This window comes from Protopterus annectens, chromosome 1.part1, assembly GCF_019279795.1.
Source record: "Protopterus annectens isolate FY-2018-M chromosome 1.part1, PAN1.0, whole genome shotgun sequence".
NCBI lineage: Eukaryota > Metazoa > Chordata > Ceratodontiformes > Protopteridae > Protopterus > Protopterus annectens.
The window spans coordinates 449,235,825-449,380,003 of record NC_056726.1 but is presented as its reverse complement, the minus strand read 5'-3'; positions in this window follow the sequence as shown (position 1 = coordinate 449,380,003).

Sequence of the window (144,179 nt, the reverse complement as noted above, 5' to 3'; positions counted from 1 at the left end):
CAGCATGTCATCAACAGCTCACCATAAACCTGTTAACAAAATTTTCCTTCATACCCCTTTTAAACTGTTGCCCCTCCTTCTTTAGACTAATGAATATAATTCAAAACTACCTTAGAATTCCACCTCCTAGCTCTTTTAATCATTTATTTGAGGAAGGTATATTTGTGGAAGTGACACTTCCACAAATATACCTTCCTCAAATAAATGATACATCCTTCCTATTCTAAAGGAATATGTGGTGTAATTGCCCACTACCACCAAACCCATAGCTATAGGTCCTATTCCACTCCCATCCCTTTCTAACAACCAACCAATAGGTGTGTAAAAAAAAATAATGCTCAACTTTCCCCTGCGAACTTCACAAGTGAGAAATGACCCCCCCGACACACACACACACACACACACACACACACACACACACACACACACACACACACACACACACACACACACACACACACACACACACACACACACAAACACCTGACCAAGCAAACCCAGCGATCAACACACAGCCCTTCACCTACCTAGCCCAGCGACCGACCCAACAGCAAGCCACAGACTGATCCGCGAGACCAAGCGACTGACCGAACAGCAAGCAAGCTACAGACTGATCCGTGCACCCGTACAAACAGACCGATCCACGAAGAAGTGACTGAACAACAGCAAGCAAGCCCACAATCCAAACACCTACCTGAAGCCAAAGCCCGCACACTAAAAAAGTCCCACTATAGCAGCTCAGTCCTCCTCATTGGTCCTGACTGCAGCTGAAGCAGCCCGGACCTCCTCTGTTCTCCATGTCCATGTGTCCATATCAGGACTGCTGGTAAGGCAGTCTGGGATCGCTCACTGTTTTTATGTTTTACAGATTTTTTTTTTTTTTGTTATTTTCTAAGTGGGAGGGCTGCAGTCCGATAGGACGAGCCGCCCCTGCCCAAAGTGCCCCCTGCCGCTTGGCGCCCTGAGGCAATTGCCTCACTTCGCCTCTCGTAGTTACGCCACTGTTGGGTGCGTATCAAGACCTTCAATTAAATGGACATGTTGCTGTGAAATGTAAATTCTGTCTAGCCTAGCCCAGTTTTTCTATCTTGTATCTTGGGGGATAATATGTAAATTCACTCCGAATTCCTAGTACTGAATTTTCCATGCCAAATATTTTCATAAATTTCATTAACAATCTACCCTCCTTTGTTTTATTTCCCTTTCTAGGCACCCCCCCCCAGACATATCTTAATTGTTGCAAATCAAATTCCAATCACCATCTATAAGTAATATTCCTTGCTGAAAGCTGATTATTTCTCCCAAAATTTTTTTAGCTCCGTTATAGCAGTTTTCAGTGGAATAAATATATGCCAGTGTAATCCTCCTCCCTTGCCAGTAGCCCCTTAGTACTACAAATATAACATTATTGACTTTTATTTCCTCTTCTATTACTATTGGAGCGCTCTTGCAATTAATATAAGTGGTCCTCTCTTCCTGTGCCCTAGGTATTCTGCTGAATAACCATCCTGAAAACCTTTCTTTATCAAGTTCACATGTTCAGTTCTTTCCAGTTGTGTCTCCTGTAACATAACTATTTGCACTCTACATTTTTTAATACAGTTCACTACTCTTTCTTTTTTGAATTTGTCTGTGAGACCATTAATGTTTAAAGACATTATAGAAAGAATCATATTATTGAGGGATTATTATTCCCACCTTTTGTGTATAACAGCTTTTTTGTTTTAAATGCCTATTTCTAGCTTATGTGTTACATTTATGCTCTGTTTAGCAGGTTAATCTTTTATAGAATTAATGAGAACTGGATGTAGCATCCTGATGCTGTCTGCAATAAGCCATACCAAAAATTAATGCTTTCCTATAGTTATGTCAATAGAAAGTAAGAATGTTAAAAGAATAATAAGAAATAATTGTTGTATTATTAAAGGAAATGTATTATGTAACATATTGGGGGATTATCCACAATTTGTTTATAAGAGAAGCAAAAATCTTAAAATGCTATTAGAAAGAGAAATTGTAAGAAACCCTATATATTATGAGAAATCAGGTACTTTTAGTTGTCAGAAATGTAAGCAGTGTAGGTTCATTAGTGGGCTTAGTTGTATAACTATTCCACATTTAAATATTGTTATTAATAGCAAGCAAAGATATAGCTGTAATAGTTCCAATGTAGTATGTTTAGCTATGTGTGCATCATGTTCCCATTATTATGTAGGGAAGACCATAAGACAACTTAGATTCAGAATTCAAGAACACGTCAGGGATATAAAAAATATGATGAAAATAATGCCCTGTTTAAACATTTCTAAATGCTGTGCTTTTAAAAAAATTTCATTTTACAGTGTTAGAACAAATAAATGATAGTAGGTTTGTTAATGGGTGTAACAATATGTTAGAAGTTAGAGAGTTGGACTGGCAGAGTTTTTTTAGGGCAGACCAACCACCTGGTTTAAAAAAGTCTATTATTAAATGTTTATTAAGGATTAGATACTTTAGTTAACATCTATTTATTATACTTATTATATAGTAATTTTTTATATTATTTTGTGATTTTTTTCAATATTTATAACATTTAATTAATTATTTATTGATTTGTTTGGAATGATGTGCACAGTGATTGGTCCTTGACTGTGGTTTGGCACCAAATACAGTATTCATATGGCATATAGGAGGTTCACAAGTTTATTTCTGATGAAGTTCCAGAGAGAATAATAAAGGAATGAAAGCATTAATTTTTGGTGTGCCTTATTGTTGACAGCATCAGAATGCTATATCCAGTTTTCATTAATTTGTGCATTTTTTGGTTTTCGTGAACACGAGTTTTTCTTTTATAGAATTGTTTCCTGTCATCTCTGTTTGAGCCTACATCCCATCTTGCAGAACATTTTGTTTTATTGAAAACCCTCAAATAAAAATACACACATACCCCCTTCTTCTTCTTTCGGCTTTTTCCGGTTAGGGGTCACCACAGCGGATCACCTGTCCGCTCATGATTGGCAGTGGAGTTTTACACTGTCAAGTTGCCAGCCCAGCGCCCAACCTTCCACAGAAGGCACACACACACACACACACACACACACACACACACACACACACACACACACACACACACACACACACACTCACACCTAGGGCCAATTTAGAGTGTCCAATCCACCTACAACATGTCTTTGGGATGTGGGAGGAAACCGGAGCACCCGGAAGAAACCCACGTGACCACAGGGAGGACATGCAGACTCCACACAGACAGCACCCCAGCTGAGGATCGAACCGGAGAACCTCTTGTTGTGAGGCGGCAACGCTAACCGCTGCACCTCTGTGGCCGCCCACACACATACTCCCTATACCCCCTAAAACCTTTTAACTTAATAATAACACACAAAACTATGTACATCTTCAAATATTGAAGTTTTACCCTCGTAATAGGAACAAAAGTTCCAAACACACAGCCACACAAACAGACTTGAGATAATCTATAATAAAGATTATCCAGGCTAAGACACATTGTGGGGCCTATGATTCTATTAAGTGCTGTCTGGTTTTGGCTTATCTTTATAGCTCCCCCAGCTGGGAAAACACTTGCTAGTGACATGAGAACCAGATACAGGACTGTTTACTAGAAAAAAGGATCCTATAACATTTAATATTCTTTTTTATTTACTTGCTTTCTGTTAAAGCCTGTTACTATATAATGTTAATAGACTTCACAAACACAGTCATTCCCTATGCAAGAATGAGGGAAAGCACACTAATTTTTCTTTTGTCATGCTCTTTTAACCAGATCCCCCCTTTTTTGCCTTGCAATTCCTATATTTCTTAAAACTGAACAAGGAGAAAGAGAGAAGAATGGAGAAAGAAACAAAAAGAACACAGAAGCACCTATTTACATCAGTATCCCCATTACATTTAAAAATAACTGAAAAAAATTTACTTTATAACATGCAGAGAAAATCATGCACCACTTACATAATACTGCTAAGAAAAAAATTTGTTCTACTTACTGTCGCTCGTCTTGTTTCCCACTAAAGATGAACAAGTGGGGTAGTTTGTTTACATGCTTTATTACACAGAAACACATCAGGATGTTTAGCAGTATTACAAAATATAAACAAACTGATTAACTAACAGACTACACAGACATACATGCTTACATCTCAACAGCTTACTACAAAATGGCAGTCAGGCTCACACATGCTCAGTATGTATAGACTTGTGCAAGCCCCTAGAAATCTTCTTAAAGGTGTACATACATTTTGATCTACATCCTCCTTCTTTAATGAATTGCCCACAATATAATGCCATTTGAAAAGAAACATGCAATGGTATAGACAATAAAAAATAAACACAGCATTCATGTCTTTATGTCCAAGTTGCCGTGTATCTGGAACATGGTCTGGAAAAGCGACCTGATCTAGTGATATAGCAATCAGAACTGGGTTTAACAACAGGGACAGTCATCAGTGAACAACTTGCTTCAGGAGTTTTGGGATTCTTTTCAGGAACAGGAGTATTTACTGGAACATCTTCTGGAACTGGAATGTTGGATAACTCACTCTTAGATATAAAGCCTTTCTTGCAGGTATGATATTGCAGTATCTTAAATGAGTCTATTAATATTATTAAGGATGTTTCTGATTCCACCTAAATTCTGCTCCTTGCAATTCCATAATGTACAATCTTAGATCTGAACATACACTTTTCATGACACCAATCCGTTCAAAACCTTTGGACATCTGCATCCTCACTATCACCCCTTCTCGTAATGGATTGAGTGGCTTGCTGGTCTTATCATGACGGAACTTCTAAGCACTTCTTTAACAGATTGGCTTTCACTGATCTGCTGTTCTTGATGTGTGGAACCAATAATGAACTACTAATTGGTAGTGTGGTTCTGGTTTGTCTCAACAGAAGTCTCTGTGCAGGTGAACCAAGATGTTTATCATGAGGAACATTTCTGAGATTCAAGAGATTCAAGAAAACATCAGGATTGTCTCATTTTAACTTCTCAAGTAATTGTTTCGCACTTTGAACTGCACTTTGCCAAACCATTTAACTGTGGGTACTCAGGGCTACTTGTGACATGAGTAAAGTCCCACTCCACAGCAAATCTTTTGAACTGCTGGCTTGTAAACTGTGTACCATTGTCAGAAATAACTTTGTGCAGACTCAGCCATGGTAGTCCAGGAATCTGGTTTAGCTGAAGTGGTTCTTTCTGTTGAGGTGGCTTAGTACTATTACATACAGAACAAGATGAAAGTACTCTGTCAATGTCCAGTGACATAGAAGGCCAAAATACTAGTCCCCTCACCCTTCTTTTGGTAGAATCAGTTCCTGGGTGGCTGCAATGCAAGATGGTAATATACCCTTGTTGATTTTGGAAAAATCACTTTTGGACCTTTCTTGATGATTCCATTGTCAGGCAAAATCTTCTCTATGTATGGAAAATATGGTTGCACTTCCACTGGTAAACAAATTGCTTTGACGGCCATCCTCGACTGATAAAGTGGTTGAGCTTCTGAAGAACTGGATCAGAGGTGGTGACTTCTAAGCTCATCAAGATGTGTGGAAGAAAAAGTTGTCACTTCAATGATTTCAAAGTCAAGTTTCTCATTTTCATGCTGTTCAGCAGTATTTCTGGGAGATCTGGATAATGTATCAGCAAGATAAAGAAGTTTGCCTTTCGTGCAGACAAGACTGAAATTATACTTTTGCAATTTGACCATTATGCATTGTAATCTTGAAGGAGCTGTATGCATAGGCTTTCTCAAAATAGTGACTAGAGGTTGGTGATCTGTTTCAATTTGGATAGGTCTACCATAAATATAAGCATGGAACTTTGAAAATGCAAATACAATTGCCAAAAGCTCTTTCTCTATCTGCGCATAGTGCATTTCAGTTTGGGTTAGAGTTCTGGACGCATAGGCTACTGGTCTACCCTCTTAAAGAATGACTGCACCAAGACCAAAGTTCAAAGCATCACAAGAAAAAGTAATGGTTTGTGAACATTGTAGTACCTGAGAGTTGGTGGACTGGCAACTCTCTGTTTTAGAACATCAAATGGTCTCTGGTGTTGTTCTAACCATGACCAAGATAGATCTTTGTTTGTAAGCTCTCTAGGTGGTGCTAAACATTGGTGCAAGTCTGGAATGAACTTCCCTAGGTAGTTAACCATGCCAAGAAAACTTTGTAGGGCTTGAACATTGTCTGGAGCTGGCATCTCAAGAATTGCTGTTTGCTTGGAAGGTTATGGTCATAAGTTTGAACTGGTAAATAAATGACCAACATAAGTAAATTATTGTAACACTTCTGAGGATTCAGCTTAAGATTCACTTCACATGTTCTTTCCAGAACTTTCCTGAGGTTTCTGTCATGCTCAGCTTTACCATTATCTCCTACTAGAATATCATCTAGTATAACAGCACACGGATACTCAGAAAAAAATTGTCCATTGCATGCTGGCAGAATTTATCCCTAATGGCATTCTCAAAAATCTGTACCTGCCAAATGGAGTACTGAAAGTGGTTAGCAATGAAGGTGTACAGCTAATCAAAATTTGCCAAAATGAACTTTTCCCATCCAAGACAGAAAAAACAATGGCATTTGAAATAAGAGCAGCAACTTCTTTGACTGTATGCATTGGATGATGAGGCCTTTTCAGTGCTTTGTTCAAATCTTGTGGATCGATACATATTCTGATATCATCTGAGCTTTTCGTATGAGCAACGACCATGGAAGATACCCATTCAGTTGGTTCTGCAACTGAACAAATTACACCTTGCTGTACCATTTTATCTATCTCGGCCTTGACTCAGTTCTGTATAGCTACTGGAACTTTCTGGGCTGGTCTGACAACTGGACTCACTTCAGGGTCTAACTTCATGGAGTACACAACTGGGAGTTTGCCTAGTTTGTCTTTGAAAAGTTCATCATATCTAGAAAAAATAGACTGGGTGAAATTAGAGCAGTTGTCTTTCAAGCTAACATGGTGGACTTTCTTATTAAATAAAAGTAGTTCCATTTTCAAATTGTCTTTGAGTCCTAATAATGACGGTCCATGCCTTTGACCACGTAAAATTGCAAGTCATAGCTCTTCCCAGCAGAGTAACATGAAAGCACTAATCTTCAGTTTGAATTTCTTCACAACCATAAGAAACAAGCTTGACACACTTTGCCAAAACAAGCTTCTCACCAGCACATACTCTAGCAAATGTTTCTGCTGACATAACATTGCACTTTGAACCTCTATCAACTTTGAGCTCTATGGGTTTTCCATTTATTTGAACAGTGCAAAGTACTTCATTCTTTGCCCATAAATCTACTGCATTGACTGTTTCATTAAGCACTGACATTCCATCAACATAAAAAGTAGTCTCAGTTTTCTAATTGATCAACTTGTCTCTTTCAGTGTTCTCTTCAATAAAATAATGCCCCTTGTTTGATTTACAAAATCTTTTGAAATGATTCCACTTATTACATTTGTGGCATTGTTGACCAAAATCTAAGCACTTTTCTCTTTTGGGCTGATGATTGACACCACAATTATGACAGTTGACTATGAAACTAGGTGAGGGTACATGCTTTGAATTTGCTGACCACTATTGTGCTTCACTGATTGTGCGTACACTGAAATTTGCTATTAAAGTACAGGGTTTCCCAGTGAGTGTTGCAGGACTTACAGTTGCTGCCATGTGTTTGGGCCTGTTTCTTTTAACCATGTGCTGCATACTATCAACATGAGCACTAGAAGATATTGGAAACATGCATTTCTCATCTGTAAGCATATTTGTGTGCTCTTCTGGGAGCTCAGATATCTGACAAATCTCAATGGCCTTATTCAAAGTTAAATCACTGTCACAAAGCAAAATCTTTCTCACAGCATCATCTTCAATACCACACACAAGTCTGTCTTTTATCAACTCATCCCTTAAATCACCACATCTGCACGTTTTGGCTTTGTTTCTCAAGTCAGTTATATATGCTGCAATGGTTTCCTCAGGCTTTTGATATCATGTAAAATATGTGTCTTTCCATCATAACATTGGATTGGGGGTTACACATTTCTCTGAGTTTATGTTTTAAACACTCTGTGTCTTCCTTTGACTCAGCTGGTACCACTATATGACAGTTTCCCCCCTCCCCTGCAAATACAGCAGGTGCATACACAAATAAATGCTCTCTTTCTACGGCTTCTGAACCAGCTAAATTAAGCAGAATAAATGCCTTTGTACGGTCATCTTTATCAGAAAATGCAGCTTGTATGAAAATATCGTACTGTTGCTCAAACACTCTCCAGTCCTCTGCAATATTATTATCAAAGACAAGTGGAGCTGGTTTTTGAAATCCATCAGCCATGCCAACAAAGTATTCCCAAACACAATGAAAATATGCCCCTTGTAATTATGTACAAACATGCACACACAGCCAGTTCTTGTAATAACATTCAAATGCACAATAACTCTTTGAAATACTGTACTTTGCTAAATATGCTTTGAAATGGCTGTATTTTGCAAAGTAACTGTACTGCAATACTGCACAATTATGCAAACTCTCTGTATACCTCGGATATCTTGAATATCTTTAATTAATGCAAAAAAGTATGTGCTATGAGCTACTTTGAAAAAATGTGGTCTTTTTCCTTATTTTATTAATTTTATGTGATTTGGACTTTATTTCAAACATTTCCCATAGTTATTCAAATATTTGTATCAATATGTCGCAGTTTCTGACATTTCGTTTACTTAGAAATTCATTTTGACCATTCTGAGTGCTTCATTTTGTATTTTGCGAATAAGAACTCATTTAAGTAAGCTTTGATACCTGAAATACGTTTCTGACCTATTTTTGTGAATTAAACGTGCAGTAGGGATGATCTACTCCCCTATATTCCTTCACCTTTAACTGAGTGCCTTCACAGTCCTGAATCTGGATTTCTGGATCCCATTCTGACACCATGTTGTTCATCATGTTTCCCATTAAAGACGAACAGACGGGGTAGTTTGTTTACATGCTTTATTACACAGAAACACATCAGGATAGATAACAGTAGTACAAAATATAAACAAACTGATTAACTAACAGACTACACAGACATACATGCTTACATCTCAACAGTTTACTACAAAATGGCAGTCAGGCTTGCACGTGCTTGGTATTTATACACTTGTGCAAGCCCCTAGAAAGTTTCTTAAAGGTGCATACATACATACATATTGATCTACACTTACAGTTAACTCTCTCCTCTTCCCCTCCTGAGTATTTGTCCGAACATTAATTACATGAAGTACGGCATATGCTTTAAAGTCCCCTACAGGTTTAACAAAGTCCAAACAAATCCAATATTTCCAGATCTTCTTATTCTGTCCTGTTTCACAGATATAATAACTTTATAATTCCACACTTGTCACTTTCCAGGTTACTGATTTTAGTCTCCAAACTTTAATGACATGAAGTATGGCATTTGCTTTAGAGTCCCCTACAAGTTTAATAAAGTCTAAGAAAGTCCAATATTTTCAGATTCTCTTGTTCTATTCCTGTTCATCTCCATCTCCCAAACTCTCTCTCTCTCTCTGCTTCATTTTCAGTGCACTCTCAATTCTTCTAGTCAACTTCTGTGCTTTTTTCCCCTCTCTAAAGCATTTTCCATTGAAACACTTGGAAAGGCGTCACTGGCAGAGTCTCTCTGTGGTCTTTATTACCAGAAGATCAAGAAGCAGAATCTCCTTCTGTTTCACAGCTCACTTTTTGTTGGACAAACTTTTGTATTTCCTTCTTGGCATGTTCCACATCAAAAAATGATTTTGTCCTTCCAGGAAAGAATATTTTGAAGATAGCTGGGTACAGCAGTTTGAATCCCATGCCTGCTTCTCAACATTGCCTATATAATGGAATAAATGTATTTCTCTCTGCCTGGTTCACAATGGATAGTTATTCTGCACAAACACTCTGCTGTCTCCCACTTTTAGTACTTTGTCCTTCTGCAAGAGTTTTAACAGAATCAACTCCTTCTGCTGGTAAGATTGCATTTTTAGTATTAAATGTCTAGGTTGTTTTCTCATAGCCAGGTTTGGAACATGCACACGGTGTGCTCTTTCAATTAACAATTCCTGTTGTGGAATACTAGTCCAGTTGCTTACTTGTGCTTTCATATTTGTGCTTTCATAAAATTAATACAGTCTGTTCTTTCCAGCTTTTTGGTACAGCAGAAAATCTTAGGTTTTCCCTACATGTTCTGTCCTCTTATCGTTTATCTTCTTGTGCAGTCTCATATCTAGCCAGCATTTTTTTCATTTCAACCTCTGAGTTTTGCAGTTGTCGCCTTATCTGAATATCTGTTTAAAGCTTCTTCCATTTTTTCCAGATTTTTATTGTTTGTATTAATATACTCCATTAGCATTTTGTTTATTTTAACCAGGTCTATATGCAGCTGCTTTATACTTTCCACTAGGTTACTGACAGTCATGTCTGGAACTTGAATTGCTTCTTTCTGAACAACTGCAGTACTTTTCTCAGTCTGTGTTTTTTCCTCAACTTTTGCAGCTGAATTCCCTCAAGGTCCTTTATATTTCTTTTTCCCTGGCATCCAGGCTGTGCACACACTAGTTAGTTACTGAAATGTACCCAGAAATCCAGGTCTACTGGCTTTCCCTTCTAAGTTTCTGTTTTCAGACTGAGAGAGACAAAATTAAGCTGTTACTTAATGTGCAACCATCTTGGGAGTCTGTCTTAGAGAAGTTCTTAACTGTTACACGGTTTTCTGGGATTACAGCATTGATTTTTGTTTCAAAGGAGACAGCTTTATGGTCTGACCTTACAAGAGAAGACACTACATGGGGGGGTTAACCTTCTCCCATATTTGTAAGTACCATATCCAGTATGTTTGCACCCCTACTGGGCAAATGGACTCACTGGTCCAGGGTGTTTGTGTTTACAAAGTCCAGGAATCTCTGAACCTAAAGGTTTGGGGCTGTATAGGATTCTCAGTTTATAGAAGGGTAGTTAAAGTCCCACATGAATATGGTATTGCGTTGCATGGCAAGTGTTTCCAGTAGGTCTAAGTATGAGCTATGAGTTTCATGAGTCATATATGGTGATCTATAGCTTGCAAGGATATGATGTGGGACTCTACTTATGGTAATTTGAACACAGAGAAGCTCAAGTGGTCATCCTGTTTGATCAACCTTCAAGTATGTTTGTTTTTGAGGTGGATCGGGAAACCTTCACCTTTAGCTCCCACATTGTGCAGTAGCTGGTCTAAATATGTGGAAAACATTTTATCCCTGCACTGCCAGGGTGCTCTCCATGGCTTTAGACCATGTTTCAATCATTGAACAAATGTCTGCATTCTCTAAGGTGAGGAGAGATTGGAAGGACTGGAGTTTCTTGTTTAGGTTCCTGGCATTCAGCAATAACACCTTTAGATTCCATTGGGTTGATTTTTCTAAGCTGTAAGGTTTGCCATTTTGGCATTGTCTAAAAAAAGACACTGTGGGAGAGGACAATGTTTTAGACAATATTCAAAAGCCTAGCAGAGACAGGTACTGACCATGTTTGGTTAAGCAACGTGGTCTGTTGACCATGACCTCCCATGCTGACAAATATTGTACTCTTTTGAATGACACCAGAAGCTAAGCTAAATCTTAAATTCAGTCATCTTTTGTTCATATAGTGCCAGCATCTTGGTGAAGGTAGAATACTGCTAAGTGCTAGGTTCATATCAGGCTGGGACACATAGTCCAAAATCTCCATAATGTATCTCTTCATATAGTCCACGAAGGTACATCCCAGATCATATGCACCCACGTGGACTGTGAGTTGTTGTTCAATAACCTGAGTGTGAGAGTGACTTCATGGATCCTGATTCTTTATAGGTGTCTGACCATGAGTTTCTCCTTGTTCAGCTTGGTAAGTCAGAAATTTACCAGTAACACTGTTTATGGAAAAATGCAGCAATAAATGTCTAAATAAGGCCAAGATCCAGCAGTAGTTCACAATTCTCCCACAGCTGTCAATGAAACTACAAGCCTATGGCCCCAGGTCACATTAAACATTCAAACAGCTAGCTTTTTCAAATGATTCTACTTATGGATATAGAAATGCAGTATAGCATAGAAATTATGTTCAGATCTTGCTGTAATTCACAATTTTCCAGAAATTGCAAATGAAGTATACAAGACTAAGGTCCCAGAACCAACTAATAATGCAAACAGATAACTTCCTTTGGCTAAAGCACTGAAAAATGCAGAAAAGTACAAAAAATAATAACAGTATCACCATCCAGGTCACTATAAGTGCAAATGAAAATACTTAAGCAGAATTGAAAAAAGCTTTTATCTTCCCTTTTTGATGACAGCTTGTTTCTTACAGTTCAGGGATTTCCACACTTCTCAGAGTTTTGAATAAAAAATTTGCACTCTGCTCAAAAAAAATCATCATGGAAAGCAAAGCAGAGTTGTTTTACAGCTTAATTTAAGACACGTTAAAGATAGTAGATGGTCTATATATACTAACTCCAGGATTGCACTACAGTGGGGAAAAGGGCATATTCTCTTTTTATATCATCCACTTTACAATTCAGTATGTTGAAATTTAACATTGCAAGATTTCAGTATTATGGGTTTCAGTCAAGTGATTTTTCAGTATTTTCAAATTTCAGTGTTATGGTCTCAGTCAAATGACATTTCTATCATCTGATAAGGATCCATATATATATATATATATATATATATATATATATATATATATATATATATATATATATATATACACACACACACACACACACACACACACACACACACACACACACACACATATACATGCCCACATATATGTACATATATTTATATAAGTTTATATGTATGTATGTATATATATATATATATATATATATATATATATATATATATATATATATATACACACACACATACATAGGTTCATAGATTCATAGGTTTGTACTAGACTAATGGCCCCGGAGCCTTTACAAGCCTAGCCCATAGAAGTGCCCTGGGATCGTGCTGCCCGCCGCTTGTTCTCAGTGCCTCTAGCAAGTAGACCCACTGGAATGATCCCTGGGGTGAACTTTCTCTTTCCCATCCACTCATCAAGATTTCTCTTGAAGAGGGCCAGTGAGGTGCTCTGCTTGACATGTATGGGAAGTCTGTTCCAGAGCATGGGCAGTCTCTGGGTTATGAACCTGTCCCATTAGCATGTTCTGTTGATTGTGGTAATGAGGTTGAGGTTTCTGGAGTGTGTGGTGCTGAGGGATTGGGATTTCTTTAGATGTAGCATTTCTAACAGAGCTGGGTCAGATATGGCTTTGTAAGTCAAGCAGAGATCGCCTCATAGTAGACGATATGAGACAGAGAATAGCTGGAGTTTTTTGAGTTTGTCCATGTAGGACATGTGTTTAAGGCCTAGGATTCTCTTTGAGAGGTACTTTTATGGCCTTTCCAGCTGTTGTATGTGTCTAGTGAGGTACATGCCAAATGGGGCATTATACTTGATGATTGACCTAATGAGGGAAGAGTAGAGCTAGATTATGGCCTCTTTCTTCCTGGATGCAAAACCCTTGGTAATGAGATGTGGCACATAGAAGGACTTTCTGACCACAGTGGCAATGTGGTGGTTGAAGGAGAGGTTACTGTCAACCTGTGTCCCCAGACCTCTTATAAGACCGTCAGTGTTCAGTGGGCTCCCATTTATGTGGTAATTAGTGGGAACTGAGTTTTTCCCAAAGGGGATGACGATGCATTTTTTGGCATTAAGCTTAAGGCCATGGTTTCGACATCAGTCATTAGTCTCAGTGAGGCCTTTATGTAGGATGTCTGTATCACTTGGGGAGTTAATAATGGCTCCCAGCTTGCAGTCGTCTGTGATCCTGGGCAGCCATGGGACTCCACTCATGACTGGTCAGCAGTCTGACTTGGAGTCTGCTACTTTCACACTGTGGGTTCTATCTGTGAGCCAATTTGCAACACACCTAGTGATATAGGGGTTGATGCCTAGTTTGGTGAGTTCATCAATAATTCCTGAGTGGGGAATGATATCATAGGCCTTGGCCAGATCGAGATAGGCTGTATGAACTGCCTTGCCCTCATCTACAGCTCTGGTGACTGACTCAAAGAAGTCAACCAGGTTGAGCAGACACAATCTACCTTTCACAAAACCAAATTGCATGGAATCTAGAGTTTGGAGACTCCCTATATCCTTGTTAATTAGGTCCATGATGATGCGCTCCACAGCCTTACATATCAGACTCGTCAGGCTAATGGGGCAATAATTCCCGGTGTCTGTACTCACTCCACCTTTATGGAGAGGGATGACTATAGCAGTGCACCATTCAGTAGGAACAAAGCCTGAGGTGAGGCTGTGATTGAGCACAGCACACAGATGTGGTGCCAGTTCACTTTGTAGTTCATGTAGAACACATCCAGGGATATTGTTGGATCCCATGGAAGCTGTATTCTTGGCCTTGGACAATGCAGCTTTAACCTGTGCTGCAATAATGCTGGGTGCCTGGCATTCCTCCGGTATTGTGATTGGTCCTTTGGGGGGAGAGAGGGGTAAAGTTGGCACTGAATCTGTCAGCCAGTATGTTGGCAATATCTGTTGGCTTAGTATAGGAGGTACCATTGTGCAGTAACTCACAGTAAACCTGTGTATTGCCGTGGATATTTTTGATATAACTAAACTATAGAAAGCTTTGTGGTTGTTTTTAGTGTCTGCCACAATTCTGCCTACATAGCTGGTCTTAGAGGTTTTGATGAGGCATCCCAACTGTTTGTTGAGGCTAATAAGGGAGTTTTTCCAGTCTTGGGAATTCACATTTTTCTGCAACAGTTTCTTCCTTCTGTTGTAGAGTTTATTAATGGCAGGGGACCACCAGATTGGCTTCCTTTTTTGGAGGAGAGCATCTTGGTTCTTTTGGGTATGGCTATGCATTTATGTACGTGTTCATACAGTACACTGGTGTATGATTCAGCAGTCATGCATCTATTTTCCATTGACATGAGTGTCGTGAAGTTAGCTACCTCTGTTTTAGGAGCCCAAAGTCAGCTCTGGAGAAGTTTTTCATGGTGGTTACCTTTGTGGGGGGTGTGGGTGAGATGTGGATTTCCATGGTGATTAGTTTGTGGTCGAATCTAACCAAGGAGGAATTGACTATTGGTGAAGAGCAACAGTTGCCCATGTTAGTATTAACCAGGTCAAAGATGTTGCTTTCTCTAGTGGGGGTAAGAATGAGCTGGTCCAGGGCATTGGAATTGATGAATTCCAGAAAGCGTTGGGCCAGTGTATTGTTGCATGAGTAGTTTTCCCAGTTGATGGAGGGATAGTTGAAGTCACCTAGTATGAGAATGTTGGGTTGGACCCTAATAGTTTCCAGGGTGCTTAGGAACATGGCGTGAGAGTCTTGGGGCATGGTTGGGGACCTATAGCAGGCTACGATCTGAATCGTCATCTTACCCAATGTTAGCTGTACCTGAAGTATCTCAGATGCGTTATGCTGGGCTACTAGTCTATAGGTGTGCATATCCTTTATGAATAAGGAGACCCCACTGCCTTTGGAGCTTCGGTCCATGTTCTGGGGCTGAAAGGCGTGGAATGAGTTATAGCCTGGTAGCGCAGAGGTGCTTTCTGCTGCTTTAAACCAGGTCTCCGTTACAGCACAAATGTCAGTGTTCTCCGTTTTGAGGAGTGCTTTGAGCAAGTGCATCTTTAGATTAGACTTCTAGCATTGAGCAGCATGACCCTCAGATTTCATTTATTTATAGCTGTTACGGTGGTAATTTGGTATTTGGAACGTCATCTAAAAAAGGCATTATAGGGGTGGCAAGAGCCTTAGCCAGTGTCCAGAAACCCAGAGGTGACAGATGCAGGCCATCACTGGCAAAGCATCAACATCTGTCAATCATGTCATCCCAAGCAGACAGATACTGGATCCCCTTAGAATGACACCAGAAATGTAGCCAATTGTTGAAGTGAATCATTTTTTGCTTGTACTGCAGTATCATTCTGGGCGACAGTAGGATGCTGATCAGGTCATACTTGCCTGGGCCACATAATCCAAGAGCTCCTCCGTGTCTCTTTTCATGTAGTCCAGGGAGGTGCATCTCAGGTCATTCACACCACATGGACAGTGACAGAGTCATACTTGTTGTGGAGTGACCTGAGTGCATGTGTTATGTGTCGGATTCTGGCACCTAATAGACTGCTGACTGTTACATTCCTTATTCAACCTAGTGAGTGGGACATCAGTGTGCCTCATTATCGAGTCACCTATGATTAGTATATTGGGCAAGCTGTTTTGCCTTAGGGGCTTAGGTTGAGGGGCACACTGTGTAGGTGAGCTATGTGTCTTGTGGTTTGTCCTGTGTTGTGGTGGTCAAGTGCATTTCTGCTTTGGATGTCTCTGCTGTTTGGGTAGAATTCTATTGTGATCCTCCACAAAGGTGGGTGTGTGGCTTGTGTTTTTATGTGAGAGCTGTGATGGTGGGTGTTCTGGAGGGCTATGTGTTGTATGTGATGTGGTGCAGGTGTTGACCTTCTCCTCTCGACCAGCTATTCCGGTCTTGGCTTGAGAGTGCATGGCTTCAAATTTGGATATATAAGCGCATCTCTCGCAAGTATGAGTGTTGGGAGGTAAGAGGAGAGGGTTGTCTGTGTACATGAAGCAGTTGTTACACTGCCTCAGAATGCCCAAGTTCACCAGGTTAATAGGAGAAATCACAGGGAACTAACTTTTAGACATGCCAGGAGGGATGGTTATTATTACTAAGTACTGGAGCTGTTTCCTTATATATTCCTTTTACAGGAAAAATGTCACTCAAGGTGTCTGAGTCTGTACAGAGCACTGTCAAACACTTGAAGGGAAACTAATACGTAGACCCTAAAAATTTAAGGATGAAGTATTTAAGCAGATATTCTGAAGTTAGAAAGAAATCAAGCAGTACTTACTGAAAAATAAAGAATTAGCTTGTCAAGAATGATGAAAAGAGGGGAGTCACATTAATGGCTACTGCCTGGCTACTAGTAATACTGGTCTTAGCACAGCTTCACTCTGTTGGGAATCAGGATACAATACTCCTTTACTTCTTCTCTCACCAGAAGCAAAATGTTAGCACCAATCCCAAGAAGAGAAGCAGGCCATGGCTTTTTTGGTGATCCACAGTCTTGTCCCAGATGATGCAAGGGTCTGCAGGCTTGTAGCCTTTTTATGGTAGATGCCTCGAATAGCAACCAGACCAGTCAGGTACATTAAGCACATTTATGTATTTGCACACATACATAAACCATATATATAACTATAGTTCAGGAAAGTCCATACCTCTCAACTCTTCAGATTTTCACATAATGTCCAGATTTTTCCCTCATATTTTGGTCTGTCCCTCATAAAATGTGTATTTTTCTGGCAAATCACTGAGGATTGAAATAACTTAATAATGACATACATCTGAGTTTCAAACTGCATATATTTAATAAAATGCATGCTAACAAAAATCCTGCTATTCTTTGTTAGTTAATCTATTCTTCCTGCTATTCTTTGTTTGTTAGTTAATCTATTCTTCCTGCTATTCTTTGTTTGTTAGTTAATCTATTCTCTTTTTCATTCACAGGCAATGTGTCTATAATGTAAACAGTTACTTTATTTCTTCTTTTTTCCTTTAATCTGTAAAATGACTTTTATTTTATTATCTCAGTTTGTTATATTATCTTAAATGAAATAACTTTTTTTGAGTAAAATTCATGCTATTCTAACAACTTTCTAAGTTTCTAAGAGCAATATTTAATATTTTAAGTTTTGTCCAGATTTCTTGCACTTTGAGGTTGAGAGGTATGCAAGAAACACTAATGCATGTATGGTACAGACAATAATTTCAGCAACTTAAAAAAATAACTCTGGATTATAAAGAGCCAAATCCATGGTGTAGAAAAAAGTCTGGTCTATAATCTATCCAGTCTGAATTCAAATGGTGGGCTTCAGCAGTGAGGAGTGAAGTGGTATGGGGAGGGGGCTGGGACTGACTTCTATGTCCAGTTCACCCATCCAGGGGGGGAAATGAGTCTAAGTTCTACCCCTGGAACACCATCTGGTGGTGGGCAGATGGATCTTCTTTCAAGATACAAGGGCAGTGGAGTGAGTGATGCTTGTCAGTGAATATGTGCCCCCTTGTCAGGGCAGGATTCAGTGGGAATATGCTCATAATAATTTCTGAGTCCTTCTGCAGACAAAGTGCACCTTCTGGCCCTCAGGGGAGAAACATAGGACTAGCAAAAAGAGTGTCACCAAGGATGATAATGCTTGGAGCCTCTTTGAAATGCGTTCTCCAGCTTTGTAAATTTAGCATTCTCCATTCTCAAGTCCTTTAGATACAACCCCAGTCCAGGTAAAGCTATATCTGCAGGTCAGGGAGGAACAAACGTACTAAAGTGAGTGGCCAATGGATGGTCAGAATGCCACAGGGGGCCAAATTTAATAAACAGAATTGCATCACTAACAACTTTTCTCAGTAAGTGCAACTATAATAATGTAACATATGAATATATATACTGTACTTCACACCACTGCCCCCATTTGAACCCCTGTATAACTGTAACTATATTAAAATACTAAAACAATGAGTGAGAAGGTCACTCAGAAAAAACAATCTGTAAAAACTAAATGAATACTTCAGCCAAGCTGGAACTTCCAATGAGTGACCTCTCAAACCTCTTGAATCAGAGGCTCATGGAGTATATGCAAATGACCCTCATGAACAATAGGTGTTTCAGCTAACTGGCAATTCTGAATGTCCATGACTTGTTTTGTCATTTTAATGGACAATTTCAGGCCAATAAAGCCAAACACCACTAGCTGTGGATATGCATATTTCAGCCTTGTTATGACCTCATCAGCACAGCACAAGCAGAGTGTTTGACTAAGCATAAGAAACACGGGGCTGTTATACCCAACTGATGTCCATTATCATTAGGGTGACTGCAAAATATCCCAAATAACAAACTAAAACAATGAGTGAGAAGGTCACACAGAAAAAACAATCTGTAAAAACTAAAGCAGGTATTCATTTAGTTTTTATAGATTGTTTTTTCTGTAAGCTCTGGTGTCTAGTGCTCCCCTTCTACCACCAAGGTTGTGTTTGGTGATTGAACATAACCAAAACTGCCATGTGGTAGGGATGGCCATGCTGATCTACACGGCCACGCACTTTCTTGAATCACTTGGCTGTGTAGATGCCTTCCTGGAAGTGGTTCACAGAGAGAGTACATCACTTAATACCATATTTCTCTCCCCCCACAAATGCCTCATTAGCATTCAGCATGGCTGCAGGGCCAGCCCTTCATGTTGCTACATGTCTGTGTTGGAGGACTATGCAGCACTGTGTAAGGGTGCTTGCTGAATCAGAGATAGGTACTGTGACATGTACACCTCTGTGTACATGTCCGGTACCTTCATTAATTCAGCCCAGTGTATGACAAGATTATACACCTGTCATTTTAAAGGAGATATATGCCTCATTGAAAATGACAATATTTATAAGTCTAAAATCATGGGACTGTATGCATAACTGTTGTCATCATCAGATCTAAACATGCTGAAAGTTCTAAATCATGAAGAAAACAAATCTATGATGGAATTTATTTATCTGTTTGTTTCTTTGTATGTTTATTTATTTATGTACATCTTAGTAACTAAGTATTTGGGCAGGTCTGAAGACCATTTCCAGGCATGACCTGAAAGCACAGTAACAAAAGTAAACAAAATGAACATTTCATAAGGTTACAACAGCTAAGAACAAATGCAGAATCAAATGTTTTTTAAAGAGTCTTGGATTAAATGTATGTTATGCTTGTCACAAGTTGCAGAGTTAACAGTAAAAAACAAAGTTATTTACAAGATTTAGACTATATAAATAATGTCCATTTTGAGTTTCAACATTTCAGGAAACAAGCAGGACAACATTTAGGGTACCAAGCATGGTTTCTAAGAACATCCTTGTTTACACTATCAGAGACATATCAAAAAGGAGTGGACATGGGAATCAAACCAGAAATGGGCAAACAGGTGTCAACCTAAAGTGCAAAAACAGTAGAAAATTTATAATGAGCATGACCGCAAAAAAACCCACATCTGGATCAAGAGCAGACACATGAATAAAAAGATATGCTACAGGAGACACCCTAGGAAAGAACTGAACTAGGGTTGCCACCTTTCATCATGGCTAAAACTGGAGTAAAGCCACACCCTCACGTCATCAGTAACCACACCCATCCCCACCCACATTCCTACCATTTTGTGATGTCACAATGACATCACTCAGCGAGGAACACCCTCTTTTTCCATTCCTGCTGCCTGCTTTCGTCTGATTTACTATGCTTTTCTGTAAAAAAAGCATAGTAAATCAGCCGATTTACAAACTCCAATAGTCTGTTTCCTTTTTGAAACAGAATACCGGAGTTTGTACAGTGTTTTCCGGACTACCTGAGAATCAGTTTGATTTCCGGATAGTCCGGAAAAAAAACAGAGGGGTGGCAACCCTAAACTGAACATGTGAATTTGATAAAGAAAGATTTTCAAGATGATTATTCAGCAGAATACCTGGGACAAAGATAAAGTGGAGAACTTATATTAATTGCAAGAGGAGCTCCAATAGTGATAAAAGTGGATACAAAAGATAATAATGGTAGATTTGCAGTACTAAGGGGCTACTGACAAGGGAGGAAGATTACACTGACATGTATTTATATTCCACCTAAAACTGCTATAATGGAGCTTAAGAAAATTCTGGGAGAAATTATGTTCTTTCAGCAAGGAATATTACTTATAAGTGAGAACTACAATTTGATTTGCAACAGTGAAGATGTGTCTGGGGGGGGGGGGGGTCCAGAGAAAGGAAAATATAACAAAGAATGGTAGATTTTTGAAGACAGTGGTGAAAATATTTGGCATGGAAGATGTGAATTCAGTATTAATAGTTCAAAGTGAATTTACATATTACTCCCCAAGATACAAAATCTGAGCTAGGCTAGACAGAATTTACATTTCACAGGAACATGTGCATTTAATTGAATGCCTTGATATGTACCCAATAATTATTTCAGACCATGCTACAATAGCAACTAAAAATAAAACCACGGGGTAATGAAATAAAAACAAGACACTGGCACTTTCCCACCTATCTGTTGAAAAGAGAGGAATTTAAAGAATGGGTAGTGGAAATTATTCAGGAGCTATTACAGAAGATAGAAACTTGTTCTGATAATATAGCTAGGGAGTGGGATTTAAAAATAGGGTGGAAATAAAAGAAAGGGAGATATGGTTAAAAAGTAAGAAAAAATATTTAGAAGGATTGGCAAATGTTAAAGTATTGCAAAATAGGGGGAATCTCACAGAACAAGAAGAGGAGCAACTATAGAATGCTAAGTAGAACATTTGGGATTACCTTGATAATATGCATGAGTTTAGAAAGATTGCTGTTTGATAATAACTCTACAGCACAAAAACTTTTGGCACAACAGCTCAGGCAACAAAAAGTAGAAAGGACTGTTGCCAAGCTTAGGGAGCATATAATAAGGAAGATAACAAGATATCCTATATAAGTATTAGAAATATTTTGGAAATTCTATGAAAGTCTGTATAAAGCAGCATAATATGGAAACCAAGAAAAGATACCAATGGAAATGTTTATGAAAGAATTAAATATGCCAATGGTAGAGGGAGAGGAGACAGTTAGGATAGGAGGTGATGAGATAAAAATGGTGATTATTAATCAATCTACAGGAAAGTCCCCAGGAATAGATAGCATTCCTGTGGAAGTTTGGAAGCTAGGAGGAAAAAACTGATAAAGACCTGGAAGGATTTGATTAAAAGCATCTTAAGAAGAGGAGAAGTATCAACATCCTGGAAGAAAGCAATGGTAGCTGTAATACCTAAAGATGGTAAACATCCATCAGATCCAGCTTCATACAGGCCCATGTCAATACTAAACAATGATTGTGAAGTGTTTATGTATATAATGGCTAAAAGAATGGCAAAACTGCTGCCAAAATTGATAGATATGAATCACTGTAGTTTTGTGGAGGGGATGCAATCATTTGACAACATTAACAGAACATTAATGATCCAGAGGGAAGCAGAATGTAATAAAATACCATTGTTGTTGGTGGGTCTTGATGCAGAGAAAGCATTTGACAGAGTAAACTGGGACTTTATGAGCAGGGCAATGGAAGCATTGCAATTCCTGATAAAATTATAAGATTGATTAGGAGAATATATGCGGGATCGCAGGTGAAAATTAAAGTGGGTGGGTTCCTCTCTGATAATTTGTGCTTTAGCAGAGGAACCAGGCAGGGGTGTCCTCTATCCCCTTTGTTATTTGCATTATATTTAGAACCATTGGCAAAGAAAACTAGGGATTCAGAAATTCAAGGATAAAATTGATATGGTAGTCAAGAAAAGCTGGCTCTATTTGCAGATGATATTATTTTATACATGATAAAACCAGAAACAGACATTACAGTGTTGTGGAACATTTTGAGACAGTTTCAAATTTATTTTTATTTATTTATTTAACATTTGTTAACCAGGAAAGTCCAACTTGGAATGAAGCCAATTGTCAGGGGAGGCCCGGGGAGAAAGGCTCCAGATGCATGTCTTTGTAACGTGGGAGGAAACTGGAGCACCCGGAGGAAACCCACACTAACACAGGGAGGACATGCAGACTCCACACAGAAGGCACCCCAGCCAAGAATCGAACCGGAGAATCTCTTGCTGTGAAGCGACAATGCTACCGCTGCACCACTCCACCATCCAAGTCCAAATCTTTTTGGGATACAAAATTAATGAGGCTAAAACAAAGGTAATAGTGGTAAATTATGTACCCACACATGAATTGGTTCAGCAATATCCATATTTATGAGGACATGATAAAATGAAGTATTTAAGAATATGGATTAAAAATTATTCCAGCGTGGCAGCTAAGGATATAGAAGACTAAACAAAAGATAATACAATAATTGAAAAAATGGAAGCTTGGTTAATGGATATGAATAGTAAGATACTAACAGTTAAAATGTTTTCAGTCCCTTTAGTCTTTTTACACAGGTCAGGCATATTTTTATCGTCCAGAGGAGAAGGTATGGATAGCAATTAAGAAAGAGCTGAAGGACTTTATCTCGGAGGGAAAGACATCAAGACTCAAATTGGATAAGCTGATTCTTCCAATAGAGCAAGGCAGACTGGGATTACCCGATTTGAAGGGGTATTTCAGAGCTACACAGTTTAGGCTCATATATGTAGCACAAGCAGAAAATTATAATTCAAAGTGGAAAGGGATGATGATGAAATGGGGGGTAGCTCAAGAAACAAGGAGAGACTGGGATTTTGGATGCAGACCTTTAAGGAGAATAACAGTAATCATACAGAATATTATATCCATAAAGTAGTAGAAAGTATTCTAAGAAGTAAACTAACACAAGGATGGAGAAAGGAGATTCTGCTGATAAGCATGACTCCCATTAAGGATACAGACTATAGGCAAGAGGGGGCTGGAATTTATTGGAGAAAACTGGCAAAAAAAACAATGTATTGGGAGCAAATAACTAGAGAGGGAAAGGTAATAGAATGGGAAGAGGCCAAGAATGTATTTGGACTTCAGGTTAGAGATTGCCTACCCTATCAAGGATTGATATCAGCGTATAGGCAAACAAAAATAAATAGGGGGTGGGTGGGTCCTACATGAAAGACCAGCACTGGTAGAGTTTTTAGTAGACTCTAGAACAGAAGCTGCTGTTCAAAAAAGGATAATTAGTGAGATTATGAAATATTGCATGATATCTATAAGAATCAATCAGTGGAGATTAGAAAAGATTGGAAAGATAGATTGGATATGAAATTCACAAAGATCAATGAGGGTATATGTTTGTCTCCCAAATATGTAACAAAATCCTGAAGATTTAGGATTTTTGCTTGGAAATGTTTATATAGATATTTTTATACCCTTGGTAGACTCCAGAGAATTTTTCCTCAAGTAGACAGCAACTGTAGGAAGTGTGATGGGGACGAAAGAGGTAATTGAGAACATATTTTCTGGGAGTGTAATGAATTGGTAGACTTTAAAGATTCCCTGCAGACTACTCTATCAGAGACACTGGGTGAGCTAATTGGAGTGACTAGGGAAATATGATACAGAATCAGAATTGCCTAGACATAGTATGGCCTTGCTGAGTCTAGCTATGGTTGCTGCCAACAAAGCAATTGCTAGAATATGCAAATCAAAGTCTAAACCAACCATACTAGAAGCAGTGAGAATAGTAACAGAGATAAAGTGACTGGAATTGGGATCTTTAGAAAAGGGTAGGAGCAAATTACATGGGAAAAAATAAGAATTGTGGAAATAATACATACAGTGGAGGAATGAGGTTTAAAAGAATGTAGGATTTGAATGAGCTATGTAATGTTTGACTGACCATGAATGGGTAGATTATAAGGGATGCACACTGTTTGGAACTAAAATTATGTCAATATGGTTTGTGACGTAAAACAGTTGTAACTAAGATTATGTCAGTGTGGTTTGTTTTCATTTACATAAATGTATAATTGCCTGTGTCATAAGTGATAATTTAATAAGCATGTTTCTTATTTAAAACAAAAAAAGAGCTGACAGATGAATGGCTAAGGACAGAGAAATTTAAGCTAAAAGATAAATGGCTGAAAATGACAGCTCAGGATAATGGACTACATACATTGCAAATCTACAGAATAAGAGGGAGATACAAACAAATGTAGCTTCTGCAGTACAGAGCCAGAAACAGTTGCACATCTTGTAGCTGAATATGATATATGTATGCCTGAGTCTTTGTATACTAAAACCACAACAATGCAGCAAGATAATTGTACTGGAGTTTGTGCAACTACTGCCCTATACAATTAATTGAAAAGCACTGGATACATGAACTACAAAGAATTACTGAAAATGAAGTACTGATTACATGAGACCATCCGAAACCAAGAGCTAAGGAAAAGCAGCTATTGTAGTTTGTCAAAGGAAAAAACTTCAAAGACCAATTCACATAAGGTTCAGGTATGGCACCTTTTATTACTTGCAGCAAGGAGACAAAAACATGCACATACAGGATTTTGCCTAATTACTAACAGGCAGTATGCTTCTCTTATACTGTTCTATAAAATGTTACTTTCTATGGTTGACGTAGTTAGACACAACTTTCTGTATTGTTCTACAGCAAATGTTACTCAGATTTTCTGCTGACATGTTCAGATTTAATGCTCACTATGTGTTACATAGAAAATGTTACTTGGATTTCCTGTTGACATGACTGAATTTATGAAAAACATTTGAAAAAAACAACCTGACCTTGGGGGCTTTAGCCTACTACAAGCTTCTATTGTGCAGTTCTAATACATATGTTACATTTCAAGGTACTTTTCTAGCTTAGGTACAAGTAAATGCTGATTGCAGTTCATATTTTCAAGCAGCCTTTGTCTTCATTATCAATAGCTTCTGCAGCTGTGTATTTTCTCATAGCATAAGCGGAAAATCAATAACTCTTTGTTGAAATCTTATGACATTAGTAGAAGTGATACATTTATTATTATTTTCCTGACACTAGCAGAAATTGAATGCTTCCCTGTAAATTTCCAAAGCATAAGCAAAGATCATAACTGCACATATTTCATGACATTACAAGATTGGAATGCTTCTGCAGTCTGTGCAGATTTATGCAGTGTGAAATAGAATAAATGTGTTAACCCTTTTCAAACTTCGAATGCACTAAGCATATTACTAATACATATTTTTCTAACATTTCCCTCCTTTTAATACTTTATTCTACTTTCAAAATAAGCATAAACAGTTTTCTTCCCTAACCTCTTCCTACTCAGGATTTGCAGTTAAGAGAGTCATTCAGTTTAAACTTATGAAAGCATTTTCAATTGTTCAATAGTTCTTCAAATTCAGCACCTTGATATAAGGTTTCTGAAACTGACATACCTATAAAGTCTTTAATCAGTCTTTTCATGCAGGGGATGCAGCAGCAACCACATACCCCCAGTAGGATCATTCCTACACAGATGGCAATCAGAATGTTCATTAGGATACTGCCCCACCCCCCAATCAATCTCTGAAAAAAGTCCGTCAATGAATTTGGTCCTGGTTTGGTCATGGCCAACACTTGCTGAATTACCTCAAGGTGATTGTCTATCTCGTGTTTATGGTCAGGAATATACGAACAGCACTCCTCCTGGATTAAAGCGCAAGTACCGCCTCTCACCGCTAGGGTGAAGTTGAGAGGCATGCGGTTTTGAAGCACTACAATTCTCATGGCATTCAGTCCATCAGTCACCAATTCTAGAGCGGAAAAGTTTGCATTGCTCATTACTTCAAAAAGTTTAGACAGTTTTCTCAGCTCCCAGATTGATTTTACTACTCCATATGCTGGTAATATACATGCCCACGATATAGCAGAATCACTCAAGTCCATGTGTGTTAGTCCATCACCCACAGCATGATGATTTTTCCAGGGTGCAATGATTTGTCTTACTGGATTGACAGGCTTCTTGACGGCTTCTCGAACATTTCAAATTTTTCCTCGAGGTAAAACTGCTGTGCGTCGTATGGCCAGAACCAGGTAGCCCAAAAAACAACTGCCGGACCAATTCTCAGGTAACCACTTGTATGCTTTTCTACCACATACAAAATAACAATCTTCTACTTTAGTAGTAACTTTACTATGAATATACACTTGTCCTGCGTGAAACATTTTTCTGTCAATTATAGACAGTTGTTTATAGAGAACAGAATCATGTCTTACTTCCTCAATTGTTTTGTGCATCAATTTAAAAAATGAATCATAGTTTATATTACAATAAAAACCTGTGTTATTAGCTTTAGTATAGCATCTATAAGGAACAGTCACATTGCAATTGCTCCAGCCCACCTGAACTGTATCATTTTTGTAAAAACACACAGTTCCCTTTTGTTGAACAGACAAGTGCAATGCTATTTTATCTTGTGCTGTAATAGTTGATGTATCATGAACCAAGTTTTCCCAGGTCTCGTTGACTCCTAGGGGGACTGAAGTTAACAATAACCCCCGTATGCTGTTGGCAAAGCTGTGCAAATCCAGCAATTCATAATGTCCAAAAGAAAACGCTGCTCACAGATAGCTCCACAAACTTGAACACGGCTCGAACAGGAACACAAAAATTTTTTATTGATGCACTAAAACAATAGGTTAAGCGCTTTCATCTATTGTAACAGACTTTATAAGAACAAAGTACACCTAAAATAAAACCAATTAAATACTCTAAATGGTGCCAAAACTGACTTGCTCTCATTTAAAAAGACATACAGCTATTTACTCAAAAAAGTGTTTTTACATCTATCAAAAAATCCATTAGTTTCATCTACAAAAACATACTCAAACAATTACTTATTAAAACTTATTAAAACATAGGAATCAAAATTATAATATTATAATAAATTACTTAAAATAACCTATGTATTAACAAAGTATAAGAAAAGGTTTAATACTAATAAAATCATTAATACCTGGGAATCTCATGGCATCAGTCATAATCTGCCATTTGCTCTCTTTCATAGCTAACAAAGCTTTCCAATTCCCACCGTATGGTGATATATCAACATTGTCAATAATAGAAAATTTAAAACAATGTGTATCCCCGTGGGTAAAAATATGTCTATATAGGGCATTGTTGGAATCTTTCACTTTAATCTTGTACATGTACTCATAAATACGTCGTCTAAAATGCCTCTCTGTCTTTCCTATATAATTGGCAGGGCAGGATAAACATTTAGCAATATAAACAACGTTTTTGGTGTTACAATTACCTGCTCTGCATTTGATATACGTCTTGTTAAAATCCCCTAATTTAATTCCTACATCTTCACAAATAGCATGACATTGCTTGCAGGACCCACATTTCCTTGTACCTGTAAATTTCACTTTACTGTTCACTCTCATCTCCAATAACTTCTTAATATTGGGTCCGGTTTTGTAAACAAAGCTGGGATTCTTCCCCAAAATGTCAGCTAAATCATCATCAACTGTAATCAAATTCCAATGCCCACATATAATATTTTTAATGTATTGCATGTATGGTGAATACATCAAAACACATACACGATGACTATGTCCATGATTAAAGGTGGGACCATCATTAACCAGTTTAATAGAACCCATACCCAATACTGGGGGATATTATATTTTTTACCCCATTCATTGGTGACATAATGAACTATGTCCTTCAATAAAGGGCTAGAATATCCTCTACTACTAAACATGGACCTAATAAACTTAAGTTCTTTACACATGATTTCTTTGGTAGATTACATCCTGGCAGCTCTAATACATTGCCCCTTAGACACATTTTTAAATACATGCTGTGGATGATTACTACTGAATTCCAAGTAGTCATTAGAGAAAGTTTCCTTCCTATGAATACGTGACAAGAGCCCCTTATTGGAATGACTAATAAATGTGTCCAAATATGCAATGCCATTAGTACTAATGTTATGTGTGAATATAAGAAATTCAGTCGCCTGATTGATGTAATCAATAAATGAGGGAATAATGTCAGTTCCATAATATGAACAAATCATCTAAGTATCGGGTGTAATATACAATATTTGAGTAAAATTCACTTCTAAAAAGAAATTTGGACTCCCACTCTAACATGACTAAATTCACAAAGATGGGAGCACAAGATGCTCCCATTGCAACACTCCTACTTTGTCTGAAATATTCACCTTCAAATTGGATATAATTATGGTCCAAAACCAGTCCCATCATATCAGTGATGAGACAAATACGGTCCCAATCCATGTCTGAGTAATTCCTCAAACTATTACTGAAATATTCTAACCCAATATCCTTAGGAATACAAGAGAAAAGATCTATCACATCAATGGTGATGAAAATTAATTCTCTCCTCCAAATGTTAGATGTTAATTGCCCTAGAAAAGTCCATAAATCTTTGATAAGGTGGGGTATTTTGTTGTACACCGGTTTAGTCCAACGGTCAATTACAACCCCAATAGGATAAGTTTTGGATCGACTACCAGAAACTATAGGTCTAAAAGGGATTGTAATAAGTTTTTGTGGACTTTGGGAATACCAAAGATGGTGGCCAAAGTTGTAAATTCCACTTTCAAATAGTTATAAACCTCACTAGCAATCCTATTGTCAATAAAATATTCTTCCAAGGCTAAATTAATTCTTTTATAGCCTATATTAATTTCATTTAAAGATGTCATTTCATAATTACCAGATTGAAATAAAATATTATTCATTTCATTGGTATAGTCCATGCTGTTAAATAAAACTATTCCACCCCCCTTATCGGGTTTCATGACTCTGATGTCTTCATTAGTCATGAAAAAATTCAAACATGTACGTTCATCAACTGATAAATTGTCCTTAATGTTATGTTTAGTTAAAGTTTCTTTCTTCCTAGTTTTGTTAAACCCATATAAATCTTGACACACCATTTTCACAAAACTAACCACACGCGGATATGAAACTGGAATAAAGGTACTATTCTTTCTAAGTTTTTTAGTCACATCAAACTCATGATTCTGGTCCTGTTCTTTAAACTGTAGTGCTAAATTTTAACGCCTACAGTATAACTTGACCTGTTTAATCACATCCACTAAGTTGAAACGTACTGTGGGGATGAATTTGATTCCCTTGGTAAATAACTTAAATAATTTGTGTGTAATATGAATTTCAGTGTAATTAAACACATTAAATCCTTTGTAAGAATAAATTATATTATCTACATCATTGTTTGAGTATTTATTTAATAAAGAATTACTTATTACACCGTCAATGGGATTAGCTGATATGTCAGCATTTTCCATATTAACAACATGTCCTATTGTCGCCCTCTCTTGTTCCAAGATGTAAATCGCCTTTTTGGGACTGGAAAAAATCTGCCCCCTTGAAAATTAGACTCCTTATCTAACTGTCTGCCCACATTCAGATCATTCTTTTCACTTTCAAAAACTGAGTTGTCATGGGGCCATATGTAGGCTCTATTGTTGTTGTAAGATTCAATGTCTCATTGTATTTTCCTACTCTTTCTTAGAAAAATACTTTTAGCTTTCTGTTCGGCTGACGTAAACTGTTTGTCATATAAGTCCTTCCACTGTACAAAGGACACATCATTAATTATTTCTCTATTCAATTTCTCCACTTCGCTCAATAAAGAAGACAGTTTTTCATCATTAATCTTTATCAATGTATTCATGTAACTAAAACCGTAACTGTCAAACAATTTATTAAATTCATTCATAGTGGCAATATTATATTCAACTCCCATAGGCAGTTTAAAAAACCAAAGTCCTTTTGGTACAATATGTAACGCTAAACACTTGGCCAAATAGGCATTGTCAATTTTAATACTTTTAATTGTAAATAGTTTCTTGCCTATGATGTAAATTAAGTCTTTGATACTCCCCATAGATTGACTACTATGCCTCCCTTCTTCATTTCTAATGGAATGTCTATCGTGGTTGTTAAATTCATAGTCTTAACTTAGGAACTGATCTAAACAGTTTTTCTCGGATGCACTCATTGCCTCATTAGGGCCTTTTGGTTTCAAAACATAAGATTTATGATTATTATTATTATTGCCACAAGGGCTGGAAAAATTAGAGCCACCAACAGTACCTTTGAAATGAGAGACAGTACCTTTAGAGTTATCACAATGTGTCCGCGCCATAACTGAATAAGTTTTCGTAGACATCTGGTGCTTAGGTCGAGCCCCAAGGCGTTCCGCCTCTTCACGAACATGAAACAGACTGAAATCAAAGGTAAAGTCATTGTCAATGTCATTGTCAGTATTGGCACTCCTTTTGCCAACACCGGCAGACTCTTGCATTAACAAATTCCGACCACTTCCATTGTGCTCTTGCCCATTAGGAATGTAAATCCAGCAATTTGAAACATTAAAAGTCTCAGCATACACATATTTGATTGCCTGGTAAGTATTGAAGTTTTGGTGCCAGTCCATGTGCAACTCTTCACGTTTATTCAGTTCAGTTTGTGTGGCTGGGAAAGGGAATGGCCACAACAAAAAGATTATTGTCACTAGTATAGTTAACAGGACGATTATGCAATACTTCTGAGAAAATGGTTGTTCTGCATTCCCATTTTCTCCAACTCTTCCGAGTAGTTTTATTTGGATTTCTCTAGATTCTATCATTTTGCTTTTAACATGTGATCTTACTCTCTGCCCTAATAGGACCTTCAGCATGGATGGTTTCTTCACTGGAGTTGAGACGGATCAGTCCTATTGATCTAACCCCCCTTTGTAGCCAGACTTTGTGCTGAGGGCCCTGATGGAGAGGTAAGATTTTTGTCCAGTTCAAAGTTCTTAGCTAGCTTGCAGTGTGTCAGATGGATCCACGAGGTTCGCTCTGCAATTTTGACTGCAGTGGGTGTCGAAAGAAGCACCTGGTATGGACCTTCCCACCTTAGTGATGTCCAATTCCTCTTTTTAATGGTTTTCACCCAGATCCAATCCCCAGGAATCACTGCCACTTCCGATGTTTCGGTTTGATCTTTATCTGAAACAGAATTTGACTGCAACAGATGTTTAGAATTCAACAAATTTCGCATATATTCGGCTAGTGTACAGTCAGCCTCCTGGTCTGCAGGCATGAGAGGTTTCCACTGGGGTATATAATAAGCCCTTCCAAATAGTTTTTAAAAAGGAGTCAATCATTTTGCAGTCAGAACAATTCTCATGCTCAACAGTGCCAGGGGCAGACAGTATACTCAATTATTTTCTGTTTCTGCTATTAATTTCCTTAACTTATTCTTTAAGATTCCATTATGCCTCTCAACTAGCCCTGCAGATTGCGGATGGTATGCACAATGATTTTTTAAAGAAATACCAAAATGATTACTTAACTGTTGTATGGTTTGGTTTACAAAGTGTGTACCGTTGTCACTGTAGATCCTTTCCGGAATGCCGAATCTAGGGATGATTTCTTTAACAAGAACTTTCGCTACCGTAGCTGCGTCTGGATTTTTGGTTGGAAAGGCTTCCGCCCATCTGGAAAACATATCTACAATGACAAGACAATACTTCTTATTTTCACATTTGTTCAATTCTATGAAATCCATACAGATAGTATGAAACGGATATGGTGGTGTAGGGAAACTCCCTAGCTTGGACTTTAACGCCCCCTGTGCATGAAGTTTATTACAAATTTGGCACATCAAACAACATTTTTTAGAATAGTTTGTAAATCCATATGTTGTGAACACTCGGTTCACCAGCTGTACCATCCCTATGAACCTATGAACCTATGAATCCCCTGTTGAGACATGGCATTGCCCATGGTTCAACAAAGCTGCATATCTAAACAAATTAGATGGTAGTATTGGTTTCCCTTCTTTAGAGATGTACAGCCCTTTTTCGAGAATTGCTCCTCATTTTATCCATCTTTGTTTTTCAGCTTGCGTAGTGAGTGTCTGCATTGTCTTTAACATTTCTAAGTCTAAAATCTCAGAGGGTTGTAGTTCCTCATTTAAAATAAATACTTCTGAAGCTGCTTGTTTTGCAGCTGTATCAGCTCTCGCATTACCTTTTGAAATCCTATCTTGTTGCTTGGTATGAGCTGTGCATTTACAAATAGCTACTTTCTGAGGTAATTGAATAAATTCTAAAAGATCTAGAATAAACTGTGCATGATTGATAGGTTTGCCAGTAGATGTTATCATTCCTCGTTTTTTTCACTGTTGCGCAAAAACATGTACAGTAGAAAAAGCGTACTGGCTGTCAGTAAAAATGTTCACACATTTACCCTTTGCTAAGGTACATGCCCGTGTCAAGGCAATCAATTCTGCTGCCTGTGCAGATAAATTGTGTGGTAAAGGTTTTGCTTCTACAATCTCAGTATCAGAAACTACTGCATATCCTACTAGGTTCTGTCCTGCAGGACCCCTTTTGCATGAACCATCCACGTAGTATGTCACCTCAGCATCATCCAAGGGGACATCCGTGACATCTTTTCTAGGTAGTGTCTTTTGCTCAATCACCTGCAGGCAGCAGTGTGGTGTGCCATCTGCAGGGGTTGGGAGCAAGGTAGAAGGGTTCAAAGTCGTGCATCGTTCAATTGTCATGTGAGGTTGGCTCAACAATATAGTCATACAGGAAAGATGCCTAGCAGGGGAAAGATATGCTACCTTCTCTTGCAGTAAAATAATCGCGACTGCATGAGGCACTCTCAAAGTGAGAGGGTGGAATTAAACTACTGAGGCCGAAGCCTGTACTGCCATTGCAGTTGCAACTACTGCTTGTACACAGTGAGGTAAAGGCCGTGCCACTGGGTCTAATTGTGGTGAATAATAAGCAATGGGGTGTTGCTTGTCCCCATGCTGTTTTGTTAACACTGATGTCATATAACCTTGCTTACAATCTACATTTTGGAAAAAACGTTTATGGTAGTTTGGTAATCCCAGAACTAATGAGGACGCTATTAACTGTTTCAGCTTGCAGAAAGCAGATTCTGCCTCTGGTGTCCATTGTAACAAATCCTGTGCTGCCATAGGCTTTTTATATATCAGGTCATTCAGAGGTGCAGATTCCAAAGCATAGTTTGGAATCCAACTTTGGCAAAAATTAGTTGTACCCAGGAAGGACATCATTTCCTTCTTGGTAATGGGTTTTGGTGCTTTCAAAATTGCTACTTTTCTGTCCTCATCTAATGTTCTACCCTCCTTGGATGTTACATATCCTAGGTATTTGACTTGTTTTTTCCAAAGCTGCAGTTTATTTTTGTTTACCTTATGTCCTTCAGCGGCTAAAAATTGTAATAGCGCTATGGTATCTTCTTTGCAATCTTGCTGGGTGGGGGCCATCAGCAGGATGTCATCAACATAAAGTAGAATCTGACTGCCTCTTGGTAGGGTAAATCCCACCAAGTTGTTTGCTATTTCTTGTGAGAATATTGTTGGAATTTCACAATATCCCTGTGGTAGTCGCGTATAGTATACCTTTTCCCCTGAAATGTGAATGCAAACCAATACTGACTGTCAGGGTGTATCGGTATCGAAAAGAACGCATTGCCGATATCTACCACAGAAAAATATTTCTGTTGAGGTTTTGAATCATTCAACAGGGTGTGTGGGTCTGGCACTGTAGGTGCCCTTGGTATTACTGCGTCATTTACAGCTTGTAAATCTTGGACCATACGCCATTCTCCATTTGCTTTCTTAACAGGAAATAAGGATGTGTTACATGGTGAATCAGGAAATTCCACCAGCACCCCTTCCCTAAGTAAAGCTGCTATAATAGGTTTGATTCCTACCTCTGCATCTTTTCTTAAGGGATACTGTCTTTTCTGTGGTCTAAATGCTGACTTTGGCGTGATAGTAACTGGCCCTGCTGTACGAATAAGTCCTACATCTGACTTCCCTGTTGACTAGAGAGTTTCTGGTATATTCTGTAAGGCATTCTCTTCCTCCTTTAATAGAAGTGTTAATCAGCTGTCCTTACTAGACTGCAAGTGTACGGCTGGGTGGGTCTGAGTGATCCAATTCAGCTTCTGTATTTGTATTCCCTGTTCTGACAGTTCTAATTCTGTCTGTTTTCCCCATCTCGTGACTTTTTCTCCTAAGTCTGCCCATTCTATGTTTCTGTCCTTAGTTAAGCTAACATGTGGTAATCAATTAGATTTATAGAGTGCAAAGAACTCCTGGGGCAATGAACAGCTGACTACACTGTTCCCTTCTGTGTCCCAGTACAGATTACGTAATATCAGTCTATTTGCATGATTTTTAAACAATTCTTGCTCATATTCCTTATCAGGTCCTGGCGTGTTACAATAATACAGGGTACAGTGCAACAAGTGTTGCTTATCAATGTCAAGGGAGGGGAACTTGCTGATGGCTACATTCATCAATTCTTCGGTCACAGCCCCTGGACCAGTCGTAACCAAATCCTGGCTGTACCAATAAAACATTTCACCCTCTGATTGCACTGCATAGGTATCAATTTGTCGCTGTTCTTCCATACCCTGCATGGTTGGGACTACTACTATACCAAATAGCTGCGTAAGGTCTATGCCCAAGAGGTTTACTGGGCATTTTGCAGAAACAACAATTTTGCTTCTCTGAGTCAATCCTGAAACAGGATCAGTTATTGCAATGTTACAGGAGAGGGGCTCCCGGTACAGCTGTCCATTAGCTGCTTTTACTAGTATGTAATCAGGTGACTCTGAGTTTTATGGCAGTTTGGAGGGATGTATCAGGGTTCGTGATGCCCCTGAGTCACACAGGAATTTGACTTCCCTCCCTTCTACCAAGAGTGTAACTTCTGGCTTTGTGTCTGCTAAATAGAGCTCCAGGCTCAATAAAGCTAGGTCTAATATTTCATTTTCTTCACTGTCCATAACTTCCTGCACTTCCTCTATTTCGTCTGTCACATCCTCTACTCCTTCTATCACATTCTCATTTGTCCTTTCTCCATTATCCCCTTCTAGTAATTCCTGACTATCATATAGCCAGTCCTCACCCTCCTTGTCTTCCGTGGTTGCCTTCTTGTTTTTCTTGCAATCCCTTGCCAAGTGTCCCTTTTTACCACATTTAAAACAGTCTCCCCTTTTCTTTCACCCTTCAAAGTCCTCTGATCGCTGATCAGATTGTTTGTTTCCCTGGGCATTTTTCTTGCCCTTTTTTCCGGACTGTACTACATAAACTTCTGCTCCATCTTCTACAGAAAATACTTGAGCTTTCTTTTTCTTTTTGCTATTAAAATGCCTTTCGGCATGCCTAGCATATTCAAGTAATGACTGTAACCTGCTTGTATGATGATCTACCATGTGTTTTGTAATAAAACTGCTTATGGGTGCAATACCGCCTTTTAAAAATGCATTCTTTAACTGCTGTTCCTATGGGGAATCTTGTGTTTGATCTTCAGGAACCTGCATTCCACAGTGGTTATTAAAACATTCTAATAATCTGGCATAATATTGGTCAACAGTTTCACCTTCTTGTTGGATGCATTGATTAATGCAAGTCCAGTCTGCCCTAGGCTTCCATTTCTCAGAGATGCGGTCTGTAAGACCTTTTACTCTGTTGTCTAGTTCTGCGCTGCTATGTGGGAGGGGTCTGTGTGCAGCGTCACGGGGATTCCAGTTGTCACTAATCGTGCCAGTCTGGCCCCACAATTTGTCTAACTACTTTTTCTACCTCTGTTTAAATTATAACTTAGCCTCATTCCTTGTAAATCTTCTGAGAACTTTCTAAAATTAACTTTTGGATGGGGAATTCCCTCAGTGGCTTTCCGGATATCTTCCGGAGTCCAGGGTCTATACACTAGAATAGTTGGGTCCTGACCGTCTTGTCCTGCCTGAGGATTAGGTACTTCTATGAGGAGGCATATTTCTTCTTCACTCATAGATCGTGAATTCTTAACTATTTGATATAACTCAATGCCTTCATTTGAGTTACCTGCCCGTGTTCGAGACCTGGTCCCGATGGGATCTCTAGTAAAGGGTTTTACTTTTGTAATGTCTCTATTTTCAGTGACAGCAGGATATCGTGGGGGTGGACTAACCTGCTCACTTGCTTCATATTCTGGTAAGGGAGGCAGAGGGGCCGATGCTATTACTAAATTATTGTCCTCCTTATCTAAAAACATTGCTTTTGAATTGTTGTTCTTTTGTTCCCTACGGTTTACTTCCTCAATCCACCTGTGTGCCTGAGGAATTCCTAATTGGCGTTGCTTTTTTACCCGACCATAGGAATCAGTTTTGAGCTGCTTGACAAGTTTGATAAGCGAGGATTTTTCTAATTTTCCATCTAATTCATACTTATTAACCCATTTTGAATAGTATTTAATATTATCAGCGCACTGCGACTGCATGTATTTTGCGTCTTCGGTTAACGGCGGACTTTGGGGTCTTTTTGTGCAATTATTACCCATTTTATTCTACCCTTTTGATTGTTACGTAACCTCTCTTATTTTTAATGTGGTACTACAGATTTTGTTATAGTCTCTTCAGAATGACTGCCTACCTATTCTGTTTTCCCTGATCTATGACAAGACAGTACTCTTTTCTGTCCCTGAGTTGTAAAAATACAGTCTTGACAAAAACAATACAAATCTAGTCCCTGATCTAAAACAGAAAAAAGTAGATTCACCTTACCTGAGCCTTCATGATTGATCACCTGGTTCGTGAAAACCCATCCTTCAGTCACAGATCAGAAAGTGGCTGGCCTCTTTTGCACGACAATTCAGTCGGAGGGCTTTTCAAATAAGAAGAACCGATTTGGTTTCTTCCACGTACGGTTTCAACCACTCGGTCCGTCTGATCTGAGGCGAAGTGAGGGTTTCTGGTCCGAAGGACCAATCTGTCAAAGGAAAAAACTTCAAAGACCAATTCACATAAGGTCCAGGTATGGCACCTTTTATTACTTGCAGCAAGGAGACAAAAACATGCACATACAGGATTTTGCCTAATTACTAACAGGCAGTATGCTTCTCTTATACTATTCTATAAAATGTTACTTTCTATGGTTGACGTAGTTAGACACAACTTTCTGTATTGTTCTACAGCAAATGTTACTCAGATTTTTTGCTGACATGTTCAGATTTGATGCTCACTATGTGTTACATAGAAAATGTTACTTGGATTTCCTGCTGACATGACTGGATTTATGAAAAACATTTGAGAAAAACTACCTGACCTTGGGGGCTTTAGCCCACTACAAGCTTCTCTTTTGCAGTTCTAATACATATGTTACATTTCAAGGTACTTTTCTAGCTTAGGTACAAGTAAATGCTGATTGCAGTTCATATTTTTAAGCAGCCTTTGTCTTCATTATCAATAACTTCTGCAGCTATGTATTTTCTCATAGCATAAGCGGAAAATCAATAACTCTTTGTTTAAATCTTATGACATTAGTAGAAGTGATACATCTATTATTATTTTCCTGACACTAGCAGAAATTGAATGCTTCCCTGTAAATTTCCAAAGCATAAGCAAAGATCATAACTGCGCATATTTCATGACATTACAAGATTGGAATGCTTCTGCAGTTCATACAGATTTATGCAGTGTGAAATAGAATAAATGTGTTAACCCTTTTCAAACCTCGAATGCACTAAACATATTACTAATTCATATTTTTCTAACATAGTTGAAGAAAAAAAGCACAAATACAGCATTCGTTACTGAAGCAGCTACATTTACTGACTACAATGTCCTAAATACTGAGAGACATAATGTTATTAAATATCAAGATGTATAAGCAGAAACTAGGAAATGTGGCATGAAGACATCCAGATAGTTCCAACAGTAGTAGGAAAAACTGGGCTAATAAAAAATAATTTTCAAATGTACATAAATGTCTTACCAGTGCAAGTAACTCCATATGAACTTCAGGAGGCAGTTCTGGCTACATTGGTAGTGCTAATAAGAGTTTTCTTGGCAAACAGGAAAGACTGAAGTTGTACTGGTTTCATGATATTCAACTATATCCTGACATAGGAATGGGGTCCGTTCTTGTTGTGGTATTAGAAACCCTAAATATCTGGAGAAATTTTAAAAAAGCATGTTTAAGTAGTGGTTCATCAAAAGTAACTTCGAAAGATATCACAGGTGTCTCTGGTGACAAATATATGGCATCACCCATGCTGCTAAATTAAATGTTCATTCCTTTTCTATGTTAATGGAAGGGCACAGTTTGAGGTACATGCTTCTTATAGGCAATTAATTCCAATGACCACCACATAAAGACAGTCCTAATACATACCAATTATTCCTGTGGTTCTTTTAGGATCATAACTCTACGTCTGCATCAGATTTTATCTCCTCAGTGCAAAACATCTCAACTTGATGGTTTTATCAGAAGTTAACATCTGAGCAAATGTTAATTTTCTTTGCTTTCTTTCTTTCCTTTTTTTTTTGAGTTTTGCTTTAAAATATGTTAGAAAAAGTCAATGTGGATGTCAGATTATTAAGCATTTGCAGAAGAAAAAGGTGTCATCACTTAGGTGAAATGTTAAAGAAGAACCATGACAGTTTTCTTGACAGTTTATGTTTCCACAGTCTCTTTGTTCATGTTCTCTGTCCCTTCATTCAAAGTCTGTACAGACCTCTCTGTCAGGGCCATTGCATAAAATGGAGCTGAAGTTACATGATCGGTTCAATTTTCATTCATAAACTTTGCAAACCCAACATGAGTGCGAAATAAGATCCATTACCAGGTAGTAAAATTCCTGGAATGCAGTGTATAGTAACAATTTGTATTAGCTTTCCAATGGTTCCTTGAGAAGTACAGGAATTTATGATATACATTTTCATGCACGCTGAGTGACTAGCTATCAGAACGATAAACATTTTTCCAAAGAGTTTCAGTTTTGTTGGTGTGCTTGACCTCTAGCACCTTACAATTTAAAATAAATTTTAAAACAATACAAAAGCAGGATAAGATAAATATAAAGCAGTAGAACAGCATAATAAAACCGACCCAATGCTTTGTACAATAAATTGTGGCTTACTATGTTATTATACTATTATGCTATGTATTCACTGAAACTGCACTATAAAATGTGTTATTGTAAATATTGACTGCATTAAATATGTTACCTTGGAACTTTTTTCCCTGTACTTTTGCTGAAAAAAAGACATTTGTGCCCAGTCAGACTTAATTGCATAGCAAGTTATTTGTATGGAATATCAAACAGCAAGCTTTGGGGACCCTTTTAATATGCCAGACAATGAATTCCAGAGATGTAGCTCCTGCTAAGCTCCTGCTAGATAAACAGACAATCATCAGGAGACTCTAGACATGACTACTGCTGTCCCCTGGGCAGCCAGCAGATTCTGAAGAAGGGGAAACCCAGGTCATGCAGAGTTAGGCATACCAGGGCCAAAACTTCATAGATGATGCACTGCCTGATAGTAAACCAGGGTAATCCATGCAGAACTGGCATAAGTTATTGGTAATGAATACACAGGTTAGGAGCCGGGCAGTTTACTTCTGCACAAGATTCAGGCAATCTAGTACCAGATTTAAGACCCCCTAGATATAGACAGTTGCAGCAGTCCAAACATGAGGACACCAGGGTATCCACCACTGTGGAACGATCTGCAGGTTCAATAAAGTGTTTAATGAAGGCAATGTTCTTGATGTATCTATTTATTTATTTATTAACATTTGTTTACCAGGAAAGTCTAACTGGGCTCAAGTGTCTTTTTTTCAGCAGAGGCCCAAGGAGAAAAGCTCCAAGGTAACATATTTACTGCAATCAATATTTACAGTAACAAATTTTATACTGCAGTTTTAGTGAATATATAGCATAATAGTCAGTATAATAAAATGTGTTTTGATATTCACAAATATTAAATTTACAAGTCTTTTATTCAGACTTTACAGTTTGAAGAGTGGTGTATAGGATAGGGAGGAGTAATTTAAGAAATACAATAGAGTGAGTTATTAGAGGAGATAAGCAAGTGTGAGTGTTAACAGAGAAGTACTGATGGAACAGTAATTTGATTATGCTACTTAGAAGTAGGTATAGTAGATTACGAAGTACAATAAAGTGAGGTATTAGAAGAGAATAAGCAAGTGAAGTGATTTAGTGCTTTAAAGGGAAGTATAACAACAACAACAACAACATAAGAAAGGTGATGAAGGGTAGTAAAAGAGCTATGTCCCAGCTTAGAAGCATGGACAAAGCTGGGAGGCAGAGAGGACATTTTTTTCTTAATGGTTTGAAAAGATGAAGGTGTGGGAGAGACTTGATTAATATCTGATTTTTTCTAGGTTCTAGCTAAACAATAAACTAAATAAACTAAACTAAACACTATTGGAATAGAGACTGACACAGCAGCCATTTGAGGTTTGTAGATGGTAAGCAGTTATTTACCATTTGAATGAAGGGGACAGTTTGGAAGATAGCAGTGGAGTATAAGGCTAACTGCTAGGCAGGGAGATGGGATATGGATGATTTTGTGAGTTAAGATGAGCTGAGTATAAGATTGGTGTTGAAGAAGTTTGAGCTAGTTAAATATTTTTAGTGCTAAACAGTGGTTGGGCCGATATGGTTTGTTGAAGTGAATATGGCAACTTTATTGCAGCATTTTTTTAAAGTTTAGAACTAAGTGAGGCTTGTAGGTTGGTCATGATAGGGCTCTGTTTAGGAAAGAGTGTAAGAGGGAAGTGATAGTGAGAGTTAACTTGGCAGAGTCTGTATGGAATTACTTTACTCTCTGTTGTTACCTAGTTTTTTGGGCTTTCTTAATGGTGTGTGGATATCTAAATTTAATTTAGAATTGGCATTGATTGTCATGCTAAGTAGTTTTGTAGGTGGGTACTTAAGGAAGAAATGTTAAGGCTGTGTTTTTTCATTGAAATGGGATTTTGTAAAAAAAAGAGAAGTAATTTTGTTTTTTGGGAATTTAGTAACAGGTGATTATCCTGCCAATTTTCAAAAGAGTTAAAGGCTTCTTGAGTAATTTTCTGAAGATATTGCTGGAAATGCATATCAGGGTAGAATAGTTAATGTATTATATGAGGGAACTTGCTGAGAGGATTTATGTAGATTGTTAGTGGATATGTTGAAGAGTAGAAGTCTGAGAATGGAGGCCTGTGGCACTCTATTATTGACATGAAGGAAGGAAGGGGAAAAAGGTGGAGAGCCATTTAACAGACTAATATCTATCAGTTAAGTAGTTGTTAAACCATAGCCTGAGAGAAGACAACTGTCAGAGGAGTTTTTGATGACAGACTACATCAGAAGCTTTAGAGAGAGCAAGAAATACAGAGGAAACAAATTTGCCTTCGTCTCTGGCTTTGCTAGTATTATTTGTGAAGGTTAATAAGGCAGTGGTATTGCTATGGGTAGGTCTGAAACCATGTTGTGTAGGGGTCAGGAGCTTTTCCTGAAGGATGTGTTGAAGAAGTTGCTGTGAATGCATTTTCCAGACATTTTGACAAAGGGGATAGTATGGTGATAGGTCTAAAAATTGAAACTGAAATTGGGTACATCTGATGAGGTTCCTCCTTTATATAGGGATATTTTTTTCCATTGAGAAGGAATGTATGTTTCCTTGATAGATTTGTTAATTAAAACAGACACAGGATAGGCTATGGAACTGGCAGCCAGACTGAGATATTCTTCTAGGCAATTATCTGCTGAAGGAGAACAGGGTTTCAGTTTAAGAAGTAGTGTAAGAGGTTGAAATAGAGGGTGTTTGCTGTCTAAGGAGAAGGCATGTTAGGAATGTTAGGAGGAAAATCTTTAGCAAGGGCTTTAATGCTTTCTATAAAATGCATTTTAAATTGAGCAGCTACTTCTGCGGGAGTGTTATTTATGGCAGGATTAGGAGCGGTGGTTGTTCCAGTGTGAAGTATATTATTAATGGAATACCAGAATTTATTAGGGTTGGAAAACTGATTTATTAAGGGGTTACTGTAGTAGATTTTCTTGTCTGTGTTAATCTGTCTTAGTATGGTTATGTAATTCTTTAAAGTGTTGGAGATTTTGGGGAGATCTATGCTTTTACCATTCTTTCCAAGCCCTAGCTCTTTCATTAGGTGCCTGCTATGAGCGGATAACCAAGGAGTCTGGTTACTCTTTACTCATTTTGTTCTAGTTGGAGGCAGACTATTGAGGGTTTCAGGAAAAGTGTGTTAAGTTTGGGTACAGCTTCATCAAGTGGAATAGTTTGCAGGATAGAAAAGTTAAATGAATTTAAGATTCTTTTAAATGAATCAGGGTTAAAATTAGTGAGGTTATGGGAAGCTGTAAGTGAGTGTTGCTTGATATGATGAGTACAGAGTCTGCTTGCATATACAGGGAGGTGGTCACTGAAGGAATTAGAGAAGGTGCTTCTGCAGACATACTTAGTGGAATTGCATAGCAATATCCAGTCAAGAAATGAGCCACAGTTTTTGGGATAATTATAATGTGTGTGGGAGGAAATGAGTCGAGTCAAGCCAAAGAGGATGAGGGTAGTTAATGGGTATTTTGTGGAGATAATCTGCCAGTCGAGATTAATGTCACCTAGGATTATCTTTTCATTATAAATTGCATGTGAGATTCAGTTTAAGATATTTTGCAGAATTGTAGCATTATCGCCTGGGGGAATATAGAGTACTATAATACATAGTGTTTATAGTTACCAATTTAAGATGAGAAATGAGGAGTTCAGCATTATGGAACTTGGGTATAGGATTATTATATAATAGGATTTCAAGATAGTCTGGGAATAGTAAAGCTACTCCACCCCCTTTTTTTTGAGTTCAGTCAGCCCTTATGATATTATAACCAGGAAGTGATGCTTCTGAGTCAAGTATATGGGGGTTTTAGTGATGTTTCCATTATGGCAAGTATATCTAGTTTATTTTGGGAGATCCTGGTGGGAAGTTCTGAAATTTTATTAGACAGAGACAGGTGAGTTTGAAGATAACTAAAATGTTGTATTTAATGTGAGCTTATTGTTAAAAATTAGCCCCAAAGTATGCACTATCCACATGAATTGTAGATTTTGTCCATTATATGCAATATTAGGATATAAAACTGGAAAAAGAGACTCAGAGTGAGATGCAGAGCCATGGCAACCATGTTCCATGTATTGAGTTTTTAGCCAGTTATTAACCATCCTGGTATGTACCCAGTTCAAGTCACCAGCTAAATTGTTTACAAGTAACATAGACTCCTGAGGTAAAGAGATGTAAAGTTGTATGTCACCAGCATGGTGATGATACTGCAAATCTCTCCTCTGCATAACATCTCTCAAAGGAAGCATATGTATACTGTGAACAATGGTGGGCTGAGAGGAGAGGAGAACCCTGCAGAACTTCACAGTCTAGAGTGTAATGAGCAAAGGAAATAACCTCTGACACTGCCATCTGAGTTTGTCCAGAAAGATAGGAGATAAACTAGTCCAGGACTACTCCAATGATGTCAAAGTAGTGTTCTAACTGATCAAGTAAGATGACATAGTCTGCCATTGTGAATGCTGATGAGAGATCAAGTACGACCAAGATTGGCAATAATGTTGATTCCTTCCCATAAAGAGATTTATAAAGCCACTTGGAAGGTCCATCTCTGTGCTATGTTGAGCCCAAAATACTTTCTCAAGAATCTCACATAAAAAGGAAAGGGATGAGAGAGGTCAGTAATTTTCCAGGTTGTTAGTATTAAATCATTTTTAGGGACTGTATTAAGCAAGGCCTCCTTCAAATTAGTTGGGAATACTTTTTTCACTAGTGAGCTGAGAATGATCTGATAGGGGATTGGTTCAAGTACCACCAGACAGACAAGAACCAGCATGGTCAGACAAAGATCCTTTCCACTGGTTGTGGTGCACATACTGGACATGAGAAAGATAACATTATCATAACCATGAATTGAAAACTGACATCAACTCTAACACAGTAGTAACTCCCTAGGGCTACTGACATGATATAAATGCTTATCTTGAATGACAATGGCTCTAATAATGGCATGCATGGTGGCCAAGCATTGGGCAGCTAGTTCATATCCTTCACACCAGAAAAACCTTCTAGGTGGTAATATAAGGTGGCCTGCACAGCCTGCCCACCATCCAGAAAATGGCGGCTAGTTTATTTGTCACAGTAGAGATCTCCTGAGACAGCCTCTGCCTGGTATACAAAGAAATGATTATCCAGACCATGTTTGTCCTTTGGCAGACCAGTGCAGCACCATATCCACTCGATCCTTCTAAGTTCATTGACCTAAAAGTCAAATGATGGCTTTTGCTGAATCTGGTGAACCAACTCTATATACGGCATGGAGCCAAATGTTGAGTGAGGTAGTGAGAGCCTGATTATAGAACACAACCATCTCATCGAGATTAATGGCAATGGATTGTTGAAACTATTCAAGCAAGACAGAGCTCAAAAAGTCTGGGATGACTGGATAAAGTTTCCTACATTGTAGAAGACACAGATAGGAGGTTCCACCTGGGAAAAGTCACCCATGGAACGAATAAGGAAGTAGTCTGACCAAGAGACCAGTTCTACCACCAACACATTAGGCAAAATACTAAGTCGGAGGACCAAGTCTAAAGTATGCTCAGATCTAATGGTAGCAGAGACGGCTAACTGATCAAACCAGAATCTCTTTTACCAGAGAAGAACTATTTTATAAAAGCCACTGACTCCTCATTAGCCAAAATGTGGAAGTTTCCCAGACTAGCTGTCTAAGAGATGGCAACATAAATGAAGTTAGGAAATCAGAGAACTCATTAGGGAACATCCTCACACTACCAAGTAGATGGTAGGCAGGATGTAGGCACAATTCGTCCATGTACCCATAGAGTATTTTAGGGAAACAGTTCTTCAACTTTGACCTTTTTCAGTTCAGCAGCTAAGTGAAAAATAATACATTTCTACCCTCAGCCTGATCTGGCCATGGATGCTGTGCCACAGAGAAGCAAGGCAGCACAAGAAGTACAAAAATATGACCAAAAGTATTGTTTAGCCATATACACTACAAAATGATATATCAATAGGAAATTTATAATAAAAGGTTATAAAAGAGTAGCATAAAGTAGCAATCCATTGTAACATTTTACTGGTTGTGAGAATGGGTATAGGAAGACTACTACAGACACATTCTAAATTGATTATAAGCCACAGATATGTGAATATAAAGCCCCAATATTGCCAATCAGCAACACCTGCTGGAATTCTGTAAAGGCTGTGTGAATTGATAATACAGTTTGTTTTGTATGGTTTTAGAATGGTTATTTTCTCTGTCTACAGAAATATTTAAAATGAATGTTATAGTAATACGTAAATATGTTTTTTTTTAAATGAATGTGGTACTTTGTTTCATATAATATAATGCAGATTTTAGCATCAGTCTATAAAAATGTTTTAAGTGCACAAGCCCAATCTTGTGAGTAAAATATGTCAAGACAGTGAACTATAAGCTTAAGGGTGGAGTGGGTGTTTGCTGGTGCAGTGGTTAATGATGTTGTATCTCAACTCCAGTCCAGTGTCTGCTGCTGTTTGGCTGGAATTTGCATGTTATGTCCTTACCCATGTGTGTTTCCATTGGGTATTCTGGTTTAACCCACGTGTTAAAGATGAGTTGTCTAAGCTGATAGGCTCCCCAAAGCTGTCCATAGGTTTCTGCTCTGCAGCCATTCTCGGATATCTGCATTCCAAGTGATTTTCTGTATGTTGTTTTGAAAAAATGCATATGTTTAATGTGACCCCCCCCCCCCCACATACACATGTATGTTTGTACATTTCAGTCCACATTTGTATGTAGAGCTGTATCACAGTAACCCTGGGATTCAGAAGCAGGTTTTGTGTCATGAGTATGGCCAATTCAGAGACACAATGAGTGTGATTCTGGAAAGTCAAGAGATCCCATGGCTGGCAAAATAAGTAAGTGGGGGAATTATGAGATGGAAATGAGAAAGAGTATTGAATGAGGGCAATCCTGGATTCAAATGAGGTCAAACAATACAGCAGAATGATTCAAAAACAAATATATTCTGCATGAAGAGATGCTACCTTCAGATATGCTGACCTCATCAAACGTTTGGGCTTACAGGAGACAGAGTGCAAAACTGCATAGCTGTCACACTAGTATGTATGTATGTATGTATACACAAGAGGCTGCTATCGCTGCTGGTAGTTACAATGTTGCACATTATCACCCTCAGTGCCACCAAGTAATCCAGCCATACCTAAAATATTATGGCCTCCATGACCAAGAAATTGTAGACTGCTACTCTGTGGTTGAGGCACCATGCAGGTACTCATCAAGAGGTATAGCCCTCATTTGCAGGCCCAAAGACTGTATGGAGTACATATCCCTGTGAACACTAGGGTATGTATGGCTTTGAGAATCTTAGCTACAGGGACCTTTCAACAAGTAAGAGAGGACACAGTGGGTATATTAGAAGCATTGGCCTCAAGGATAATCCACCAGCTCCTCAGTGCTGTGCTAAAGTATGTGGAAGAGCACATGTGGTTTCCATGTACCACAGAAGAAAAATGCAACACCTTTTTATGACATAGTGAGTTTTTATGATTAAGCCTAGTTACCTGAGCTACTGGGAGGGTATAGTCTGTACCCGCATTGCAATAACGGCCTCCTCTAGGGAGGAAGGACTAAGGTATATCAACAGTAAGGGTTTCCATTCTATTAGCTACCAGCTGGTCTATAATGCACTGGGTATAATATACAATGTGTTTGTATGCTATCCAGACAATGCTCACAGCTCTCTTACAGGGCATACATGCAACTTATACAAGCAGTTTGTGAGGGCATATTTTCCACAGGTACATCTTATTGGTGAAGCTGAATATGCCTTGGAGTCATAGCTAATGATGTCAATTAAAGTCCCACAGACTATGGCATACAATGGCTGCAACATTAACCTTTTACAGACCTGGGTCATTTTCAAACATATCTGACCTGCTTAAGGCCTGCTTCCACTGTCTGGTTGTATCTGATAGTGCACTGCAGTATTTCCCTGGAATATGCAGTAAAGTATTTGCAAGCTGCGCAGTGTTACACAACGTCCTGATCAGCAAACAGTTGCAGTAGGGCAGAGAAATTCAAGAGGAGGTAATACTAGACTCAGCAATGGAGGCAGGCATAGTGTGCCATGACAGTAGCTAATAAGCACCATCTGGTTCATAATTATGGGCCAGAATAAAACAGTACTTATGAAATGAACCTTGATGCACGTGACAACTTATCTAGACTGTGTTCCTCAGGCACAGGTCACCCAAGTAAGAGATTACTGAGAGTAGGGCACAGTTATCATCATAGACATGTGTGGAGAGAGACACAGTGACAAGTGTGACAAAGGACAATATGTAGTGGGGTGTGGAGGGGGGAGGAATACTAGTGTGTGTGTGTGTGTGTGTGTGTGTGTGTGTGTGTGTGTGTGTGTGTGTGTGTTTGTGTGTGCTGGGACACAGCTTCAGCAGATGATGCAACTCTGTGCTGGTATCTGGTGGAAAGGTCCTGGGCACCCATAGGAGATGAACGTACTGACTGTGCATGTCCCCATCCCCAAGGGCAACCTCTCCCAGAAAGGTAACAGGCATGATCTATTCTACACCATGCTGAAAGTAATGAGAGCTCTGTGAGCATGACTATCTGGACTTGCTATGGGTAATTTCTGTATTATCCACATCTGCATGTACATCCAAATCATTCTGTAGTGCCCTCAACACAGATGGTAATGTGGAGTGGTGATGCTTTTGGTTGGATACTGTGCTATCCCACAACAGGTCCCCCTATTGGAAGTGGAGGTGGATGGTCATGAGAAGTGAGACAGCTATGATGTATGGCTGTACAGGACACATTCTGTATGCAAACTCTCTAAGCTACATGTCCATGATGTTGCACATCTGGCCCATGTACACCCTTAGGTCATCACACAGACCAGTAACCTTGTACAAACTGGGTAGCACTCATGGATGCATTTTGGCTCAGGAGGTAAACAATATCCATGTCAAACTCAGCCAATGGCCCATCATCCTCTAATGTCATCATCATACTCTGTTGAGCTTGCTGTAGCTAAGAAGGACAGAGTCATTGGTGAAAAAAAAAACACTTCCTGCACTGATGTCTCTTTGTCTGTGCCTTCCCTCCATGGATGCTGTCCTATGTTTGTGGGGTTGCTTGCACTCACATAGAAGTTATGTCCATGTAATGGGATGGGGATGTGGCCATCACATTGTCTGAGTCTGCCACTGAAACTGTGACTCCTGAAAATGTTAGAATATAGCTGGCATCATCATCATCATAGCCATACAATTTCCCAACATTAGGCAGGCCTACGTCCACAGTGGAGGATCCTTATTCACTGGGCTGCATGTATTGGTGACTGATTTTTATTTAATACTACTACTATTACTACTTAACAGAGTGGTATAGGAAAATAATTGGTAGCATACCTTGAGCAGATGGCCTCTGCAACTGACCCTGTTATGCTCCTGTAAAACAAAGAAGTCATGGTTGTTGTATTAATTCACAGTGCACTACTAGTGCAGATAGTAATCCATCTTAAAACATTCCCACATAGGGCATTACCAATGGATGTGAGTGGTGTCCTGTTTAGCTCAGCACTGATGTCAGTCAGAACTGTCTGAACTTCCATGTAGGTTTTCCAGGAACTCCTCAGTCTCTGTCAAAGGTGATTTAGTTGGTGAATCCCCTCCCATGTCCCTCTGCTCATATGCCAAGCAGGTTTCTCTAGATCATGCAGCACTGCTCATGCCTGAGGCCCTTCTTCTCACCTGATAATATGTTCGATTTTGGCCACCAAAAGCTCTGATGTTAGCTATCACTTCTTGCCAGGTCAGATCTCCCTAATGACAGAGCATACGATGATCATGGAGATGGAGGGTCTGAAACAAGATCTCTTTCTTTGCAGGGGAAAATTTGTTCTTTCTGTGTTTCCCATGTTCTGGCATGACAGCCTGTAACTGCAAAGCAACAGGCCTATTAGATATGGTATGGTCATACCCAACATACTCCTACACAGTTACAAAATCAGCTGGGCAAAGATAATGAAAGCCATGTGCCTTAAAATTTGAAAGGGGTGATACCCACATGATCTTTGTGGAAGTGTGATGTGTATACTGTTTGGATGTACTTCCACATGGTACACAGGTGTCTAACTACCCTGAAGAGGACATGGGGAATACACACATGCTGTATATGGGATGCTTCCTGGCATCTGTAGGTGTATATAGTCCCACATAGTAATCCCTCCATGCAGTCCCTGGAAGATTTTGACAGTATGTACTGGCATATCAATCAAAAATACTTAAAACCACTGTTTTTTTAAGTATTTTTTCTTCATATTTTACCATTGTTTGGAGACTACTCCGGTTTTTATTTCGGACATATCAATCAACTCTTTGTAAATAACACAGGCCCTCAACAAGCTTTGACTGCCATTATTTATTAACTTTCCTTCTAGTTTCATACCCATCTGCTATGTGGTTCACTGCATCCAGGCAACCATCTCGATCACCCAGGTGTGACATTAAACAATATGTGTATGCATCATTCATGTATACATGGGCCTACAGCAGGAAACCATGGAAGGTGTGAATGCAATCACCTCCTACTGAACACTGACACCCTTCTCTGTGGGTAAGTGTGTTTTTGTTCTCCCAAAATCCCCTCCCAGCAGTATTTGAAGTAGTACAAGCCTAACATATAATGCCCTGACACACAAGTATGAAGACAATGATTGTGTTATACAAGCCATGGAGTGTACATCCCCCAAGGTGGGCATTGAGGAAACCATGGGATTCATAGACTATACTGGATGATGCTCTGCACTTGTAAGCTACTTATGCAAAACCACTTTAGTAATATTCAGTTGCTTCTCATATATCTGCTGTACATGTGGGTTGTTAGGGGGTGGAGTTTAGTGTGAATGATGGATACAGCCTGCATGGCTGCTGGGTAAATGTTCAGTGTGTGCAACCATTCACACTGTGTTACCTGCATCCCTCATCCCAGGAAACACAACGCACAATAGTAGACTGACAGCAACTTCCACAATAACTCAAACATAATGGCAAAACGTAGGATTATGACTCCCACAGAATAATATGATATATGATATGAATAATTTGGAATTAATGTAAGTGATCCCCAACACATGTAAACAAGGCAATACTGTTGGCTCCCTGTTGAAATGTTGGCACTCGAAATACTGAGTGCTGACTAGCTGAAAAAAGGACCAAAAACATGGGAGAAGAGCTAATCTCAAAAATCAGTCTTCTTTTTAAAACTTCCTTTTGCATGGGGACAATCCTCACTGCACCTTGCATACATCCTGAACTTATATATATCAATTCTGAGATTGTCATATCTTGGATAAAAGGGAATATTCCAAGAAATGGCATCCTGGACTTTGTATATGTGGCCATTCAATCTCCTTGTTTTGGGACTCAGTCTAGTAGGTCCTGGCATTTCAAATGTTTACTAGTACTGTCACATCTTCTGTAATTATCATGGATTAGAACACCTCCTAACACTGTCATAACAATAATCAGTAGGCTGAACCCTCAATTTCTGGACTACAGGTAAGAATGTACTGTAGTAAGACAGAATGTATCCTACTATATCAGTTACCTGTCATGTAACCTAACCTTGCTATAACAGTAGACGCTCACATAATGTGTACACCCCTACACACACACACACACACACACACACACACACAGTGGCGTAGAGTAGCAAATTGACATAGATATCATGAAGCAATAAAAAGTAGAACAGTAAAAAAAAAAAAAAAAAGAGTAAAATACCATTCCTTGCTAATACCCGCGGTGGTGGTGCTGCGGTAGCATTGTCACCTCACAGTAAGACGTGTCCGGTTCGATACTCAGCTAGAGCATCTTCTGCATGGAGACAAGCATGAATGGGCGTACCTTTGTTGAAGGTTGTGCGTCAGACCTGGCAAGCCGGTACGTAAAAATCAACTGCCAATCATTAGCGGACCGGAGTTCCGCTGTGGCGACCCCTAACCGGGAAAAGCCGAAAGACACAAACAAACAAACAAACCATTCCTTGCTAACTTACATTTTTGAAACACCTGCTGCTTGTACTAATCATTGTAAACATCTGTTAAGAATGCTGTCTGTTGATTGATCTGTTGGAACCTTCCATAGAGTGATGATGCCCATGGCAGGTGTGGATTTTTTCATCTTGCAGTTTCAAAGCTTCTACCACAAATATTATGCTAATGAGCCTCATTCAAATGAGTGTTCCCAAATTACATGTTTATCTCATTGCTCAATTAAGCAATGTCATGTTAGGAGACTTGCTCAACTTGATGAACTCATATAATCCCCTGCCAAGTACATTGAGCATGTATGGTCACATCAATGACTCCTGCAGGGATGTGGAGTGAATACATTGCACTTGTATAGCCAATAAAGGCACCAATGAGAAAAAGTATTAACGAAGTTTGCATCATGAGGCTTGTAATACTTTCCACACTAGAGTTAGTACCATAATACCATCATACTATGCCATGAACTTCCATACTGTGCAGTAGTGGCACCATGACTGGTCATGGGTAACCATTTGAAATGTTGGGATCCACTAGGGCAAATCCAGACACATGGAGACTGAATGGTAAAAAACAAACAAACTTATATACATTAAATCCAAGATGCCAGTTTCCTGGAATATTCCCTTTTCTCCAAGATATGGCGATCTTGGTATTAGTATATAGAATTCTGGGAGCACATGAAGGCTTGCCCCATGCAAACAAAAAGTGTAAAGGAGAAGAGCGATGTCCGAGATTAACTTTTCTCCTGCAGTTTTGTTTTTTTCATGCTTTTTGGCAATTATAATTTTGAGTGCTGATATTTTGGTATGGAGTCCTTATCATGCAAACTAGCTGTCCAATGTTGCTCATTACATTTTGACACTAAACATGTGCATGACCATGGACTTCCAAGATGGCTACAAATTGAGTAACAGCTTAATTCTAGCTCTCCCAGTGTGAAAGCAGAAACTTAGCAGAGAAAGCCAGTGGATTTATATTTCTGGGTAAATTTCAGTAACTGGCTAGTAGTCCACTGCCTGGATGCCAGGAAAAAAGAAATACAGAGGACCTGAAAGAAAATCAGCTACAAAAGGTGAGAAAAAAACATTGACTGGGAAAAAGTACTGCAGCTGTTCAGCAAAAAGCAGTGCAAGCTCCGGATATGACTTCTAGTAACCTAGAGGAAAGTATAACACAACTGCGGAAACCCTCAGATATGCTCAGAGTTAGTTCACAACAACAAAAAATACACTGAACCCACAGATATTGCCAACATTCTGGCTGACAGGTTCAGTGCAAATTTCTCCCCTCCCTCACCCCCAAAAGAAGAAATACTTATCCCAGATGAATGTAATCTCCCTGTCATCTCAGATGTCCAGGTGAGAGCCGCCCTCAGCAAAGCTAAAAACACAGCATCAATGGGACCTGACGGTATCCCGGGTTGCGTGCTACGTGAACTCCAAGAGGAGCTAAACCCGCACATAAAAATGCTATTGAACCTTAGCCTTACTACAGGATATGTACCTGAACACTGGCGTACAGCAACAGTGGTCCCACTCCACAAAGGGGGTACCTCTACAGACCCTGGGAACTACTGCCCCATAAGCTTAACCAGCCTGGTCTGCAAAGCTATGGAAAGAATCATTATGGAACTCATAAACAGAGACATTGGGGACCTACAGACACTTGATCCCACCCAGTCCGGCTTTGTAAAGGGCAGATCCTGCCTTTTGAACCTGGTTGACTTTTTCGAAACAGTCACTAGAGCCATTGATGAAGGCAAAGCAGTCCATACAGCCTACCTAGACTTGGCTAAGGCCTTCGACACAATACCTCACTCAGGCATCATAGATAAGCTTAACAGCTTAAATGTAAACCCTTATGTCACTAGATGGGTTGCAAACTGGCTAAAGGACAGAACCCATAAAGTTAAAATCGCTGGAGCAATGTCAGACTCAAAGCCAGTCACAAGTTGTGTCCCACAGGGATCTGTCCTGGGACCCCTCTTGTTCGTCATTTATTTCTCAGATGTTAAAGCAAACATGGGAGGGTTGTGGCTGACAAAGTTCGCAGATGACTGCAAACTAGGTGCCATAGTCGATACACCAGCGGACACATACATCCTACAAAAAGGCCTCACAGAAATGGACAACTGGTGCCGGAGTCATGGCCTTAAACTAAATGCCAAAAAATGTATAGTCATCCCCTTTGGGAAAAACAAAGTACCCATAAATTATCACATAGACAGCAACCCACTGAGTACGGAAAAAGTAATCGGGAGACCTAGGGACCCAAGTCAAGAGCGACCTCTCATTTGACACCCACGTTGCCAAAGTGGTTAGAAAGACATTCTACCTTGCACACCTTATCATGAAAGGATTCACATCGAGATCCAAGGATGTCATTGTACCCCTATACTCCTCCCTCATCAGACCCATGATTGAGTACAATGCCCCATTTGGTATGTACCTCACCCAGCATTTGCAAAAGCTGGAGAGACCACAAAAGTACCTCACCAAGAGGCTCAAGGGTCTCCAACATATGTCTTATTCTGCCAGACTAAAGAAACTCCAGCTCTATTCAGTAGCATACCGCCTGCTCAGAGGTGATCTGTGCCTGACGTACAAGGCCATGTCCAATCATGAACTGATGGACATGCTCCACCTCAAAAAATTAAAATCCATCAGAACCACAAGAGCTAAAGACTTAAACCTCGGCACAAGTATGAATAGGACATGCTGGAGGGATAGATTCATAACCCAGAGGCTTCCCATGCTCTGGAACAGAATCCCAGTTCATGTTAGGCAGAGCCCCTCACTAACTCTCTTCAAGAGAAATCTTGATGAGTGGATGGGAGATCGTAAGTTTACCCCAGGGGTCACCTCTGTGTCACTACTAGACAGGGGCACAGTAAACTAATTTCTATTATATAAGGGGACCTTCACCGTGTCACTACTAGACAGAGGCACAGTATTCCAAATCTATTCTGTACATTTTTGTACCATTTCATGGGGTGGCGAAAGCCACTTCACTATGGCTGGGCTTACAAATGCCCCAGGGCAGATAGCCTAGTACTAAACTATGAAACTATGAAACTATGCACACAGACCTGACTAAAATAAATGAAACACTGATGGAGTATATCAACTCAAACAACAAAAGTCTGGAAAAATGGAAGACACTTCTACAGATATTCAGATGAGGTGATAAAACTGCAAAAGTCAGAGGCTGAAATGAAGAAAAGGCTGGCTGAATATGCGACTGCTCAAGAAGAGATGTTTCAAAAAAATAACAGAATTAGAGGACAGAACACATAGGGAAAACCTGAGATTTTCTGGATGGAACAGACTGTACTGATTTTATGAAAGCACAAATAAGCAACTGGACTAGTGTGCTACAACATGAGTTGTGAATTGAAAGGGCACATCATGTGTATGCTTCAAACCTGGCTATGAGAAAACAATCTAGACCTTTAATAGTAAAGATGCAATCCTACCAGCAGAAGGAGTTGATTTTAACAAAACTGTGGTAGAAGGACAAAGTACTAAAAGTGGGAGACAGCAGAGTGTTTGTGGAGAATGATTACTCATTGTACACCAGGAGGAAGAGGAGTAAATGTATTCCGCTATCCAGAGAATGTCAAGAAGCAAGCATGACATTCACACTGCTGTACCCAGCTATCTTCAAAATATTCTTCCTTGGAGGGACAAAATCATTTTTTGATGAAACACATCCTAAGGAGGAAATACAAAAGTTTGTTCAACAAAAAAGTAAGCTGTGAAACAGAAGAAGATTCTGCTGCTTGTTCTTCCTAGTAATAACGACCATAGAGAGACTGTGCCAGTTAAACCTTTTACAATGTTTCAATAGAAAATACTTGAGAGAAGGGGGAAAAAGGCACAATAGTTGACTAGAAGAATTAGCAGTACATTGAAAATGATGCAGAAACAGGATTTGGGAGATGGAGACGAACAGGAATAACACAAGTATCTTGGAAATTGACAAATGTGGAATTACAAAGCAATAATTCTATTTGTGAAACATGACAGAACATGACAATCTGGAAATATTGGACTCTTTTGGACTTTGTTAAACTTGTAGGGACTCTAAAACATATGCCCTACTTCATGTCATTAATGTTCAGAAAAATATGTAGGGGGGAAGAGGAGGGAGAGAGTATACTGTAAGTAAAACAAACTTTATTCTTAATGGTACTATTTTTATAGTGCATGATTTTCTTTGCATGCAATAAAATAACGTTTTCTCAGTTATTTTTAAGTGTAATGGGGATACTAATGTAAACAGGTGCTCCTGTTTTTCTTTATCCCTTCTTCTCTCTTTTTCATTGTTCAGTTTTAAGAACTGTAGGCACAGCAATGTGATAAAAAGAGACAGAACAAAATGGTTAAAATAACATGACAAAAGAGAAATTAGTGTGCATTTTCTCATTCTTGCATAGGGGAATGACTGGATTAAGGCCCTTAGCTTGATCTAGTAACACATTTTAAGAGAAAGCAAGTAAATGGCTAGGAGATTATGCTCTCTGAAAGCATTCAAGTGTTTACACAGCTGGGACAGCTAGAAAAATAAGACAAATCCAGACAGCACTTAGTTGAAGCACATGCTGCACCATATGTCTTAGCATAGATAACCATTCTTTTAGGTTAACTCAAGTTAGTGAGTGTGACTGTCAGTTTGGAACATTTGCTCCTATTAGGAGGATAAAACTTAAATATTTGAAGATGTACATAGTTTTGTGTGTCATTGTTAAGTTAATAGGTTTTAGGGGGCATTGGGGTGTTTTTTGAGGGTTTTCAATAAAATAAAACATTTTATAAGATGTGACATAGACTGAAATTGATATAACAAGAAACAAATCAACCTGCCAAACAGTTTATGCATGTAACACAAAAGCTTGGAACCAGACATTTAACAAAAGGCTGTTATAAAAGGTTGGAATAATAACTTTTTAAATAAATGATGCTTTCTGTAATGTCTTTAAATGTCAGTGTTCTCACAGATAAATACAAAAAAGAAAGAGTAGTAAACTATATTAAAATGTAGAGTGTAAATAACTATGTTACAGGAGACATACTTGGAAATAACTGAACATGTGAATTTGATAGAGAAAGGTGTTCAGGATAGTTATTCAGTGGAATACCTGGGACAAAGGAAAATAATACTTATATTAATTGCAAGAGGAGCTCCAATAGTGATAGAAAAAGATAAAAAGATAATAATAGTAGATTTGTAATACTAAAGGGCTACAGGCATAACAGGCATAGGAGGAAGATTACACTGGCATGTATTTATATTTCACCTAAAATTGCTTTAATGGAGCTTAAGAAAATTATGTAAGAAATAAACAGTTTTCAGAGAGGAATATTACTTGTAGGCAGGGACTGGAATTTGATTTGCAACTGTGAAGATGTGTCTGGCAGCCCAGAAGGGAAAATATAACAAAGGCAGGTAGAGTTTTGAAGAAATTTATGGAAATATTTGGCATGGAAGATGTGAATTCAGGACTAGGAATTCATAGTGAATTTACATATTGTTCCCCAAGATACAAAAACTAGGCTAGGCTAGTTAGAGTCTACATTTCACAGGAATATGTGCATTTAACTGAAGGCATTGATACTCACCCAATAACTAGTTCAGATCATGAGCCATAATAACTAAAATAAAAACATGGGGTAACGAAATAAAAATGAGACACTGGCACTTTCCTATCTATCTATTGAAAATAGAGGAATTTAAGGAATGAGTAGTGGGACTTATTCAGGTGCTATTAGAAAAAGTAGAAGTTTCTTCTGAAAATATAGCTAGGAAGTGGGATAAAATTAAAGTGGATTTTAAAAACAGGGTGTAAATAAAAGAAAGGGAGATGTGCTTAAGAAGTAACAAGAATTATTTAGAGGGATTGACAGATGTTAAAAGTATTGCAGAATAGGAGGGATCTCACAGAACAAGAACAGGAGCAATTGCAGAATGCTAAACAGAAAATAAGGGATTATCCTTACTAGCCAGTTACTGAAATTTACCCATAAAAACAAGTCTACTGGGCTACTCTGCTGAGTTTCTGTTTTTACACTGGGAGAGCTAGACTTAAGCTGTTAATCAATGTGCAGTCAACTTGGAAGTCCTAGGAACATATTTTCTGGGAGTGTGATGAGTTGACAGACTTTACAGACTCCTTGTAGACAACTCTATCAGAGATACTGGGTGAGCAAATTGGTGTAACTAGGGAAATGTTTTTTCAGAACTATGATACAGAATTGGAATTGTCTAGACATAGTAAAGCATTACTGAGTCTAATTATGGAGGCTGCCAAAAAAGCAATTACTAGAAAATGGAAATCAAAGTCTAAACCAACTGTACTAGGAGTAACGAATATAGTAACAGAGATAAAACAACTGAAATTGGAATATTTAGAAAAGGGTAAGAGGAAGTTACATAGGAAAAAATTGGAATTGTGAAAACAATACATAGAGGGGAGGAATGAGGTTTAAAAAAAGGCAGGATCTGAATGAGCTATGCAGTGTTTGACTGACAATGAATGAGTAGATTATAAGTGATGTATAATGTTTGCAACTAAAATTGTGTGAATATGATTTGTGATGTAAAATGCTTGCAACTAAGATTATGTCAATATGGTTTGCCTTCATTTATATAAATGTATGATTGCCTATATCTTAAGTGATAATTTAATAAATATGTTTTTTGTTTAAAAAAAATTGTATGACCATAAGTGGGCTTCTGTAGTTCTCTGGATTGTAACCTGGTGAATGGCTGTGGCTTCCAAGGGCATGGATACTAACAGAGTTCCCAGATGGTGCTCCAAGGAAAGTAAAATATTTTTCTTTGCTTCATACTAACCACTGGGAGCACTTGACTGGAGAGTCCTTTGAGGGTCCCCAGTAAAAAGTGGATGTCTGGAATAGTCTTATCATGATGGTGTCTGATGCAACTAGCATACCTGAAAGAATAATAGCAACTGCTGTTAGCATGATTATTAACTTGAATAAAAAGCTGCAAGAATGATATGAAATATAAAGGGTTAATTTAGGAATAGTATAAAATGCTAAAAAATAAAAAGTAGTAAGTGTGTTGGCATAGCTTAATTAGATTTTGGCATCCATGTAAAGGAGTATGTTATTGAGAAACAAAGTCTGTAAAAAATAACTGCACAGATGGCAGCTGGAAGGACATCGATGATGTAAAGAGATGTAACGTCAAGTTTCAGATAGTGCTAGAACACTACGTTTCAGATAATGCAAGACTGAGTTTCCATGGATCATCAAACTAAAAAGAACCAAGGACAAGGGAACAAAGGAAAACTGTTATACAAAGAAAGAACTGTTATACATCAGACTCTGAGAAAAAATATCAGACTTTTTGGTATAAATATGAGTGTGTATAAACAAGCTTTGGGAAATTGCCATAGAGAGCTGACAGCATCTGTGTTGCATGCTTGTAGATCCTAAAGGAAAATGTAAAAGTAAAGTATTAACTGAAACAGTTATCTGTGTATTTATTGTACTTAGTACAATACAGTAATAAGACTAGTTGATCACAATAAATAGTTAAATATACTTTGGTATGCTTGCATGTAAATGCAAGTAACAGCAAGAAACCAACAGAAGGCAGTATATAATTTTTCAATGGTGAGCCACAGTTGACGCACCAAACGGTTTCTTATTGTGACCACTACAGCTTCCTTTTTTATTTTATTCAGTCAGTACTTTCAGTTCCAGTGCAAATGTTTGCCTCCTTCTTCTGTACAGTATCCAGTAGCAGAACAGTGCATCACTGCAGATTCCACAGGTCCTGCACATTCACACAACTGAATCTGCCAGTTTTGTTTGGGACTTTCCACATTTTCTCGAGGGAACACTTGATCACCTTCCACACAGAAACTGGTAATTCTCTTTTTGTTTCTCATTCTACAGCATGGATGCCAATAGACAGAAAAGTATTAAATGTAAAACTACCTTTCAGGTAGACAGTAATAATAGTCCAGCACATGTATGGTCAGGATTTAAAGATTGGTATAAACATAACTGTAGCACATGTAGTACTTTACTAGGTAAAGTTCATGTCAATGCTTTATGTACGTTTGACTGGTATCTTAAACAGCAACATCACTGGTATAACAGTAAACGTTTATTGTGCAAGTTATATGAAACTGCTATCTGTGTGCAATGTCATAAAAGTAATTGTAAACAACCAAATGCATTATGTCCTGTCACCACATGTAAAATGTTAATTTCAGAGTTACAATATCAGTCAAGTCAGTTATTTACAGAATCTTCTGTCCATCTTGCTGGACAAAAGTGGCATAAAACCCCTGCACATTACAAAACAAATAAAAACAGAGACGAGATTCATGGTGAACTGACAAAAAGATTTAATAAACTTCTAAGACACAGTCAGAGTGAGTTCAAAAATTTCAGACAACATATGCAAACACTTTTTCAGAAATGCATAAGAGCTTTAAAGTCAGCAGAACAGAATACCGACAAATATAATCTAGTTAGTAAAGCGTTAAAGCAACAGCAGTTAACTACGCTGATAAAAAATAATTTACAATGTACTATTCTCCCTTTAGAAAATGATTAAGCATACGCAGCACAAACTTTCATTCAGTTAAAGCAAGGCACTTAAGTGGTGATTTTCAAACCATTTCATATAACAAAACAGTTCTAGAGTATAGAAATCAAATGAGAATAGTTAAACGCAGAAAAGACATGATGTCACAAGACTGACATGCATGTATTTTCGTTTCATCTAAAGTGCAACAAAAGGCAAATGTCAGCAAATGTAAATCATGTAAATATATTTGTTTTAAGCATGTGTTAGTTAATCCAATATCTCTTTTGTTTTTTACAATATTTTGTAATTGTATAATAGCATAAAAAATAATTAACTTACTGCCGAAATCTTTCCACCTGATGTGAATACTTGCACATGATTCTTACTGTGTTACATTTGTTTTTGCTTTCTTAAGTGTAAATATTTTTACTGTTGCTTTTCTCAAATGTTAATATCTTTAGTATGTAATAATTACTTGTTGTATGCTTCTCTATTTTTTTATTAATCCTTTATTTACCATGTAACAATATGTCATACTTTTTATATCTATTTGGAGCTTTTCTCCCCGGGCCTCTACTGAAAATGGAAATATATCCAGCTAGACTAGCCTGGTTAACAAATGTAAAATAAAATAAAATAAATAAATAAATAGCACAGACTCCAGCAAAAACAGTATTCAAAAACAATATTATGCATAGTTAGGCAAGTTAATGTTTATTACATCTGCATTCTAATATCAAGTTGCAAGTATTTTAACGAATGACTGAAGGTACGAGTAAGTGCTAAAGGAGTTATGGGTTGTCTGGAATGCACAGAAAGAAAAAAAGTATGTGCGCTCAAATCTTTCCAGGCTGGAATGGGTAGTTACAAGGAATGTTGTATAAGATAAAATGTTACTGGTACTGAAATTTATAAGGTTAAGGAAACAAGACTGGTTACCAGGCCAAACGGCTTACATTTTTCTAAAACATTATTGTTAAGTATTCACATGCAGTATTAAGCAAAAACAACAAAAGTCTGCAAGTAAATACTACACCGACTACAGTCAGTATATGGACTATGATATGCAGTTAAAATAAATTATGCAGGTCCCTTTACAAAAAGGGTGGGTACGAATAGTTATTAGTAACAGTAAACATCTTTTCAAAATGAGTAAAAGCAATTCCTACTACAACTTTGATAGTATAGGCAATAGCAAAAGCTTTATAAAAATAGTTTCTGTTTTTGAAAATGGCCAAAAAATGATCAAATCAAAAAGCAAATGTGTAAGACCAAAGTGTCACAGTCTAGGTAACAGCCAAAAGGCAAGCATACATTTAATTTTCAGAGCATAAAGCAAATAAATAATACTGCAATAAAATGATGTATACTACAGGGGGAAGAGCATGCTTTCAATTTTACACTAACTGTGTAAACAGTACTGAAAAAGGGACTCAGATAAAAGTGCAAAGTGGTAATACCAAAAATAAGTTTGTAAACTGTACTGAGTGTACATTACAGCCATGTATATACAAATGCAAAAACAATCTGTACAAGCAAGTGTATTCTGTACAATATATAGTAAATGGTTTATCTATGTAAATAGAGTAACAAGTCAAAGCTTGACATTTCTGACGTGTGTTTTTTTTTAAAAAACAAGACTGCAATGCCTTTGCAATAAAATCCTCAAGCATTGTCAATAAATGACTGTATAGGACATCTCTGTATAGAGTCATATTCAAATTCATCCACTTCTAATAGTAATGGTTGTCATCATTGTGTTGACATTATAAAACTATTAACTTGCTGTATTAAAAGAAAACTAAAGGTTTTCTTTCCCAATGTGTTTCTAGTTAATAGCAATATAACTTGACAATAGACAGTTTTGGATTAAAAATAAAACAAAGAGAATTTATACAGTGACAGATATGTTTAAAAATGTATAAATGCATGTGCACATCTATTTGCTAGTTAGATGCATATATACATCTGTTGTATTAATATATGTAAAAATAATATAGTTAGTTAATTACATGTATTTCTGTTTGCTAGCATACATATATTCTGGTACAGCTTGAGACAAGCTGAATGTTCAGTGTCTGGAATATACTTCAAGGACTATAGATAAAATTGCAGCTGCGAGACAAGGCACGCAGCATTCAACACAGACATCTGCATTTCATTTGCATCATTCTGAACATCAAACCAGAGGGGATTACAATATTTCACGAATAAAACTTAGGAAAATGCTACACAAAATAGAACACAAGACACTTTCAGTTGTACAAAGCATACAGTATGTACCTTTGAGAAGATAACATTTAATACAACTATAACAGCATGGTTAGCTAAACAAGGTCGGGCATACATAAAAGTAGAAAAAGAATCAAAAACTGACATAAACATTTCAATAAACAGCTCTGTCTCTATTAGATGCTGTACATTACCTCAAAAATGTAACGGTTCTGACATGGAAAGACCATGCAAAAATGTCACAGTGTGCAGACAATAACACAAAAATAAAAATAAACTCAACGGGAAAAAAAGGGTATGGTTTCTACCAATACTCTGTTTACTTGTATAAACAACACAGTACCCATGGGTTGAAATACTTACCATTTTGGGTAACAGGCCAGTACTTCATACAGATCAAATGGTAAAAATACCTTCCACTTGTACTATGATAGGACTACAATACTAAAAAAACACTATTGCACTTCAATATTACATTTCCAAGTTTTAAAGATACCAAATGCAGATTTAAAGGAGCTTGGTATGAAAACTAGTAAACAAGATATCTGAAAAATTGTACATTTATAACCACAAGGGAAGTAAGTCATTGCAAGTATCTTTGATAGACAGATTACAATTTAGTACTTCCTCTTCTTCTTTCAGATTCTCCCGGTTAGGGGTCACCACAGTGGATCCTCTGTCTGCTCATGATTGGCAGTAGAGTTTTACAGTGTCGAGTTGCCAGCCCGGCGCCCAACCTTCCACAGAAGGCGCACACACACACGCACTCATGCCTAGGGCCAATTTAGAGTGTCCAATCCACCTACAGCATGTCTTTGGGATATGGGAAGAAACAGATTACAATTTAGTAAAAATGTATCTAAATTTGTAAATTGGTATAAATAGACAACATTGCCTTCAAATTTCAAAATGTTTGTTAAAGTGGCACCGCAGTTTGTATGTGTGGTTTCAAATAACCCAGTGTTAGTAGTAAAAGAGAAAAACAGAAGCTGACACTGTCCATAATTGGTGGGACATAGTCACAAGATGGTCATCATCTGAGACTAAATTGCTAAATTAGTTAATGCATCCTGTATTGGTAGTTTTGGGGGTCATAATAATAATGACAGCTTGAAATTGTTGCAATAACTCAACAAGTTATGATTGTAAATATGAACAAAGTAGTAAATGCTGTAAATGATAATGCTAATGAAACAAATGCAGTCTTTTCTTTAACTAAAGTTTAGTCCATTCCTCCAAAACAAAATAAAATAAGGGGGACCTGAAAGAATAATAGCAACTGTTGTTAGCATGATTATTAGCTTGAATAAAAAGCTGCAAGAATGATATGAAATATAAAGGGTTAATTTAGGAATAGTATAAAATGCTGAAAAATAAAAAGTAGCAAGTGTGTTGGCATAACTTAATTAGATTTTGGCATCCATGTAAAGGAGTATGTTATTGAGAAACAAAGTCTGTAAAAATAAATGTGCAGATGGCAGCTGGAAGGACATCAATGATGTAAAGAGATGTAGCATCAAGGTTCAAATAGTGTTAGAACACCACATTTCAGATAATGCAAGACTGAGTTTCCATGGATCATCAAACTACAAAGAACCAAGGACAAGGGAACAAAGGAAAACTGTTATACAAAGAAAGAACTGCTATATATCAGACTCTGAGAAAAATATCAGACTTTTTGGAATAAATATTAGTGTGTATAAACAAGCTTTGGGAATGTGCCATAGAGAGCTGACATCATCTGTGTTGCATGTTTGTAGATCCAAAAGGGAAATGTAACAGTAAAAATGTATATTAACTGAAGCAGTTATCTCAGTATATTTATTGTACTTAGTATAATACAGTAATAAGACTAGTTGGTCACAATAAATAGTTATACATGCATGTAAATGCAAGTAACAGCAAAAATCCAACAGAAGGCAGCATATAATTATTCAATACCTACTCTGGTGAGGGGTGCCAGCACCACTACAGTGACTTGCAGAGATGACACCCTGACATTCTGGGCCAATATGAAGAAGAGGTCAGAGCAAGGGCCCCTGAATTGTATTTTAAGTATGCTTGTCTTATCAGTGCCCTGTTATTTGCCTTATAGAGATCTGTGATCTTACTGTATGTTTAATTTATGACTGCTGTATTTAATTTTATTGTTCAGGTGGAGATCATGGAGAATCCCCTCTGGTTTCAGAGGAGAATAATGTGGTTCTCCAAGCAAAGGAATGGGTATCATTTCTTTCTTTCTTTTTTTAAGCTTTAGTAATTTGCAATTTACACAATGAAAAGAAAAAACTATAGTGACATTTTAATTATTTTTTCATGCAGTAAGAATGTATGTTTTCTTTTGAAAAATTATCATTTGCTTACACATTACATAAACCGATGAGTTCCTGCCTTCCCTTAAACCTCACTCCTTGTCCTCATCCTGAACATTATTTTGCATGTGTTGTTCCAACAAATTCTATTTATTTCTTTGTAATTTTCTCCTTCCCTTTTCTAATGATACTTCATCCAGTTCTTTTATCTCTTTTACAATATTCACTATTTCATTTACAGCTGGTTTGTTTCTTTATCTATCTATCTATCTATCTATCTATCTATCTATTTGCACTTTGTTTCCATTAATTCATTTTCAGTGAAGGCCTGGAGAGAGAAAAGCTCCATAGTACAAGACATTAACAGTTTGAATTACAAAACTGAAATTACAAAGAATAAATATATACAAAGTGTAGAGAAAAAAACTATGAGTGAAATTAACAAAAGTGTATTCTAAACAATAATATAATCTGAATAATCAGAATAAAGTAAGGATCTACATGATTTACTGTGTCTGTAATCTCTATCTACAGTAGTACTACCTCACACAAAAACAGTGTTGACAAGAAGTAGGATGACATACATATTCTAGGGGGGTTTGGTGCAAGTACACTTCCAGCATAAGGAGAGGTGGTTATGAAGGGAAGTTTTGAAATTGGTGGGATTATGAGTTGTTCTAATGGACAGAGACAGAGCATTCCAGTTCTTGGCTATTGAGAATGAGTAAAGAAGCTGGCCATGTGGTTGATTAGGTTTGTGAACCTGCAAGAGTTTCTGATCTCCTGATCTAAGGGGCCTGTTTGGGTGGCAGTAGTTGAATCTTGTGCTCAGGGTGGGACAGTCTTAGGGTTTGAAGAATATTTTGTGAACTATGGTTAGTTCCAAGTAGGAGAGGTAGTTTGGTAGTTCTAGCCATTTCAGTGATTTAAGAGCAGTGTTGAGATGGGTAGAACATTTAGAGTTGGTTGTGAATTTTGGGATTTTATTGTAGCATGTCTCAAGTTTGGATTTAGAGGAGCTTTGGATATTAATAAGTAGAGGGGTACCATAGATGAGAGAGGGTAGTAGGTATGTTGTGGCTAGGGTTATTCTTGTGGATGGGCTTAGGAAGTGATTATGTCTATAAAGGATGCCAAGTTTAAGATGTGTTTTGTGAATGTTGTGTTGCATATGCAGGTCAAATTTAATGTGTTCGTCGATAGTGACTCCGAGGAGTTTAGATTTTGATTTTGTAGTAATTGCTTTTTTGGCAGACAGTTCGTCTCCTCTTCCCAGACTTCCAAGCATGGAACAAACTTGCCTCACATATGAAAACCATCTCTCACCATAAGCAGTTCAAAAATGAGCTAAGACTACATTTACTTAGCATAAAGTCTTGTCCCTGTTATGACCCTACTTAACCCATTACACCTCTTCATCTCCCCAAGCCAGCAATAAACTACACTCAGCTAGGCAATTACAGTAGCATAGATGTATCTCTTACCTAGCTCTATGTTACCTCTTTTGTTTTTGAGGTACGTTTTCATTTCCATTTGTTACCTGTCTGATACAAAAAAAAGCAAAAAAAAAAACATCAGCTGTATGTATTTTTATCTTGTTCACATTTTTTCTGTACATCTCAATTACCTGTAATTGTATTACTACTGGTATTTGAACTATGTTTTTTATTAATTGTTAACTATGTTAAAATTGTTCTTGGTGTCTGTAAAATCTCTGGAGCTTTTCTCCTCGGGTCTTCACTGAAAATGGGCCACTGGCTCAGTTGGACCAACCCGGTTAAGAAATGTCAAATAAATAAATAAATTTCCAAGCCTTTTCTTAGCTCTGTACCCTTACTTTCTCTCCTTCACAGAACTCTCTAACCACGTATACCCTCCTCACTAGCTCCCCTCTACAACCCACCTTACTATCTCTACCACTAACCCCCTCTCACTCAAACCTTCCCCACAGATTTTTTTCATATAAGACCCTAATCCACTTTAAGTGCTCCCACTCTACCATAACTCTTACTTTCTACTATCAGTATTACTTTCATATACCTCTGCTTATTTCTCTACCATCACTCTACTATCTCATCTTTTCTCCCCATCTCATCCCCCCAAACTTGCACTCTTCATAACTCCTTATACCTACCACCTCTCAACATCCTTCATCAACTTTATGCTCAGTCTGATATCTGCCTGAATGACGTATATAAAATTAAAGTGATTTCTTTTTCAATATGCAATATGTAACTATTTCCTGTAAACTTTATGTGGAGCTTTTCTCCATGGGCATATACCTGAAAATGGATCAAACCCAGATGGACTTTCTCAGTCAACAAAAGCAAGTAAATAAGTAAATAAATGAAAAATAAATAATTAGACTTAATGGCATTGTTATGTCTAGGCAATTAAGATCTTATGTTTCAGCTCAAAAGAATAATTTATGACAAAGTACTTTGCCAACTCATTGCTCTGCCAAAAAACATGTTTCCAGTTATGAAACACTTTCAGTTACCACAAAGTCCAGCAGCCAAACCACGAAGGTGGACACACGTCAAGAATTTATTGAACAGGCACAGGTTGCAAACTAGTACAGACTAAGCATTAAAGAATGCTTTCGCCAAACAGTTAGGCATCTTCAGAGTCAAAACAAAAACAGCCATCTCAAAACGTTTTAAATACCCTACTCCCCATTCCGATTGGTTGAATCAAACATTTCCCACTCAAAAATACTTTGGTTATAAAAAACCCCATAAGTTACTAAAAATTAATAATTTAATAGTTTTAAAAAACATTTTTATATAGACATAAATGTTTAATGAAATACTCCTCAAACTTAAGTTTTATTCCGTTTCATATAAATATGAAAATAAAAATGAAAATAAAAATGAAAAAATAAAAATGCAAATACCAATAAATTGCATTCACTTTACTGTAATAAGTGAATTCAAAATTGAAACATTAAACACTTAAACGCTTTAAAAAACATTGAAAAAACATTGTGTAACTCTATGAATTAAGTTTATTTATATCTGCTGGGATCTTAATTTTAAAATAGGTTTGATAGAAATGTGGTCATTTAACCCTGGGGGTCTACAGGCATCTAGTCTAATTTGCCATTCTGTTTCCAAAGCACCAACCCGGTTGACCACATCACCACCTTCACCAGAATCAATTACACGACCTATAACAAAGAATAAAAACTTCTTAAAATCCCTACATTTTGTAGTGTGTAAATAAAGTGCGTTGTGCAAATCTTTCTTTTTAATAGACCTTGAATGCTCAGAAATCCGATCTCGAAGCCTCCTAATAGTTTTGCCTACATAGTAGGCATTACACGAGGAACAGGAGGCGAGATATACAAGGTTTTTTGTACAACAATTGCACTATCCCGGACATTTGATGGTGTATTTAAACCCTTCTACACACACATATGAACCTTCGTTCACAAACCTACACCATCTACAAAATCCACATTTTCTCATATTTGACCTGTAGTTTTTTAATTTATTCTTTTCTAAAATATCTTTCAAATTCTCCCCTCTACTATACACAATGTTAGGACTTTTACCCAAAATCTTTTTAACCTCATCACTTAGAGAAAAGTTCCATACTTCCTTAACCATTTCAATAAGAGCAGGTGTCATCCCATTGTATTTTACCACTAAACGTAGGCCGTCCACCTGTTCCTCCTTCCTACCTTCCTTCACTTCTCTTAACGTTAATCCACCAAGTAAAATCGGGGCATATCTACCCTTTCTCTCTCTGTTTATATCCCTTTTAACACTGATTAACAATTTTAAAGGATATCCACGGTCAAGAAACATTCCAATCAGTTTAAACATTTCATCTTTAAAGTCCTCTTCTTGACTTACTAACCTAGATGTTCTGACCATTTGGGCCTTAATTAGTCCCTTACGTTGATGAAATGGATGGTAACTATTAAAATGTAAAAGGGAGTTGGAGTAATTTTCCTTCCTAAAAATATTACTTGTGAAACCCCCTTCCTTTTTACATATCAACACATCCAAGTAGGAAATACTCTCATTTTTCCATTTAAAAGTGAATTTCAAAAAGTTCGTTGTTTTTCCCAAATATTCCACAAATTCATTTGCTGAGTCCTGATCGCCCTTCCATAATATCAGTACGTCGTCCAAAAACCTATTGTACATGAGAATTTTCTCTCTGTATTTATTGGATCTAAAAATATATTCCCTCTCCCATGTCAATAGTACCGCATTGGCAAACAGGGGGACACATTTCGCCCCCATTGCCACTCCTAGTACTTGCTGGAAGAGGTCCCCTTCAAAAACCAGAAAATTGTTTTTCAGCACAACTTCCATCATGTCTAATAGGAGATTCATTTTCTGTCCATTAAACAGGCCACTCTTAACCATGGCTTCAAAAAATAACTCCAGGCCTTCTTCCTGTGGAATAACCGAGAACAGATTGACCACATCTATGGTCAAAAACCCAAAGTCTCCCTCAATTCTTCCTAAATCTTTAAACCTTTTCAAACAGTGCCAAGAGTCTTTTATAATATGTTCAACATCGTCAAACATAGTTTTGAGTGAAATGTCAATAAATGCTGCTATAGGTTCAGTTTTAGAACCTCTTGCACTTACAATAGGCCTGTATTCCAATCTATCAGCACCCTTATGTGTCTTTGGAATACCAAACAATGTCGGTATTTTTGGAAATTTAACTACTAAAAAGTCATATTCACTTTCATTGATTGAGCCTTGAGAAAGGGCATCCTGTAAAAACACATCAATTTTCATGTAGGCCCTATTTATTTCATTTCTTGACACAGCTTTATATGTTTCATCCCTGTTTAATAACGCTGTAATATCAGAGATGTAATCTATGTTAGTCATAATCACTGTGCCCCCTCCCTTGTCGGGCTTCATGAATCTGTACAACCCAGGTTTTTTCAGTGTGTCCAATAAATCTCTTTCTTTCTTTGTTAAGTTGTCATCTAATACTTTACAATTTTTTACCATTTCTCTCGTATGGGCCTCCACTATTTTTTCAAAACATAACACTTCCTTGTGGAATGGAGGCATAAATGCACTTTTCCTTTTAAATTTATTATTAATTGGGGTGGGGTTGTTCACATTAATCATTTCACTTTTCCTCCCCCCTGCAAAAAACATTTTCAGATGCATCTGTCTAGTAAACATCTTTGTTTCCACCAATGTTTTTACAATATCAGGTTTATACATGGGCACAAATTTGACCCCTTTTGAAAATAACTCAAAATATTCGTTGTTAATATTTAAATCAGTGTAATTGTAAATACAATAATCATTTTTACGATAAATTTTAAAATTGTTTCCTTCTTTGATAACAAATTCATAGTTGTCAAAATATTCAACCACATTACCATTTTCTTGAATACTTCTTTCATGTATTCCTTCTGTGTTACAATATGGAACAACCATATTGTTTTCGTTCCCTACACAGTCTATCTCTTCCATGTTTACCAAAGGTACCATGGCATTGTCATCGTTTAAACAACTCGTTTCATAAACAGAATTTACACAACCGTTGATGTTCCTCCCTTCATTGTTAACCAACTCACAAACATTTTTCCCAGCAGAACCTTCAATACACATTGTTTCGTTACCATAAAAATTCCCACCCACCAAAGGATTCTCATCTGTTAATACCTCCCTCTTCTGTTGATTCTCCCATTGTAATTTTCTTGTAATTCCCCCCGATTTGTTCCCCTGTTGCGCAGCCTCTCGGATCTTCGAGGCTGGTCTTCCGTACCTAAAAAATCGTTTGACCTGTGCAACTAGATGCCTGTAGACCCCCAGGGTTAAATGACCACATTTCTATTAAACCTATTTTAAAATTAAGATCCCAGGCATCTGTCTCAGTGAGGCCCTTTTGTAGGATGTCCACATTGTTAGGAGTTTCATTTATGGCTCCTAGTTTGCAGTCATCTGCGAACTTCGTTAGCCAAAGACCTTCTGTGTTAGCCTGTACTTCAGAAAAGTAGATACCAAACAGGAGAGGACCCAGGACTTAACCCTGTGGTACTCCACTTGTCACTGGTCTGAAGTTGGATTTGGAGTCTGCTACTTTCACAATGTGGGTTCTGTCAGTGAGCCAGTTGGCAACCCATCTTGTGACATAGGGATTTATACCTAGTTTAGTGAGTTTATCTATAATTCCAGAGTGGGGGATGGTGTCAAAAGCCTTGGCGAGATCTAGATAGGCTGTGTGAACCACCTTACCCTCGTCTACGGCTTTGGTGACTGCTTCAAAGAAGTCAGTCAGGTTTAGGACATATGATCTTCCTTTTACAAACCCAAACTGGGTGGGGTCCAGAGTTTGGAGATTACCAATGTCTTTGTTTATAAGTTCCATGGCCTTGCAGACCAGGCTCATTAGGCTAATGTAGTGGTAGTTCCTTGGGTCCGTGGTGGCTCCCCCTTTGTGGAGTGGGATAACCGTCAGTGTATGCCATTTAGTGGGCACAAAGCCTGAGGTGAGGCTATGATTGAATATGGTGCTTAGGTGGGGTGCCAGTTCATTCTGTAGTTCATGTAGAACGCAGCCTGCGATGTTGTCAGATCTCAGAAAATCCAAATCCCATCGATCTACGCGCTTGAGAGACTTGAAATTCAGCACTGAAATAAATAGGACATGCTGGAGGGACAGATTCATAACTCAGATGCTCCCTTCACTCTGGAATAAAATCCCAGTCCAGGTTAGGCAGAGTCCCTCATTGAATGTCTTCAAGAGGAATCTTGATGAGTGGATGGGAGATCGTAGATTTACCCCGGGTATCACTTCTGTGTCACTGTTAGACAGTGGCACAGTATACTAACCTCGAAAAAGGGCATAGCAAAATTCATTTAAAATGGGTGGCGAAAGCCAAACACACTCTGGCTAGGCTTGTAAATGCCCTAGGGCAGATAGCCTAGTATGAACCTATGAACCTATGAACCCATGGATGCTGTGTTCTTGGCTTTGGAGACTGTGGTTTTTACCTATGCAGCCATGTTTACAGGAACTTTGCATTCTTCTGGTTTAGAGATGGGCCCTTTAGGGGGTAGGGCGGTAAAGTTAGCACTGAACCTATCTGCCAGGATGCTGGCAATATCAGTTGGTTCTTTATATTTAGTGCCATTGTGCTGTAACTCAGAGCAGATCTGAGTGTTGCCATTGAGATTCTTGAAATAGCTATAGAATGCTTTGTGGTTGTCTTTAGAATCAGTGGTGATTTTGTTTTCATAACTAGCTTTGGACGATTTTATGAGGGATCTCAGCTTCTTACTGAGGCTGACCAGGGAGCTCCTCCAATCATGGGATTTTACCCTTTGTTGCAACAGCTTCTTTCTTCTGTTGTAGAGTTTGTTTATGGCAGGGGGGCCACCAGATTGGCTTCCTTTTTTGGAGGATGGCATCTTGGTTCTGTTACGGATAGTACGATCCATGCACTCGTGTAAGTGCTTATAAAGTGCATCTGTGTAGGATTCAGCAGTCATACCTCTATTGTCCATCTGCATGGGTGTAGTGAAGTTTGCCACTTCTGCCTTAAGAAGCGTGAAGTTGGCTTTGGAGAATTTTTTTACAGTGGTTTCCCTAATGGGGGTGGGGGGGTGGGGCGGGATGTGGATGTCTAGGCTGACTAGCTTGTGGTCGGATCTTACCAACGAGGAATTGACCTCTGGTGTGGAACACTGGTCACCCATGTTGGTAATGACCAGGTCTAGGATATTGCTGCCCCTGGTGGGGGTGTGGATAAGTTGAACCAAGGCATCGGAATTTATGAATTCCAGAAAACTTTCAGCAAAGAGTTGGTACATGAGTAGTTTTCCCAGTTAATGGTGGGGTAGTTGAAATCGCCCATTATTAGGGTGTTGGGTTGTACCCTAATATTTTTCAGTGTATCAAGAAATTCAGAGTGGGAATCCTGGGGCATGGTGGGGGATGTGTAGCAAGTTACAATTTGGATTGCGGTCTTGCCCAGAGTTAGTTGCACTTGGATAATCTTGGATGCATTATGCTGAGCAACTAGCTTGGAGGTGTGGATATCCTTAATGAATATGGACATGCCTCCACCTTTAGTGTTTTGGTCCAGGTTAGGTGGCCGAAAGGTGTGGTATGAATTATAGCCTGGTAATGCAGGGGTGCTCTCTGGACCCTTGAACCAGGTCTCTGTCACTGCACAAATGTCGATGTTCTCCATTTTAAGGAGTGCCTTGAGTGAATGCATTTTGAGGTTTAGACTTCTAGCACTGAGTAACATTACCCTCAGATTTTGCTTTCTTGTACCTGTTACGGTGGTGAATTTGTCACTTGAACTTTGCCTAAAAAAGGCACTATAGGGGTGGCAAGAGCCTTAGCTAGTATCCGGAATCCCAAGGGTGATAGGTGCAGGCCATCTCTGGCAAAGCATCGTGGTCTGTCGATCATGTCATCCCAGGTAGACAGATACTGGATCCCCTTAGAATGACACCAGAAGCTTAGCCAATTGTTGAAGTCAATCATTTTGTCCTTGTACTGTGGTATCATTCTAGGTGATGGTAGGATGCTACTCAGGGCTAGGGTCATGCCTGCCTGGGCTACAAGATCAGAGAGCTCCTCCTTGTCTCTTTTCATGTAGTCCAGGGAGGTACATCTCAGGTCATTCACACCAATATGTACAATGACGGAGTCATATTTGTACTTGTTGTGGAGTGACCTGAGTGTGTGCATTATGTGGCAGATCCTGGCACCTGACAGGCAGCTGACAGTAACTTTCTCCTTGTTTAGCCTGGTGAGTGGAACATCAGTGTGCCTGACTATAGAGACACCTATGACTAGAGTGTTGGGTACATTGTTATGCCTTATGGGCTGTGGTTGAGTGGCACACTGAGTTTGTGGGCTATGTGTCATTTGGGTTGTGTTGGGGGGGTGGAGGTTGCATGTGTTTCTACTTTGGAGGTCTCTGTTGCTTGAGCAGATTTTTATTGAGAGCCTCCGCAAATGTAGGTGTGTGTTTTGTGTTGCTATGTGTGTGTTTTGGTGGTGTCGGTTTTGAGGGACTATGTGATGAGTGTGGTGTGGTGCAAGTATTTACCTTCTCCTGTCGACTATCTAGTCCTGTCTTGGGTGAAGAGAGCTTTGCTTCCAGTTTGGCTATATAAGTGCATCTCTCACAGGTTGTAGTGTTGGGTGGTAGGAGGAGGGGGTTGTCTGTGTACATGAGGCAATTGCTGCATTGCCCCAAGATGCCCAGATTCATCAGATAGACAGGAAAAAACACCAGGAGCTGACCCTTAGACATGCCTGGAATAGGTGCTTATTTATTAAGTACTAAAAACTGTTTTCCTCTAGACAAGTGAGGAAAGTTGAGTGCTGTAGTAATTTGTATCTTATTTAGTGCTTACAATGAGTTTTGAACAAGTGCTGTGCTCAAAGAAACAGATTTGAGTGCTAAAACTAAAAATAATCGGCTAGTTCAAAGGGAAAATATGAAGAGCAGACTTTATGGCACCTAGAATAGTTTAACTCTAGCTAAGCTGCAATGCATCACTGGTCATATCTGACCACCATTTGATCACTCACTATGAGGGTAAAATCGGACTTGCCACAAAACTCTTCTGTCTTTAGAAACTACTCTAAGACAAAGTTGACCCATTTAATTGATGACCTGATGAATGTTAAGCATCCCTCTCACCTCGATGATCTCATTTCTCATGTTGTCACATTTGAAAATAATTTCTATGCTTCAAGACATATGTCCGCATAAAAAAATAATTTCAGTGCTATGTTCAGGAATAAACCTCTGTGGTGGAACTTAGTTTAAATAAGGTATACAACAGGAGGAAGAAACTCATAATCTATAAAGGCAAATTTAATGCTAAAATAAATCAATACAGATCTCAGAAACAAATCAAATTCTCCAAAAGTTAGAACAAACTAAGAACTGCTGCCTCTGCTTAGAGCAACTACTAAGCCTTCTTCGGGTATGTTAGAAATCTTAAACATAATGCCTAGCAATTTTCATTACATAACAAGTACATGTACTTATCCCCTGAGGATATAGCCAACATATCACCAGGCACATTCAGCTCAAATTTTACTCCCCTGTCTTCCTCTAAGTTTTCTTAGAGCTTTAGCACACCCACAATACCACCTCTGATCACCTTTGTGCAAGTCCTGAATCTTCTTTCCAAGGCAAAAAACACTTGCTCCATGAGTCCTGATAAGGTGCCAGACTGTCTTCTTGTCAGTACCAGTCACTGTCTGGTGCTCTCACTGCCAAACCTATTAGGGTTCAACCTCTCCACTTGATTCATGGTAAAGGATTGGAGAATTGCGGTAGTCATTTTGTTTTTTAAGGGGGATCCATACTGATATACAGAACTATAGACCTATAGGCCTCACCAACCTTATCTGCAAAGCAATGGAATGCATCATCATGGAACTTATCAACAAGAACATAGGCAGTCTATAAACCCTGGACCCAAGCCAGTTTGTGCTTGTTAAAGGCAAATCCTTATATCTGGTGGACTTCTTTGAACATGTCACTGATGCATTAGACTAGGGCAAATTTGTTCACAGTGGTTACCTGGACCTGGTCAAGGCTTTTCATGCCATCCCACATTCTGACATTATTGATAAGGTAATCAAAGTAAATGTAAATCTCTATGTTACTTGCTGGAAAGCAAACTGGCTAACTGACAGAGTCCAGTCTATTAATGTGGGAAACATGCTGTCTTTGACAAGAATAGTTATCAGCGGTGTCCCCCAGGTATTGGTCCTATGACCTCTTCTCTTTGGTATTACTTCTCTGATGTCAAATCAAGGGTTGGTGGGCTGGCCAAATCTGCTGATGACTGCAAACCTGGAGCTATCATTAACTCCCCATCTGACTTCTAGATTCTTCAGTAGGGACTAACACACACCAAAAATTGGTACCTGGATCATGGCATAAAACTATATGCCAAAAAAATGCAGTATCGTGTCCCTTGGCAAAACTGGGCACCTATCACATAGGCAACATCTCTATGAACGTTGACTCATTCATTAGGGACCTGGGTATTTTCACTAACAACGAACTATCCTTTGATCACCATAGGTTCATAGTTTCATAGGTAAGTACTAGGCAATCAGTCTGCAGACCATTTCAAGCTTAGCCAGAAAAATCTATTTAACATTTCCCTCTAGCCTCAAGGAAGGCAAGACAAGATAGACCAGGAGAGAATCTGAGGCTGCCCATCCAATTATCTAGGATAACCTTGAAGGTGGCAAGGGTGCTACTCTGCTTGACATGTAGTGGAAGTTTGTTCCAGAGATGAGGGATACACTGGGATATAACTATCATGCTGATGTGTCTTATTTATCTACTGATGAAGGATTAGTTCCTCTAACCAAGTATTTTATGTACCATTAGCTCTGTGAAGGAATAGGAGATCAAATAGGGTTGGATCTTTCATGGCAGGAAAGGCTAGACATAGATCTACACAGAGGAGTCTGTAACAGAGTGAGTACAGAGATAGGGCTGCCAGTCTCGCCTGATAACTAAGATTTTTGAGGCCACTGATCTTTCTAGTTCTGATTCTCTGAGGTCTCTCAAGTTGCGTGATATGTTCAGATGAATACATGCCAAAGGTGCATTATATTCAACAATGAGTCTGATAAAATATGAGTGAAGGGGAATTAAGACTTTTTAGGATCTAGTAGAGATGCCTTTGAAAATTAAATTGGCCAGATAGACTTTCCGAACTACTGTGTATACATAATGGTCAAATGATAAAGAATTATCAACAAGAGTACCCATACCCCTTACAACAGTGTCTGATTGGAGGGGTGCATCTCCTATAAGATAAGTGAAACTGTTTTGTTTACCAAAATAAATATGCAACATTTTTTTACATTTAATTTGAGATCATTGTCCTTGCACCAATAGTTAACATGGTACACGTTGTGTTGGAGCAATTGTGAGTCATTTGAATATAGAATGACACCATTTGCAGTTATATGCAAACTTAGTTAACCATAGGCCAGAAGTGCTGGACTGAAGGTCTGGGAAATATAAGCCAAATAACTGAAGGTCTGAGAAATATAAGCCATATAGGACAGACAACAAAACTGAGCCGTATGATATACCACTGGTAAGTGTTTTGCTTTTAGAAATGGCACCTGCTACTCTAACTACATGGGTTTTTCCTGACACCCAATTAGCTATCCCCTGCACAATGTAAGAATTTATATTCAGATTTATAAGTTTGTCAATAATGCTTGCATGAGAAATAGTGTCAAAGCCTTTGGCCAGGTCTTGATATGTTGTATGCATTGTATAACCACTATCCACGGCTTTAGTTACTTTTCCAAAAAATTAATCTGGTTAAAGAGGCAGGACCTTCCTTTGATAAAGCCAAATTGATGAGGGTCCAATGTTGAGAGATTTTCAATATCCAGATTAATGAAGTCTGAGATAATATGCTCCATAGCTTTACATATGAAGCTATTTAGACTATGTGGTTTGGCCACCCTTTTGTGATAACATTTCAATAACTGTTTTCCAGATATTTTTATTTATTTATTTATTTGTTTACCAGGATAGTCCACTGGGCCAGGACTAGCCCATTTTCAGTAGAGCCCTGGGGAGAAAAGCTCCAAAAAATACACATTAAGCATACATAAAATCAATTAGCACACACTTATTACAAGAGTATACAATATCATACACATAACATATTACAAGTAATTCATTACCGTATACGTAGTAGTATGGGTAAACATTATGTCACTGCTTGGTACAAATGATGTTGGAGAGGTACTAAACTAAGCTGAACCATTAAACTACAGGTAGCTAAGTTAAAGGAGTTATACGATATGAACAGATGGGGAAAGAAAGAAGGAGAGGTAAAGAAATTGGTAGTGTAAAAGACAAGGTAAAGGAGGGGAGTAAAACAGCAGAAACTTGAGACAGAGCATAGGGGAAAGTTGTGAATAGTGAAGGGTGAAGGAGAGAGTGGGAAGAAAGGTTGTGTGGTGGAAATGAACTGAGAGTGGAAAGTTAGGAAATGAGGGAAAGAGAGGAGGTCCATTCTCCCATTTGGAGCTCCTCCATCTTCCATGTATCCACTGTTGTTTCCTAGCAACAGTATATCCAAGTATCCACTGTTAGGAAATCCTTTTAAATAGCCAGACTAATCACCAGGGATATTTCTTGTAGATCTAAGGAAACTATCGTCCCTCTCAACTCCTACCTCATCACGTACATATAGAGTATAATGAACCTTTGATATGCACTTGTCTAAGCATAAGGCCCAGTTTGGGAGGCTGCAGTGTTTCGCCATTAAGATAATCAAGGGCATGTCTTCCTTGAGTTACCAAGGCTGCCTTAAAATATTCTCTCTCTTTTTTGTTGCCTGCACACACTTGAGATGTGACCTTTGTCTTGTCAACAGAGCATTAAATAATCCAGTTCTAAGCAACCACCTGAAAAACTAGTAACACCCTAAACACCCTCTTAGGAGAGCTTATCTTCTTCCAAAACATAAATAGGGCCTGCTAGTTCGAAAGATATATATCCATGAGAATCCCTCTTTTATGGAATAGACTTCATTTGGATATAAAGCACAGCAGCTCCCTATACCTCTTTAGGCATACACTGGGCAAATGGAAGGGCAATTTTAAATACAGCTTGGGTATAGTTCCTCATGCACTCAATGAAAGGGGTTGAATTTAGGAATAAATTAGCCACATCAATGTGTACTTATGATATGGGACACTGTGACTAGTCTACTAATGATCCTTCGGATCCACAGCCTAGTAGTAACCTATGAACCATGCCATTTATATCCTTGAATCTGTGAGTCCTTTATTCTCTTTGCCACTGACTTTAATTATAAAACAAATAATAAAGCAGAAGGAAGAAACCCCTGCTTTGTTCCTGTGTTCAAATATAGCTTGTCAGAGAGGAACTATCTCATCTTAAGTCTTACTGCTAAGTAACCTTATTATTGTGTCAGAGAATGCAAATGCTACCAGTGCTCTACTCATAAAATCCAAGCTGACTCTACTGAATGCTTTCACTGCCTCAAGATCCACCAGCAATAGCAGATGGATCATTATTGTTGTATTAATGTTGTCAAATGTTTGCTTCTCCTCCAAAAAACACATTGATCCAGATCTATCAATTTAGGCAGCACCTTTGCCATTCTCCTACTTAGAAGATAGCTAGGGTGGGGTGAGGAGAGCAACTGCTCCAAGTGCAAAGTGCCAGGGGTGTAATTGTCAGATCTGTTTTTTTTTTTTTTTCAATTTTAGGTTTCTCGTGTAGCCACAAAGACAGATAGTAAAGTTGGGCGGCATTAGGACCTGACACTCCTCCTTAGGAGGGAAGGAGCACCAGGTTAGAGAGCAAAGAGTATGAGGGGTATTGAGTGATAGGACTTGGTGCTTCTCCTCCTAGGGAGGAGCTCCATATTGGAGAATGGGCCTTCATTGGGTAGTGGCACCAAGCACCAAATGAGCTAGCAATGAATGGCTCTGCTGTTAGCTAGTATAGACATAAACATTTTATAATCATAGTTTCAAATTTAAATGGGTCTGTATGAAGCTGAGTCTGAAGAGTCTTTGAGTAACTAACAAAACCTTTCAGATCTTATCACTTTCTTCTCTGCTAACTTCCAAACTTCTGCAGGAGTACTGCCTGTTCCTGGAAACGTCCCTGTCGATTGATTATACATCACCATTTTTATCCCAGCTCTTCCTGTCTTAGCTATTATTATTTCAGCCTCATCCTCCTCTAACAGACGCATAATTAAGTCTTCTATAAATATTTATTTCTCTTGGTTTCCACATTTATCTGCTTTATACAAATTTTCATACAACTTTCAGAATCTCTCCAATACCTCTATAGACTCTCTCTCTTTATTCTTTCTTGATGCAGGTTCCCTAGGTTTGGCAACAACCCCTTCTACTTTCTATTACATGCTCTGGAGCTATCAGAAAATACTTGCTTAGCTGCAACCTTTCTAAACTCATGCATATTATCCAAATACTTCCTTATTTATTATTTAGTACTCTATAGTTGGTCCTCTTCTTGTTCTGTGAGATTCCCCTTATTTTGTAATACTTTAACCTTTGCCATCTCCTCTAAATAAGTCCTATTACTGCTTAGCTACATCTCTTTCACTACTCTGATTTTAAGGTCAGTTTTCATTTTATCCTATTCACTAGCTATCCCTTCTGAATACATTTTCTATCTTGCCTGGTGGGTGTTATTTTTTGTTCTGTTATGTAGTACCTTGTGATATTACTGCTACTTGTGACCACTGCCACTATTTGTATGACTATCTATATAAAAGTGTTATAATAGTTTGTTAAAGTGCTTCAGCTTACCTATAACCACTGCCATAGTTTTCATAGGTATTAGTGAAAGTTATGTCCCATTTTGTTATAGGATTTAAACTTGGGTCTAACACACACCATACTTTTCATAGATATGACTGAATCATGTAAGTCTCATTTCTTTGAACATTAAGACAAACCATATGAATATATGCATATTACTTTGCACACCTGCATTCAGAACAAATATTTATAGGTTACACACAGTAGTTATTTTTATTGGCTGTTTCTATCTGTTGCTATCTAGCTTATTTATTCATTACATTTGTTTGATGTTAGAATGAGACAATACCCTTTTAAGTTAATTTAATATTCTACGTGCTCTCCATCCCCTTGCTCTTATTCCATCTTTCCCCATGTGCTCTTGAATGGTCTGTGGATTGCCTCCCATTTTAGTAGTTCAATCCATTAATCTACAACCTTCTCTATGAATAAGTGCTTTTGGGGATTTAGGAAGTAGTCAGTTTCTACAATTTTCTGCTAAGCCCCTTTCTTAACCCTTGGTTCTTCTTGCTCTGAATAACTCCTTCATAACCTCCTAACATAATTTTCTTTACCAGTATTATGACACCCCAGCTCTTCTGGTCCCAACTTAAATGAGAAGAGCTCAAGTTCCTTCAGCCATTAGTCATACCCTTCCACCCATCTTACAATCTTCCCAGCAGCTTTTCCCCTGAATTACTTCCAGCAGTCAGATGCCGTTGTCCTTACGGGGCCTCCAGAACTACATATAGCACTCAAGATGTGATCTGACCAGTACTTTGTACTATGGAAACATTACTTATTTGCTTCTGCAATCTGTTCCCCTTGAAAATTCACTCCAGCATTGTTTGGTATACCACTGCCCTCTCACTCTGTTCCTGGTGGTTAAATCCAGGTGTGATCAAACCCTGCTCTGTTGCAATTAGTTTCAGTCTCCCTGATGATAATAGCATATCAGGGCTGCTAAGGCCTAAGTCTGCAGTAGTTTTTATTTATAGCACTGAACCTCAGCTATTGCCTTTCTGCCATTTGTTCAGCCTTTCCAAACCTTTGACTTATCCCCATCCTCACTGCTGCATCTATCTTTGTTTTATCATCCAATAAGTTGATCTGGTTCTCTGTTCCTTCTTATGTCTGAAACAAACCTATAGTCCTGTTGTACTTCACTAGTTCACTTTCCTCGATTCTGGCATTGCCCATCTCACCATAACAACCCTGCATATCTTCTGCAATCACTGAGTCATCCATTGCTTTAGTCATGGTCCTAATTGCAACCCTTCCTGTTTTTGCTGTAAGCATAACTCTCAAGTGTACCTCATTACGAGGAATGTTCCTGATTTTAAGTCTTAAAAAGTCCATGTTCATCATTGTTCCACATTAAAAGGGTCTGTCGCATATTCAGTTTTAAGTTTTTTTTTTAGCCAATATCCTTGGTAAATAATACTAAATCATATTAATTCATCAAATTAACTTTTGTATGAACATAAAATAATACATTTTAGCCATTCTGCAGGCTTCCTAGTTGAACTTGTTAGTAAGCTGCTCGTAAGTGTTCCATATTTTGCCCATTTGGTCCACATTATGAGTAGTAGTGTTCTAAATTGTGGAGTCAAAGGACTGAGAGGTATGGTTGTAAGCCCCGTGTGGGACCGAGTCAATGTCTGAAATCTAGATGGAATACATCTACTGGTACTTCCCTGTCAAATTCAGCTGTAACTCAGTCATAATCCTGGGTCTGGTTTGACTGACAGCTCCTTCTTTTTCAGCCATAAACCCATGATGGTTGGTGTCCTGGGGAATGCTGCCCTCCAGAAATGCTGTCAGCCTTCCCCTTGAGACTATCGCTATGACTTTCCTTGCCATCATTGTTAACAGGTTTGTACTTTCCCTGATTTTTTTCTGTTTCACCTTGTTTCAAGGGTTACACTGTTGCTGTCATCCATCTGGCTCTTCTGTTATACCAATTGCATTTATTTATTTATTTATTTTCTAAAGGAGATTGTATTTATTTTGAGATGAACATGCTTTAATATCTGACATGGCTTAGTGTTAAATCACTTTGGCTATGGTGAGCAGGGTCCTGGGTTCGAGTCTTGCAGAGGCTGTTTATTTATGGGAGGTTGGTGTAGTGGTTAAGGTGCTTACCTTAGAAATGTAAGGCGCAGAGTTTGATTCTCACATGGGGTAATTGGCTAGGCTTAAAATGGCCCCTGAGGACAGTTAGCCTAGTACTAATCATTGAATCTATGAATCTATTTAGACACAATGTCTTAGTGAAAAAGACATAGGAAAAGAGTCATGAAGAGTTCATAATTTAATAAGATAAAATTTAAAAAGATAAGACTTTAGAAGCAGTTCAGCATTTTATACTATGGGAGATTTGCATTTAGAGGTAATAATAAGGTTCGAACCAGCAAGCAAATACCAATAAAAACTTCGTCCCAACACGTTTTAAAGGCTTTATTACATCAACATCCACCAGATTGAGTGCTTTCATCTGCCCTAAGCAGATTTCTTCAGAATACTTCATAATCAGTGCCACACATTTTTATACTATTCTTAAAGTACATAATTGTTCAATTAAATTAAATTTATACAATTAATCACTTAAAAAACTAAAACTTTTAACCCTTCGATGAATTCCTACATTTCTTTTGAAATTTAGATGTTCAAATGTTAAAGTGCAACTGTGCATATAAATACATGAAATTCTAGCATTTTAAAAACACACTTATTCACTTTGTACAAAATTATTCTTAATATAAATACAAGTAACAATAAAAGTCCATATAAAAAATGAACATAATTAAATTTCATTATGTTCAACCTACCAGTTTAAACCTATTTCATGTTTTTTTATGTTTTTTTAAAAAATTGTGCTCATGTTAATTAACACTAAAAATTGTCTATAAAATTAGTCTATAAAATTTATTTATGTGTTGTATATATGAGGGTTTAAAACTATATTATACAAGTTATAATAATCTATAAATGCTACCAGAAGGCCAAGGAATCAACAACCATAACAAACAATCAAATATTGTGTGTTTGTATATATATGAAAAATATATACACAAAATACAAAATACAATATAAATATAAAAATGTTATATTATATTATATTTAATAAAATTAATAATAAATAAACTATTGAGGTCTGGAATGTACAATATGAAAGAGGAAAGGGAGAACACTTTTACTAACATGTTTGGTGTTATTGGTGTAAATAAAACATGTTTTCATTTATATACAAACACACAATATTTGATTGTTTGTTATGGTTGTTGATTCCTTGGCCTTCTGGTAGCATTTATAGATTATTATAACTTGTATAATATAGTTTTAAACCCTCATATATACAACACATAAATAAATTTTATAGACTAATTTTATAGACAATTTTTAGTGTTAATTAACATGAGCACAATTTTTTAAAAAAACATAAAAAAACATGAAATAGGTTTAAACTGGTAGGTTGAACATAATGAAATTTAATTATGTTCATTTTTTATATGGACTTTTATTGTTACTTGTATTTATATTAAGAATAATTTTGTACAAAGTGAATAAGTGTGTTTTTAAAATGCTAGAATTTCATGTATTTATATGCACAGTTGCACTTTAACATTTGAACATCTAAATTTCAAAAGAAATGTAGGAATTCATCGAAGGGTTAAAAGTTTTAGTTTTTTAAGTGATTAATTGTATAAATTTAATTTAATTGAACAATTATGTACTTTAAGAATAGTATAAAAATGTGTGGCACTGATTATGAAGTATTCTGAAGAAATCTGCTTAGGGCAGATGAAAGCGCTCAATCTGGTGGATGTTGATGTAATAAAGCCTTTAAAACGTGTTGGGACGAAGTTTTTATTGGTATTTGCTTGCAGGTAATAATAAGGAACAGGAAAATAAATACAGAGATAGACTGACAGATAAACAATATTATGGGAAAGAAGCATAGTATCTTAGAATGCAGCTTGGATTGTTTTCCTTACCAGCATGCCTCTTAAACGTTTGGCACAAGAATTCTCAACAAAGACAAAAGCAATAGGAAGACAAAGGTAAACAATTAGGGACATATTTTAAATATTGCTCTGATATGGCTTTGTAGGAAGTGAAACATATTTTGAACTTCCAAAATTATTTTGACTCAGCAGAGAACCCAAAGTTAGAGAGAAAAGCTGGAGCAGACTATAATGCAAGCTTGTTACATTACTTTTCATTCTCATTGAGAATGGACTGACAGGGGTTTATGAGAGGACTAGGCCTAAGCCATGTACCAGGGATAATGGCCATGTTTTGTTATGTGTCCAGGCTACATGTCCACATTTCTGAGGTAATTATTTGAAAAATTGTCACATTTATTGAATACGATTATTGCTAGAACCCTGCATGAAGGCATACACATACCTATAATATCCAGCAGCTATCAGGTAAGTGCAGTTTTTTATTTTTCATAGATTGTGAAACCATGAAGAATCACTGATTCCAACTCCTGTACCGTGTGTACCTGATGAGAAAGAAATAAGTATGAATTATGTATTTTGAGTATTTCGTTGCAATGTTTTTAGTAATCAATGTAATGATTTGTAATATTGGTTTTAATGTAATGCTTTGTGGTATATGTTTTAGTTATTTATTTTACAAGTTTCCTATTTTAACTGCGATGCAGATGGACAGTTATTTACATATGGATGGGATCTTCCTCCTTTTTTGTCTTATTTTTAATTAATTTTATTTGTTTAAACTGAATATGTTGTAGTGGGTCAGTTAGTTTTCTGACAAGTAGGAACCAGCTTAGTATTTGCGTGTTTATGTTTGTATGTGTGCACATGTGTGTGTGTGCATCCGCATGCATGAGCGCACACATGCACACCTATAATTGTGTAATTTCAAAGTAGTACTGCCTTCTTTGGGGTAATGGATAAGAATGTGACTGGTTAGCTGTGACTTCCTGATAAGTTTCACAGCATGCATGCACTATAATGGGACAGTTTCAGTTTGTTAGTGACATGATCTAAAATAAAAGTTCTCATTAGCTGAGTTAGGTGGAGGTGTAACAACAACTACTAAAGAAAAGTGCTTGGAACAGATGAACAATATGCTGCAGGAGTTCAGGGAGAGAGGTTATGATGACCATCTCCTGAATGAACTTTTTGGGGAAGTTATGCAGGAAAGACAGGGAATGGTTAGATCATATTTTAGAAAAAGGAACACTTACCTTTGTAATAGGCCCCAGAATAGAGAACAGGATTATTTATGTTATGTTACTGCTTATACTAGGAGAACCAGTGAAGTTAAGAAAGTTAAATCTAGGAAATGGGGCATTTTGGAAGCAATGCCAGAGCACAAACAAATTACTGGGAACAAACAACTTTGCGTATAGGAAATGTTCCAACTTGGAAAAAAATGCCTTTGCTATAAAGATATGAATTGTAATGCTAGCAAGGGGTTAATTAATAGATTTGGGATATTCGCTTGTTATAATTGTGTTTGGTGTAGGTATGTATTGTCTAACAATGAATTTTTACATCCAAGAAAAGGGAGAAGTTATGTATTTAGATATTCTGCTACCTGTAAGACAGCTGATATTGTTATCTAGCCACCTGCATGAAATGCTCTGCATTTTACATAGGAAAGTGCACTCGGAAACTCAAGGATCGGATCACCGAACATCGCTCTGAGATACATAGGAATATTGGCACTAATGCCCTAGCTAGGCATATATCTGAACATGGGGTAGACCATGATTGTTGTTATAGAGTAGTTAACATTCTAAATAAAACTATACAGGGTGGTGATATGAATAATAAACTGGAAGTCTGCTAGTATGAGTGAATTATTCATTTACAAGCTGATTCTGAGCCTGACATTAATACTGCTATTAGCATTAAGCCTATCTTAAAAAAGAAACAAATGTGTTTGAAGAATATCTTTTGATACTATATTAAGTTGATGTTTTAGAGAATTTATACTATATAGGTAACATTTAGTGTAAAATGAGTTTTATTATATGTATCTATTAGATTGTTATTTTAATTGTATGTATATATATATATATATATATATATATATATATATAGATATATATATACACATTGTGTTTTTAAGAATAAAAGTAGATTAATTGGGAATAATTTGTGGTTGGGGGCTGTGTCATATGTTCTTGATTTGAATTAATTATTTAATTTTATCTTGTTTTTCCTTTGTATGCACACACTGATAAAATATACTGATTCAAAAGCTTTGCGTAACTTTTAAGTAAATTGTTTATTTTCAGTGTTTACAGAGTTTCCAGGATCTGCAGTTTTCTTTGCCTTAGGTGGAGATGTCACAGTAGTCCATAATGAGGACACTCTTGGTCTTCACGTCAATCAAACACTTTATTTGCAAGATAGAGAGAATTGCAATCAGCTTATCACAAATTCAAACCTGGAGTAGTGCCTATGCCCCCTATGGACAGGGTACTTAAGGTATAGGTGCAAATCCATGCCATTTTCTTGCCCCTTAGAAGTCCATACTCAAGTTGAGAAGGACTCCTTTCCAATGGTTGCTCTGGCTAGTTGATATAGAAAGGGGAGATCATTTTGGCCCAGAGGAGGAGGAAGTTTATTTTGGTTCTCAGTTTGTCTATGTAAAAATGGCAATTTAGTGACTAATCCTAAGTATTTGAAGGTGGAGGTTGTCTCTACGGAATGGTTACGTAAGTAAAAGATAGTTAAGAGTCAGGTGCTTGGCGAATTTTCTGTGGAGTTCCAAAAATCATTGTTTTGGTCTTGATGGGTTTGAGAAGTAGTTTATGGTTTATGAGCCATTGGTGGACCTCATTTAAGTCAGACTGGACTTGGCAGTGAATGTTGGTGTGAAAGTGACCTGACTGGTAAATGATCATGTCATCATCACAGTAGATATGTGGGAGCTGGGGGAGGTCACAAGGAAGTTTTTTAATGAATATGGAGAAGAGGAGGGGTGCAAGAATGGATCCTTGTGGATCCTTGTGATTCACCTTTGGTAATAGATGCAGATTCTGATTGGGAGGATCCTATTTTGACTCTGAAGTGTCTGTCACTTAGACATTTTTAAACCAGTGAGTGGCGTCTGGACTGATGCCATTTCAATCAGTTTGTTTTGTAGAAAGTAGTGGTCCATGAGGTCAAATGATTTTGTTAGGTGTATAAATAGAGCACCTGTAAGGAGGCCACTATCAGAGTTTTTCAGGGTTTCATCAGTTAGGGACCAAAGTGTTGTCATAGTCCTTCATCCAGGACAGAACCCATGCTGTTTAGAGGACAGCAGGTGATACTGCTGAATACAGAGAGAGAGGGACAGTTGGGTGTAGACTATCTTTTCTAGAAGCCTGCCCAGAACTGGGAGGATGGATTTTGGACAGAAGTGAGAGGTATCTTGTTTGGCATTCAAACTGCTTATTCCTTTCTCCTACTACCCAATATAGCACAAGCCTTCTCATCCTATTTTCTAGAAGTTTATTTTAGTTCTCTTTCCACATTAGAAGCTTGTCTCTCTTTTATTTTTTTTTGGTGCACACACTACAACTTTGAGACTGGCATTCATCAGTATTTTGTGGATAGCAGGGTGCCAGGTAATGTGAGATGATGTTTTGCTATTATCTTATAGTTTAACAGAATGCGAATAGATATGAATATCAAATAAATGCTTTTGCACTTAAGCTGAAAAAAAAAACATTAATTTGAGATGCACAGAATAACAAAATATTTATTTGATATGTACATCTAGCCAGTCCATTAAACTGAGAGAGAATAACAAACACACTGGCGTGTATTAATTAACAGTTTGCTGTGTGCAATGTCTATGAAGTCCAGCCTTAGTCCTCCTGTTTCTATCTAGTGTCTGCCCAGTGTGCAACTTTTAGAGAAGGTGGTCTGCAGAATTACACATAATATTTGAGAGTGGGTTGCATTGATTTTTGTAAGGAATGAATATATCCCTTCTACCAGTTATGTATCCAGGAACTTCATTACAGTAGTACTTACTGCCTGCTTTCACTGTTTCCCAATTTTCAGTTATCTGCTACAGGTATCACACACTCTACTTCCATTTTTATTGTTAAATACTATTTTACTTGTCAAATATGTGCACTTTTCCTGAGATTTTCTTCTCCAAGAATGGTATTTTTTGCTTTAAGTATAAATTGTTGTAAATCTGACTATTCTTGTCCCATATGGCACAGGGGCAGTGGTTCTATGATACAGACGACTGGGTATGCATGTGCTTATCAGGAAGGATGGAACTTGAATGGAGGAAGTGAGGTTGTCTGTCACAGACGCCACCTGTGGTAGGGACCCAGGCACAACATGTGTTGCCTGAGCCTGTATTAAGAGAGCTTGTTGTAAGGTGATATCAATGGCATGTAGACACCAATGGGACTTAGATCTGTACATATGGCACATTAGGCATACAGGCCTAGCTTGGGAGTTGCAGCAAAATTGAAAAAAGGCCCTCACTATGGATGACTGTTACCCTGTTACCTGGTGTTTGACTGTCATCTCTCTATTCCAGCAATAAGTATGCTCAACAAAAGACTAACTCCATACCCTTAGAATGGAGGGAGTCCTCAGCAGCATTTTTCATCTGAGTTGTCTTCCACTCCGTCATCTCCAGTTTGAGCTGAATACTTCAGCTGAGAACATTTTCAGTTTTGTAACTGACTCGCAATTTAAACCAATTACCTTATCTGGCTTCAACAAAGGGGTCAGGAATACTGGAAACTATGGAAGTGCTGGGTGAGATACATTCCTTCACAAATTTATGCAGTCCTTGTTGGAGGGGGTGGAGCTAGCCGTGAAAGGGAGATACACTGTCCCAAATGGTTCTGACAAAATTAGAAAATAGTTTCTCAAAATCTACTTCTTTATGATGCCCACATGGCAGACAGCAGCTAGTGGATGGCTGTCTAGGGTTCAGCAAATGCAGGATCTTTTGGCAATATAATTTAACTGGCGTAGTTCCTAGAATTCCTGGGAACAAAATTAGTACAAAAAAGTGAGAATCTAGCATACTGACTATAGCATGAGACTTATTTTGCTTGTACTACTTTTCTGGAAACTGCGGTGAACATATATACAACCTATGTAGATACAAGATTATTCAGTGTCAATTCAAAGGCATAACAATGAAGTAACCTCTATGTAGGAAAAAGTGGAAGAAATATAAGTTAAGATGAGAAGAAGTAATCTTCACTTAATATGGGTGCCCGAAGATGTAAATGTGGTAACTTGGTTGGGAGAACAGAAGGCAGACATAATTTGTATGCAAGGATCCAAGTTTGACAAGAACCATGTTTACACATTAGGGAACTACTGGAAAAGTGAGTGTATATGTAGTTTAAATGTGAAATAAATTGCAGGTGTATGCTTCTACATTAAGATATGTTTAGGCTGGAAAGTCTCACACACCTACTCAGACTGGAAAAGAAGAGGGGTGGGGCTTGATTTTCAATGAGGCCTGATGACCTTAATATGTGTTTATGGGTTTAACCAAGAATGCATGGAATATCTTGCAGATTTCTTTTGTAGGTCAGAAAATCTCCCACGATCAAAACAGGTGATTTCAACATGGCTTTGGATTGGACAATCCTGTTGATAGAAAATCATGTCAGGTCTCAGAGAGTGATTTCAGAGATGATGCATGATTTCATGACTTCTTGATATTTATTAGATTGACTCATCCAGGTGATGAAACCTTTACTTTTATGCCCCCTCCCTAGAATAACACTAGTAGACTAGATTGATTATTGATAAGACTTTGGTGAAATGTTTTTTAATGTAGAGCAGGCAAATATCTTTGTCGGTTCCGCACATATGCCATGCAGCAGTCAGTCTTTGTTTTATTTTAAGAATGGAGGGTGATTACACAAAATCCTGGTATATGGACCTGCTAATTATAAAGGATGTTGCATTAATAAAAGGGATAGTGAGGGGAGTCAAGCAATTCATGGATCTTAACCCTTTACAATCCATGACAATAAATGTGCAGTGGGACTTCTGAAAGTTAGAGGTCCAAAGCCTATGTAAGTGGGATAAGGGTTCAAGTTTTTCAAAATATAGATGGTCAGAACAGGGATTTAGAGTACAGGGTCAAGAAGATGCATAAGGTATGTAAAAAACAGAAATTTCACCGTGAAAACAAACAAAAAAAAAAAAGAAACAGTATAATCTGTTATATTAAACTCCAGAGGGAATTAAGGGAGTCTAAATTTTGTTGTTGTCAGTTATTTCTTGAAGGGGCAGTGGACAGACCATGGGCTCTTGCCAGCAAACAGGTTATTTGCTTTTGCACAAAACTGAGAAAGAAAAGTAGAATGTATGTAATTTCCCCAGCTTCTTGGAGATTACTTAGTATGAATAAGCAATGGATCAATAGGGAGTTCATGCAGCTTTCCAAAAAGATTATATGAGGATTTGATAAGGAAGAAAAATGAATGGTACCAAAAGGTAACATTATTCTGGCATTGGGCCAGCTTATCCTTATCATCATCCCAGCAAAGAGAAGCTCTGGCATCCCTGATATCAGAGGCAGAAGTGAGTAGAGCTATAAAGTGCACATCTGTAAGGCACCGGGCCTGATATCAGAGGCAGAAGTGAGTAGAGCTATAAGGTGCACATCTGTAAGGCACCGGGCCTGATATCAGAGGCAGAAGTAAGTAGAGCTATAAGGTGCGCATCTGTAAGAAGTAAGTAGAGCTATAAGGTGCACATCTGTATTTCACCGGGCCTGATATCAGAGGCAGAAGTAAGTAGAGTTATAAGGTTCACATCTGTAAGAAGTAAGTAAAGCTATAAGGTGCACATCTGTAAGGCACCAGGCCTGATATCAGAGGCAGAAGTAAGTAGAGCTATAAGGTGCACACCTGTAAGAAGCAAGTAGAGCTATAAGGTGCACATCTGTAAGGTATGCCTGATATCAGAGGCAGAAGTAAGTAGAGCTATAAGGTACACATCTGTAAGAAGTAAGTAGAGCTATAAGGTGCACATCTGTAAGGCACCAGGCCTGATATCAGAGGCAGAAGTAAGTAGAGCTATAAGGTGCACACCTGTAAGAAGTAAGTAGAGCTAAAAGGTGCACATCTGTAAGGCACCAGGCCTGATATTAGAGGCAGAAGTAAGTAGAGCTATAAGGTGCACATCTGTAAGAAGTAAGTAGAGCTATAGGGTGCACATCTGTAAGGCACCGGGCCTGGTATCAGAGGCAGAATTAAGTGCATCTTAGGTGCACAACTGTAAGAAGTAAGTAGAGCTATAAGGTGCACATCTGTAAGGCACCAGTTTAGAAGAGACCCTGTGAAGGAATGTTTCAAATTTTAGACATTGTGCTTTCTTTTAACCCTTCTCTTCAGATCTTTCCAAAGGGGAGGGTTTACTTAAAAACCTCAGCTTTGGCCGGCTAAGAAATAGCTGTATTCAACTGGACGTATAAGAAAATTTAAGTACCTTTATCTGCACTTTTTTTTCCCAAAAATACAGTATTTAAATTGATTTTAACTGTGTTGCAGGAATATTAACTGAACTGGAAGTTAGTCAGTGTTTGCTGAATTGTATTATTTGCTAGTAATTATAGGTGTGGGGGTAGCCACATTCTTTGATTTCCTGTCCTTGCCTATTTAAGTGGTACAGTGTGAAATATTTTCTGCTTAAAACCTCAGCTTTGGCTGGCTAAGAACTAGCTGTATTCAACTGGACGTATAAGAGAATTTAAGTACCTTTATCTGCACTTTTTTTCAAAAATACAGTATTTAAATTGATTTTAACTGTGTTGCAGGAATATTAACTGAACTGGAAGTTAGTCAGTGTTTGCTGAATTTTGTTATTTGCTAGTAATTACAGGTGTGGGGGTAGCCACATTCTCTGATTTCCTGTCCTTGCCTATTTAAGTGGTACAGTGTGAAATATTTTCTGCTTAAAAACCTCAGCTTTGGCCGGCTAAGAACTAGCTGTATTCAACTGGACGTATAAGAGAATTTAAGTACCTTTATCTGCACTTCTTTTTCAAAAAATACAGTATTTAAATTGATTTTAACTGTGTTGCAGGAATATTAACTGAACTGGAAGTTAGTCAGTGTTTGCTGAATTTTGTTATTTGCTAGTAATTACAGGTGTGGGGTAGCCACATTCTTTGATTTCCTGTCCTTGCCTATTTAAGTGGTACAGTGTGAAATATTTTCTGCTTAAAAACCTCAGCTTTGGCCGGCTAAGAACTAGCTGTATTCAACTGGACGTATAAGAGAATTTAAGTACCTTTATTTGCACTTTTTTTTCAAAAAATACAGTATTTAAATTTATTTTAACTGTGTTGCAGGAATATTAACTGAACTGGAAGTTTTGACTCTGCTCTTCAGTTAGTTCCACCCACCCTCCCTGTTTTTGTTTTGGTGTTAATCTTAGTGGCCTTGAAACTGCCCACCCCTCTTGTAAATTTGTGTTTGGATACTCCTTCTGGGCCCATCTCATTTGCTCACTCAACTGAGTACAGTGAGATCATATTCTGATTTCAGGCACTCCTACTGTGTACAAAGAGAGCATCTGGGAAAAAAAAAATTAAGCTTGTTTCCTGCCTTTCCTGTTAAGTGGTATAGACAATGTGTAGGTTTCTGAGCCCCCAAGCCCTTCTGTGTTGGAGGGAAGCCTTCTAGCTTAGTTTTTTTTTTCCTTTTAACTAGCCAGTTTTCTAGTTTCAGCACTCAAATCTGTTTCTTTCATCCAAGCACTTGTTCAGAAAAAAAAAAAAAAATTCATCTGCTTTTACTGTACTTGTGTTTCTACCTACTTTATTTTACTTTTGCATCATCTTAAAAGTGCTCAATTGTATTTATTACTGCTTGGTGTAACTCATTATAAGCCTTTTGGTTTAAACACTTGGGCTTCGGACCAGTTGTTTTGCACTGAGAGGGTTTGTGGTCTGCACTGTAGTGGCAGAACAGGTAGCTTACATCCTTCTAAGTTGGGAACTGCTGGTTGAGGGCTCAGTGTCTGTTATTCTAAAAGTGTATTAATTCTGGTTTAAGCACTTGGGCTTTCAGGCCAGTTTTTTTACATTAAGAGGGTTCGTGGTCTGCACTCTTGTGGGAGGAGAGGCTGGACTCTGCCCTTCTGAGCTGGGAATTTCTGGTTAAAGGTTTATAGTGCCTGAATATTTGAACTGTATTTACTGAAATTGGTACACCTTGTTTGCTGTAGCATAGACTAGATCCAGGCCTGCTGAATCTAGCTTTGTTTATATGCTTGTTGTTTGTTTGCTTGTTATTTCCCTGGAACGCTAATTCCACCTAATACGTGGCTTCTCAGCGCTTCTGTGGATCACTAGTGATATCTGCATTGCTTACTGTACTTATTTCCTTGTTTCACTTGAAAGAAAGTTACTGTTTGTCGTTTTTGCATTTAAGTTACCTGTAACACATTGCACTTAAGTTACCTGGCACTTGCTCACTAAATATAAATATAAATACAACTATAAATGTATAATTATATAATTATATAATTATAAGTATATCCACACTAGTACAAAAACTACAAGCATAAATAAACATGTAATATATTAATATCTACAAGAACTAATTAACGCTTTGGATAGACATAATAGTATTTATTATTTATATTTATTAATTATAATATTTTAAATTAATTAACTAAAGAGTTATTCATTCTGTGAAAAAATCCTGCTTAAAAATCTTCCTAAAAAACCTTCCTAGTTCATACGTATTCATTCTTACATTAAGGTTTTATCCAAACGAATGAACACGTATTTACGTTTTTAAGTAAAAGTTAGATTTTGTGTCCCCATATAAACCCTGTGTTTTGGCTATTTTTGTCCACAAAACAAACAAATAAATATGTGAACTACTAATACACCATTTAGATATGTAGTATAGGTGTTGCTCCTGTATAGAAGTTAGGGCATTAGGACCTTAAACTATTATTAGATTATTTATTAACTATTAATTAGTATTTTTATCAAGTTAGGTTTAGCATTTTGATTTAACATTTAACATTTAACATTTAATGTTCATTGTAATTTATAAGTTAGGCATGAAATATACTAACATAAATCCTATTTAAGGAAACTTGTTTTTATAAATGTTATTTACTTATGCTCAATGTTCATGATTTTATTTTTAGTATTTTTATTTGTGAGGCACATTCAGTTCGCATTTTAAATATTTAAATATTTGATTAATGAATTGACTGACATTGATTAATTGCTTAGTTTTTAATGACTTGTCAGCATATAAGTAGCTAGCACTAATCACACTTGTTTGTTCTTCTGAGGAAGTTAGCGTTATTCTTTCGCAACGAAAAGTGTATGGTCATTATCACACTTAAAGAGAAATTTAATAAAGTATTTGTGGAAGTTATTGACCTCCTGGATCGCTGGTTCATTTTTCAAGAGTTTGTCTTTACACTAAGGATAATCACAAGGCTTTCTTTAGTTATGTTAGGAACCTATATAGTAATTCCCAGATATGCTCAGAATTAGTCCAAAATGACAAAAAATACACCGAACCCACAGACATTGCCAACATCCTAGCTGACAGGTTCAGCGCAAACCCCCCCCCCCACCAAAAGGGCAAATATCTATCCCAGCAGAGTGCTGCCCCCCTGACATCTCAGATGCTCAGGTAAGAGCCGCCCTCTCCAAAGCAAAAAACACAGCATCAATGGGACCAGACGGTGTCCCGGGCTGCATCCTACATGAACTCCAAGAAGAGCTAAACCCAAACATAAAACTACTGTTCAATCTCAGCCTTACTACAGGATATGTGCCCAAAGAGTGGCGTACAGCAACAGTGGTCCCTCTCCATAAAGGTGATGCCTCAACGGATCCTGGAAACTATCGCCCCATAAGCCTGACTAGCTTGGTCTGCAAAGCTATGGAAAGGATCATCATGGACCTCATAAATAAAGATATTGGGGACCTACAGACACTGGATCCTACCCAGTTCGGCTTTGTTAAGGGCAGATCCTGCCTCTTAAACCTGGTTGATTTCTTTGAAACAGTCACCAAGGCCATTGACGAGGGGAAGGTGGTCCACACAGCCTACCTGGACCTCGCAAAAGCCTTCGAGACAATACCCCACTTGGGCATTACAGATAAGCTCACCAGCTTAAATATAAACCCCTATGTCACTAAATGGATTGCAAACTGGCTCAAGGACAGAACCCACATGGCTGTACAAACACTAGTGGACTCACCATGGGAATGTGTACATGAAAAATTTTCGAAGAATAACAATCCAGTTGAAAATTAAAACTCCTTTATTCCAACAATGTAAAAACCAGATAAGCGCTTTCACGTACTCAGATGTACGCTTCCTCAGATCTAATCCACACAACTTACATCAGGTTTAAATACTTCTCAAATCATTCAATTAAACATAATTAAGTCTAATAAATTAAATAATAATACTAATGACAATTAATCATGCTATTTCTCATCTTCTTTAGAGAACTAATAACGCTGTCTATATAGCGTCTTTCTTGGAACCTTTTCACAGAATGGAGCAAAAAATAATAATCACAGTCAATTTAATTAACATTGTAAAAACGTCATATCTTCCGAATATCCTGTGTTTATAAATATATCAAAATTATATAATAGAATATTCTTAAAACAACTTGTATAACAAAATACTAAAACTTAATTTGTATTTCTATTAAAACATCTCAACTATGACACATCAAAGTCATACAAAAATAAACATCCAAAAATAATAATAATAGACATCCAAGAAATATATAGCACCCAAACATAAATGTCAAATTATTATAGAATATATATCAATATATACATTTAAACTTCAGAAGGCATAAAGGTACCTTCCTTATTACCTCCTGCTCCTAAGAATAGGTTTAATAGAAACATACTGATTTATCCCTGGGGGCAGATGAGCCCTGAGCTTGAAAATCCATTCAAGCTCTCTGCTCTCCAAGAAATTAACATGATCTCCCCCTCTGTTGTTACAATTCACTATCTGTAACACTCTAAATTTGAAACTATGGTTATTGCACTCTATAATATGTTTTGCTAGAGCATTCAATTCATTCTTACGTTTCATGTCATATACATGATTATATATCCTGTTTTTCAATTTCCTTTTGGTTAGTCCCACATAAAAAAGCTGAACAGGTATCGCAATTAGCTAAATATATAAGGCTCTCAGTTTCACATGTTGCCTGAAACCTGGGAGTAAAAGTATAGTCTAATACTGGATGCACAAACACCTGCTCATCACTAATATATTGACACATATTACAGTGCTTACAAGGATAAGTCCCTTGTCTTTCTACTCCCATCAGTTTCAGATTACCATTAAAAGTCTTGGGTTGGAACATAGCAGCCTCTTTAGATTTTTGTTGTTCCTATAAGCAAAACTTGGAGTGTTACCTACTATATTCATAGTCTGATCATCCATTGTCAAGATTTTCCAGTTATTGCAGATGATGTCCCTTATTGCTTTATTGTCATTAGTGTAAGTCATGACAAATCTAACTTTCTCTGTGCTGTTCCTACTGTTCTTATTCATAGCACCTCTATATCTATTGACATGGGGGGATATTTGAGTTTCTCGAAAAACTTCTGTTCTAATTTCCTTCACTATCCTCATGTCATAGCCTCTCTCACGAAACAAGCTTTCCATTAGTTCCACTTGTTTACAAGCTTATCCTTACATAACCTATTTATCCTAACATAGCGCCTCTCATGAAACAAGCTTTCCATTAGTTCCACTTGTTCTAACTTTACAAGCTTATCCTTACATAACCTATTTATCCTAACATAGCCTCTCTCACGAAACAAGCTTTCCATTAGTTCCACTTGTTCTAACTTTACAAGCTTATCCTTACATAACCTATTTATCCTAATGAATTGACTTCTAACAATCCCCGGAAAAATATGTCTCGGGTGCATGCTGTCAAAACTTAATAAAGTATTCTTCCAGCACGCCTTCCTATAAAGGGTGGAAACCAGTGTATCGTCCTTAATGCTCAGGCTTACATCTAAGAAGTGAATTTCTTCATAGGAGGCTTCCATGGTGAATCTCAAGAAATCAGTTGTACTTTCAAGATAGGTCAAAAAAGACCTAAATTCCTCTTCAGTCCCCTCCCAAACAATAAGGACATCATCTACAAATCTTTTATACAATACTACTTTCTCAAACAATGTGTGATTAAATAGAAATTCTTTTTCCCAGTGGAAAACTACTAAATTTGCATAGGTGTTGGCACATGGGGTACCCATGGCCACACCCCACTTCTGATGGTAAAGTGACTCTCCATAAGAGAACACATTATAAGATAGTACTATATCAAGTAGCTGGCAAATAAGTATTTGCTTATCTCTACTAAACTTACCTCTAGACTGAATAAGTTCCCTAATTGCCTGAATACCCTGTTCATTCGGAATATAAGTAAAAAGATTCCGAACATCTAATGTTATTAACAGATGCATACTTTTCTGTAACCTGATCCCCAGTTGTTCTAAGGACTCTAATAACTGATAGGTGTCTTTCAGTATTGTGGGGACTTCATTAACCAGTCATTTTAATGTCTTTTTTAAAAAAACGGATATATTTTCAGTTGCTCAACACTCACCCGATACTATCGGTCTCATGGGGGAGGTTCTATGCCCTTATGAATTTTGGACAGTCCTTTGATAACAGGTATCCGAGGATGTTCTCTATATAGATAATCATAGACTTCTTTATTAATTTGTCTGCACATAAGCATATCGTAAAGCAACTCTCCCACTACCTTACAAATATTCTTGAGTTTCTCCTTAGTAATCTCTAAATATGTATTGCTATCACTCAACATATTGAACATGAGTCTATCATATTCATCAGTATCAAATAAAACAATTCCTCCCCCTTTGTCTGCTGGTCTAATGGTGAGGGTATGGGCATCAGACAATGACTTAAGTGAAGCTCTCTCTTCACTACTCATGTTAAAATATAGACATTTCTTTTTCCCATTAAAAAAATAATCATAAACATTGCTCTCACATAGTTTTACAAAACATTCAATGTGCATAGGTAAAGATGGTGAAAAGGTGCTTTTACTTCTAAAACATGCAAAATCACCAGATGTTTCTTGTATGACTGAGGTCTTATCTCTAAAATACAATTTCAATGCCACTGTCCTCCCAAACATTCTTAAGTCAGTGAGTACATCATGCAGGCTACTGCCTTGCGATGGAATAAATGTTAGCCCTCTGTTAAGAAAGTCAATATCAGATTTAGACAGTACAAACCTTGAACGGTTAAAGAACAAATGGTCTAATGTCTCTGTCATCGCCGTTGCTGAAAGTTCTCTTCCGAGTGTTTCCGCTTCCTTCGATCCCAACTGTTCGAACGGTCTCTCTGATGTACTTGCTTCCTGACTGGATAAGGTAAAAAATGATGGGTAATTTTGGAGGCATGAGATTTAGGTATCGCTCCCATTCTGTTATTCTCTGTCTTATTAGCATGTTTGTTGGCTTCCTGATTGGGAAGCGGAGTGCATGAAGACAAACCAGCTCCTGTAGTCTGCAGCTCATCAGATGGAGTAATGAACACTCCATCAGAGTTGACGCTCACGGCGTCAATTTCTGTTGGACCCGTTAAAGGTGTATCTACTTCCACTCTAGTAACCATGGTATCAGTGGAAGTCAAATTACGGTGTGATCCTCCATTGTCAGAGACATGGTTATTCTTGTTCCTGGGCCAAATAAACACATTCCCCAAAGAAAAGTCTCTATAATCCCTCATGAGCTTACGTTGTTTTGTTTGCTGCAGCTTCTCGCTATATGAAAAAACCTGCATATAAATATGATCCAACCTATTTAGACAGGATTCATGATGGAAAGAATCACGTATCTCTTTATTCAATCTCTCTACCTTTACTAATAATTCATGTTCAAGAGGAGAGAAATATTCATTAATTAATCTCATATATTTAAAACTTAGGTCAAGATTAAGCTCTTGCCACCTCTTTAAAAGTTCAGGGTGGCTGTCCCCATATATAGGCATGCATAACACTCGCATGCCTCTGGGGACAATCTTAAAATGTATGCAGGCTTCAAGATGTTTCAGTTGCCATATATAGCGCTGTAATTTGAAAAGATCATTTTCTAGTTCCTTACTTAACAAACGGAACTGTTCCACATTGTCAATATCATAAGTTACAGAACCCACATGGTTAGAATTGCTGGAGCCATGTCAGACTCCAAACCAGTTACAAGTGGTGCCCCACAAGGCTCAGTCCTGGGACCTCTCTTGTTCGGTATATATTTCTCGGAGGTACAGGCCAACACGGAAGGACTGTGGCTGACCAAGTTCGCAGATGACTGCAAACTGGGTGCCATAATCGACTCTCCAGCCGACACAAGCATCCTCCAAAAGGGCCTCATAGAAACAGCCACCTGGTGCCAGAGCCATGGCCTCAAGCTAAATGCCAAAAAGTGTATAGTCATCCCCTTTGGCAAAAACAAAGTGCCCACAAATTACCACATAGGTGGTAATCCATTAAGTACAGAAGAAGTAATTAGGGACCTGGGGACCCAAGTTGATAGCAATCTCTCATTTGACAACCACGTGGCCAAAGTGGTTAGAAAAACATTTTATATAGCCCACCTAATCATGAAGGGATTCACATCTAGATCAGGGAGGTCATCGTGCCTCTTTACTCATCCCTCATCAGGCCCATAATTGAGTACAATGCCCCTTTTGGGATGTACCTTACCAGACACCTGCAGCAACTGGAAAGACTCCAAAAGTACCTCACCAAGAGGATCAAAGGGCTCAAACAGATGCCATATGCTGCCCGGTTAAAGAAACTCCAGCTCTACTCAGTGGCATACCGCCTGTTCAGAGGCGATCTGTGCCTGACGATAAAGCCATATCCAACCCGAATTAATGGACATGCTGCACCTCAGAAAATCCAAATCCCATCGAGCCACGTGCTCGAGAGACTTGAACCTCAGCACTGAAATAAATAGGACATGCTGGAGGGACAGATTCATAACCCAGAGGCTCCCTTCACTCTGGAATAAAATCCCAGTCCAGGTTAGGCAGAGTCCCTCATTGACTCTCTTCAAGAGGAATCTTGATGAGTGGATGGGAGATAGTAGGTTTACCCCGGGTATCACTTCTGTGTCACTGTTAGACAGAGGCACAGTATACTAACCTCGAAAAAGGGCATAGCAAAATAAATTTAAAATGGGTGGCGAAAGCCAAACACATTCTGGCTAGGCTTATAAATGCCCTAGGGCAGATAGCCTAGTATGAACCTATGAACCTATGAACCTTAATTTATCCTCACCTGTATCCATCATTACAGTGTTGACAAAACCCAGAAAAGACATACTGAGGTGACAAACTGTAGGCTAGTTTTTCTCATAAATATAAATTTAAAGATTTTTTTTGCTAGAATTCTACCTGATAAGGAGAAACAAGACAGGCTGAAACAGATTCTTCCAACTATCAGTTTGCCTATGTGAAAGGGGTTATAGTGGGGAGAAGTAGCTTTGACTACCTGAAAGAACTATATAAACTACATGCAGGGTGTCAAATCAGGTCTTTGGCCAGCTGTTAAATTAGCTGGTAGTCCTGTGTGTATGCTCCCTATTCTGGAATTCCAAACTCACCTGACTGCAGTGTAAGCAGGAACTCTGCTATGTTTCATGCAACTTATATATTGCAAAGTGATTTTACACATTTACACAATAATTTGTGACTGAGATGTAGTCATGAGATTAAATATGAAAAATAGGATAACACTCTCATTTCATAGGTTGGTACGAGGCTATCGGCCCTAGGGCCTATACAAGCCAAGCCATAACAATTCCCTTGCTATTTCTTCCCAGAATATTTACTTCCCTGGTCCCCTGTCTAGCAGGATGACTGACGTGATCCCTGGGGTGAATTTCCTATCTCCCATCCAGTCGTCAAGGTTCCTTTTGAAGAGGGCGAAAGAGGTGCTCAGCTTGACATGTATGGGCAGTCTGTTCCAAATTATGGGGAGTCTCTGGGTCAAGATCCTATCCCTCCAGCATGTTTTGTTCATTGTGATGACCAGGTTTAGATCCCTGGAGTGTGTGGCTCTTGGGATTTCTTTAAGTGTAGCATGTCCAACAGCTCTGGGTTTGACATGGCCTTGTATGTTAAGCAGAGATCGCCTCTGAGTAGGCGATATGCGACAGTGTATAGCTGGAGTTTTTTTAGATGGTCAGCATAGGGTATCTGCTTTAGGTTTGTGATTCTTTTAGTGAGGTAATTCTGTGGCCTTTCCAGTTGTTGCAGATGTCTTGCGAGGTACATACCAAATGGGGCGTTGTACTCTATAATGGGTCTAATGAGGGATGAGTACAGTGGGACAATGACATCCTTTTTTTTCTGGATGAAAAGCCCTTAGTGATGAGTTGTGCCACATAGAAGGATTTCCTGACTGTTGTGGTGATGTGGTTATCGAAGGTGACACCACTGTCCACCTCTTTCCCTAAGTCCCTTATCACACTTTTGGTGTTTAGCATACTGCCACTTATGTTGTAATTCATGGGTACATGTTTTTTCCCAGAGGGGATAACTATGCATTTCTTGGCATTGAGCTTGAGCCCATGGGTCTGGCACCAAGCATCTGTTTCTGTAAGGCCCTTTTGTAGAATATCTACATCATTTGGAGATTCAGTAATGACTCCCATTTTGCAGTTATCTGCAAACTTTGTTAGCCAGAGTCCGTTATTGCTGGCTTGTACTTTAGAGAAGTAGATGCCAAACAAGAGCAGTCCCAGGACTGAACCCTGAGGTACTCCACTTGTCACTTGCCTGGAGCTGGATTTTGAGTCGGCTACTTCTACAGTGTGGGTTCTATCAGTAAGCCAGTTGGCAACCCGTTGAGTGACATAGGGATTAATGCCCAGCTTAGTAAGTTTATCTATGATTCCAGAATGGGGGATGGTGTTGAAGGCCTTGGCGGGGTCCAGATAGGCTGTGTGGACTGCCTTGCCCTCGCCCACGGCTCTGGAGACTGATTAAAAGAAGTCATTCAGGTTGAGGAGACAAGATCGGCCCTTTACGAAACCAAACTGGGTGGGGTCCAGTGTTTGAAGGTTGCCAATGTCTTTGTTTATAAGTTCCATGATAATGCATGCATTCCATGGCTTTGCAGATCAGGCTCATCAGACTGGTGGGACGATAGTTCTTGGGATCCAAGGTGGATCCCCCCTTGTGAAGTGGGATAACTGTAGCTGTGTGCCACTCATTGGGCATGAAGCCTGAGGTGAAGCTATGATTAAACATGACACTTAGGTGAGATGCCAGTTCATTTTGTAGTTCATGTAGTACACAGCCCAGGATGTCGTCTGGTCCCATGGATGCTGTATTCCTAGCTTTGGAGAGTGCGTTTATACATGTGTGGCCGTGATTACTGGAATTTGGTAATCTTTTGGTATTGAGATGACCCCTTTAGGGGGGGAAAGTGGGATGAAGTTGTCACTGAATCGATCTGCCAGGATATTGGCAATATCCTTGTGATCAGTATATTTAATGTCATTCTGTTGTAGCTCAGAGCAGATCTGAGCATTGCCATTTAGATTCTTGACATAACTATAGAATGCCTTGTGGTTGTCCTTGGAATCTTTGGCAATTTTATTTTCATAACTAGCTTTGGAGGATTTTATGAGGGATCTCAGCTTTTTACTGAGGCTGGTAAGGGAGTATTTTGCATTCTGGGATTTTACGCTTTTCTTCAACAGTTTCTTCCTTCTGTTGTATAGTTTTTTATGGCAGGAGACCACCAGATTGGCTTCCTTTTTTTGGAGGGAGAGTCTTGGTTCTATTTGGAATGGCACGATTCATGCACGAGTGGATGTGCTTGTACAGTGCCTTAGTGTAGTATTCAGCAGTCAAACTTTCAATTCCCATCTGCATGGGTGTCATGACGTTTGTCACTTCTGACTTGAGTAGCATGAAGTTAGCTTTAGAGAAGTTTTTTATGGAGGTTTCCCTACTGAAGGTGGGTGGGGGTGGGATCTGGACATCAAGGGTGATTAACTTATGGTCAGACCTGACCAACGAGGGGATGACCACTGGTGTGGAGCATCAATCTCCCATGTTGGTAATGACCAGGTCTAGGATATTTGAGCCCCTAGTGGGACTATGGGTTGGGAGGGTGACCTAATGGTTAAGGTGTTTGCCATACAAACACATGGTGTAGGGTTTGAGTCTCACAAGGGATAATTGGTTAGGCTTAAAATGGCTCACAAGGGCAGTTAGCTTAGTACTAATCTATGAAACTATGAAGTTGATCCAGGGCATTGGAATCTATGAATTCCAAGAACCATTGGGCAAAGGTGTTGGTACCAGAGTAGTTTTCCCAATTAATGGCAGGGTAGTTGAAATCACCCAATATTAGGGTGTTTGGTTGGATCTTAATATTTTCCAGTATGTTTAGAAAGGTGTAGTGAGAATCTAGGCGCATGGTGGGGGATCTGTAACAAGCTACAATTTGGATTGCAGTCTTACCTAGTGTTAGTTGCACCTGTGGAATTTCAGATGCACTGTGTTGGGCAACTAGCCTGGAAGTGGGAATATCCTTGGTGAATATGGACACTCCTCTGCCTTTAGTGTTTTGGTCCTGGTTTGGTGGCCGAAACATGTGGTAGAAGTTGTAGCCTGATATTACAGGGGTGCTCTCTGGAGCCTTGAACCAAGTCTCAATTACTGCACAGATATTGATGTTCTCCATTTTTAGGAGTGCCTCGAGAGAGTGCATTTTGAGGTTTAGACTTCTAGCATTGAGTAGCATTACCTTCAGATTTTGTATGCTTATATCTGTTATGGTGGTAACTGCGGTGGTGGTGCTGCGGTAGCATTGTCGCCTCACAGTTAAGACGTTGTCCTGTTCGATTCTCAGCTAGAGCATCTTCTGTGTGGAGACATGCGTGAATGGGCGTACCTTCGTTGAAGGTTGTGTGTCAGGCCCGGCAACTCAGCATGTAAAAATCTACTGCCAATCATTAGTGGACCAGAGTTCCACTGTGGCGATCCCTAACCAGGAAAAGCTGAAATACTCAACATATCTGTTACGGTGGTGGTTTTGTCCTTTGAGCCTTGCCTAAAAAAAGGCACTATAGGGGTGGCAAGAGCCTTAGCCAGTAACACGAATCCCAGTGATGACAGATGCAGACCATCTCTGGCAAAGCATCGTGGTTTGTCGATAATGTCTTCCCAGGCAGACAGATACTGGATCCCCTTTGAATGACACTAGAAACTTAGCCAATTGTTGAAGTCAATCATTTTGTCCTTTATACTGTGGTATCATTCTGGGTGAAGGCAGGATGCTACTCAGGGTTAGGGTCATACCTGCCTGGGCCATATGATCTGAGAGCTCTTCCATGTCTGTTTTCATGTAGTCCAGGGAGGCACGTCTCAAGTCATTCACTCCAACATGGACAATGACAGAGTCATATTTGTACTTGTGGAGTGACTTGAGTGCATGCATGATGTGGCGGATCCTGGCACCCGACAGGCAGCTGACTGTAATTTTCCCTTTGTTCAGCCTGGTGAGTGGGACATCAGTGTGCCTGACTATGGAGTCACCTTTGACTAATGTGTTGGGTACGTTGTTTTGTCTTAGGGACATTTGTTGGGTGGCACACTGGTGTTGTGAGCTTTGTGACACTTTGGCTGTGATTGGTGTTTGTTTGTGTTTCAGCTTCTGAGGTCCTTGTTGCTTGGGCAGGTTAATGTTAAAGGCCTCCACATAAGTGGGTTTAGTGTTACTATGTCTGGATGAGGTGGCATGAGTTTTGAAAGGCTATGTGTTGCTTGAAGTGTAGTTCAGGTGTTAACCCTCTCCTCTTGACTATCTAGCACAATCTTGAGTGGAGGGAGCTTTGCTTCCAGTTTGGCTATGTAAGTGCATCTCTCACAGGATGTGGTGTTGGGTGGTAGGAGGAGAGGGTTGTCTGTGTACATGAGGCAATTGCTGCATTACCCCAGTATGCCCAGATTCATCAGGTGGACAGAAGAAATCACCGGAAGCTGACCCTTGGACATGCCTGGTTCAGTGTTTCTTTTGTAAAGTACAAGAGCTGTTTTCCTTTACCTTGGCAAGGTACTTTGCAATTATAGGCTGTTTAATGCCTACAATTAATTTCTCCTTATTAACAAGGAGAGTTGAGTGCTTGTATCAGTTAATTTCTAGTGCTTTCCAGCAGGTTTTAGAGGAAGTGCTAGTCACGGGGATTCAGAGTTTAGTGCTACTACTGAGAAACCAGCTAGTTCTAAGGGAAAGTTTGAAGAGCAGACTTTCTGGCACTGGGAATAGTTTAAAGTTCTAGACTAATAAGCTAATAAAAGTGCAGGAGAGCAGAGAACTAGCAGATCTAAGGGGAAAAATTGAAGTGCACCGCTCAAAAGCTTACAAAAGGTCCTGGATACAGCAAATCTGTGTCTGGGCTCCACTAGTGCCAGGAAAGGTAGGAAACAGTTTTTTTTCTTTTAGTAGAAACTGAAGAGGCCGAAGATAATGAGATAATTCAACATGCGGAAGCTAAAGGGGCGGGCCTCTGCTACGTTCTCACTAGTAACAGTAGAATGAGCTGATGTAATGTGACTCTGACAACTTTCCGAAGACAATCAAAATGGCATTGTCATAATGAATATGATAGCATCTGTTTTGTATATTCAACTTAATAAACCTTGGATAACACAACTAGGGGGCACCTATATGTAACAGGTAGGAAATCTGAGGTGGAGAAGTATAGAGGGAGTGGATAAGCACTGGATGAAGTGATTAATTAAGCCCAAAAAGTATGCCTTATATTTATAAAACGAAGGTGGTGTTTCTTTTTAATGGGTATTGGTCATCAATAGCAATTATAGAACACGAATTTATAATAAGAATTGTCTGTGCAGGTTGAGCAGATGTAAATGTAGACACAGTGCAGGTTTATTCTGGTGCTTACAAAAAGCTACAAATTAAAATACCATGCAAAAGGACTATCCAGTTTACACTATTCCCTCTACATCAAAAACTGCAGATGCCCACTATGACATCTGGCTTTTATGGTTAGCCACTGTAGTAAGGTGTTTTATCACCTTGCATTAGAAGTAACCTGATAAGGTTTCATCTAACAGTTTACTCAAATGAATTCTATGGAATCAACAATATCTATCCTGGCAACTGTTGGTGAATAACTGGCAAAGGGATAGAAGGCTAATAACCAAAGGAGATGAGTCTCTGAGGAAAATGGGAACATTTATTGGATTTAATTTACCTTTCCATAATGTAATCATAACAATATAATTATTACAGCTCAATAATGATCATTTGATAGAATATGTTCTGGAACAGAGCATTGGTTTTCACAAAAAGCAGTCTTCAATATTCCATGTGCATTATTTACTTATTTACTTTGTTTTAGTTTAGATAACTTGCATTAGTTGATGAATGTTGAATGTTATATGTTATTGTTTTTGACTAAAAATGTAATATTTTGGTAAAGAAATGTAAAAAAATGTTTAGCAAGGCATGTGATACTTTTATTGTCATTCTGATTTAGTATATCATTAACAAGTCACTCTCTATTGGAATGTTTCCAGAGCTCTAGAAAATTGCCAATATCATTATCTCATTCCCCAAACAAGTTCCACAATCTAATCCAAATTATTCAGACCCATTGCACTTTCATCATTTCTTGTCAAAATTTTAGAAAATACATCAGCTTCTCATCTGCAAGAGCATGCAAGGCCATGGTGCAAACACTGTCCCATTTGCTTTGATAGATATAATCTGCCATTCATTGTTTACTGGAAACCTTACAGCAGCCATTTACATGGGCATCTCCAAAGCCTTTGACTGTAGATCATTAAGTTGTCTTTAATGAGATGTCCCTTTATGACCTCAGTTTCATCTTTCTAAAATGGTTTTATGAGTATCTCAGTAGTAGATTCTTTAAAAGTGTCCCTTCTAGCCAGTGCCATGGTGTATCCCTGAATAAGATGCAGGTCACCCTGATTTGATTAATGGCTTGGGTATCTGAGATGCTGGAAGGGAAGGATGAGTGTGCCGATCCTAGTAAGGGAGGAGGAGGAAGGAGCACATGTGTGGGGCACAGAACACAGTTAGATGTCTTACAGGTGGGTAGGAAGGTTTGATGACATTAGCTCCTTCCAAAAGTGAAGAGCAGATTGTTGCAATCCACTCACTGCATGTTCTACCTGTGGGCTCACTAAGGCATGTGCAGGAGTTGAGAATAAGTTAGGAAAAACAATCCTGACAGTAGGATGACTGCAGATTTGGGATGGCTTGACCTCTTCACTGGTCCCAAGCCTTACTGGAGTTAGTCAGAGGAGGCCAGAAGGAATAAGTAGACCTAGCAAATGAAAACAGGCACAAAGAGTTTGCTGATGGTGAGCTGTGGGAGACAAAAGGTGCAGAAAAAAGTTTCCATTCTTAGGCCCACTTTCCCACCCTACCTAATGTTGTCTGGTGTTCCCCAGGGCTCAGTCCTCATAGCATTCTTGGCATTGTCATTTGGGAATCAGGCAGCTCTCTTTTGACCTTTGCAATACCCTTAACTGTATGCTACCTTCTTATGTTAAACCCGTGAGCAGAAATGTCTGAAGATAAAGCTCAATAAGGCCAGCAGAATGGTGTTTGGTACTCATAAGCACGTTAACTCGTGTAAGTTCTCCTGGAACCTGACAAAAGTTAAATCTAAAAAATATCTTGATATCTGTCTAGACCTCACATCAACCTTTTCTTTACACATATACAAAGTGTGTAATAAAATGAAATTTCTGTTCTACAGATGTCTTGCAATCTCCAGTCTTTTAAGAAGGCAATGTAGGATAGCTATCATAAAAAGAATGCTACTACCAATACTAAAATGCAAAACTGACCTTTATTATTTATTTATTTATTGGTTTATTTAATTGTTAATCGGGTAAGCCCATTGGATAAAGCATCCCTTTTCAGTGGAAACCCAATAGTGTTCTATGGTTTCCTTGCTTAAGCTCACATAATAAGCAAATGAAGGCAGACAAAATCAAACCCTTGACTACAAAATGTAATTCATTAATAACTCATAATATTAATCTTCTACTCCAACTGTTATTATCAGTTCCAATGCTGCCAAAATACTCTGAAACTACCTTTAATGCAAAGCTGTGCATTTGTCACTTCAGTGTAGGTAGAGTCAAAAACCTATATCAATGCCTTGCAATAAAATAAGCAACCTGGCTTAGACTCCCCTTAGAATCACTTTATTCAGTTATACACTCATTTATAATATCTACCTGACAGATCAATGTAAAGCCTTATGTTACTGTTAAAATAGTTCTCTAGGTCTCTTAGAACCTTTGACTAATCTTCTCTCATTTGGTAACTCCATTTAACTCCCCAGTCTGTGGTGATAGAGCTTTTTTCTAATTTAAGATCACCCATCTGAAACTCACTTCGAAGCACCCTTCATCTTCTCCCTGATCTTTTTTTTTTTTGGGGGGGGGGGGGTCTTTCTCTAAACAACAATGATATATCTGCTACATCAGTATGATTGGATTCATAACTTAAACTCCTTACTCTATCTTTTGTCTGCATTCCACCTGTTGTTTCCATGCATTTCACCTATCCTCTCCCTATCCTACCTTTTTCTATAACTAGCACTGGTTTTGCAGGAGGGCAAGCCCCCCTGCACCCCCCTAAATTATATATACCAACTCTGAGATCACACTACAGTAAGAAAAAGGTACATTTTCCAATAATCACTGTACAGCGATCTCCAGTTCAAAGTGGTGATAGCTTTTTGCTGTAGGCAGTGTTTTATTGTAGAACTGTACCTATAAGTAACAATCGGACTTGTGCTCACTTGTAGAGTTTGATGTTCTGGGTTTCATGGCTGTAAGCCTTTGGTTATGGAGAGTTTCACTGAGCTGATGGGGTCTCGTTCTTATGTAAGTCAATTATATGGGTCTTCGATCTTGTGAAGTAGACCCATATATATATATATATATATGTGTGTGTGTGTGTGTATATATATATATATATATATATATATATATATATATATATATATATATATAATATATATATATATATATATATATATATGTGTGTGTGTGTGTGTGTGTGTGTGTGTGTGTGTGTGTGTATATATATATATATATATATATATATATATATATATATATATATAGATATATATATATATATATATATATATATATATATATATATAATATATATAAATATATATATATATATATATATATATATATTATATATATACACGTGTATATGACACAGATGCCCCATGGCAGCCTGTGCTTTCATGCAGGATACTGTGCCTTGCTTATATAAAGGCAGCCCAGCATGATATGTATGACACAGATGCCCATGCCAATTTGTGTTCACATACATGATACTGTGCCTTACTTGCATATAGGTAGCCCACCATGGTGTACATGACAATGATGCTCCATGCCATCTCGTGCTCACATGCAGGGTACTGTGAGTTACTTCCAGTGAAGTAGTGCAATATGGAGTATAGGTTCATAGGTTCATAGGTTTATACTAGGGTATCTGTCCTGGGGCAATTATAAGCCTAGCCCGATTCTGTATGGCTTACATAATTACTTACTTGATTTGAGTATACTGTGCCCTTTTTAAGGTTTAGTTTACTGTGCCTCTGTCTAATAGTGACACGGGAGTAATCCCTGGGACAAACCTACGATCCCCCATCCACCTATCAAGATTCTTTTTGAAGAGATTCAGTGAGGTGCTCTGCCTCACATGAACTGGAATTCTATTCCAGAGCGAAGGGAGCCTCTGGGTTATGAACCTGTCTCTCCAGCAAGTTCTATTTATTTCTGTGCTGAGGTTCAAGTCCCTCGAGCGTGTGGCTCTAAGGGATTTAGATTTACTGAGGTGGAGCATGTCCATTAATTCTGGATTTGACATAGCTTTGTATGTCAGGCATAGATCGCCTCGAAGTAGGCGGTATGCAACTGAGTAGAGCTGGAGTTTTTTTAACCGAGCAGCATATGGCATCTGTTTGAGACCCTTGATCCTCTTGATGAGATACTTTTGCGGTCTTTCTAATTGCTGCAAGTGTCGGGTAAGGTACATCCCAAAAGGGGCATTGTATTCTATGATGGGCCTGATGAGGGATGAATAAAGGGGCATGATTACCTCTCTTGATCTAGATGTGAAACCCTTCGTGATGAGGTGGGCTATGTAGAAGGTCTTTCTAACCACTTTGGCAATGTGGTTTTCAAAGGAAAGATTACTATCAACTTGGGTCCCCAGGTCCCTAATAACTTTCTCTGTACTTAATGGGTTTCCGCCTATGTGGTAATTTGTGGGCACATTGTTTTTGCCAAAGGGTATGACTATACATTTTTTGGCATTTAGTTTTAAACCATGGTGCTGGCACCAGTTATCTGTCTCTGTGAGACATTTTGAAGGATGTTTGTGTCAGCTGGAGAGTTGATTATGGCGCCCAGTTTGCAGTCATCTGCGAACTTGGTGAGCCATAGTCCTCCCACGTTTGCCTGTACCTCGGAAAAGTATATACCGAACAAGAGTGGTCCCAGGACAGAACCCTGTGGGATGCCACTTGTGACCGGTTTCGAGTCTGACATGGCTCCAGCAACTCTCACTCTGTGGGTTCTGTCTTTGAGCCAGTTTGCGACCCATCTTGTGACATAGGGGTTTATATTTAAGCTGGATAGCTTATCTATGATGCCCGAGTGCGGTATTGTGTCAAATGCCTTTGCAAGGTCCAGATAGGCTCTGTGGACTACCTTTCCTTCATCTATGGCTTTGGTGACTGTTTCGAAGAAGTCAACCAGGTTCAAAAGGCAGGATCTGCCCTTGACAAAGCAGAACTGGGTAGGATCTAGTGTCTGTAGGTCCCCAATGTCTTTGTTTATAAGCTCCATGATGATCCTCTCCATGGCCTTGCAGACTAAGCTAGTCAGGCTTATGGGTCGATAGTTTCCAGGGTCCGTAAAGGCTCCACCTTTGTGGAGTGACAGAAATGTATATGACAGAAATGCTCTATGTCACTGCTCACTGAACCCTTGTTAAATTCTGACATGCCTTGTGCATGACACCTTCATGATTTATACCAGTGGAGGATTTTACACCGGAAGAAATTATTTTTAAATCAGACCTTACTTCCTTGACTTCAACCTGGATTGATGACTGGCCTAATTATTCCACTGTCTTGTTGTGACAGCGCTTAACATAAAACCATACATGCCTGATTCTCTACCGGTCATTATATTCCACCATCTGGCTGACAGTAGCCAAACATTAAAGGATAATGAAACCAAGTACTCATTGTTCATTTAAGGAAAATGCATGTGGGAGTCATATTGGGTCATCTGGCTAGAAACACTTGGAGAGACCGCAGAGGTTTCTCACCAAGGAAATTCAGGGCCTTCAACACATGACCTACATGGACAGACTTAAGGCTCCATCATTGTACTCTGTATCTTATAGGCTGTTGAGAGGCAACTTGTGCCTGGCCTACAGAACAGTTTCGGACCCTTTCCTAATGGAAATGGTGCTCATCTGCAAGTCAAATTTGACAAGATTCACTCTCTCTAGGGATATTAACCCAGCCTGCAACATTAACAGGACATGCTGGACAGACAGATATGTCTCCCAGAGATTGCCTCTGGAACAAATTCAGAGCTCCTCAATGACCCTATTTAAGCGCAACTTAGACAACTGGACGGGAGAACATAAATTTACCCCTGGGATGTCATCTATGTCCCTCTTGGATAAGGGCAGTTGGTGCTGATCATAGACTCATGCTTCAAATATAGACCATGCAACTTGGTCAATAAGGGAACAAGGTTATAACATGGCTAGCCTTATAAAGAACCTATGGCCAATAGCCTAGTAACCTCCTGTGAATCTATAGTAACAAGATTAAGCACACTTGTCCTTAGGCGTGCTTAGATCATGATTTTTAAAGTGCCACAACCTGTATCCCTCCCGCTACTCATTCTCCAGTGTGGACGGTGGAGTAAAACAGTAATGCTCTAAAGGATCCAAGGTTTGTCCCTGTGGAAAATTTGGAAACATTAGCACTTGTCCTGATCACATAGCAGATCCCTCATTGGTAGCATTTTTTGAGATATCCTTTGACGTTTTGCATTATTGCACAGATATTATAGCATGTAATAAGGTTCACCTGATTAAGGGGTAACATTTGTAGCAGTAATGTATAAGTATTAACAGTAGAAAATATGCATGGAAGTATGTGCTATTGTGTTCCAGAGACAGTGGGAGCTTAACAGATGCAAACTGCCATTTATCAGTAATTACTCCGCAAACATTCCCGTTTCAGACTTCTAAGCAGAAATACTTTTAAAGCAAAATCATGCTCAGACTGATTTGCTCCAAAGTACCTTCAAAAATTGAAATGTTTTTAGTCATGATTTTAAAGCCATGTGAGGCTAGTCACAAAAGATAAGTGTTTAAACATTGGCTCGATAGCACATTTATCCTGCGATTCAGAAACATTCTCTGCATTTCACTCAGGGAGTGTATGTGAAGAGCAGCCACACTTAAGGTGATTCATAGACCCACTAGCACAAGTGTGACAGGCTGAGCAACATATTAGTGTTGTATGCTAATGGTGGTTTAATGACATGGTAGCAGCAACATTATTAAAATGAGGGATTGGTGGTTATAGTGAAGGTTAACTATATGACAGAGCAATTCAGAAACATATATATTCCATAACAGGGGTGCTAGTGTCAGTGGAACTGGCCTCCATAAAATCCTGGAGTTACACAAGTGGAATAGCAGAATGACATTAGGGGTAGCTGCAGTATTAACAAACTTGTATATGCAGCAGGATGTATTCACCATTAGTAGTCACAATGTTGTGCATCACAGCATAAAACCATGCTTAATATTCCATACTTTCAACAGCACTGAAACTCTAGGTTTAGAGTCACCAAGCAGGAGATGGTTGAGATGTGTTGCCCTTATTGCGGGCCCATGGGAGTCATGGAGTAACTATCCCAGTGGATACTAAGGTATTTGTGGCTTTGAGAATACTAGCTGCAGGGATCTTTCTGCAGCCAGGAGAAGCACTGTAGGGGTATCCCAGGCATCTGTCTCAAGGATACCCTAGCAGTTTCTTGATGCCATGCTACAGCATGTATGGAAGCATATATGGTTTGCAAATAACACAGAGAAGAAAGCCAACACTATGTAGGATTTTTATGACACAGACCTTTTCCCTAATATACTGGAGGCTATAGACTATACTGACATTGAAATAAAGGCCATACTTGGTGAGCTGGGAAGAAGGTACGTTAACTGTTAAGGTTACCACTCCATGAGCTATCAGGTGGTTTGTAATGCGCATTGTATAATCTAAAATGTGTTTGCAGGCTATCTGAGCAGTACCCATGTCTCCCACATGTGGCACAACTATGACCTATATCAAACATTTGTGGAAGCAATTTTCCTGAAGTGCATCTTACTGGCAATGCAGGATATGCCTTCAAGCCATGACTAATGACATCAATCAGAAATCCACAGACTGTAGCAGACAATGGCTACAGCTATACCTTGTCACAAACCCATATCATCATCAGTGAACCCATGTTTGGCTACTGAAGGCATGCTTTTGCTGCCTGGAAGTATGTGGTGGTGATCTGCAATATGACCTTGGCACATATACAGAGATTTTCTCAGTATGTGCAATCTTAGATAACATACTATTAAGGAGGCAGTTGCAGCAGACAGTATGCATGAAGGATGAATAAGTTCCAACACACCAGGTAGTGGAGGGAGAGCAAAACGAGGAGATACTAGAAGAGCCAGTAGCAGGAGAGGACCCTGTCAGGCAAAGGTGGGTGCTGTATGCCATGGCACTGGCCAAGAAGCAGTGGCTGACCCATATTTATGGGTCAGGTTAAAGCATATACACAACAGTAAAAATGATATATGCAAACCCATAATCAGGGTATGTTTACCCACACATAGTTTGGTCAGATTGTGTATCACAGAGGCTATCCAAGTAACAAAGTACAGGGAATAGGGCAAAGTTATCATCAAAACAGTGTGCAATGCCTTTCATAAAGAAATGTGTGCTTGCTGTTCCAACCGAAGTAAAGTGTGTGCTGTGTGTGTAAGATGTGGCTTGGGTTGGGGCCCACTTGTGTGCATCTGCAGAGACACAACTTCAGCAGATGTTGTAGCACTTTTGGGGATTCACATGGACAGGTTCAGGGCACCCAAAGAAGAAGTGTGGGCATCTTTTGCATGCCCCTGTCAGTGGGAACTCTCTTTCCCTGGAGAGTCACAGACACTAACAAGCCCTTCCCTAGATGTAGACATGCTGCATGGATGTGAGAAGTGGGCTATACCAGACATTTCCATGGCATGAGTACCATGCTTTCATGGACATCCATATCTGACCCCGTGCACTTCAACATTAGGTAGCAGAGTGGAAGTGATGGCACTACATGTGCCTGAACTAGGCCACCCACACCCATGATAGTCATCGACACTTGACACAAACATGGAAACAGCTACACATGTGTCTGGCATGCATCTTATAAGCAGAGGGGGCCTTAGTGACACAAGCTGTAGACAGAACATATCTAGGATGTCATACATATGTGTCATGCAGTCCTGTAAAGCACATACCATCTCTGAAAAGGCTTAGGTGCTGCTAGCGTTTGCCTCTATGATGGCCCTGCACATTTGCTGGGTAGTAGGTATTAAGTAGGCTAATTTGGGGGGGCTGATATCCATGGAATCTATGGCCACAAGTATGCTGAACACCCTTGTCCTCCATATGACCAGTGTTGTTCTTGGCTAATTGAGTCAGTAACAACCTATCCTACACTGTCAATCTTTTTATCTGGTGTGAGTTCCACAGGCACACAGGACATGTCCACTGAATGGGTAGCAGATCTGGATTGTAGATTTTCTGTATCCAGCACAGACATTATTTTCCCTGATCATACCAGATGTTCACCACCATCATAGATCTGTAGGCTCATAGGTAGTTACTAGGTATGCTGTATGGGGGACCATTAAGAAGCCTAGCAAAAAATTCCAATTTGCCCTCTGACATGCCAGATGTTCACTACTATCGCTGTCAGAGTCATCTCCAACATTAGGCAGTGGTATATCCATGTTGGAGAAGCCAGAGAGTATGTCACCTATGAAGACACTAAATAAAAATACCCACAATAAATGAGACCCATCACCATCACTTTAATCCCAGTGAAGAAATGATAAGGATGGCATAAGCTAGTAGAACACAATAAGATTTGACATTGTGCAGATGCTCTTCTACTTTGAATCTCTGATGTACAACAAAGGAAACTGCATGTAGTGCTATATGGTATATTACAAAGCTAATCAGTATGGTTTCCACATAACACCAGCGATATGCACCTGGGGCATTTCTAATGGAAATTCCAGGAGCACTCTTCACTTCTGCACAGATGTCAAGCACCCTGCAGTGGGATACTGATGTTTTCGATCCTCCTCACTGAAAAGCAAGGAGCTCCTCTGTAGCAGTTAATGGCAGTTCAGCTGACAGACCGCTTCCCGTTGCCCTAATCTACTGTGCCACTCAGGCAGCATGCTGTTGGGCATCATGAAGAATATTGGTGGCCTGATATCTGACTTGCTGGTAGTCCCTGCTCTGGCCACCAAAAGCATTGATGTCATTAACCCACATCCTGCTAGACACAGTTGCGGTAGGACCAGTTAGATTTCTCTTGGCCGAAGATCTGCCAGTCATGGAGAGAGAGAGAGGGCCTGCAGCAAGATCTTACTCTCTGTGTGGAAGAACTTGCATTTACAAATCTTCTGTTTTCCAGGAATTATGCTGTGCGGGGAAGGAATAATGTCTGTGAGGCTATGGATATGGATACATTTATTACAATGCAACTTATACAATCATCTGCCCCTGTGGAGATGCTAGCTGTCTGTACAGTATATAGATTGTAATGTGCACTCTGATTTAACAGATGTACTACCACAAATACCAATGTAGCATTCCCCCTCATTCAGGTAACTATGTAGTCAGGATACATGCTATGCCCAGATTGCATTTTAGTCCACACGATAAGCGACTTCTTTCCAACAACCCTGTCACTTGATTTCTGTGTGATAGTTGCCTTTTGTTGAACTTGCATTTGCCATACCATTCACTGCATGGAAATCTGTGCATGGGCACCTACTGTATGTCTTCACAGATACAGACCGCACTTAGTGAAAGATATAACATGTACTGGGACAGCACACGTGCAGGCAGGGTATGGGTTCCTCAACTATAGGTAGGTTACAGGTAGACTGTTTCAGTTGCATTTAATGCCACACATGCATGAGTATATTCTGTATAACCTGACCTACAGGGGTGTTGCTGCCCATACTTGTGATACTGTGCAGTTTTGGTGTGTATTCAATAGCATTTGTACTGCAGCTAACTACAAGCAATCATAGTATATATAAAAATGTGTTAATGATCATCTCATACATTTTTTACATGGAACACAGGAGGGACGAATAATATTAGCTGGGGACTTAAATTTACTAGAAACAGACTGGAATAATATGGATTCAACAACGTTAGTAAGAAAATTATTCACAGAGTATATTCAGGAGCAACAATTGCTTCAGACTGTAAAAAACCTACCAGAGGATGGAATATACTAGACATTGTGTTGCCAAAGAAATTACTGCAACTTCAAGTCAAGTTTTACTACCGCTGACGTGCAATGATCATGGGGTTATTAAGGTTAATTTGTTGCTTGATAATTCTACCAAACTGAAATCTAAGACAATGCACAGAAGGTTAATTACAGATTATATGGAAGCAAAACAGTCATTATGTAAAACTAACTGGAGTGAGGTGTTCAGTGGAAAAACTGCAGATGGAATGTGAAAAGTTTTGAAAGAGAAATTGTTTGAGTGCAAAAGGTAAAAAAAAAATGTTTAACATCAGGATCTAGGCATGCAACATCAGGGGGATATATTTCCATAAGAACAAGATATCTGATTAAGGTGAGAGACAAAAAATATAAGAAATGGAAGAGAGGTTGAACTACAACTTTGAAAACTGAAATAAACAAGATGGAAAAACAGATTAAGCATAGTGTGAGACAAGATCAAGAAAAAATTGAATAAAAATTAATATAAAGATATTGAGCATATTGGGAAACCTTTTTATAGATACATAAGACATGGAAGGAGTAAAGACACACAAATTGATAAACTGTGTGCAGATTCCAAAATTTATTCTCAGACACATCAGATTATAGATATATTTACAAAATCTTATGCAAAACAGTTTGGCTGCACAAAAGGGGTGATAAATTATCCTAGTGACATCCAGGTAACCCCAGATACTGGAATCAAATTAGATTATAGTGAAAAAGAACTGCTCAAACTGTATCCAAACAAAGAGCAGGGAGGAGATGGAATTAGTAACGATGACCTGAGAACATTTCAGCAAGAACTTACAGTACCATTATATCTATTATTCACTAGGCCATATAATATGGGGAGATTCCTCAAGATTGGAGACGTGCTTATTAAACCTTTCTTTAAGGGAAAGGGGAGTAGGACAAACCCAGAGTCATATAGACTCTTAAGTCTACTTTCATGTTGTGGAAAAATAATGGAGAAGGTAATACTGGATTATTGTCAGAACTGGACAGGTTGGGACTTGAAACCATATATCACCATGCATATGTTGAAATTAGATCTAGTACCACCTGTAACATGATGTTCTATAACAATATAATAACAGCTATTAATGAAAAATTGTGCTGTGATGTAATTTATATAGATTTAACTTCACTTCAGCATTTGACAGGGTCATACACAAAACCCTGATCAATAAATTAGTACAACTAGGTATTGATGTACTCTTGATAAGATGGATAGCTGCATGGCTTATAAATAGGACATGGCAAGTATCATACAGCAACTGGACAGGTGAAATCCTTGCTTACAGTCAGGGTGTCCCACAGGGTTCTGTCCTAGGCCCTTACTTGTTTAGATTGTATCTTTCAGACCTAACTTTTTTATCTGAGGTATTCTACAGTCTACATGCAGATGACCTGAAATTGGGTAAACTGATTACAACTGTTACAGATAAGGTTTGTTTGTTTGTGTCTTTCGGCTTTTCCCGGTTAGGGGTCGTCACAGCGGAACTCTGGTCCGCTAATGATTGGCAGTCGATTTTCACGTGCTGGCTTGCCGGGCCTAACACACAACCTTCAACGAAGGAACGCCCATTCATGCATGTCGACACACAGAAGATGCTCTAACTGAGAATCGAACGGGCAACGTCTAACTGTGAGGCAACAATGTCTGCAAAATAACTTGACTAAATTGACCATTTGGGCACAGGAGAATAATATGCTGATAAATACATCAAAAACTAAGCATATGAGATTTGGGAGACATAAACTGAAAGGTGAATATTTAATACAGTACACAGTGATTGAAACTGTAGACTCATTTAAGAACCTGCGTATACGGGTAGATTCAGCTATGAGTTTTTCTAATCATAGCAACCAATTGGTTAATGATAGTTATAGAACTATAGGTTGTATAAAAAGATTTATAAAGTCTAGAAAATCAAAAATAATGAAGTCATTGTTTGTTAGTTACATTAGACCCAAACTTGAGTATGGAATAACAATATGGAAACTCTATCAGAAAACAAGCATGAATAAACTGGAAAGAGTACAGTGGAAATATACCAAGGGCATCCATGGATGTGAAAATTTAAGTTATTATGAAAAACTAAAATATCAGAACTTGTATATTGTCTTTTACAGATATCTAAGAGGAGATCTTATTCAGGTTTATAGGGCATTTAGAGACAACAACCTCTGGGAATGTTTTGGGTTATCAAAAAAATGCTAGAGAATCATCAGACAACCTATGTAGAAGATTCTATAGGAATGAGAAGTGTACCAATTGGTTCTCTGACAGATTAGCTGATGCATGGAACAGACTACCAAACTACATTAAAGCTAGTACTAGTTTAGATATTTTTAAGAACAGCCTGGACACTTATTGGCAAGCTAGAAGGACATTAATGCCCATGCTTGAAATACTTGTATGTATGTATGTATCTCCACTAATGGTCACATTCAGCTATGATACTGCTGCTGCATCAAGTTTCCTTCCCAATAAAAAAAATCCCTTCTCACAATTCCAGTGCAGCATACATATGGCAATGACTGCATGACTGCACATACAGTAAGCCTGTACTACATCTAATGTAAACATTAACAAAAAAAAAAAACGAGTATTCCTTCATATGACAACAGCAGACAAATACCTGACACCTATAGAATCTTGGTTTAAGTTTCATAATGGCATTACACGCATTCCAAAAACTATGGTTTGCACCTTTAATGATGAAGTACTTCTTCACTTCAAACCTATTTGATCCTTGGTAACAGAGCCAGAGCTAGCCATTGTGGTACCCTGTGCTATTCCCTGATTTGATGCTTCCCTCAACATCAAGTTGAAGACCAAAAAAAAAAAAATCAAGGTCCTCTAGTAGCTGAAGACAAAAAAAAATCATTCTTCTTTACTTTTAAACTGTAGCAAACTGCTTGCTAAATTTGTAGCAAGCAGCTTCCTACAGTTTAGACCACACACAAGTTTTAAAGCATTTCAGTTCTAAATGCAAATACAGTACTGCCATTCAGTTCTGAATGATGGTAATGCACTAAATACTGACTGACATCTAGCAATTGTGTACCCTAACACTTTGCACCCTGTGTGACTGTCGCTTCACCCCACCCTATCTACACCTCTGCTCAGTAACCTCTCCTTTTAACTAGTATACATGCTTTAATTGTACTTTAACTTCAGCAATTTATGAATGGTCTCACTACATTAAAACCTCACGCTGCATGCACAGTTCTACAAACAAGTACCAGCTGAAGGCAGAGTACTTAAGGGAAAAATCAGAAAAGTTAAGGTTCACCTCACAAGGTAGGTATGTTACTTAATTTCTAACATTATTGTGCACTTCTGACACAATTCAGTAAAGATATTACTGGTACTCTACTGTAACACAATGAATCTCTTCATGGCTGCCAGCCATACTTCTCAACCTGCAGACCTTGAAAATAGGAACAAAGGCCCTTGAACTATAGGAATTTCTGGCTAAAAATATGGACATCTAATTAACATAAAATTTAAATAGAAAAGAGCACATAACCTCTTCCCACCTTTAGTAGGAATATTAGATTCTATTCAGAAATACATGTTTAAAAACATAGAGTGACAAAAATTATGGAAAAATATAAGCACAGGATCAGAGACAATGTAAACTCTATATACATTAATGAACTGTGGTGGTGCTGCGGTAGCGTTGTTGCCTCACAGCAAGATGTTGTCCTGTTCGATTCGCAGCTAAAGCGTCTTCTGTGTGGAGACATGCGTGAATGGGTGTACCTTCGTTGAAGGTTGAACGTCAGGGCTGGCAACTCGGTACATAAAAAATCTACTGACAATCATTAGCGGATCGGAGTTCCGCTGTGGCGACCCCTAACTGGGAAAAGATACAACATTGCTAGATTCTACCACACAAAGTAATTTTTTTTGTTTCAGAAAAAGGGAGATGTAAGATGTGTGTCCTATTTCTTTAAATTATTGTTGCCATTAGTATGTTGGCCATGTAGTGTGGTTTTCTGTGTACTAGACGGCTTCACAATCATATGATGAGGGGGATTCAGAAAATTGTTAAAAGGGTAAGTCAAGCTTGAAAGCACAGACATACCTCCAAAAATAAGGACATCCTGTGCAGGGGTAAATCAGGCATAAAAATAGGAACATTCCTTCAAAAAAAGGGAGTGTTGAGAGGTCTGCTGCTAGGGTTTATATTGATTAAATTTGAAACCCTGAGCATGGCACTTATGATAATGAGGCCTAACTCATAAATGTTTCTGAATTGGTGTTCTGTGCATCATACCCGTGGGCATAATTCTTAAATATCAGATTTTTGCCTCATATTTCTGGGCTGTTCCTTGTAAAATTGATTGTTTCCTGGGAAATCCATTGAAGTCTGCAGTCACTATGCAATGACCAACATTTGAGTTTCACTCTTTGTGTCCTACAGAAAATGCATAATAATGTAAAACATGTTATTCTAGCAACTTTTTAAGTATATAAGAGTAATATTTAAAATCTGTCCCTGATGTTGGCCCTTTATTATGCCACTAGTTTTAACTTTGTCCAGAATTCTTGAGCAAAGAAGTTGAGAAGTATGCCTATATGCATAGTCACGCAAAAAGGTTCTTTTTCACTCATGAATCTGTATGGGCATCTGCATAGTGCTCTTAACATGCATGGGCAGATCAATGACACAGATAGGGACATCATGCATTATATTTTACATCTATAGCCAGTGGAGGTGCTAAAAGGCACATTTGCTCTCAAAGCTAAGCCTTATGCAGTGTGAATACATTTCATGCTATTTCTCACACCTTTACGCCAGCCTTTCATTCAACATTTTCAGAAGTATATTGAAGACACCCTACTAAAGTTTAGGTTCCTGAGATGCCCTATGTCGTGCCGTGTAGCAGTTGCAGGAACACAAATCAGGCATTACTGTGAGAAGCCAACCATTATTCTCTGAAGTAAGACCTAGAGTATGGCCATGGCTTCTAGTGGTGCTGTGATACAGTACGTAACTAAAAATATTCCTTAATTTGCTACATTGCAGCCACTGTGAGTGCCTGCTTGAGGACATCTATGAGGGTCCCCGGTATAAGGTGGATGTCTGGCACTGCCTTACCAGGGCTATCATGGATGTCACTGGTCTACTTCTGTCTACAGCAATTCATGCACCACTACAATGTCCATGGAGGTGCCATCCTGACCTTCTGAGATGATGGGAAAAACACGTCAGATTATGGGAACCTGATTTGTAATGTAAGCATCTGTTAAGTCTGTACAGATACTTAGTTTCCTGCTTAATCTATAACAGGTTATATGCATGCAACTAAATAGTTGTATTTTACTCTGCAGCTCAGGAGGCCGTAAAGAAGAATTGCCTCTCTACTGGAGGATGCTAAGGCTTTTCAGGTGTTAGGGTGTGTATTTCTTTATTTAAATGAACTTGCTTTATAAACTTGCATTATCGTATTGGTGGTAGCATCATGCATATCAGTCATCCTTAGGGTAGTAAGCATAGGTATGTCTACATGTATAGGTAGTGGGACTGAGGTTTGTATTCTATTCTGAGCATGAATGAACAGGTAGTGTGTGTGTGTGTGTGTGTGTGTGTGTGTGTGTGTGTGTGTGTGTGTGTGTGTGTGTGTGTGTGTGTGTGTGTGTGTGTGAGTGACCCTTCTAGTTGTAGGCCTGTAAATGTGCAAGCATTATACTACATAATAGGTATAAAAAGGCAAGTGATCAGTGACTCACCGTGACTTTCCAGCACTTTGTAGGTAAATTAGCACTCCTATACCTGGGTATAATATATACAAGTAGTGTTACATTGTCAAAATGTTCACCTGTGACCACCTTGTTAGGACAGCACACCATAGCATAGTACCATTTACATATCATTATTTTTCCTAAGTCTTTGCAGCTGTACTTAAATTTTTATGATATAATTAGTCATATGTATGTCTTTTAGAGATACTAAAATGATTTTATATCAATTTTACCTCTTTTGTCATTACCTTTTCTTTTTAACTTATGTTTGTTCTGTTATTTCTTTCCCTTTATTTTGCAATTATATACAGCAACTGTCCTTTGTCCCCCCATTATTTCTGACTTTGTCCAGAATTCTTGAGCAAAGTTGAAAAAATATACCTGTGTGCATAGTCATGCTAAAAGGTTCTCCCTCACTCGTAAGTCCACATTTATATTTGTAGCCAGCAGAAGTGTTAAAGGGCACATTTGATCTCAAAACTAAGCCTCATGCAGTATTGCATACATTTCATCCCATTGAAGACTGCAGTTACTATGTAATGAGAGTAATCTGAGTTTTAGTCTTCATATCTTTCCAGAAATGCATAATGATGCAAAATATGTTATTCTAGTAACTTTCTAAATATATAAGTAATATTTAAAATCTGTTCATGATGTTTGCCCTTTGCACCCCCCCCCCCCATTATTTTTGATCCTGCATCTCCCCCAAGCAACATCACAGGCTGCCTCCCCAGTGACTGCATCTTGAGGACAGACAGGTGACCACATCTCTTGCTCTTGGTGATATGTCACCAGCTGGGAGCACCATCGTTCCTCCTGGTGGGTCTTCCATGGGTGGAAAATATGTGACCTGCATGGAGCTGGTAGACCAACAGCTGAATGCCTGCACTGGCCTTTTGAAAAACTAGTAGAGTCAAAACACTGCCCAGCCCATCCTGCCAGTAACTTCTCAGGCAAGATCAAGTAGGGAGGGTGGACATGGTGCTGTTTGACCTCCCCCCTAGGTATTGCATAGGCAGTGTGGTATTGGAAGACATACTCACCCTATCCCCCATCCTAGTATAACCCTCCCTTTTTTTGTCAGTGGCTTCTCCTGTTTGGTGGTCAGTCTTCTCCATACCAATGTGCTTCCTTTATTTGTGTAATGTCTTTGATTCTACTCTCTACCGTCTCCTTTAGTGTGCCAACACCTGCCCTGTCAGTCTTTAGTCTCTGTTATGCATTTATTCTTGCTACCCACCCTCATCTCTTGCCATACCTTCCCTTATATCCTTCCCAGCTTTCCCTGTTGAGCAAAAGAATGGATATTTGTCCCATAAAAAGTAACCCTCCCTCTCTCATTCTTACCATATGTTTCCATTCTTTGATTTCCTCTGCTAGCTGTCCCTTTTTCCTATTGTCCTATACTCTCATTCCCACCCCAGTAAATGCTAAAAACACAGATTTCAACAGTGCAGTGGGCCCTTTAAAGAAGCATACCACTTTTGTTGTTTTCTCACGTCTTACTTAGTACCTGTGCATGAGCTGAGGCGTGCACACCCTCTAAGCTCAGCACCTTTTTCATGTAACTCCATCTTTTTCTCCCTCACTGCAGGTGCTGCCCTGTGCATAACTAGGATTACTACGTAGCCATGGACACAGTAGGAAGTTTTCACTTTGTTAACTGATAATGAGTTTTGGGTCTGATTGTACTGTAAGCAGTACCTGCAGAAGGCGATCTGCCATTCATCTGGACATGCTTTGGAATCCCAGGGTTATTCTTGCTCTGTTAGGGCATTTGCATCACAATTTCAGAACAAATTTTTGTAATCTATGCTCTTTGTTTGGATATGGTACGTTTGTTAAGACGTAAAAAATGCTTTCAAGTATTCATCTAATAGGAAGGGATAGAAAATAGTGATGCAGCAGCTTGTACACAGACTAGGAAAAGCATCACCAATGCATAGTTCTAGTTAATATTTCATAACTGGAGAGCAGTTGATAAAGTATTCTAAATTATCCTAAAGAACTAGTTTGGATTATTCTAACTCCTTCTAGCTTTAAATTGCATTTGTTTTACTTACCATGCCAAGCACGAATATTAACCACAATAAGTAATAATGCATTTGGACTTGTGTCTAAACAAAATGTAGTTTTATTAATGTAATAAAGCATTATATTTTTGAGCAGTCAAATTCTTTTTCAAACTAACTTTTTATAATGCATATCATAGTGCAAAAAGTGTTACTTTATGCATGCAGCAGTTTGTTATGAGCTAGTGTAGCAGGTACTTTTTCTGAATATGGATGCTAGTTCTGTTGTATAACTGGTAACATGCTTTATTTTGTGGATGTCATAGTAGCCCTAATGGAAACACCCCTAATGTGAACACAAATTCATGAAGTATACTTCTGGCAATTTTCTAAACATTGCTGGGGATTCAGAATGAACTCCACTGCTGACAGTAAGAGCTATGGCCATTAGAGACTGTTTCCTCGATCCAGGAAAATGCAATTCAGAGCTGAGCTAGCTGAATGAGGAAAGACCACATAAATGGCTAATTTGTGATTCTCTTAATTGGCCTTAACCACCATCAGTGCAAATCAGCACTTTCCTGCAGTAGTCACCACTGGTCCATATCTCTCAACTGTCCAGATTTTTGCCTGACAACTGTTCCTCATGACATTTTTGTTTTTTTGGCAAATCACTGAAGATTGATGTAACTAAATAATGGCATACATTTGAGTTTCAGACCTCATATCTTTCAGAAAATGCATGTTAACATAAATCCTATTATTCAAGCAACTTTATAAGTTTATAAGAGCAATATCTTAAATCTGTCCCTATTTATTGCATCTTTGTCCCCTTTTATTTCAGGCTTTGTCCAGCTTTCTTGAGCTAAGAAGATGAGAGATATGCTGGAGGCCCATGCATTTTGTTGGCAAATGCACCCCCCTTTCACTCTCCCACACATATGCATACACTTAAACATGCACACACACACACACACACACACACACACACACACACACACACACACACACACACACACACACACACACACACAAACGTGCACACACACACAAACGTGCACACATGCACACACATGCAATTGGCTTGTCCCTGCATTGACAGAATGGCCCCGATGTCTCTTCTTATTTTTGTCCCTGCTGTCACAAATGACTGATCCTTATAATCAGTAAATAATACCAGACAGTACAGCTTCATACTTCTTATTGCTTGTAAAGTGCATTGTGATGCTAGAACTGTTTCCTATTAAGCCATTAAATTTAAATGCCAATGTTTATTATCAACATGGTAATTAGGTGGGGGATGACTGATTTCCCAAAAGGTACAATTATGCATTTGTTAGCATTGAGTTTAAGACCATGCCTTTGGCACCATTTATTACTCAGAGATAGATCTTCTTGAAGAATGCTAGTATCTGGAGGGGAGTTGATGATAACCCCCAGCTTGCACTCATCTGCAAATTTAGTCAGCCATAAACCTTCAACATTTTCTTCCATTTCAGAGAAACAGATGCCAAAAAGGAGAGGGCCCAATACTGAGCCCTGGGGAACTCCACTAGTGACTGGCCTCTTGGTATTTTGACCTCCTGAGTCCTATCAGTGAACCAGTTGGCTATCCAGTGGGTAATAAAGGAGTTTATACCTGATTATTGAGCTTGTCTATAATGCCTGAGTGGGGTTTTATACCAAAATCCTTGGCCAGGTCAAGGTAAACTGTGCAGACAGTCTTACCTTCATCCAATGCTTTGGTGACCCTCTTAAAAAATCCACCAGATTTAATAGGCATGACCTTCCTTTAACAAAGCCAGGCTGTGATGGGTCCAATGTTTGCAGGTTACCTATGTCCAAAACTTTTGATATATCTAAAAGTTGTGGTTTTAACACACATAGCCACTTACCACAATGAGAAAGGACATCCCTTACACAAAAAGGGAATAGTGGACAATCTTCCTTTAGGTAAACCCTGCACTTGACAAAGAGCACTTTCAATAAAAAACACAATACACTCTGTTGGCAAAGTCAGCATTTGACAGAGTTAACCTACTGATATTGCCAACATCCTGGCAGATAGATTCAGCGCAAACTTCACCTCCCTCTCACCTTCAAAAGGGCCCACAGCAATACCGGAAAAGTGTAGTGTCCCAGAAATCACAGAAGCACAGGTGAAAACAGCCCTTTCAAAAGCCAAAAACACAGCATCAATGGGGCCAGATGGTGTCCCAGGCTGCGTCTTGCACAAACTACAGAACGAACTAACCCCCCACCTAAACATGCTGTTCAACCTCAGTCTCTCCACAGGTGATGTGCCCATAGAATGGCGCACAGCAACGGTTATTCTGCTCCACAAAGGAGGGGCCACAACTGACCCTGGTAACTATCGCCCTATAAGTCTGACTAGCCTGGTCTGCAAGTCTATGGAGCGCATCATCATGGAACTCATTAACAAAGACATTGGGAACCTCCAAACACTTGACCCAACCCAGTTCGGCTTTGTTAAGGGCAGATCATGCCTACTAAACCTGATTGACTTCTTCGAGACAGTCACCAAGGCCATAGATGAGGGAAAGGTGGTTCACACAGCCTACCTTGATCTTGCCAAGGTGTTCGACACCATTCCTCATTCGGGTATTATAGAAAAACTCACCAGCCTGAACATAAACCCCTACGTCATAAGATGGGTTGCCAACTGGCTTACAGTCAGAACTCACACGGTAAGAATAGCGGGCTCCAGGTCTGACTCTAAACCAGTCACAAGTGGTGTCCCTGCAAGGCTCGGTTCTAGGACCCCTACTGTTCAGCATATATTTCTCAGAAGTATAGGCAAACACAGGAGGACTATGGCTAACCAAGTTCGCCGATGACTGCAAACTGGGAGCCATAACTGACTCTCCGGCTGACACGGACATCTTTCAAAAAGGCCTTACTGAGACAGACACCTGGTGTCAAAGTCATGGCCTCAAGCTAAATACCAAAAAATGCATAGTCATCCTGTTTGGGAAAAACAAAACACCCATGAATTACCACATAGGCAGCAGCCCCCTTAATACAGAAGAGGTAATAAGAGATCTGGGGACCCAGGTAGATAGTAATCTCCCCTTTGACAATCATATTGCCAAAGTAGTTAGGAAATCATTCTATGTGGCCCATCTAATTACAAAGGGGTTCACATCTAGAAATAAAGAGGTTATAGTGCCCCTCTACTCGTCACTCATCAGACCCATCATAGAGTACAATGCCCCATTTGGGATGTACCTCACAAGACACTTCCAGCAGCTGGAAAGACCACAAAAGCTCCTCACCAAGAGGATTACTGGTCTCAAACATATGTCCTATGCAGCCTGACTGAAAAAAATGCCGGCTGTACTCAGTGGCATATCGCTTACTCAGAGGGGATCTCTGCCTGACTTACAAAGCCATGTCCAACTCAGAATTGATAGACATGCTCCACCTAAAGAAATCCAAGTCACTGCGAGCCATGTGCTCTAGTGAGCTAAACCTCGCCATGACAATAAATAGAACATGCTGGAGGGATAGATTCCTGTCACAGAGACTCCCCATGCTTTGGAACAAAATTCCTAACTACATTAGGCAGAGCCCCTCACTAACACTCTTCAAGAGAAGCCTTGACGAGTGGATGGGTGACAGAAAATACACCTCTGGGATCACTTCATTGGCTCTGGTTGACAGAGGCTCAGTTAATTAATCAATGGGGTTGCGAAAGCCGACACTCTCTGGCTAGGCTTAAAAATGCGCAGCTAGCCTAGTACCTACCTATGAACCTATATATATATATATATATATATATATATATATAGTTAATTTGTTTACCAGGGTATTGCACTGATCATTTCTGACAAATTTTAGTCTCAGTCCGGGAGAATATACAAAAGAATCACACTAATTATACAACAACCCCTCATTAATATTCCAAAATGTGCACGTTGATTGGTCAGTGTGCACGTTGTAAATCAAAGACTTATACTAATGGAAAAAAGGTCCGGTTGCCCGGACTTTTTCCATTAGTATAAGTCTTTTTTTTTTTTTCTTACAGCAACGGAGAACGCAAGATCTCCGTTGCTTTTTAGAAACTGTCTCGCTATGTTAAAGGAGTTTAACATAGCGAGACAGCTTTAAAAAAAGTAATGGAGATCTTCCTTTCTCTGTTGCTTTTTTTAAAGCTGTCTTGCTATGTTAAATGGGTTTCACATAGCTAGACAGCTTTAAAAAATCAACGGAGATTCTCCTTTGCTTTTTTTAAAGCTGGCTTGCTATGTTAAACTCCTTTAACATAGCAAGACACTTTGTAAAAATCAATGGAGATCTTACTTTCTCCGTTGCTTCCACCCACAGCTCTGATGTACTGCAGAAGCATATGCATGCGCAGTACATCAGAATTGCTGCAGAATACCAGACAGCTGTGGAAGGACAGCACTGAGGCATTATACAATACCATTATTTAAGAAAAGTAAGTTACCCACGGTTGTCTTTGTTTGGCCACTCGGGCTTCGCCCTCGTGACCAAACCACACCAACTGTGGGTAAATCCAGCATTACCCACACACAGTCGTGGGTTATTGCTTAATTAACATATAATTATGATACATTACCATAGTAATGTTAGAAAACAATAATAGTTACAATAATTACAACACCATAATGATGCAGTGACATTTTGTGAAAGTGATTAAAATGAGTATATAAACAATACAAAGTATTATAAACGTATAGTAATAACCACCATCTCTCCTCCCACTGGCAATGCCCCTGTGCTAAGTCCTCACAACCCATAACCTGACTTCTGTCTCTTCCCTTCCTCCCCTCCTACCTTTCCTCCCTCCTCCCCTCCCCACCTCCAGTACCATTACTATTATCTCCTGAACAAATAAACAGTTTTCTATACGCTTTACAAATGTATGGTGACTGTCAGTCTAATCTGCAACTACTGTGGTATGTACTCATCAAATTGTATATAGTGCATTATTAACTGATCTTTAGAAGTTTAATCTGACATATTTGCTAGCTTATGTTTTATCACTGTAAATGTTATCTTGTCTCTAACACATTATAAGCATTGTATTGTAAATGGTCACTTTTTGGCCCAGTGGACCTTCCCGGTCAACAAATGCAATAAATAAATAAATAAATAAATATGCAAATATGCAGTCACAAAAATTTAAGAGAGAATATCTGTAGATTGCTAAAGTTGTATGAAGGGATTGAAGACATGTTTGAGACAAAATTACCAGGAAAAGTAAGCACTGGTTTAGGTTATAAGGCCTGCAGAGGTGCAAGTACATTTAACTTGGATTTTTAGAAGAGATTTTACTAGTGCACAAAATATGGGGAAAGATGATGTATTTTTTGGACTCCCTGAGGTCGGGGGCCAAGTACTGAGAAAGAGCAATTAAGAGTGTAGTTTGAATTGAGGAATTTGAAGAAGTGGCCCTGAATAGTTACAATTTTCGATGTTGTATGAGACTGCATTCATATTAGTTTGTCAGTTAGAGGAGGAACAGACTGCTCTTGTAGAAATTTGGACAACTGAGAGCCTAGGAATAGATCTAATTTGCATAACTAGGAGCAATTTGGTTTTTTCCAAAGTATAAGGCAATGATGTTCATTTTTATGGGAAGGAGAGACAAAGTGACAGATTTGCTTTGAGATGGATTGTAGAATGGTAGAATGTTTAGATGAAGCAGATGCCATGAGGGAGAGCCAGTATTCTAGATGAGGAAGAAGGAAACCCTTTCCTATGGCTGATCTGGAGGTATGAGAGAGGAAAGTGAATCTTTCATGTTTAAAACAGGAAGATGTTAATGTTTTTATGAATGTTCTGCAGATAAGAGCTGAAGAAGAGAGAGGGTTCTAGCCATAATTTGCAGTATTTAAAATATGAAACTTGTTATAGAGGGATGCAGTTGTGGTATTAGCTTATGAGGAAACTGTAGTTCCTGCTGCTTTTTGTTTGGTGCAAAACAGCTTAGTTTTTCTTTAGGAGAAGCTGAGTATCAAACCTTCATTTACAATCCTACAAAAAGGGCTGAAACAGACAAATAATTGGTGCCAAAGCCATGGACTTTAAATGCAAAAAAATGCATGATCATCCCTTTCGGTAAAGGGGAAGTACCTGCAAATTACAATATTAACAGTACCCACCTTAGCTCAAACCCTGTTGTGAAAGATTTGGCAACACAGGTTGATAGCAACCTTAACTCTGATCACTAAGTGCCCACAGTGGTAAGGAAGGTCTTCTATGTTGCACATCTTATAAGTAAGGGCATCACATCCAGAGCTAAGCATGTTATAACTCCCCTGTGCTCATCCCTCATTAGACCAGTAATAGAATACAGTGGTCCCTTCTATATGTACCTCATCAGACACCTGCAGCAGCTGGAGAGACCTCAGAGGTTTCTCACCAAAAAAATTCAGGGCCTTCAACACATGACCTACATGAACAGACTGAAGACCTTGTCCCTGTACTCTGTATCTTATAGGCTGCTGAGAGGCGACTTGTGCTTCGCTTACAGAGCAGTCTCGGACATTGCCCTAATGGAAATGCTGAACATCTGCAAGTCAGATGGGACAAGATTCACTTGCTCTATGGATCTTAACCTAGCCTGCAACATTAACAAGTCATGGTGGAGAGACAGATATGTCTCCCAGAGACTGCCACTTCTCTGGAACAAACTCCCAATTCACATAAAACAGAGCTCTTCAATTAACCTATTTAAGTGTAACTTAGACAACTGGATGGAAGATTGTAAATTTACCCCGGGGGTGTCACCAATATCTGTCTTGAATAAGGGCAGTCAGTGCTGATCATAGACTCGCACTGCAAGTATAGACCATACAACTTGGTCAGTAAGGGAACAAGAGTATACATGGCTAGGCTTATAAAGGCCCTAGGGCAAATAGCCTAGTACTCCTATAAACCTATGAACCTATGAATATATTGGATGAGGCAATGAAAGTGTTTGCAGATCATGTTGTAGTGTGGAGAGAGAGTGGTTAGAGCAGTAAAGTACCATATCATCTGTGTAAGCTAAGGAGGTAGAGGTGCTAAAACTGACAGCAAAGATGTAGTTGGTGGGACAACTGTAGAACCAAGGGATGGTGTCTGTGCTGATTCCTAACTCAGAAATGTGCAGAATGAGAATGGTGTGGTCAGCTAGGTCAAATGTTCTGGTAAGGTCTATAATGATAATTCTAGAAAGCATTCTTTTTGCATCCTCATAAGAATGTCATCAGTGTGAGACCAATAAGCAGTGGAAGTACTTAGACCAGACCAGAACTTATGCCATTTGAGTAATGATAGGTAGCATTCTCTGATATATTCCAAACGTTGTTGAAAGATAATTTTCTCAAAGATTTTGCATACAGTTGGGAAGATGGATATGGGGTGATACAGGGAGGGGAGTGAAGACTTTTTCTGTTTGGGAAGAGGTTCTACTGTGGCGTGTGTGTGTGTGTGTGTGTGTGTGTGTGTGTGTGTGTGTGTGTGTGTGTGTGTGTGTGTGTGTGTGTGTGTGTTCGTACATGTGTGTGGTATGTGTGTTGTGTCTGCATAAGGGATAAAGCATATTGAGGCATATGCCGAGAAGGTATTACTGCACATTGAGGGTTTTGTGAGGCATAACCCCATTAAGCTTGTGAATTACAAAGCTGCGCATGACAGTACATACCTGTTGAGCTCACAGCATATGTTATGCTGATTGGCTCCTGCTGATTGCTGCCAGCAACCTTTTTAACTTCATCTTGTGTTATTGTTTCTGTTTTAAGAAGGCTAATACAGTAGTATATATTAGTAGTAGTGTTATAGTTTCTTTTTAATAAGTCTAATACAGTAGTACATATTATAAGTTTATCTCCTATTTTTAGTATCTCTTTTGTGTTGAAATTGAATTTGCTTTTTTACATTGTATTGTTTACTCATATCAATGCTTTATTGTGCCAATGTATTGTTTTATTGCCTGTACTGGAGCTTTTCTCCCCGGGCCTCTACTGAAAACGGATACATGTCCAGCTAGACTAGCCCGGTCAACAAATGTAAAATAAAATAAAATAAATTATATAAGCATTGGTTGACTGCACAATATAGTGACCAATAGAACAGTGAAAGGAATAAAGTAAACACATCTGTAGTGAAAACATAATACATGAAAGCATTAATCACTGGATCGAAAACAAAACCTGAACCTAACACTAAATAAACACACACACAAACATGCATGTATGCACGCAGGCACACACACACACACACACACACACACACACACACACACACACACACACACACACACACACACACACACACACACACACACACACACACACACACACACACACACACACACACACACACACACACACACACACACACACACACACACAAAAAACAACTAATATTATTATTAACCTACCTGTACCTTGCACCTCTGTTACATTCTCACACATTATTGACAATACTGGGATTCAATTAAAAGAAATATGGATAATGAGAGAAGTAGTGAATACTGAGATGCTGTCAGAGACCAGTATGGCTCCTGAGACCTTGTCAATACATGCAGAAACTGCACCTAATTATTTCAGAATGACCACATGGCATCCCACAAATTTTGGTTAGGGAAGAGATCCCAGGCTCTCTAATAGAGGTCAGACAGGGTTCCAAACCTCCATACCTCATCTGGGTGGATGTCACATCTAGAAAGAAAATACAGAAGACTAAGCAGTGGCTTCTCCCTCAGCAGCTAGAGAGAAAGAGTGGATGAACTTTTTGTTAGGGTTGTTTAAGGTGATTATGTCCTTAAAACCTCCCTCCTCTGGGTCTCCCCTACCACAAGCTATTCCCGTAAAACCCATTCTGGTTTCCTCCCCTTCTGATAAAGAGGATGATGGCTCAGACCATTCTCTGGACTATTCCTCTGAGATGCATCCCCCAGGACACGTCTCCTCAGACTAAGGGGGCTCCCTCTCACCTGATTCGTTTGGTAAGACTATACTGAACTGATGAAATACTTTGACTGGCAATCTACTCAGATCTCTGATGTCCAGATGAGGTATTACTCCCCTTGGAGATGGTTACGCCAGCCCCCACTCCAGTCTTTCCTGTCTTTGAGGTTTTCCAGGATGCTTTTCAGACCACCTCTTCTGTACCTGAGTTTCAACCTACAGCTCCAAAAAGAGCAAACATGTTCCCTCCAGGTCCCTGATGACCTAAAATATCTATATAAGAACCTAATGGCAGACCCTTCGGCAGTTAAGCTATCTAAGCCCAGTGCTAATACCCTACCTACAGACAAAGATAGTAGGGCTATGGAGAGATGGGGAAAGAATGTTTTTACCTCTGCTACCCTTGTTTTTAGGGCAAATAAATACCAGACTCAAATGACTAACTATTTGATCTCTGTTCTGGTCTCCTTGAACAAAGTTATCTTGGCTCCTCCCACTGCAACTTTAAGCAGCAGATGCAGCATGTACTTTTGCAGGCCACTCACTAGACACGACATTAAGTGCAGTTATAACGCTGTAGATGTTTCTTCTAGGGCAGTTGTTACTCGATCTGTTATTCGAAGATATGCATGGCTCCACAATCAACCTAAGCCTGAGGATTTCAAATCTAAAATTCTAGATTAACCTTTCCTTTGGACAAAGACTTACTGTTTGGTTCTCAGGCAGTCAATCTGTTCAAAACTCTCCAAGACCAAGATAAAACCATGAAAGACTGCAGGCAGATCCTGCTTTCCTCAGTTTCTGGATACCATAGGAACTACCCAGCCAAATCTACTTCCTTCATTAGAAGAGACCCTAGGGCAATTCAGAAACAAAGAAAACCTACAGGAAAATGTTGCATGTCTCATGTATTCAAATGAGACACTGAGGCATGGGACGGGTTGAAGTCATTTATTGTACATAAACACATAAGGTGCTGTAACTGGAATATATATTTCAAACTTCACATGCTTACTGACTGACTCATCACTTCTAACATACTCACATATGCATCTCCACTCAAGCTTGCACTCACACTGATTGACTATACAAAATGGCACTGATCTTGCACATGCTCAGTAACTTATATGCATGTGCTCTCTGATTACAGTGGCTGACTAGGTACAATATACACGCTGATCTACATCCTACCTCTTTCATTTTGTTTGACATGCAAATAGGTGAACAAAGACATTTTGCGAGCTAAACATTACAGCAACATTTTAACAAACAAAACTGAGTTCAAGTCCAAGTCGCTGTGTATTTTGGATTCAGTCTGGAAATTCTACCCTATCTGGTAACTTAGAAATTTTGACTGGGTTTAGCAACAGGGACAGTCTCTGGGGATTCTTTCACAAATGGAACATCAAGGATTGCATCAAAATTATTTGAAGGAAGCATACTGTCCTTTTGAATTCGAACATGTGTAGAGTCACTCTGGGAATTAGAGCTGTTGGCACAGGCAATCTGCTGCATCACTGATTCAGAGACAGGTAAAACGTCGTCGATTCCATCTGAAATCCATTCCTTCTAATTGTATGATGTAAGATCTTGGTTCCTCACAAATGTTCTTCATGATTCCCACTCGATTGTATCCTTCAGATGTTTGCATTCTCACAACTACTCCTTGAAGTATAGGTCTAAGAGGTTTACTGGTCTTATTGCAGTACAACTTTTGTGACTGATGTTTTCTCGAATGTTGATCCTTGACCACGCTGTTGTTCTTCGCATTTGGTACTAACAATTGTTTACTGATTGGTAGAGTTGTTCTAGTCTGTCTGAACATTAATCTCAGAGCAAGCAAACCAAGCAAGTTTTCTCAAGGAATGTTGCTGAGACTGAGTAAGTTAAGGAAAACATCTATACCATCTCTCTTAGATTTCTCCAACAAACATTTTGCACTATGAACTGCACGTCCAGCTAACCAATTGGACTGTGGATACTTAGGTCTACTGGTAATATGAACAAAGTCCTAAGAGATTTACTGGTCTTATTGCAGTACAACTTTTGTGACTGATGTTTACTGGTAATATGAACAAAGTCCCAAGACTCAGCAAATTTCTTGAACTGCTGACTTGTAAACTGTGCACCATTGTCAGATATGACTTTGTGCAAACTACCATGAACAGAATAAGTCTCGTCAATTCTGTAACGACAATGCTGCGTCAAGTTAAGAAGTAGGTCGATTTCAAAACAATTTGAGTAAGAGTCTACTAACACTAAGCAATGCTGACCTTTCCATTCGAAAATATCTGTGGCAACCGTTGACCATGGTAATTCAGGAATTTGGTGTAGCTGAAGTGGTTCTTTTTGTTAATGCTGTAGAATATGAATGGCCAAAGTATGTGCTTAAAGGGAATTGAGTATGTGACAATCTGCATGCATTAAGATGGACTTTGTACTGCGAACTGAGCAACTGTGAATAGCGGAAAAGTACTGAAAAACAAGAGCCTGTTTGAAAGCAGGAAATGTGCCTTATATGGAAGTGCATCCGATTTTCTTTTTCTGCCTAGAGATGTAGTAATGTGAACTGCTTTAAGCCTATGGGTAAACCACTGATTGGTTAATTGTCTTTTGCACTAATTTAATTGGTCTAGTTTATATTTTTGTACTGTCAGCAGTATTACTAGCATATAAGCTTATGCATTCCTTTGTTCGTGGAGTCTCCCTAGTACTTTCCATGAGGCTCCCACACGTATGTAATAAATACCACTAAAAGAGAGGAAGAATTGTCTTCATTTAAGGTAAAATGCTAAATACAACAATTGGTGCTGTTTACTCGGATCTGAATTGACAACAGCTGCAGCAATTGGGGATTGAACGAAATACTGCTAGTGAAAGGGCCCATGGCAGAATTTTCTGTTCTGGCAGTGTTTCTTTCATTTTCTGTACTTGCCTGCTTTAAAATTTGGTATTGATAACTTTATAGAAATGTAAAAATTCCTCTCATTCAGTTTTGAGGTCAGTGGCATGCATTTCTTTTCTGCTATTGATTGTGCAGTATGAGAGTGGGTCAAAATGAAAAACTGGCGACATAAGAGTGAAAGGAAATATGAGAGTGGGGAAAATGACATTTACAAAACGTCACAGCTACATCTGTAAAATACAGAATAGCTTATTGTGTGAAAATGGGAACAAGTGTGGGAACCATAAATGAGCCAGAAAGAGGTACATCAGCTGGTTATATGTATTTTTGTGTGTCCCGGGACAGTTGTATGTTTATAAATCAGTTTGTCACCCTCACTAAGGGTGATGGTAAACTCACCTTTCCAGAAAATGGCAGTTTTAATAAAAATATTTTGCTTAATCTCTAAGGAAAGTTAAGGAAAAAAGGGAGAAGAATACCAGGGTTGTGCTGGGCAGCATTTAATGATTGGATGACAGAGGCGAAAGAAAGATAAAAGGATTCGGTTATTAGTAGTCTAAAAGATAATCAGCAGAAATTAAAAGAGCAACTGAGGAATTACAACAAACTGCTAGTAATTTAGATATAGTAAATGGTAAATGTTTGAAGGATCCAACCTTTAAGGGGCTTTATCCTGTAATGGAGTTAGCTAAATTGCAAATAACTGAATTGTCAGAAGATGATAATGTCTGGCTTCCCCCACCACTGACTGCACCACCGATTGCACCCCTGCAGTATCAGCCCCCCCTCGCTCAACAAGGAGCTGAAACACAGCAGCCAGATTCCACCACTAAATATTCCACCTCTAGAGAGAGAGAACATGCTGCGGACAGTCAGTCTAGTGAATCTGATCCAGAAACTAGCAATAGAAAAAAGGGACCAAGAACTCATAGTAAGACTCATAAAGAAGCAAAGGCTGTAATGTACTTTAAAGCTAAACCCTATTATAAAGGAAAAGGGAAGCGACATTTACACCGATGGAGGCATTTTGGCCAGTTCCCCGCTATAATTGACAGTGGAGATGGATATTTTGGGCCAGATACATTTAATCCAGATTCAGAATCAGAGTCATCAGATGACAACAGATTGTTACCTTTGAGGAAGGTACCTAACCCAGCCCATGCTAGAAGTGCACAGGAACCACCGACCATTGTAGTACCTAGGGCATGGTCAGCGGTTGATTTTCAAGCCATTACCAAATCACTACCGCCTATCCGTACTAATCCAGCTAAGTTCCAGCGTGTGCTGGTGGGACATATTTGTTTACAAAATCCTACAGTAGAAGAAGTCAGGGCAGTTCTTCAGTACGCCATACCGGCTGATCTGATGAAATGAATTTGGGACCATGCTAATGTCCCTACTCCGATTCCAAAACATGATGCACAAGGAGATAATGGGTTTGAAGCAGTCAGACAGTGTACAGTAGATGCTATTACAGTAATAGTCCCACCCACACCCAACTGGTCCAAAATCAAGTCAGTTCTTCAAAAAGAAGATGAACCTGTGAACGAGTATTTAAATCATCTCACTGAAGCCTTTGAGGCTTATTCTGGTTACCCAGAACCCACCGAAGGGCTGGCACAGAGTGGATTGTCGTCTGCCTTCGTAGATGGGCTACACCCACAAGTACGGGATAAACTAAAGGAAGTATGTTTAAACTGGCCTAGTCTTCGATTGCATGAATTAGTCACACAAGTGCAATACCTCTCCGACCACTTAGCACAGGAAAAAAAGGACCACCAGGAAAAATTGGTTAAAGCACAGATTCAGATGTGTACTGCCTTTTGGCAGCGTGGACGGGGAGGACGAGGACAGGGAGGAGGGAGAGGTGGACACCAAGGGGCAGGAAACCAAAATAGACAAAACTGGCAGGAAACACGATCAGCCCCACCCCAAAGCTATAATAATCAGATGGAGTGTTTCAATTGTGGCCAGGTAGGCCATTGGAGAAATGAATGTCGGTAGCTGGCTGAGCAACCTGTCCTACCCACTGATATGTCACCTCAGTGGAATTCTAATTGGACCCCATCCAATCGGCAGTCATCACAATGAAGGTTCCCTGAACAAAGACAACAGCAGTTGTGCCCTTTCATCCCTGTGGATCAAGATGGACCACATGTTATGTTACTTGTCAAAAATAAACCATACCCATTTTTAATTGACACTGGAGCAACTAAATCTATGTTGGCTGGCGAAGCAGCAATAAATGCCCCCCTCTCCAATAACACAACTAGAGGGGTAGGTGTCTCTGGTATTCCTATTGAATATTCTGAAACCGTCCCAGTCCCAGTAACTTTGGGACCCTTACAAGACAATCGTACATTTTTAGTAGGACCTTCAGCACCTTTAAATTTATTGGGGAGAGATTTGCTCTGTAAGGTGGGAGCAACTATTTTCTGCACAGCTGAAGGAGTATATTTACAAGTACCTTCAGATAAACAAGATAGTATTTTGGCTACTTTGGATGAAACTGTCACTCTGCAAACAATATGTATGCAGTCTGACCTCGATAAAAATAAGCATTTAAATTCATTACCCTCTCATTTATGGACCACTCATGATAATGATGTTCAGTTTCTAATTTCAGCCACTCCTGTAAAAATAACCTTAAAACCCGGAGCAAAATTACCTTGGGTACCACAGTACCCTTTGACAGCAGAGGCTACATCTGGTATTGCTCCCATCATTTCTGCCTTGGTACAACAAGGAATTATAGTACCTACAAGTCCATGTAATATTCCAATTCTACCAGTAAGGAAACCTGGTAAACAAGCTTACAGATTTGTGCAAGACTTGCGAGAAGTTAATAAAGCTGTCCTGCCTGTTTTTCCAATCGTACCAAACTCAGCTACAATTTTAAGCTGTATCTCACCTACAGCACATTGTTTTACAGTTATAGATATCTCATCAGCTTTCTTATCTATCCCAGTGCATTCAGATAGTCAGTATTTGTTTGCATTCACTTATAAGGGCCAACAGTATATTTGGACCCGACTACCCCAAGGATATGTAGAATCTCCAACCCTATTCTCTAGAGAGATGCACAGATAACTGCAGGATTTACAGTTACCACCACGTTCAGTATTGGTCCAGTATGTAGATGATATCCTTATAGCTTCACAAGATACTAAGTCTTGTATAGAGGATTCACTTCTAGTTTTAAAGTTTTTAGCTGAACAAGGTTTTAAGGTAAATAAATCTAAACTGCAGTTCTGTCAAGAGAAGGTACAATACCTGGGACACATCATTTCCAAGGGTTTACATCAAATACTTCCAAGTAGAATTACCTCCATTTGGACTGCCCCCCTGCCCTGTAACTCAAAGACAACTCAGGGGGTTCCTCAGCCTAGCAGGTTATTGTAGACAGTGGGTGCCCAATTTTTCAGAAATTTCAGCCCCTCTGTTACAGCTTCTAAAAAAGGAGGTCACAGACCCTCTGCCTTGGTCCCCTGAACATGAAAGCACCTTTCAGGCTATTAAAATGGCATTGATAAACCCACCTGCCCTGGGGCTCCCAGATTATTCTAAATCCTTTGTTTTCTTCTGTTGTGAAAGAAACAAAACTGCCCTGGGCCTGCTAGTGCAAGCACACATGGGGAGCTATCGACTTATAGCATATTACAGCACTCACTTAGACCCTGTTGCTTCTGGCTATCCACCCTGTTTATGAGCGGTGGGAGCCGCTGCTGTTTTGATCGATATGGCAGTACCACTGACTTTAGGACATGACACTATACTAGCAGTACCTCATGCGGTGCAAGCGTTACTCTTAAAAACAAAAACACAGTATCTTTCTAATGCTTTCCTCACTAAATATGAGTTAAGTTTATTAAGTAATCCCGCTGTTCAAATTACACGTTGCCCACCACTAAACCCTGCTTCATTGATTCCAACTAGTGACGAGGGTGAACCACATGACTGTGTGCTTGTAGTTAACACTGTTGTTTCTCCCAGGTTAGATTTGCAAGATGTTCCTTTGCTTAATCCTGATTTAGTTATTTTTGTAGATGGGTCCTGTTTATGAAATAATCTTGGTGAACTCCAGGCTGCATGGTCAATCTGCTCACCATCTGATGTTTTACAAACTGGACAAGTACCACCTGGCACTTCTGCACAAGCCGTGGAATTAGTGGCACTTTTGCATGCATGTAAAATGGCCAAAGACAGATCTGTTACTATTTATACTGATTCATGTTATGCCCATGGTGTTGTTCATGATTTTGGTACCTTGTGGAAGGAAAGGGGGTTTTTGACATCCTCTGGGGCACCGATTAAAAATTACCTGTATATTGATCACCTCTAACAGGATTTATTATTACCTTCTAAAATTGCTGTTGTCAAGTGTGCAGCTCACCAGTCCAACGACTCCCTAGTAGCTAAGGGAAATAACTTGGCAGACTGAGGGACAATCTATGCAGCCTATCTTACAAACGGTTACTTTTGACACTACTGTTTTAAAAACTTTACAAAGTGAAGCACCGGAATCAGAAAGAAAAACACGGCTGGCCCAAAGTTGTTTCAAATGCTCTGATTCAATTTGGCAGCATCCTGATGGCAGATTAATTTGCCGTATAGCTATGTTAAATTCTCTTATAAAAGCATATCATTTGCCAGCTCATGTAGGGGTACAAGCATTAATCAAACAAATGCAAAAGGATTGGTTCACCCCAGGACTTTCTGCTTCTGTGCAACATTTTTTGAGCACATGCTCCATTTGTTTACAGCATAATATTTCAAAATCACTCTGGCTCCCGCTCAACCGGTGCCAAAAGCAATGGGACTATTTTGTGCCTTACAGTGGGACTTTGTTGAACTCCCACCTTGTACTCATTTTAAATATGTTTTGACTGTTGTTGATATTTTTTCAGGGTGGTTAGAAGCCTACCCATGTGCTAAAAATGATGCTATTTCAGTTGCAAAAAAATTGTGCTATGAATTGATACCTCGTTTTGGTGTTCCTTGTCAAATATACTCTGACCGTGGAACGCATTTTATTGCTAAGTTAGTTGACTCATTGTGTACAATGTTAGGCATCACTTTGAAATTTCATTGTCCGTATAGACCACATGCATCAGGTATTACTGAATGAACGAATCAGACCTTGAAAACTAGACTTGCTAAAGTCACTTCAGAAACAGGCTTAACTTGGGTGCAGGCCTTACCACTAGCCTTACTTTCTATGCAAGCACAACCGCATCCTACTAAGGGTCTTTCTCCACATGAAATTCTCATGGGTCACCCTCTGTGTATGCCCATGATGCCACCACCACCCTTTTCTGAATATGATGCATTTGATAATGATAATCTCTTGTACTGCAAATCTCTTGTTTCCTTCCTACAGTTTCACCATCGACAAGTAGCAGCTGCTCAACATCTTCCAGATCCTTTCCTGTCATCTGCCCTACAACCAGGTGATTGGGTTTATGTTAAATCCTTCTCTAGAAAAACAGCACTCCAGCCGTGCTGGAAGGGGTCCTTCCTGGTTCTTCTGGCAACGTCATCTGCTGTGCGACTGCAAGGATCTCCAACCTGGATCCATGTTTCCCACGTCAAAAAAGTTGTGCCATCTGAAGTCCAACAGCCTTTATCTTTTTCAACTCCAGATTCTCCTCCCATTGCTACTCGTACTCGAAGTAAAACTGTTCCTGTACCTGACAATGCCTAATATCTACCCTTTTGGAAAACTCCTGACACTACGCAGACTCAACAACCATTTCCACAAAAATACTGGACAGCCATTTTGGTGGTCATTCTTGTTGTACTGTTATTTTTAATGTGGCCATTTTTATTTCCTGCTCCATCGACGCATCACACGAAGCGAGTTATTTGGCACCCACCTTTCAACACCTACCAAGCCATCAGATATGTTTATGCTTCTACATTCAATGTTTCTAACTGCTGGATCTGCACTGCCATTCCCTCTGTACATGGGGGATTGTCATTGGCTGCGGATCTACTAAGTATCACTGATACATGGACTAGCTTACCCGACAACACTGCTAACATTACATCCAGTAAATCTATTGCACTACAACTTTCTCTCCTTCGCAATGGCACTCTGTGTTTCCGACAAAATTACTCAAGTTAACATCATTGGACTCAGAAAATGGGACAAAGTGTCTGCAACATGACAATTGAATACCAGTGCAATTACACAGAAGGAAACCGCATAGCCTCGGGCTGTCGAGTCTCATTTGATGCTATTCAGCCAACATTGAGAAATGCCTCATTACTTGGTTCTCGCAATATCGTATTTCTTGCCATATTCCATGGCATAACTACGGGCAGTGACCATTCTTCAAATGTTACCACCCTGGTGCAGGACTGTTATTTTACATGCAGAAGAAAGGCCTACAAATGGCTACCAGAAAACTGGTCTGGTAGCTGTTTCTTAGGTTATTTAGTCTCAGCCATCCGGCATACATCTGCTTTACCTCAAGGAAAATTTCGGAACGTTCGAGAGGTTAAAAAGCCTGCCAATCTGGTAGGCCAAGTTGATGCTTCATGGATTTATCTTCATGATTTAGCTCATGCTGGTACCAAGGATTATCTCGTATGGACTTGGGTGATGATGTCATATCATGGGCTGGTATAATTCCAGCATACGGAGCAGTAAAATCAATTTGGGAACTGAGAAAACTGTCCAAATTGCTTGAAGTATTAAGCAATGCCACATTCTCTGCTTTAGAACTTGTGACTGATGAACTGACTGCTATGAGAGCTGTAGTCTTCCAAAACCGTATGGCTCTCAATTCCACCCTAGTGGCAAAAGGCGGAACTTGCACTTTAATCCAGAAGGAGTGTTGTACATTTATTCCTGACAATCAACACGAAATTGAAAGTCATCTCGAACTTATTCAGAGAGTTTCCGAACTCCCTAAGGCCAAGGAGGCCGATAACTTAACGTGGGCATGGTTAACCAACCTGTTCTCAGGTTGACGAGGTGGACTATTGAAGTTAATTTTATTAATCGCAGTATTAGCTCTTATTGCCTTTCTTGTGTTTTTAATCAAAGGATTGATTTTGAAATTAATATCTTTTAAGACTACTAAAAAGGTGCCAAAGTTTTATATGCCTGCAGTCATAAATATGGATGATGAAATAAAAATGTGTGACAATGTTGAAGGAACCAGCCATATGGTTATGTTAGACTTAGGGCAAATGTATGATAGACTAAATGGTGATGCTTACACAGCATCAAATGGGGGATTGTAGAATATGAACGGCCAAAGTATGTGCTTAAAGGGAATTGAGTATGTGACAATCTGCATGCATTAAGATGAACTTTGTACAATGAACTCTGAGTAAACTGTGAATAGCGGAAAAGTATGGAAAAACAAGAGTCTGTTTGAAAGCAGGAAATGTGCCTTATATGGAAGTGCATCTGATTTTCTTTTTCTGCCTAGAGATGTAGTAATGTGAACTGCTTTAAGCCTACAGGTAAACCACTGATTGGTTAATTGTCTTTTGTACTAATTTAATTGGTCTAGTTTATATTATTGTACTGTCAGCAGTATTACCAGCATATAAGCTTATGCATTCCTTTGTTCAGGGAGTCTCCCTGGTACTTTCCAGGAGGCTCCCACACATGTGTAATAAATACCACTGAAAGAGAGGAAGAATTGTCTTGTCTTCATTTAAAGTAAAATGCTAAATACAACAATGCAGTCTGGTGCTGTTGCAAGTGAACATGCTAGAATTTCCTTCTCTATATTTTTAGACACAGAAGGTCAA